Raw genomic sequence first — 144179 nt, 5'->3', positions numbered from 1 at the left:
TCTCAACTCGGGACATCAACCTGCGGCTGCCCAGTATGAAGCTCTCCCCAAGGTATGTAGGACCTTTTAAAATTCTACGTAGAATTAACGAGGTTACCTACCAATTAGAGCTTCCTACTAATTATCGTATCTCTCCCTCCTTCCATGTCTCCCTCCTGAAACCGGTCCACCCGGAGGCTGACCCCGGCCATGAAGCCCCAGAACCGCCACCGCCATTGGATATCGACGGAACCTCCGCATATCAGGTGCATGAGTTACTGGACTCGCGCCGTCGAGGGGGTCAGCTCCAGTACTTGGTGGACTGGGAGGGGTATGGACCTGAGGAGAGATCGTGGGTGGCCGCCCGCGACATCCTGGACCCGTCGCTCATCGAGGAGTTTCACCGAGCCAGACCCGACCGACCTGCACCACGGCCACGGGGACGTCCACGTCGAGCTCCAGGAGTCGCTCCTGGGGGGGGGATTCTGTAACGCCACGCCAGCAGAGGGAGCCCTCACCCGAATACTGACTGTTCGCTCCCTCTGCTGCCTCTACGACACTTCCTGTTTTGGACTATTTAGACGCCATCCAGGTGTTCCTTCCTCGCGAAGTATTGCCACTCTGATCTGCCTTACCGAGCGTTTATTCACATTATCTGCCTGATTACCTGTTACCGTTTCTGCTTTGTTTCTGTCTCACGAGTATTCGGATTATCCCTCGGATTGTTTGCCTTTTGGACTGATATTACGGTTTGACCTCCTTGTTTCGTTCCCTCACTATCGCTTCTGGATTTCCCCTTTGTTTTGGCTGCTCTGTTGGACTGTCATCCCGTTACTGACCCATTGCCTGTTATTATCATTCTGCGGCTTGGATCTCCCTTTTGCTCTGTACGCCTGCGAACTGTCTTCCCGTTACCGACCCATTCCCTGCTCACTTGTGTTTCGCTGTTTTGAATAAACTACCGCATATGGATTCTACCTCTGCCTCCGCGTCTGCGTTACACCATATAACAATGAAAACATGGATTCTCGGAGAACAATATTGCTCAAATATATTACATATATTACTTTTTATATTATATTAACTATAGTAATTATATAAATAAATTAAGTCAAGTAAACTTAAATTTCTGAGAAGTACATAAAAAGTAGACTAAAAGCATACTTTCCTATTTTTTGGTATAAAAACATAATGCGATGTAAAAATTTTAAGTATAAGTCAAGTATACTTAAATGTCATTTTAAGTATATTTCTGAGAAGTACATACAAAGTAGACTGAAAGTATACTTTCCTATTTTTAGTTTAAAGAGGTCATCGGATGCTCATTTTCCACAAGTTGATATGATTCTTTAGGGTCTTAATGAAAAGTCTATAATATACTTTGGTTAAAAATTCTCAATTGTAGTGTAAAACAACACCCTTTTTACCTTGTCAAAATCAGCTCTGCAAAAATCATCCTGTTCTGGCCAAGGCTGCTTTAAATGCAAATGAGCTCTGCTCGCCCCGCCCCTCTCTTCTCTCTGTGGAGTGACGAGCCTGTTTACTTTAGCTGCATTTAGCCACGTTTAGCTGCTAAACTTGCTAACTAGCACATTCTTAGGAAAGGCGATAGCAAAGATTCATAAAAAAACCCTTATACTCACTTCTGCTGTAAGTGAAGCTGGATCACGGATGATGCGCGTGAACATAGGCTGGGAGGTGCATTCCCTTCATAAACAAACAGAATCCACTGCATCTTCAGCAGCTCAGATGTCGGGAGTAAATGACGACCATTATGTTCATTATTACATCCAGCAACACAACACCTCAGTCACTCAATCGGAGATATTCTTGTCTAACTTACATCCCTGCTCCGGCATCAAGACAATGGAGGTCAGACTGTTACAGCTGATCTGAGGTAAGACGCTCATGTCAATCAGCTATAGTGTGATACTACACCGACAGGCATCTGAGAATGGCTTGATTTGAAAAAGGGGAAATTATTTTTACAGATTAATTAAAAACCACTGCATGGATATTTATCATTATAGGGTAGATTTGTACATACACTGCCAACACACATTAATGTTCAAACAACATGTGAAAGTAAACTTAGCATCCGATGACCCCTTTAAAAGAAGTATACTAATAGCACACTTGAATAAACTTCTTTTTCGTAAGGGGTGTATATGTGCAGTAAATTAACTCAGGTTTTATTTTTACAAATTAGTGTGAGTAATAGTCATGCTTGCCTTAGCTAATGTATCTCTTTATGTCTACAGTTGCAAGAAAAGGTTTTTGTACCAGTTATCTAGAATTATCTAGATTTTTGGTTTAATTACTCATAAAATGTGGTCTGATCATCTAAGTTAGTAGCTTGACGTAATGGGCTGATGCCCTGATATCACAATCTTTAACTGCTGGGATGAATTTAATTGTTAATTGCTTATTTGGTTACTTTAAAGGGAGAAGTATTGGAAATGTGAAGACTTGATCAGAAAAACAGTACTGTACATTACGGCATGACCTCTTACACTCTTAGTCTAAAAGATAGGGCCCAATGTATCATGTTAATATGAAATCATTTTCTATATTGATTTTTAAGTTGTTTTTTTTAACTCATATTTTAAATTACACATAGTAGTGTGTTTTAGGGTAGAAGGGAAAGCCAGTAAACTGTATGGAAAAGGTACTGGTACAGTGATGAGGTTCTTACTATATTATCAACACAAGGAAGACACAAGTGTAATAAAAGGGGTTTTATTAATAATGGATAGACAAAAGTAAGTAACAACTACTAAACAACAAGGGGTACAACAAAGGGGTTAAAGTGCAGAAGATTGATAGATGCAAGTGACTGAGTTCAATGTTACTATGGATGTTACCTTATGGAAAGACAAACTAAAGTTTCCTGGAATTGATAAGGTGAGCCTTATTCTAGATTCAACAGATACATCAAGGGATTATTTGTTATTAATTAAAATCAGCTATATAAAATCTAATGCAAATTAGATGATCATATACTGACAATACACACTAATAGTAGGAGAGTCAGACTTACAACCCAAAGGCCATGGGTTCGAGTCTCTGTACTGGCAGGGACTGCAGATGGGGGTGAGTGAATGTACAGCACTCTCTTCCTTTCAATACCACGACTGAGGTGAGACCCTTAAGCAAGGCACCAAATCCCCATCTGCTCCCCGGACACTGCAGCAAAATCTCTATTATATTTTGTTAGTATTATTTTAAATCAGTGATATTGTCTTCCTTGTCTTAGTCTTCCTTATGTCTGTTTGAGGTATTTAAAATATTTAACCAATGAAAAGCATTCAAAAAAGGTTGTCACTTGTAACGCCACTGAATCCTCAAACTGTCAGCAAAGCCTCATAACTTCATCCTGCGGCCATTCAAAATAAAACAACGCGCACAGCCTGGAGATAGATCTCTGCTTGTTTGCAATACAAGGGTAAATAAATAACTGATGTTTGAAAAAGTAGAGCATTTTCTTTACTCAAATACTGTGTCTGTAAAGGCTAATGTTCTTTGTGTGTTTGGAAAGTGCAGAAGGGTCTTAGCATTTGCCATCTGTTTTTTCATTACCCTCCCACTCCCACCCACGATTTATGCCACTGCCATACCCTATGGCAGGAGTCGGCAAGCAGGCTTGGCATCGGCCCAAAAAAAATGTTGGCCACTAGATGGTGGGCCAGAACATAGTCAAAGGATAATTTAAGAGATTGATTGATGAAAAATGCAACTAGAATTGCGTGTGATGGACTGTTACAGTATCTTTTGTAACTGGTAATGAGCTGTTACTTCAGGGTATATAAAGGAATCATGGAGTTAAATTTAATACCTTTTTAATTTTTTTAAGACTCTTTACATACAGTTTAAGACCTCAACGCCACTTCAAGTTTTAACTGGTTACATAGGCGACACTTTGACTTACATTTACTATATATTGGTTGTAAGATGGCACAACTAAACAGTCTTAGTTTGTGACAAGCAATTTAGCTGTCCACGCCAGACGTGAGTCACGTGATGCCACAGCCATTCAAAAGTGCAGAAAATTGCACTGCACTCCCCTAGTGAAAAAAAAGTATACTTTATTGTATTTGTAATATATTTCCTGTTTCAATAGTACATTGCAAATATACTAACCAAAAGTTGTACTAACTTTAAATATATTATAAGTGTATTACCACCATGCTTTTACCTATTTTCACAATACAACTTTTAACACACTTTAAAATAATTGTAATTTAGTATATTTTCTAAAAAATATATTTTCTAAAAATATACTTGAAATGTAGTTTTGTTTGTTTTTAAAAGTGTATTTATTTGCACTTTATGTAAATATATTTTAGTATTATTTTTAACTGTGTGCTGAAATGTAACAATGCATTGAAAGTATACTTTTAAAGTACATTATTAAAGAACTTGTTAGCTTTAAGTTACATTTTGGAGTAATTTTTAAGTGTACTTCATGCTTACAACAGAAAGTAATAAAACATGATAAATGCATTTAAAGCCCATTTAAAACATTATTAAATGAAGTGTATGCATACATACAAAATGCTACTCTTGTAATTGTGATTTAAGTATTTTAATAAATTGATACAATGTCACAGAGGGGTCCATGTACATCAATGCATTTATAATTTTATACCAACAGCACACCATACCAACACAAGAAAAAGTGTTCTAGACTGTAAAACCAAATAGTATTCCTTGCTATAAAAATACTAGTAAGTTTACTCTATTTTAACCAAAATGTTGAGTTTACTAATTTTTTTTCATTGCTGAAATATTACAACAGATAGTTCCCATAACTAATGAAATTTAAGTAAAATTACTCAATATGTCCAAGACATGCTGTTACGCATGCGCACTGGGCGACAGTTGCCCCTCCCCCACGTCGCAGAAGCACAACGGCTGAAGACTCAACGTGTGTTTGCAGAGGATCTATTTCGGTAAAATCAAGGTAAAAGCTTTTAATTTAAGTCTCATTTTTTGCTTGCTAGTCCTTATGATGGTTAGATTTTATGCACTTTGTTGCATGTTGTTTTGTGGAACATCTTAGCCCATTCAAAGAACTCAAACACGGTTGACCCTGCACATTATTTGAAGCGATTTCTGTTCAAACCACTTAACTTAATGTCCACTTCATATCTGTAAAATTAGCTGCCTGGTTGTCTATTAATTACTATGTTATCCATTCGTGCTAGTGATAAGTTACGAGAATAGGAGTAATTTGAACGACGGTTGTTTCATGTGACGTTTTGCAGAATTCAAAATTCAGTGAGAAGTAAACAAAACACTTCAAACGAGGAGATCGTTTTTAATTTCGTAAACGCTTAGCATATGCTGTAGGATATTTTATTCTGGACGCGGTACATTCGAATGAGGAGCTCAGAGACACCGCCGCATTCACGCTAGAGAGTGCGCAATCCGGTCAGTGTACAAGTGCGGTAAAGTTGGTTTTATTTTGGACATTCCTTAGACATTCACACAGCAAATTAAGGGACTGTCTCAAAAGTGCATAAAATAATAAAAAAGGTATGCATTCCAAGATTCCAAAACATCCAAAGTATCAAACTAATAAAATGTAAAGGTGTGAATTACATGGAAATGCATTAATACATAATTGTAAGCTGTGAATGTGATTTTGAATATGAATTGTTACATTGTTATTACATAGTACTCCAACATTTTCCTTTAAATGATAGAAACAGGTGTTGTTATGACACCTGTACTACATTCAGTAACACTTCTAACACATTATACGCAACTTGGATTTTGGAAAAGTCATTTTGTGTATTTTTATTGATTTATTAAAATCTACAAATCTATCCAACTTCCTGGTCATGGGACCCAATGATGTCACACCAGCTTTAAAATCTTCACACAATCTTGACACACATCTTACATCACTTGGAATTTGGAAAAATGATTTTGTGTATTTTTAATGAATTTTTCAAATATTAAAATCTATATAACTTCCTGGTCATGTGACCCGATGATGTCACACCAGTTGTAATATCTTCACACAATCATGACACACATCTTACACCACTTGGAATTTGGAAAAATGATTTTGTGTATTTTTAATGAATTTTTCAAATATTAAAATCTATATAACTTCCTGGTCATGTGACCCGATGATGTCACACCAGTTGTAATATCTTCACACAATCTTGACACACATCTTACACCACTTGGAATTTGGAAAAATTATTTTGTGTATTTTTTATTAATTTTTCAAATATTGAAATCTATTTAACTTCCTGGTCATGTGACCTGATGATGTCACACCAGTTGTAATATCTTCACACAATCTTGACACACATCTTACACCACTTGGATTTTGGAAATATGATTTTGTGTATTTTTAATGAATTTTTCAAATATTGAAATCATATAACTTCCTGGACATGTGACCTGATGATGTCACACCAGCTGTAATATCTTCACACAATCTTGACACACATCTTACACCACTTGGAATTTGGAAATATGATTTTGTGTATTTTTTATTAATTTTTCAAATATTGAAATCTATATAACTTCCTGGACATGTGACCTGATGATGTCACACCAGCTGTAATATCTTCACACAATCTTGACACACATCTTACACCACTTGGAATTTGGAAATATGATTTTTTTTTTTTTTTTTTTATTAATTTTTCAAATATTGAAATCTATATAACTTCCTGGTCATGTGACCCGATGATGTCACACCAGTTGTAATATCTTCACACAATCTTGACACACATCTTACACCACTTGGATTTTGGAAATATGATTTTGTGTATTTTTGGTGAATTTTTAAATTATTCAAATCTACTTAACTTCCTGGTCATGTCACCCAAAAATGTCACACCTGTTGTATTATCTTCACACAATCCTGACACACATTATGCCTTTATAATAATAATAAATAATAATAAATTGGATAAAGAACTGTATCAATGAGCTGTCATCTATATGGAATGTGATCCCTAATGTTATTATTATTATTATTATTATTTTTTTCCAAACTAGGTGGTTTAAGTTTTTTATTAATGTGTAATTAAAGCATGATGAAAATCCATATCAAATCTGATATTTTTGCATATGCAAATGTTATTAGCTTGGAACCTAATTTTTAAACACAATTTTACACCTCATATCTAATCTGGAATAAAAAGAATGTACTGTATAAACACAAATCTCTTTTTTTTTTTCTTTTTTTTTTAATGGTATTTTTGCATCTCAATCTTTCAAAATGGAGTTCTTAGATAAGCATGGAATTCCTGTTAGTCCAAAAGAGTTTGCGATTGTTGCTGATGCAGTGCCACATGCAGTTTTTGCACATGCTTTTAAGAGATCTTTTTTCCCCTCCAATCTCTGTCACTCATTGGATCTTTGTAAAATGTTTATAAAGGTAAACAGTGTCTTTCATTAAATCTCTGATTAAACAACTCCACAAACAATATTACAGTTTGACTTGATTTCTGTCGTATATCCACAAATATTATTTGAGAACGTCTAAACAGAGGTTTAGATGTTTTATTTATTAACCAAAAAAAAAAAAAAAAAAAAAAAAAAAAAACGTTTTATTTGACCTCACCGTCATGGCGATCAGGGTTTACTTCAGTTGGGCTCTTGATCCTTGAATTTTTTTTTGGCTGCTGTAATTGTGTTTGTAGAGCACTTTTTTTTTTATAGCAAAAAGAAGCCAAGAAAAAAGTCTGGTTAGACATTTCTTGGTTAATTTTTATTGACCGTGTGCTAATCATCATCCAGTGGCCTAATTCACCAATCTCATGGAGTTTCAAGAAATTTTCAATAGCTGTATGAATTTTTATGGATGTCCATCTTATGCACAAAAGCTTAAAATCTACAGCATCACTTAGACACACACAAACATCAAGACTCAGCATATGAATCTCAACAATGGTGACATTCAACAGCTGCATGCTGGGTAGCAGCAGAGTACAAACCTCACCCATGACTCCCAGCATGCAGCTGTTGACTGTTACCATTGTTGAGATTCATATGCAGATTCTTGCTGTCTGTGGTCTTTCTGTTGCTGCAGATGAAAACATTTTGTGCATAAAGTGACTTATATTTATTCAGATTATCTGACTTACACAATACAGCTAGATATGAAACTATAAATACTGCTTAAGCAATACAACATCCATATACTCAGAAATTGAATTTCATCTATCTTTTTTTCTCTTGACTTCACTAAATGTGCTTTCTATAAATAAACAATTAAAGCAACCAGCACATTACAAACACCAACATATCAAGGTTCAAAAGCCCAACAAAAGGAAACACTGGTCTCCTTGATGGTGATTTCAAATGAAAAAAAAAAACAACCTCTGTTAAATCTCAATAAGAGTTTCTCAAGACCTCTGACAGAAATAAAGTCAATCTGGTTAATAATGAGTGAAACTGGTAAAACTGTTTGTTTAATCAGATCTTGGGAGATTTAATGTCTTGTTTTATTTCAGTTGATTTCTTCTTCAACTGTGGCTGAAGTCTTATGTTTCTCTTTCCTTCTGTGATTCTGCTTGTAAACAGCAGGTGTTGATCATTATTGGTCAATCGTGACATAATGATCTCCTTAACTCCAACACTGTGTCAATGCTACTTGAACACTGTAGTGTGGAAACACATGAACACTGAGCAGGGTTTGTTTAACACTGGGAACTATTACATAAACTTTACCTGTTTCATTCACGTATGACTGATGTATCTGAATCACATTAAGTTTATTAATATGATTATATTAAATCTATGTAATTTAAATGGATGGAAAATTTGTATGTAATTGAATTACATAGAGTTTAAACTTAGAACGAAACACTTTTTTTGAGTTAATCTATTCTGTTCACTACAAACTTAAAAGCAAAAAAAAAAAAAAGAAAAAAAGGGGACTTTGTTGAAGAACTTGGCACTTCATCTGGACTGAAAGACCCTGGATTGTTAATATTGCTGTGCAGACATACACTGCCGCTCAAACATTTGGGATCAATACGATTTTTAATGGTTTTTAAATGCTCATCACGGCTGCATTTATTTGATTAAAAATACAGAAACAAACAGTAATATCGCAAAATGTTATTACAATATAAAATAAAGGTTTTTATTTTAATATACTTTAAAATATAATGTATTCCTGTGATGCAAAGCTAAATTTTCAGTATCATTACTCCAGTCTCCAGTGTCACATGATCCTTCAGAAATCATTGTTATATGCTGATTTATTATCAATGTTGAAAACAGTTGTGCTGCTTAATATTTTTTTGGAACCTGTGAGACTGTTTCTCAGGATTATTTGACTAACACTTGACTTTACAATACTGTTCAAAAGTTTGGGGTCAGTAAATTTTTATTCTTTTTCTTTCTTTCTTTCTTTCTTTCTTTTTTTTAAAAAAAACAGAAATTAATACTTTTTTTCACAAAGGATGTGAAATTAATTAAAAGTGATAGCATAGATTTACATTGTTAGAAAAAAATAATATTTTCAATAAATGCTGTTCTTTTTAACTTGTTATTCATAAAATAATTTTGAAAAAATAATCACAGGTTCCAAAAAATATTTGGCAGCACAACTGCTTCCAACATCTTATAATAGATCAGCATATTAGAATGATTTCTGAAGGATTATGTGATACTCAAGACTATTTAAGATATTTAAGCTCTTATTTAAGACTACTTAAGATATTTTAAAGTATACTGAAATAAAAACTATTATTTTGTATTATAATGACATTTTGTAGTATTACTGTTTTTTTCTGTATTTTTTTATCAAATACATGCAGTGTGACATCTGGTTTACAACTGGTGTGACATCATCAGGTCACATGACCAGGAAGTTATATAGATTTGAATATTTGAAAAATTCATTAAAAATACACAAAATCATATTTCCAAAATCCAAGTCATGTATGATGTGTGTCAGGAATGTGTGAAGATATTACAACAGGTGTGACACCATCAGGTCACATGACCAGGAAGTTAAATAGATTTGAATATTTGAAAAATTCATTAAAAATACACAAAATCATATTTCCAAATTCCAAGTGGTGTAAGATGTGTGTCAAGATTGTGTGAAGATATTACAACTGGTGTGACATCATCGGGTCACATGACCAGGAAGTTATATAGATTTGAATATTTGAAAAATTCATTAAAAATACACAAAATCATATTTCCAAATTCCAAGTGGTGTAAGATGTGTGTCATGATTGTGTGAAGATTTTAAAACTGGTGTGACATCATCGGGTCACATGACCAGGAAGTTAAATAGATTTGAATAATTGAAAAATTCACCAAAAATACACAAAATCATATTTCCAAAATCCAAATTGTGTATGATGTGTGTCATGATTGTGTGAAGATTTTACAACTGGTGTGACATCATCGGGTCACATGACCAGGAAGTTAAATAGATTTGAATATTTGAAAAATTCATTAAAAATACACAAAATCATTCTTCCAAAATCCAAGTCGTGTATGATGTGTGTCATGATTGTGTAAAGATTTTACAACTGGTGTGACATCATTGGGAAGTTAAATAGAATTTAAAATTTCAACAATGTATAATAGATGTGTGTGTGTGTATATATATATATATATATTAATTTAATGCTGCATGTATGTTTAAATACATTGTAGGTGATTTGAGCCATTCAGATAAAACAACCAAAACGCAGTTTTCTCAGGCTACATATTCATAACAGATACATTAATAATTTAAAATCTACCAATCATCCTTATCTGCACGTAATAAATTTGCTAACATAAACTACACATGTAAAAGGATCACGGCATTAATGCTTTTTTATGGAAAATGCACATATGTAACCAAGGTTATAAGTGGAGTTTGCACTTTTGAGACGCTCCCTAACTTGACGTGCGCAAGTGAGGATCGTTGTGAGGACTTTTTCACTTCAGATGCATTAAACAGTTACATCGTCGAATAATATTAGTATTAATTTTGATATTGTGCTTTTAAACGTGATCTGAACGAGATACAGCATGATCCATGACTATTATTCGATTACATAAAAATTAATGCTTAAGTAAAGATCGAATGTCTAAACGAATGTCCAACATAAAACCAACTTTACCGCACCCAGTGTACAAACGGATGGAAAAGAACGCTACATCTTCAGACGGGTTCTTTTAAAATAACTCTTTTTAACTTGACACGGCGATTTTGAAAGCAACTATGAGTGCTAAACTGTAGTCAAGCCGTAGCATTATTTGTTAGAAATACCTGGTTGCGACGAAAATAGTATGCGTGCTTAGTATGATAATTACGGTAATGTGCAGGCAGTAACAAACAACACGCATTCTGAGATTGTCAACGAGTCTTTAGCAGACCCATCACCCCCACCTCCTCAAGCAGAGTATATATAACATTGAAACTTATTTAAATGTAAGTTAACGATCTTAGTTTTAAAATACCAGATGTTTCCATTTACATTACATAAGAAAAAAATACTCTATACATTTGGTTTTGTTTGTTCATTGTTCACTGATTTTTGATTGATGGATAACACTTTTTTATTATTTTAGAATACCAGCTGATGACTGCTGTACAGTGGAAATGTAAGTTCAGATGCTTTAGTTTATGTTTGTTACAAGTGCTATGTTTGTGACGTAACAGACATTCTTTACATTTGTGTTTTATACTTTGCAGAGAGGATCTACTTAGATAAATATAAGATGAATGCAGTAAATGAGACTTAAAAGCATTTATTTCATTTTCTTCCACAGATCGATCATCTTGATAAAACCTCAGTATATCATCAGAAACAACAGGTATTAATTTTTTGCTCCTTGATATGTTTTTTCCCTCCAAAAATGGACAGTCTCTGACTTAAATTTTATCAATCACCAAAGGCCACATTTTCAGCTAAAAATCTTCTTTGCTGTTCTGCTGAAGAAAAATACTCATGAACATCTTGGGTGGTGTAAGGGTGAGTAAATTAATAGCTAATTTTTATTTTTGGGTGAACCTGTTTTTTTTTTTTCATTTCCAAAATTTTCAAAACCCTATTCCTTTTCAAAAAGTGTGTTTATGGATTGTGTCCTTCAAAATGTCAATAGCCACTTAATGTTTGTTCTTAGATCTTTGCAGGATTCAGTTGCATATCTCGGATCTGAGTTCTGCGCAGCACTGGACACAGACTCTGCACTTTTGACATTTTCTAGAAAAAAGGATTTTAAATTTCACATCAAGTTAATTAAAAGGTATTTCTTTATCATGTTGACTGTAGTTGTCATCTTTAAATCATGATTTGCTTATGATTGTTATCCTTAGCCTGTCTCTATTTTTTCATAGTCATCTGATGTTTCCACTGCAGTACTTCAGGGCCTTTCAGTCATCCTGGAGGATGACCCACAGGAATTTTACAGGATGTGTTTCGTAAGTATTACTGGATTTTCTGCTCTCATCATTTTGTTTTATTCAATATGAATATAGTTCTGGTTATGAAAAATTGTCAAAGGTTCTGTGTATTTTTTTTTTTTTTTTTAGTTTTGCAGTAGATGCTATATTTGTCTTTTGTGAAACAGTTTATTACTGAAATTGGTGTAAATGCTTTAAATTCGTGAAATTGTGTTGAGTGATCACAAACATCATTACACACTTTGAAATAAACTTCTTGAAATAAAGAGCCTAGTTCACCCAAAAATGGAAATTAGCCCATGATTTACTCACTCTCAAGGCATCCTAGGTGTATATTAGGGCTGCACGATAAATCACATGTGATTGTCATGTGCATCTCGACAGTGAAGATGGTTCTGTGATTAGTAGTAAATCTCTATCACATGCATTCAGATGGAGCGGAATTTAATACACAGAGCCTTAGTTCACTGACAAGCTATGCAATATCGCGTTCATAATCGAATGCGATTCACCTGCGCGTATGAACGCGATATTGCATAGCTTGTCAGTGAACTAAGGCTCTGTGTAATCACATAACAGTCTTTACTGACAAGATGCGCATGACAATCGCATGCAATTTATCGTACAGCCCTATTGTATATGACTTTCTTCTTTCAGACCAATACAATCAGAGTTATATTAAAAAATATCCTGGCTCTTCCAAGCTTTATAATGTCAGTGGGTGGCTGTTTCTGTTCAACAGTTTAATGAAGTGCAGTAAAATGCGTCCATCCATAATAAAACGTGCCTCACACGGCTCCGAGAGGTGAATACAGGCCTTCTGTAGCGAATATATGTTTTTGTACGAAAAATGTCCATATTTAAAACTATACACTTTTCTCTCACTTCCGCTAACTGTCATAGGCAGAAGCCATCCCGGGCAGCTGATGTAGGATGTACGTGTGCGTATGCGCCGGTGATTAGTGACAAACATGGAAGCACAGGACAGAGCGAAATGAAACACCAGTAACGAATTAGAAGTACAAAACAAAGATCCATAAAGAAGAATGTCGGAGGATTTCAATATAAACCAAGAGCAGACTGGTTTTCTTTTGCTAAAGTAAGGAAACTTTGCTTCCTTTGCTCCTGTAAACAAACTTTTCTTTGCTAGTCGAAACTTACATTTCGACTAGCATATTTACACCAGCGCATGCACACAAACGTCCTACAACATCCACCTGGAAAGACTTGCACGTATGACAGTTAGTGGAAGTGAGAGAAAAGTGTTTAAAACTTTTTAAATGTGTATATTTTTCTTACAAAAATGCATCAATCCACTACAGAAGACCTTTATTCATGTGTGAGGCACATTTTATTATGGATGGATGCACTTTCTTGCACTCCTTTTGAACTGTTGAACAGAAACACCTGCCCATTGCCATGGAAAGCGTGGAAGAGCCAGGACATTTTTTAAATGTTACTCTGATTGGATTGGTCTAAAAGAATGAAGTCATACACACCTAGGATGCCTTGAGGGTGAGTAAATCATGGGCTAATTTTAATCTTTGGTTTGGGTGAACAAACCCTTTAAGATAAAATCATGTAAATGATGGGTGTGATCCATCACTCCATAACACGAGAGAAAATGCTCTTAGCATTCTTAGCATGTTGTAAAAAAAAAAAAAAAAGTTCTGTGAATTCACATCTATAATGTTGAAAACAATGTACAAAACATTTAGTCCATGGAACTAGTGTGTTATATTCCAAGACTTCCAAGACAAGGCATGCAGTAATAGTTGACACAAATGATAATTTACACTTTTGCTCTGATTTAAATCATGTATTGTGAAATGTCACTGTCACACTATAAATCTCGTCATCTCTCTTTGGTGATCATAATTTAAAGCTTAATTACATTTCCTTGTACTTGATGTTTGCACAGATCATTGTACACTCACTCTGGTCATCAATATGAATCAGTTTGCTTATAAATTAAAAGCATTAAAAGTTCCTTGTCAATATATGCTTTTAGAACATTTTCCAGTATTGAAATGAAGAAATTTACACTCTACCTATTTTATTTCTCTACTTAGGATGTGGATGCAGACTTCAGTCAAGCAGTTGTAGACCTGCTCACAGTTCTACCAGAGGACATGCCCTCATTGTGGATGCAATAAAGGCAATCATGGAGGGAAGAATTGTCATGGATGGGTTTTAAAGGCCTGTATTTTATTTTTGCTGTTCTGTTTGCATGCCATTCTGAAAATGCTCTATTGTTTAACAGTGTTCCAGTGGGTCCAGATAATGTTATGACAACAAAGTGCTGTTTAGTTAAGAAGTCTGTAAAGAGTATTATAAGAACACAGATGTTTTAAAAGCTAATTTTTATTATTGTGATATTCTTAAAGTTTTTTACAAAAATAAACTGTTGAGAATTTCAAACTTGTATTAAGTTCATTTCATGCTGGTTGAACGAATAAAAATACGTTCAGTTTACTTAAAGAAAATGTGGAAACCGATTGCACAAAATGTTTTAAGTTCCCATAGCTTAAAATGGCAGATTAAATCCATGTTGAGAATAACAGCATTTAAGATGTTTGCACAACACAAAATAACACTGCTAGGTAAATAGAATTAATAAAGTAATCTTACTATTAAATCTTAAGTAAGATTAGTAAATGTCCTGGAGTATGTTAACTAGAAATGACATTAAACCTACTTGATATTTATTAGTTAATTTACTCTGTAAGAGTTTGCTTTCTTTACTTTAAACTGATTATTAAATTAACTTTAGTTTTACCTTTAAGTTTGCTTTAACAAAATAAGGCAATTGGTTTCCAAACTTTTTTTTAAGTAAGCTGAACTTATTAGGATTTACAGTGTACTGGACAGGAAGTTCAGCTACTAGTTTGTGATGTCACAAGTACAGCCAAGTAAATACTATTGCATGGCCAACAATTGAATTTCACTCACACTGTTTTAATGACCCTGACAACGAGTGCATTCAGCATTGGGGAAAAAATGTGCATATTTTTACTCAAAAATAATATGTTTATGGTGTGTTTCTTGTATATTTTGAAGACACCCTTAATTAATTTGTAATATACTTGTAATACAAACAAAGTACACTTTAATATCACTAATCAAGCATGCAATTAGCTTACAGCATATACTTACTTAAAGTATACTAAGTATACTTGAAGTTGTTCCAATTTAGCACATAAAAGTACACTAAATACACTTACAGTTATGCTTTACTACAATTTAATTACAACTAAAATATACTTAGCACAAAATTAGTTGTTCCAAAATAGCACACTTCAAGTTAACTAATCAGTAACACACTTGAAGTATACTGACAATTAGTCTGGCTGCAAGTATACTTAGCATATTTTTTTTTCACTAGGGCACATGGGTCCATCATACTTTTTAGTTAATCAGATGTGATCAACCAATCATATCCCACTGAGGCTGCATTTACACTAGTGCATTTTCGTTTTAAAATGCATAACTTTTGCTACGATTATGCCTGTCATTTACACTACTCTAGTGTTTTCGACCCTTGAAAACTGAGACTTTCGAAAATGCTGCAGACCCCGTTTTAGTTTGAAACTAAAGCTCTGCTTTAGTTTCAAACTAAAGTTTGAAAACTCCAGGAAAACTCTAGGATTGCGTTTCAGTGTAAACGGACCAATACGGAGACTTTTGAAAATGGCATGGCTGCCCACATTCTCTCTGTGTATCCTTGATGACCGTGTAAACCATAACATCATGCTCATTGTTGTACCCATAGATCTGTACAGGTAGATGCATCATTCAACCGCTCTAAGCATGTAGACGAGTCCTCCATCTAAATAATAGGGCATCTACCTATACATATCTATAGATGTACCTGCATGAATGGTCATGCGACATGCATTTTCAGGTGTGTAGTGTAGACAGAGAAATTGCTAGTGTAGACGAAGAACATTTTCACTTTAAAACACGTTTTAAAACAAAAACACACTAGTGTAAACAGGGCCTGAGGGTGCAGGACTCAATTTTGCGCAATATGACTTCGTTAGAATGGAAATGCATGTTGCATTCATGTGAGTTTGGCTACATATGTGTTCATCATATCTTTAGCATGAATTATTAATGAGACCAGTCTGGCTCCATACAACTATGACTGCAACAATTTTTTAAATAAGAAGCACAATCATTGTGCTTACAGCCACTGCTAAGCCAGTCATCCATTGCTGGCTAAACGACAGCTGTAAAGCCTTCAAAATTGGAATCTTATTTTGAAACAAAAATATAATTCGTCATGCTGCCATCTAGTGGTTGTTCAGCTATTTTGTTCTTTTCATGTATAGTGCATCAAATGTTTTCTTTTACACATTTTTTGAGACGTGATGAGTCTGTAAGTACTAAAAAGTTTATAATTGTCACATTAAGGACATCTTTATGTCCTTTATTAATTAATTTTAAAGAGTTATTTTAGGAACAAAATGCCTAACTGACCTGCCTGCAAATTATATGCATTTGCAATCTTACAAGATGAGAAGAAAAGACAAAATCAAGAAAAGTTATGCCATGAGACATTTGTTTCATATAGTTGTGTGCTAGCTTTGCAGAGCAGTGCGTTGTGAGGATGCCGACATGGCATATCCTGATCTTCTATTAAAAGGAGCGATTGGCAAATTTTATTTAATGTCATCAAGCCCTAAATCTGACTTGTGATGCAACCTGGAATCATAAAACAACCATGTTCGTTTGACTGGTCCAGAGGAGAATTGAAACAATCTGTATTTGTCACGATTTGGCAAGGGAAGACCCAGATGTAGAATAAATGGGAGGAACAAAGTTTAACAAAAATGGGATCACAAGTATGAGGCAGGAAGACACAATAGGGCAGAGCACACAACAGGAGAACAGGCTGGTCAGGGGATAGAGTAGCTCCACACTGGCACTGAGGATGGTGAATTAGCGAACAGGGGGGACTCTGGGAAGCAGGTCAGGAACCAACACGATAGACACGCACAAAGACAGGAGAGACAAGAGATAGACATAGATCAAAAAGCAAAAACTATGACTACGGAGGATAAACAAGAAATAAAACTGAAAAGGAAAAACAAAAGTAATAAAATACAGTAAATCCAATTAACCAACTAGAACTTATGAAAACAAGAGGAAAACAATAGACAAAAGCTAGAAGTAAATGACCAGAACTACAAACAAAATAAAAGACCAGACAGCATCCTTGCTGAAAACTAGAAAGAAAACAAAATCAAAAGGATTAAAGAACTAAAATTAAGAACTAAACCAGACAGGCAAGAATTAGGCTATAGACTAAACACAGGAAAAAATAAAACTAGAATTTAACGAGAGGAAAAAACAAAAAACTAGACTGGATGCATTATGCTCAATAGCAAGCGCTAACAAGAGTAGAAACACTAGCAAAGACAATGCACACAAAACAAACCAGCTGAAATAAGAGGGAAATGAACACAATATAAAGGGAGCAGCACATGAGGATCAGGTGAACACAATTAGACAGACACAGACTACACAAGTGGACTTGGTAACTGAAAACGAGAAGGCAGGATAAGGTGAGGACATGGCCAACACAAACAAAGACACAGCCATGTGTTCAGGCACAAGACAAACAAAGAGACATTAAACAAAGACAAGACTAACAAGACTGTCAGGGCAGGACCCTGACAGTATTATATAAAACATTATATAAATAAAAGTGACTTGACCAGTCCAATCTCACAGCAGTTCGCACATATTTTACAAGGTAGCCAATTCGTACAAATTTGTATCACCTCACTCATACAAATTCATACGATTTGAGCGAAAACCTACATATTTTACGACTTGCACAATGCGTATGAATTTGTACATATGACCTTTACCTAAACCCCGCCCCCTAAACCTACCCGTCATTGAAATCGTACAAATTTGTACGAGTGAGGTCGTATGAATTCACACAAATTAGCCACCTTGCAAAATACGTACAAATTGGTCATGAAATAGCGTTGGACTTATCCTACCCAACACATTGACCCTGCAACCTCTGTCCGTCTTTCTACACTTTTTGGAATCTCATAACAAGTTAGGCCCAGATCAGACAGAGTGCATTTTTGCAGTGAGAGGCGCCTTATTTTAATTGTTTTCTATTGGCAGTGAGCGTTATGCACGCTGTTTATGCGCCCCAAGTGCCTGACGTCAGACTTTTTTTTTCCATTGTCCAGTCGAATGAATGGAGAGGCGGGCATTCCATTGTGACAAACGTTTACCGTTGCTTAGATCTGGGCCTTAGTTTCTCCTAGAATGCACCATCACTGTGGTTAAACAGTGAGATTGTAGTCTATGAGAAACTCTGACTCGGAAGACCTTGATTAGCTAGCTCAGGTGTCTTCATGGATGTAAATAAACTGCAGGGCAGAGGCCCTCCAGGGTTGGATCTGAGGAACCGTCATATCATATCAGGTCTGCTAGACATCTGGTGTTGCCTGCTGTGGCATACAATCTTAAACGTACTGTTTCTTAGTGGTCAAATGCACTTCCAGTCTTCAGCCTTACAGTGGGTCGTTTAGGAAATGTTGGGAGAGTTCAGGAAATCGTTTATAAGTCATTATTTTAGTATTATCTGTATGTCTAAATAAACTCAAAATTGTAACTATTAAAACCATAACAACAAGTAAAATAAAATATACATTATAAGATATATTATAACATTATATAAATGGTGAATTTACACACTTTAGCTGAACACACTCATCTTTAGCTAACTATCCTCATTTAATTGCACTTGCAATTGCATTTTCTTAATAAATAAATGCTATTAGTTCTTGAAAGGTGAATTAAACTGTCATGTCTCACCCCAGTACAGAGAAAGCTCGAAAAATTATTCAAAACTCAAACAAAGCAACTATTCAAATGGCACTTAATTTTATACGTGGAATGTGAAACATCCTTTCTTTCGCCTGGTCATTTTAATCATGACCATACCACTGCCTCCCTCGAGTTCTATAAGGCAGACAAATTATCATGCTCTGCATCAAGCATTATATTACTTGCCTGATTCTTATGTTACTGATTTTGCCGTTTATTCCAAATGTTTGCTGCTGTGATGATTGTGCCAGGTTATTTTGCATTATTCTCGGAGGTCAGAGTGGGAGGACATAAAAATACCATAGCCCCCTGACTTTCTCCTAACGTCTGTCCATATAAATAAGTTTTTCATTGCACATTCAAAAAGCATTTGAGCAGCACTTGGAAAGACTGCAGAAAAGCTGGAGTCATGACCTTTTCCCCTAGCAGAGTGTGGCTACAGAAATGACCTTATATAACTGCATAATGCTGAAGTGTAGTTAAACTGCTGTCGACTCTGTAGACAGAGTGATGAGACTACACACCCAGCACCCTGCTGTTAGACTGTATGGATCTTTGATGGCCAGTTAGCACTGCATAAAGAGACCTGCAATGCTTTTCATTTGGCACAATTTCTGGCAGGTCTGCTGGCAGCATGCGTTACACATTTCATGAAAACTTAAGTCTCTACTGCCACTGTACTAATTTTACTACCTTTCTCTTTAAAGGGGTCATCGGATGCAAAGTTCACATTTACATGTTGTTTAAAGTAAACATTAATTTGTTGGCAGTGTATGTACACCAAAAGAGGCCGCTCCCACGATAGTTGATTGACATTAGACTCAGGCCCGCCCTACATCAGCTGTAACAGTCTGACCTCCATTGTTTCGATGCAGGAGCAGGGATGTGAGTTAGACAACAATATCTCTGATCGACCGATTGAGGTGTTGTGTTGCTGGATGTAATAATGAACATAGTGGTCGTCATTTACTCCCGACATCTGAGTAGCTGAAGATGCAGTGGATTATGTTTGTTTGTGAATGGAATGCACCTCCGGATCTACATAAATGCGTCTATTTTTGTGCAAATCATTCGTGATCCAGCTTCACCTACAGCAGAAGTGAGTATAAGGTTTTTTCATGAATCACCTTTCCTAATTACGTGGTAGTTAGGCAAGTTCCATGGCTAAACGTGCTAAAGTAAACAGGCTCGTCACTCCACAGAGAGAAGAGTGGGGCGGGGCGAGCAGAGCTCATTTGCATTTAAAGAAACAATCCCCTCCAAATGGGTTGATTTTTGAAGAGCTCATTTTGACACGGTAAAAAGGGTGTTGTTTTACACTACCATTGAAAAATTTTAACCAAAGTATATTATAGACTTTTAATTAAGACTCTAAAGAATCATATCAACTTGTGGAAAATGGGCATTCGATGACCCCTTTAAGCATGCTCTATGCATTTGACTGTATACACTCAGTGTTGATGTATGATAGCAATACAAGTTAATGAATAATAACCTGAAGCAGGTTTACAGTACCTTGAATATTTTTTACTTTGTGGTGTTAGTTTTTTACGGAATGTTTAGGGGGGAAAAAATATGTGATTAAGTGACTGGAATGGACTGAGAATGTTTATAATTCTTAGTGAAAGCTCATTTTCATTATGCCATGGCAATTTATACTTTGTAGCAGATGCCATAGTTAAAGCTGAAGTGTGTAACAGAGTGCTGCAGTGATGAAATAGTTTTAGGCCATCCCAAAAGTTAGCATCATCCTCTTTCTCTTGACAATAAACCCAATAGGAGTTTTCATTATGTTTTGAATTATTGCAGAAAATAAGCTCTGTGAATAACAAAAGATTCTGATTTTTACAAGTTGTGTTCATCATGATCTTCACAAATGAACACAGTTTGAAGCCTAAATTCAATTACCAGAAGTCCTCAGGTTGGTTAATCTCCTCAACACCTTATGTCAGGTATTTATCCAAAACCCCACTGAGTTAAGGATGGTGAAACAGAAAGTGCTAAAATGCTAATTAGTTTATTGGTTTTGGCCTATAAAATCTATATATTTTACCAGCAGAGGTTGTATGAGGTTGAGGTTAAACCAGGATTCATTCTGTCCACACACATAATCTGCATTAGCTCACTGCTCATTTCGCACAGCAGAGGTAAGAAAAAGATACTTTTCATCTAACCAAATCTGATTAATTATGCAAAATGTAACAAAGACAATGCAAGCTCTACATGATTTTATTGCACAATTTCTTGGAGCTGAGCACACAGCTACAGTTTTCCTCTGTTATGAACTCATTAATGTGCTAATGGCTTTTCATGTCCGCCGGTCTCTTTATGCAGCCAATACTTACAAAGGGATCCATAGTCAATTTGACCAAAAAACTCTTTGTAAGAATGAAGCCAAATTAAAAAAATATATATTGATAATAGGAAAATAATATGGCATAAATATTTTGACACAAATGTTCATTCTGTATTAGTCCTGTTTCACGCAGAATCATATTCTGTATTCTGTATGTACATATACTGAAGTCTTCAAAACTGTGCAGTGGGAACCATGGCAATTATTTAGCTGATTCTCGACCAACTTCATAATAGTAGGATACTTTTTAAAAAGTATGTTTCATATTTTTGGTTTTATGACATATTTAAATAAAATTTTAGTTTTGTAAAGAAATGCATGTTGGTGAAAGTAGTTTGTCTACACAACTACTTACCAGTTAAGCATTTAGATCTAAAAGTTTTAAAATCGAACATAAATTCAGTTGACTGGAAGTGTATACTTTCTCTTCATCTTCTGACGCCCTTTGAAACAAAATGTGTTGTTTTCTTAACAAAGTATGTGTAGCACCCCCTCTTTTTGCTGTTGCGCACATTAATTCAAATGTTAACACGATGTGACATACTTGGAGCTCCACCAAATCAAACATATCAAAATAAAGACGTACCAAACAAAGGTCCTGCCAAGAGGCCTGCTTGAACTGTACAAGCAAGGTCTTTCAATTTTGTAGCGTTCATACAACATAAAAGTGATCTGCAGAGAAATATGCAGATACAAAGTGTGGAGCACACTTTCATTAAAATATGCCAGAATGAGTAGAGTTTCAGGGCAAATGTAACATTTATCTGTCGCTTAGTAGGGGCAAGCTAATTTGCAACCAAATTATTAATATTTTTATATGTATTATTTAAATTATTTATATTTTTTGAAGCAATGGCACATTTTTGTAACAGGTACATTACCAAAATGTCAAACATTTAATGTTTTTTTCTTTCCCTTTTTTTTTTTTTTTTTTTTTTTAATTTTTAAAAGGTATTTAAAAAGTAATTTTTACTACTATATAAATATAATTTTAAAACTTTGTGTCAAAATGATGAGATTTCAATTGTTGGCAAACAAAATCACCATTTTAAAAAAAGTGTATAATGCAGATATTTTCAGTTTAAAACTAAAGCTACTTTGTTATGTTTATGTTACATAATAGTTTATCTAAAAACAACAACAAAAACATGGGACTTGTGATTCTCAGAGGGCATCAGATTGTACCATTTTCATGGAGTGTGCCAAGTTATATTTTTGTTGCGATATCATGTGACTATGGAGTTTATAAACCTTAATCAGGTTCAAGGTTCAAAGGCCTAGCTGCTTTGAGAAACAGTTTTGTTTAATCTCTTCTTTTTGATTACTATGTGAAAGTGGAATACTGTCATGTTTTCTGTGGCAGTTAATCACAAAAAAAAAAAAAAAAAAAAAAAAAAAAAAACATACTACATGAGCTGTATATAGGGTGTTCCTTAAAATTCTTCATAATAAATGTTGTGCATTAAAAAAATATTTAAAAAACTGTCACAACTTTTTATGACATCTTGTGCCATTTATGAGAACAATCCAAAGAGCATCTAGTGATTCAATGGTAGCAAGAAAATGTGTCACTAATTGCTTATATTATTTCATTATATGAATTTATTTATAAATTACACATATTATTGCACAGCATTCTTACAGTTATAGCCACTGGGCAGTGTAAAGCGGGTGCTGTACTGTATGTAATAGGTTATGTATTACAGAATAAATCCTGTCAGGCTGATCAGGTCATGAATCATCCTAATGGAGTTTATTCTGAGATAATGACCAGCTGACTGTACTGTGCATTATCCAGACGGCAAAGTAACTTGCAGTGAGAACACTTTAGTTTAATTGAGGTTTAGTGTTTCACGATCTTTATCTTGTTGGTAATCAATAGTAGCTCCCAGTCAGCTTACACGGGCTTTGAACCTTCATATCTGTAACAACTAGACCACACCACCCTATTTAACACTTGGGTACAGATATGTCATTGAACACAGTTCATTGTAATCATATAATTATTCGTATAGTAAAGGAACATTATTATTATTATTATTATTATTATTTAAATCAGCATAAATTAAATAGAGTACAGCAGACACTACCTTGATGTACAAATACCCTTTAAATAGTACATTATTTTTTTCACATTAGTGTAATGAGAATTGAGGGCACTGTGGCAATAAAATAAAAGTCACAGTGCACAAAAAATAAATCATTTTCTTGGTATAGAATATAATCTATTATTTCTTTCCTTTGGATGAAATATGAGCAGTCATGTTTTCATGGTATTCACTCTACTGCAGCTAATGTAGGAGAATTTGTTCATTTTTAAGTGTGCTTTTATAGTTTTTGGGCCACTGTAAAGGGTTAAAACATCTTTGGCCAGACGTCAAATGCTCTCTGATTCCCCACAGCGATCAGATGAGAGAGCTGCACGTTTCTCTGTGTGTCTCCGGGTCCATGTTGGAGTTGATCTGCTCTGCTGGGTCATTTCAGGCCACGTCTGTCCGATCACAGGAGTAAACGCTGATATTACAGGGATATCTAATAAAGGACATACACACATATTGTGTTGCAGCTTCGAGGTGAGCCATTATTTCCTGTGTTTCACGCCTGTGAAGTAAAACGGCAGTGCTTTGCTGTAAAATGTATCCGTGTTAAACATCGAGAGCTAAGTGCAACTCGGTTTCGCTCCGACATATAGTCGTTGTGTTTCTAAACTACATTAAATGTCACACGCTTATTTAATGTTTCACATGTGTTTTCAAGCGGATGTGGTTTTCTGCACTTTTAGCGCCTTTCGGGAAAACCGAGAGTCTTGAAGGCATTTAAGAAGCATCACCTAAGATTAAATTTACCCAGAAGCAAAAAGATTTGTTGTTGACATTCGCATGAATGTTACCTGTAATGTAATCCCTCGTGTAATGCTCCGTTGTACTGTTGTTGTTGTTGTGCTGTTGCTGCTAAAGTTATGGTTGCACGCATACGATCATGCATGCAGTACGTGCATGCGTATATCCTTTTGCAAACTTTAGTCAGACGTTATAATAAACTTTAATGACATCGACCGTTTTGTGCTCTTAAATGTGTTAGAGTTGGCCAGTGTTATTTGATTAGCTCACGGGCAGAACACAACGGTTTGACCCACTTACAGAAACTGCCTAATTTCAAAACATTTTTGAAGAAATGTCATCATTATTTAACAGGACATTATTATATACGCCAACATTGCAACATTTGGCTTTTAATCTCTGCCTTTTTATTGTAGCTATGAAAACAAAATTGTTGCAATTGTTTGTGCATGCAGTGGAAGGCCAACTATCTTCTTGTAACTGTAATTATTAACTCTTCCTGAAAGAGTTTGTTTACAATGGAATACTACCATACTGTGCATACTATTTCTGTAGAATGCATTATGCATACTGTATGCATGGAATACCCAGATGACCTTTTACATTTTGCAAAAAAAAAAAAAAAAAAAATGTTGTATTTGCAACAACAGCGGGCTGCATGGACTAAAATAAATAAATAAATCAATTCACATTTCAGTGTGCCTATTTGATTTCTCTGCCAAATCTTAATACGTTATTACGCCAAAAATATATAATGTGAAAATAACTATCAAGATGATATCTAGATCCTGTTTGCTGAATTAGCCTTGTAACATGTTGAGTCTATATGACTATGGTTTACATACTACTGCTTACCGCTGCATACAGCGCACAATTTTAGCATACTAAAAATACATAACAAGTTTGTGTTTACATAAAGCATATGTGGCAGTATATACTGGAAAGTATGCAGAAAGCAGTATGCTAGTATTCTATTCTGAACATAATAAATACCCAAATCTACTGTTGTGAATGCAGTTGTTCAGGTGTGTGTCAGAGCTGGTGATGCATTGTACAGGTTATCACTGTTCTGTGTAGAATTAAATAAGTGATATGCAAGACTAATAATAAAGGTTTTTAACAGACAAGCAAAAGAAAAGAGCATGTTGAAATATGGAGCCTATTAGTGTTCCTCTCGACTCTCCGTAGATGAGAATTTCTCTGCAGCTGGAGGGTTATTTCAGGTCAGCTCTGTGCCATGTGGATCGGTGAATCCATTTAAACTGGGCAAAACTGCAGTCGGCGAGATGACGCTGAAGTTTTTGTAATGAAGTGCATTTCATGCCAATTTACCATTTAACTTCAACTTTTTGTAGAATTAATTGCACTGGATAAGGGGTTATTACAGTTTCTAAAGGTTTGGGAGCATGATGTTGTGCATCAGTGGCCTGTACTATAAAAGCCCCTCACAGCTTTGTAGGGTGCCCCTGCTTTCCCGGTCCCAGAGCGTCTGTCATTCTACGGAGGGCCCGAGGGTGTTCAGTTTCAATAGGTACTTTTAATAGATTCTGACTTGTGTAAAAATGCCTTGATGGTATTAGCCATAATCATGAAATATTGGAAATTGGACACACTGTTCACAATACATGCTATGTGAAGGAACAATTATTATATAATATTGTGAAGTATGCAACCTCACATAGCCTCGCAGGGGCCTTTAACGGACCAAGGGGCACCACGCATCCTCTAACTCAGTGGTTTTCAATCACATTTTGTATGTTTCCTTATCTGACACACTCAGTTCAGTACATGGATCTCTCTCCTAACGAGCAGATGATCTGAATCAGGTTTGTTAAATAAGGGAGACGCACAAAATGTGCAGAACATTGGGTCGCCAGGACCAGGACTGAAAACCACTGCTCTAACTCAATGCTTGCCACGGCCCTGGCAGTACATATAATGATTAGAGACAATATAATCATCTTTACACTCTTTTGCAAAACTGTTGCTCAATAGTTTTTCCAACTGTGAGAACATCTGTCTGATATTAAAAGAGGACTAGTTTTTACTGGGTGTAGAGTAGGCCTATGTTTGTGGTTTTTGGTTGAGTTTATGGTATGGCTATTCGTAAATCGGGTGTTGGCCATTTATAGCTTTACTTTTCTAGAAAGCTGAAAAAAGTAACTTCAGAACACATGTCAGTCGAGGTATGAGGAGATATACCTAAAACAAAGACCATTTATGCATTTATATGAATTCATGTGAACAAAGTATGGCGGGTTTTCAAGCAACATATACACAGAATTGTCAAGTTTGAGTGTGGTGACCTGTGAATTCATTAAGTAAAAAGTCTTTGGACTCACAGAACATCACCATCTTTTGGCTGAAAATGCAACATGGAGAAAACTCATTTTGGCGGTTTAGCAGCATCCTGAGAAATACAGATAGACTCAAGACATGTCAAAACACAAATTACAAATTTGGACTTGCTATTTGTCACTTGTGCTTGGTGCACCCATGAACCATTGCATACTGTAATCACTTGTTGCCTTGCCACAAACATAGCTTCTTGGGAACACACCCAACAAGACAACTCTCCCAAAAAACATTGCCCAAAAAACACTATGCTGATGATATTCATAGTGTGCAGATTCTCTGTATGAATGGAATACCCTGATGACCAAATAAAATTGCCAAAATGTGCAGTACACAGCCAGAGAACACTGCATTGCATTACAACACTTAGTAAGGAAGATGTAGTAACACATTTGTAACATCTTCTCTTTGGACCAACATGAAATTGGATGTGAATGCAAAAAATCATTTAACAGACATTAATGAATAGTGAGATGTTGTGACAACACGTAGTGTACTATAGTGTAAAATTTCGTTATTAACCCCTAAATGCGTGACTGTTTCGCCAATCATTATTACATAATCTGGTCTTTAATGGATCTCTAACTTCTGCATAGCATAAAAAATTTTTATATTTTAAGACCAATTACAGAAGAATAAAATAAGGCATATTTTGTTACCTTTTGAAACTTAGAAGAGTTTCATTTTAGCACATGATTGTACCATTGCCCTTATCATCAGAGCGCACGTCCGCAGTACATTCAGCAACTGGCTCATAATCGCCATCTCAACCACATTCGCAAAACTATCGTTTTCACTGACTTCAAAATCAATAGTTTGATCGTCGGCAGCTTATTCAACACATCCACCATCAAATAACAGTGACATTTATATTTGCATACACTAATTGCTCTACAGTAAAGCCGTTCAAACCAATTCAGTTTTTGCTGATGATATTCTTTTGTTTTATGCCTACGATAATTACAAGTGAAAAATCACATCATTATTGTCTATCAAACGGTGCCACCTCGAGGAACAAAGGTGAATTGCATGTATCTAGTCCTCAAGTATTTACATATTTTTGCACACAAAAAATATACTTGCACTATTACACACCTCGGGTCTTTAGCGACCCTATACACTTTTTTACAAAAAAAATTAATCAGAAAACAGACAGATTATTTTAGATTTTATTTTTTTTTTTTCTTGTTTTATTGTTTAATTGTTTATAATGAATAAATTGAGGAATACTAAGAAAGCTGATGTCAAACTTAAAAAAAAAATGAAAGAGGGAGAGGGTAGTAAATGACGTCCTGATTCACTAAAGACCAGAGGTATACATTTAATGGTTAAAATACACATTTTTTTTTTTTTTTTTTTTTTTTTTTTCAATTGTGTGGATTAGAGTCCATGCTATTTATTGAAAGTACAGGTATATGCAGTAAACAGTATTTTTATCTTGATTCTTATGGGAATAAATTCAGGATGCTCTAAATGAGAGTGGATTTGTCCACAAGTGATTTGCATCAAATTCATAAACCACCGTTTTCTTAACTCTTGCTCTCGGAATACTCTGCAAGATCTTTGAGTAAGTCGAGTGTGTGATTCTCAGGTCCAGTTAACACAATAAATCCATTTCATATACAGGCCTAGACTGCATGGACACATTTACAGGTGTCAGATCTCTCTCCTTGAGTTTGCTTCAGCTCAACCACAGGTCACAATTATTCATACATAACAAAAAAAAATCTTAAAATAAAATAAAAATATCCATTTATTTCCATCAAGTGGGTGTGATATGTTCCATGATGCTGTAAACAGGGCCATCTCTTTACAAACTGTAATTACTTAGCTGTATGGTTATATTTATGATTTATGTGTCCCTATTTTAACCTCCCTTGTCCCTAAAATCATGTCTGACATTTTCTGTGGCCAGCATTGAGTTCCAATGACTGTAAATCAATAATTCTTCAAATTCCTCTGGATTTCTGCATTTCTAATACAGTAGTCGTATTCATGTGGCAGAGATTGTTTTCTGTTCCATAAGGGAATGGATTTAACGGCAGAATCTTATTAGGAAACGCATTTTGGCGGCCTTTCTTTCATGCCTAGTTTAATTTAGCTCTGTTATAAAAAGGTCTTCGAAAAGGATCTCTGTAAGATTCAGTTTTCAGAAGTGAAAGCATTCTAATTTCTTCAGACTCGAGGAGAGTCATTGTTTGTCTGTGTTGTGAATTAGTTCACCTAAAAGCAGGTAAGTCTGGTTTGTTTGCATGCATTCTTGTGGAGGAGCAGCACTTGTCTGTCTGTCTTCATAGCCAGACTGTGGGCTAACTGACAGTGACAGAAAATGGTTTTACACTGGGAAAGTGTTTGCTGCTGTCTTTTTTAAAATGTGTTTTTGTACTGTGCTATGTTTTGTATTATACTATTCTATTATACAGTACTACTAACGGGAGGTGGGGATGAATGGTGAAAATCTGTGAAAATGGCTCCATACAAATCCAAAGCAGAATCAAGAGTTGTACCTCTCTGTGCAAACATATGGTGTTTCATTCCTGAATGTTTTTGAGCAAATCAATTAAGTGAATTATTAAAATATGAGAATATAAAAATATGAGTGCATGCACACACTGACGGTGCCCAGCTTTGACTCCAGAAGCTGCTTAACATCCCATAATTAATGTTAATGTACACACGGACTTTACCCTCGGCTATATAATTGTGTGTAGACATTTTACAGGAATAACAACTTTGTTATTTTGTTATTTGACCGTTTGAAAAAGTATACACTAAACTGCATAATATGTTGCCCTCTAACCTTTCCTTCTGTTGCTGCACAGTTCTTTTTCATGCACCAAACTTAAGTGAGGTGAACTTTTGTCTGTGTTGTGATTGGATTCACTGGAATTTGCTGCCTTGAAGTTGAGGAAAATGTGAGGTAAATCCATTAGAGAGAGAGACTGACTTAAGTTTTCAATGGTGAACACTGTGAATAATTTGTGTTATGTAGCAACAAATTCGGGTGCATTGCTTTGGTAGAGAAATAAATACTGTTTCTTTTGCAAACAGTAAAGTGCTGATCATTCTGGATTAAATTAGAATGAATTCACTACATCTACATGAGACTAGATACCCATGAAACATGATTGAGCAAGCATTATTTGGGAAGGTCAGAAAGTTTCATGTGGACAAATGCTTATGGATTTTCTGATTAGGTTTTTGTGTACCTAATTAATGGATAGTTTTTATTTTCTTGTTTTAGACAAAAAAAAGAGCAGCTCTTCAGTGACAGACTCATTCATAGTAAATTAAGCTACTTTTCAGGAGATAATCACTGACCTTTTCAAAGTTTTGCTAACTTATATTGCCTAAGTGTGTAACAAGAGCAAATTTATCATTTGTAGGCTCCGACTAATGCCATGCACATTTCTAAACCTTTGTAGTGTTTTGCTTTTGATAATCTTAAAGATTGAGATGGGGTGGAACCATTTGTGACCCTGGACCACAAAACCAGTCTTATGTTGCATGGGTACATTTGTAGCAATAGGCAAAAATACATCAGATGGGTCAAATTTATTGATTTTTATTTGATGCCAAAATTCATTAGGATATTAAGTAAAGATCATGTTCCATGAAGATGTTTTGTCAATTTCCTACCGTAAATATATCAACTTTTTTTTTTTTATTATTAATATGCATTGCTATGAACTTCATTTGGACAACTTTAAAGGCAATTTTTCTCAGTATTTTGATTTTTTTTTTTTTTTTTGGCACCATCAGATTCCAGATTTTCAAATAGTTGTATCTTGGCCAAGTATTGTCCTTTCCTTGTCCTTTTTTAACACTTATGACTGGTTTTGTGGTCCAGGGTCAAATTTATCTAATCTTCTGATATCAACTCGTCAAAATAGAAGATAGAATAATAAAATCCAGACAAACAGCATCCACACACGTTTCATAGTATGTTATTGTTTCTAGTTCTATCCTTTTTTTTTTTTTTTTTTTCTTTTTTTTTTACACTGGCTGCTACCCTGAGTTGAGGGTAGTCTCTTGGCATATTTTTGCCATACGTTTGAGTTTACTCTGTTTTAGAGAATGCTGCAAATTCATTCATGATGGTGCATTATGGTGCATTATAACTCTCATGAAACCAGTGCAATGCACTCTGATGTAGACATCCATCTCACCAGTGGGGACTTCCAAAGAAATGAATCCAGTTATGCTTTGGTATTAATATTTGCTGAATTCCCACTTGATTCAAACTGACCCAACTACTTTTGCACCCTCAAACCAGAGCTTGCAGAATCAGGTCATCAAGCTCTGTTTCTGTGTTTCTGTTGTGGATGTGCACAAATTTATTATGGCAACTGATGTGGATACACTAGATATTCACCACTAGATTGAATCTGAATGACCAGATCAGATTTCATCACTTGAACAGTGGAGAGTTAGTGCAAAATATCAGATTTGAAAACCAGATCAGAATTGGGTGTAGTGTGTGTGTGTGTGTGTGTGAACAAGGCCTAAGGCATTAAGCGCTCATGTTTCTAAGGCCAGAAGGTTTTTTGCTTGTCGTTGTGAGATTGGACAGAGGTAAAATGGCATTAGTCTTACAGTCTCTTCACCTGCTCATTTATTCATTCAGTGGTTTATCTCCATTCTCTCTCTTTCTTGCGTCATCAGCCTTTCGTGCAGTAATGTATTTGCACCTTTGACTGGCCAGCAAGTACCATGTCTATCATTCTTCTATCATTCTTCTATCATTTTAATTGGCTGGGCCATTAATAATTATGCAACACTGGAAAAAAAGCAGCTTTATGTCAGTCTCGAAAACAGCTTTTAGATAAGACCTCAGGGCTGAAGGTAAAACCCACACAAACATCCCTATTCTATTCCATCTTCTATTACTTTTTCTCTGTATGAAATGGCATTTTGTTGGCTTCATAATTTTAAGTTCTTAAATGTATATATGATTTAATAATTAAATGTAATATTAGCTTATCTATCAGCTTGAACTACAACAGTCTGTTTTATTGGTTAAATAATGCAAAAAATATTACAGGAACATTTTGCTCAGTGAAATGAGTAAAAAGGAACATTCTTTTATTTACCCTTACTTTGATTTATTCCAAAACCTTATGCTTTAAACATTTTTGAAAAATCTCTTTCTTTGACCAAGTTTGTCAAGCTTGGCTTGTTGGGGAAAAAAACATGGCTGTGACAACATTTCTAATTTCAAAATGATATTTACTTTGCTTGTTGTTGAGCAGCACATTTAAAGTGAAATGTCCAGTGACTGGCGATTGGCACATTCAGTTTTATCCAACACAGATGATATTATGATGGTTGTTGTGCATATCCCTGCATTTTGGAAGTGAAATGTTTGGTAAGTGGTGCTAAAAGTTAAAAATTATTTATTGCAATAGTGTTAACGAATGTGAGAGATAAATAATTACCCACATTGTCTGTGAATACAACTGTGGTCAAGCGTCACTATGAATTTCACGTATGTAAACAGTGGTTGAAATTGTTCAGTAGATAAACATTCAGAAAACTAATTTATAAAAACTTAAAATGGCTTTACTTACATGATTATTAGATGTAATACATCAGTGCTGACATTAATGCAAACTTTGTGTTCATGTTTAATTGACTTTTGCTTTTCTCCTCAATGTTGTTTGTTTCATATTAATATACATTGGCAGGTCTATTAAGCTGCATTTACACAGCAGCATCATGGACAGGTCCAATATTTGGGTGCACTTTTAGTTTTTTTCCTGGTTGTTCAATTGCTCTTTTTCCTGCTTGTTTAATTGCTCTTTAATTTTTAATTTTACAGCTAACTATGTTTCATAACTCAAAGTTTTACATTAATGTGTTTTGACCAAGAAGTGCATTTAAATGTTCACACAGCTGTGTTATCTCATCTTCATAGAGCGCAGATACCACGTATGTTGGCATTTGAAAGCAGCTGCCTGTAAATCATATCAGTTACCGAATAGAGTCAGAACTCAGACCTGCAGAAGATGTCTAGACTTTTATACTTTTATGTAATTAGTAAACTTTATTTAACATGCATAACAGCCATTAATGCACATATTAGTGTTACATAAATGCCTGATATGTAGCTAGTTTATGCAGCTTGGCTCTAAGAAATAGTCACAAGATAATTCATCAAGATCCTGTCCCAATAAAAATGTAAATTTGCCTGAATTAAGTAATATACAGCCATGAATGTGCAGAAGATGTCTAGACTTTTATACTTTTATGTAATTAGTAAACTTTATTTAACATGCATAACAGCCATTAATGCACATATTAGTGTTACATAAATGCCTGATATGTAGCTAGTTTATGCAGCTTGGCTCTAAGAAATAGTCACAAGATAATTCATCAAGATCCTGTCCCAATAAAAATGTAAATTTGCCTGAATTAAGTAATATACAGCCATGAATGTGCACGTTGAAATGAAATGAAACCGCTGAATTTTTTTTTTTTTTTCTCCTCCTCCTCTCTCTGTTGTCTATATGCTCATCATTAGTTTTGTTAAGTCTGAGTCTGCTAAAATAATCTGTCAAGTCCTGTCCCAGTAAAGACTTAATTTGCATGAATTAAATAATGCAGCCATGAATGAGCGCATGTTGAAAATTTAAGCGCTTAGATTTTATTTTGGTGTTTTTATGCCTTTTATTTAGATAGGACAGTGTAGGTGGACAGGAAGCAAAAAGGGTGGGATCGGGAAAGATCCGGAAACATTTACTATATAACCATTATTTCACTAATACACATCTAAATAAATACAACTCTATGAAAATGATGTATTATCTCTGCGAGCAATCGCAGTTTCAGTATAGTTCTGTGTAAATGCATAGATAAACAGCGCTTTGTCAGAATCTAGAACAGTAAATAAATATCAGTTCTGCATATCGGTTATCCTGGCATATAAACATGCAAAAAAATCTTATCGGTTGTAAAAAATCAATATCGGTTGATCACTACTGATAGATGATTTTATAGCACTTCATACAATACATATTGTTTCAAAGCAGCTTCACCGTATTAAACATGAAAGTAGCAGAATCTATGAAGTGAACTTCAAAAATTAGACAAATCCAAATTCTGTTGTAAAGCAGCTGTGGCAAGACAACAGTGTCTTTATTCAGCCCCAGTCAGTTCAGTATTGATTCAGTTCAGTTCAATAACCATGAAAAGTTCATTAATTATGAAATAAGTTCAATTCAGCTATAAGCAGCTCTACTGAAGACAGTAATGTCGTTATTCTGCTCAAGTTCATGCAGTTGTTGAACTTTTCAAGTGTTTTCTTTTTTTTTATTTTTTTTCAAATTTTGTCAGAAAGCATAAGATGCTCAGAAACATTCTCTGCCTCACAAAGGCAGATTCCATTATCCTAGACAGTTTTAAAGCAGGGTAAGAGAGAATAATGTTCAATGTTGTAATAAGTCCCAGTAGTGCTATAAACAGCTGCTGAAGAGACAGGCAGTGCAGTCACTCTCTAAAGTCTTAGAGCCAAACATCTTCACTACTTCTCAGTGATACCAATAAATAGTACTATTTCACAGAACATATATTTTAATAGCCAATTTTATGATGAAGTAATGTATAACATGCTTCTGAATGATAACCGTATTCATACAATAGGTTTTTTTTTTTTTTTTTTTTTTTTTTTTACATGCAAAGTGCTTAAACGAATGCCATGACAGCATTCGTTTCTTCTTTCTGCTATTAGGTTTTTGATTATACTATAGTGGCCAAGGGGCAGTTGGCCAGTAGCTTGAATGACTAGATTTCTCTTAACTACTTGATGTGCCAGTTTGCAGCTGTTTACACCAACTGTAAACCTACACGCAAATAACACACACACACACATTCACAAACACTAAATTCAGATGCTGCGCAGATTAACACTGGCCAGAATTGGGATTGATTTTACATACTGTATATATGAAGCAAATGGTTTTTTTTTGTTGTTGTTTTTTTTCCATTGCCTTTGTGGTTTTGGAATAGTACATGTGAATTCATGTCAATGACACACATCTTCTTTCAGAAGATTTACTTCATGCGCTGCAAATGCTTTCATCAAGGAAAGAAACCATTACTGGTTTATAAATTGCAGTAAAAGTAATAACAGGTAGTATTACTGTTTCACATTTTAATGAACTGTAAGTCTGTGTTTGATGAAAAATCACAGTAAATATGGTTTGATCTGTCAAGATCTGTAAAATACATAACATTATGATGAGAATGCTATTGCAATACAATGTTAAATTCTTTGTGCTATACAGTTGCCTGTTATAGCCCATTGTAATAGACATTGGCACTCTGTTGCCCCTTGAATACTGGTTGCTACAAAAGTACTGGCTAAGAATTTGCATCTGCATAGACCATGTTGCTGGTCTTACATTTGAATGTCTTAGCATTGTGATAGATGCACACTTCACTGCTGTCCATATAGACCAAAATAGCACATTTTGTGCCAAGATAATAGTTGCCTTGTGACTGCAAAACCCAATTGCACTTTCGTTCTCTATGGGTGCTGTGTGCAGGCTTGCGCAGAGATTGTGGGGTTGGCAGCAGAGCACAGCAACCGGTAAAAGTCATAAAGTTGAGTAATGCTCCTTTTTATGCAAATGAGAGGCAAAAAAAGTTCATCCGTAAATTAATATTGTCATCTTTTATACTCATATCATTACAATTTGCATGATTTTCTTTGTTCTGCTGAACACAAAATATATATTTGCAGAGTCCTTGATCTCTTTTTGTGGATACAATACAGTCAGTGGGGTCCATGGGGTATTGTACAAATGTAGTAATGGCTTGTTTAACCTTTTTCCTTGTACACAGAATGTCAATTACTGAGTTAGTTCATTATTAAACTTACAGGAGAACTCCACTTCCAGAACAACAATTTACAAATAATTTACTCGCCCCCTTGTCATCCAAGATGTTCATGTCTTTCTTTCTACAGTCATAAAGAAATTATGTTTTTGAGGAAAACATTTCAGCATTTTTCTCCATATAATGGACTGATACGGTGCCCCGATTTTGAACTCCCAAATTGCAGTTTAAATGCGGCTTCAAACGATCGCAAACGATCCCAGCTGTGAAAGAAAGGTCTTGTCTAGCGTAACAATCAGTTATTTTCATAAAACTAATGCAATTTATATACTTTTTAATGCCAAATGAGAAGAAAGAAATGAAAGAAAATGCTGTTGTTTACAGTGGCAATTGTTTGAGCCGGTTAGAGAGAATGGACTGTTTGTTTTCACTCTGACGGGGATTCCAGCGCTATGGGCCACATCAAGTGAATTAGATTTGAAGGGAATCTTAACAATCAAATTGTGCTCCATAATCCCAGGAAAACTGAGTAGAAAAATGTGTTTTTGTCTCTGAACAGTGGGCTTGTGTTATTTAAAGGTGATGTTTGATCTTGTTTTCTTGCAAGCTCCATTATTCCACATCTGAATTAAATATGCTGAAAGAAAATCCGACAACAGAGTCTTCCAGAAGGGTTCGTTTTTCTTCAGTAAAGGAAAGTGTGAATTAGCAGTTTGTGTTGTTTCTAAACGCATACAGATTGAAGAAGCCTGAGTTGCTTAGAGACGGGGTTGATTTTGGCATTGAGAGCGTTTGCCCTTGTTTGGCTGAATTTGAGCCGTGATTGATTGTAAATGCTAATATGAGCAGGAGCACATTTATATATTTATCAGCTCTGTGTGAGTCCAGCCCCGTTCTTTGCACTGTTGTTTCGGTATTGTTTCACTGATAATAGCTTTTCAGGAAGTGAACACGGAAATGGCACAGCTGTGTGTTTAGCCACATATGACTTAAGATGGTCTACAGTAAAAAAAAATCCTGTCAACCACAATTGGTGTCACAATCTTTAGAAGTTGATAGGAAATAATTTTTTTTTTCAGTCTTTCTAAAAAGCCTTTAGGGTAAAAATGCTGAACTCTTTCTGCACTGAGTTGTGGCTCTTCATATGATGTGGTGTATGTGCTCATACATCTATAGAGAGCACAACCCGGTGTCATTCAGTTCCTCAGACAGTGGCGGCTCTATCAGATCTCTTCCATGCGTGTGGAGAATGTGGTTTCTCACTCAAATGCCTATTTGTCATCACATGCAAGTCCAAAAATATTGAACCACTTTAAATAAAGTACTGTGATGGTACGGTATCATATGGCGATCTGTCATTTGGAGGCATTTAGAAATACTAAAAATATGAGGATAAAAAAGACAACAACAAAAGCAAATGTGAGATAAAAACTCCAGCTTTACCAGGAAAAAACAAATGTCTGTCTATCTGTAGGATTGGGTATCGAAAATTGATTCCGATTCCAGAATTGGATACTTACGGTCAGGAATCGGATACTTCTTGTGAAATTAAAATTTCGATTCCACCTGTCGATTCCTATATGCGGTTCTTTTTTTTTTCTTTCATTTGTGAGGACCATACTTGCCGATCTGCCAGGACCTTGCTCGCTAATCTAAGCGCATAGCTCCAAAGTATGGCTTGTGATCAGAAGTCGAAAAAGCTAAGTAGCCTATAATATTTGTGATAAGCTAAACATATTGCAGTAGATGTGTCACCACCAATATGACAAAGCATTTAATTAATTTAACAACTTGTTAAAGATCACAAACACGATTCAAATACCAACGTGATTCTGTTCCTAAATTACAGTGTTTCATCTGTTTGATTCCTCAACCTTTCTTCCGTGCAGCGAACGATCATACTAGTGTGATTTGAACATTCAAATCTGCTGCCGCTGCCCTAAAGAGAGACACTGTCATGTATATGAATGAAACAGTTTCACAGTCTTTCAACCACACAGTTCTTTATTACAAACATTCAAATAATCACAAGAGTACTGGGATAAAAGTTCACAGTCTGGATATAACTCTGATATGTACGGTAGAGATCAAAATGGAGTAAATCATCATTTTGAAAGTTAATTTGACATTCCAAATAATGTTAAAGATTTATCGATTATGTTGTTAGGTCAGTAGATGGCAAAAGGGGGCTGTTAATAATGTGTTTGTCTTTGATCATTTATTCAAAAACACTGATTCATCCAGTAATGAACAAAGTAAATCTTGATGGAATCACTGAATCATTTACTTATAAATTAGGCCTACTTGTGATTGTACAACTACATTGTTTAGTTGTCTGTTTTTTTTTTCTCTTCAGAATCGTAAGAGAACCTCAACTTCCATTTAAAAAAAAACAACAACCCAGTTTATCCAGAATCATAGAGCGCATTTTTGCAAACAGGACTTAAGTGAGTCTTGTTTTTATGTAGCCTGTTTATTTTTGTTCATGGTATTCAGCTGCAACTAAATGTTTAGCAAAAAAAACAAAAACAGAATAAATATGCTTGATATCATCTTTTTATTCACATTGGAAATCGAAACTGGGAATCGAAAATAATCGGAATCGATAAGCAGAATCGGAATCTGAATTGATAATATTCTAATGATACCCAACCCTATCTATCTATGTGTCGTTCTATCATAGCCATGTGATATCTATATCAGCAAGGCTGTGATTCGGCCGCAGGCCAAGTGTCATAGGTAATCACAGTCATGCTGATATAGAGCGATATCACACAGCTCCAAGTGTGATATTGCATTTACAACAGCACAAGTGTGTAAATAAATAATTAAATAAATCTTAAAAACCACTTTATATGCAGAACTACTTTGTTCCACTATGGATTTAGATTTCAAGTTGACAGTTTAACAGCTGAGCCGATCCCTTCTTTACTAGCTCGAAAACCTCACTTTAAAACTAGTAACAAAGTAACGCTGAATTGCTTCATTGAAAGCTTATTGTATTATTGTATTCAAAACTTACTGTATTATGTAGTATAATAAGAGGGAGATGGACTGATGCATCTGATACAGCATTCATTTCTGAGCTCAATCTCACATTCAGCATAACACATCAGTTTGAATGTCAGCTAGTGATCGACCACTATTGATCGACCACCGATATTTATTTACTGTTATACAGTAAATAAATGACTGAGTGAAGTCCATACTTTACTTTGGGTTTTCCTCCTGTTAGTCATCTTTAAAAAAAAATGTTGAAAATTAGCAGTCTTTCATGTTTAGTTTAATCTTCATACTACATCAGTAAAAACATTTTATTTATAAAAAGCATCAGCTCCAATTATTAAATGGAGAAAATGTATAAGTCATCTTCATTTTAAACTACAGTGTTAGCAGTTAAGCTGTTTAATAGGCTAAAGAGTGAAGAATAATTCACTCGATAATATTATTTCACTGAATAATATTGTCTGGAATATTGGAATATAACAAACAAAACATCATATTTTATTGCATTTCTCAACTGGTACGTTACTTCAGAATTACAATTTTTTTTGACATTCTAGATTATGAAATGCGAGCTGACAAAGCACTGTCTATCTATGCATTTACACAGAACTATACTCAAACTGCAGTCGCTCGCGGAGATAATAAATCATTAATTTCCACAGAGTTGTATTTCTTTAGATGTATATTAGTGTAATAATGGTTGTTTTGTTAATGTTAATATAATTTAGGTTGTTTTTAAAAAGTGAATCTTGATTTAAAAACTACATGTGGTGGCAGTGCTGGAGCATCAACGCGGTGCTCGATATATCGGTCGATCTCTAATGTCAGCTGAGTATCTTTATCATACTGTTCTTTCAACTGTTAAGAGGATTTCTGATGACAGTGCATTTGTTGGCTACATATTGCAAGGTGTTCTTGAAAGTAAAAAAAAATGTCCTTGTTTACAACCCTGTTTCAGTCTTTTTTTTAATATAGAAGTCTTTACTGTGGACTCGCTCATAAACGCAGTCTCTTGTCACCATGTAATGGCAGAACAATGTAACTAAAATCACTATCACAAACACACACATTTCCCAATACCAGATGCTATTATTAAATACTACTGTAAAATATTATTTATTGAATAATAATATTTAATAAACAACAACAACCATCATGTAAAAGTTGCTAAGCAATTTAGTCAAAAGTACAGAGACAGTGCTCTGATATACAGCATTAAAGATATGTAAAAATATGACGTTATGAGACTTTGCGCTCAGCCAAAACTGTTTGCTCTGGAACAAATTATAGATTAATGAGACCAAAGACTGCCCTTTCGATTAACCCTAAACAAATTATATCTCATGTTTAACCACTATCGAGACATCAGAGCCAGCGGCAAATTCCAGAAGAACTGGAAAGGTGAAGCTGCTCTTGGGGGGGGTTCATGAGTGCTGAATGGCCACTGACGTCCTGGACCTCACTTCTCCAAAAACACTGAAGCAAATATTCGAACAGGTGTTATCTTTATTAACAAAACACATATTTAAAGTCAGTAAAACAGTATTGTTTATAAAATTATAGTAGATTTGGTCGCTCATCATGACACTCGCTGTGAGAAATGCTGCAAACTGAGTGATACAAACGGTGACATGTTTCCTGTAGTGGTATTGGGTGAATATCTCATTGATGGACAAACCTCTCAGCCAGTTAGATTCGAGAACCTCAATTATAATCATGATATGAAATTTTCTCTAATTCTATCTTTGCCAGCTTTGTTATGCTAGCTTTATGTATTGCTGCATTTTGACACATCATTAAAGAGACAAGATGTTAGTTATTGAAGCTAAACTGTTTTCATGTTTAATTTATGAAAAAATAAAATAAAATAAATTCTTTAATAAAATCTTAGGGGCTATTTTAAACTCATTATTGGTGGAAGCAACACATAAATCGTGTCTCTACAAGGAAGTATTTTAGTGTTTTTTTGGAAATAGCTGAACTGAAATAGCTCTTCTCAGAGACATAATTCAATGACATTTCTATTCCTCGTGATGAGCGGCTTTCTCTTTTGTGCAGTTGCTTGCTTTGTGCTCTTCATGCCCAGAACTGATAGCTTGATGAGCATATCAGGGAATCTCAGAGCAGCTGGCAGCGGTTTGTCTGGGTTTTAAACAGGGTCCAACTCTTTATTCTGATCCCTCAAAAGCCACTGGTCTTTCTTGTCTTCGACTAGACATGTGCAGACATGTTCTTTGTTTAAGTGGGGTTTTTTTTGTTTGTTTTAAACAAGATAGAGAGAGAGAATAAGAGTACATTATCACTGTCTTATTCCCCAAAGGGTTCTGTTGAAAGGCGATTTAGTGCATTAATGTTGTTTGAAAAACACCAAAGAACATTGGTGTTGTTAAGGATGGCAAAGGGTTTGTCCAGACTCTGACAGATGAAAGGTTTTAGTAGGAAAGTTTGTTGTCATTAGCAATCACCGGCATGCAAGTGTTGAAACGTGAAATTCAACATCTATGCTTACTGAAAGTTTTGCAGAATGAGTGTTGGATTAAAGCCAGTTTATTTTATGTCACTAAGATGTTTAGTTTTTTTTGTTGTTTTTTTTTTTGGATGCATTGGATGCATTTCTCTTTGGAAAGTAAATTGAATCAGATACAGAATGTCTTAAAGTAATAATAAAATGCATTGTGCAAAATGAATAAATAATTTAAGCTTGAATTTTTCAAACATCACTCAACTAGTCAACTAGGCCTATATTATTATTATTATTATTATTATTATTATTATTATTATTTTTATTTAATTTTTTTTCCCAAGATTAAGTTGCATATGTCATTGATTAACTTGCAATGTAGAGGGTTGATTTTACAGCTTATTTACTTGGCTTAAAAAACACCTGACCAATGTAAATAACAACATAAGCTATTTAAATAATTGGTGAGAAAAATCTAGATGAACTTTAGGTTGTCAGAATAGATACTCATCCATTGATTTGTCAGTATTAGAAATGCACAGCAGACCAAGCATTTGAGAGTGTGGAAGTGTGTAAAGCTGAAGAAAGCTGTTGTGGTCTGGCTAGTTGTGTAGAAAGCACCAGCGATGTATTGATGTTCTTTGGGCTGGCAGGATGGATGGAGTGAATAATTGATGAGGTCAGGGAGGAGGATAAGAGAACCAGAGAAGCTGATGTGTTCACTTTCATGTCTCTCTCTGGCCGTCTTTCTTTCTCTTCTTCCACCACACCCCGTCATTCAGGGCAACCTGAACTACAACTTAACAATGCCCTGGATATTGTATAGTGTTATTTACAAAACTTTATATCGTGAATGTGAATTCATTTATCCATTCATTCAGTTCATCAGTTATCATGCCATCCATGGATACATGAATGTATCAGTCCTTTCTCCAGTTTGTCCATCTGCCCTTCCATCCAGTCGTCCATCCGTGTGTCCATATGTTCATCCATTCATCCTGATGTACAGTATGTCCATCTGTTCATTCAGCTGTATATTCAGTATATTCTCTGTGAGAAATTCATTCTTTGCTCAGGGATTAAACAGAATGTCAAAATAGCGGAGCAATGGTATTAGGCATGGGACGATAAATCATTGCAACGCAAATTGAGAAATGATTCTGCATCGATTCTGAGATTTTCTGAACACATCGCGATTCTTTCTCAAATCGATTCTGAGCTTCATTTTAAACAGCAGATGGCACTGCTTGCTTTAGAAGCAGCCGTGCTCTGCTTGTTTCCAAATCCTTACACGCACTTGAACCTAAAATAATCATTCATACAATTCGAAAAGGTTGAAGCGAATTACAAAGGTGTTCACAGTGGGCTGTGTTTACATTAATCTCGCATCATAAAAGCATTCTGAGCCGAGGTGAAATTACATGACTCAGCCAAACGCATAAGTTCTCTTCAGCACTCTTCTCCGTGAGCGTTTGAGTGTGCAGATAAAAACTTGATTAGAGCGCCATCTGCTGTTAAAATCTAAGCTCAGAATCGATTCCAAAGAGAATCGTGATGCATTCGGAAGATCTCCGAATCGATCCAAGAATCGATTTATCGTCCCAATCCCTAAATGGTATATAGTTTGTGGACATTTTAATGACACCAGTGCTGGTTTAGAAGAGTAGGTAAATTTCTCTCAACAGGAAAACAAAGAGTTATAAATAATAAGTAGCTAAGCATCTGATTATAGAAATGCTTGCAGCAACTCTTCAGTTAGACATATAAATAATAAATAAATAAACATCCTGAGAAGATTTTAATGTCAAAGAAGGTAGAGCAACCCCGCCTATTACACTGTAAAATCTAATTAGTTGGGCTTACTTAAAAAAAGCATGCAAACCGATTGCCTTAAAAAAAACTAAGTAAAGTGAAATAGGAATAGTATGTTGTAGTGACAAATGCTTAGTTATTATAGTTTACTTACACAAGAGCTCTAGTAACTAAAAAAGAACTGTAGGGGGTACTTGATCATTTACTTTAGGCTTACACTTGACTTAGTATAGCTACTCACTGACTCCCAGAGTGCATTGCGGCATGAATAAATTATGCAATTGGTTTCTTTTACTGTTGTTGTTTTTATTTGCTAATTTTATTTACTGACTTGTGTCAGTAGTAACACAACAAAAAGAGAAAATAAAATAATATAATGGTTATTGTCACAATTAATAAAAATAAATAAAATTGAATTGTTACCATCGTTGTGATTCACGTGCTGAATGTTGAAGTCTGTGACTTGAGCAAATTACCACAAATATTAAAGGACTGTCTCAACCCAATAAAGTTTCTCAAGGTGTTTATGAAGAAGAATAAAATTGTAAAAGATCATTAATAATAAATATAAAAAATACATTAGCTAAAGATTCTTCTTCTTCTTATTATTATTATTCTATTATTATTTATTAATAATTATTAGTAAAAAATTAAAAGATTTAGCTAATGGAAATATCAGAATTAGAAGGTTACCTTCTAAAAGCAACTTACTTATTACTTTTTTCCCTTGAAATAAAAAATTATGACTTCATGTTGCATTGCTGCAACAATAGGAAGAAAATTATAATAAGAAAAGCAAAGTTCCAAGTGCCCAACCAAACGGAACATTAATCACTATAATGGTAAGTTAAAAAAAATAATAATCAAAAATAAATAAATAAAATAAGACACACAAACAACATTTTACGAAAATCAACATCAATTTATGAAGTCAGCTTATGTGATGTTCTCTCAAATATATAGTTGTATTGAAACAACATTCAAGATAACTTTGGGAAATGAGTGAAGGTAACTAGTGAAAAATAACTGCAGATTAACAATTGCCACCTCAAAAAAATTGCTTTTCTTCTTCTTCTGTTGTTATTTTGCAAATTAGCAACATATTAGTGCACTGCTGCCTCTCACTGGTTTATTAATGTCATTGGTTCCTTTATGGCTACTTGAATATTTTAAGTAAGCGTCACTCAAAGTAGTAAGTAAACTGTTTTACTCGCTTGAAAGTAGCTGTAACTTAATAAAACCTAGTAAGTATAGCAAATAAGTAAAGATAACTAATTATATCTAAGTAAGGTAAACTATTGGATTTTACAGTGTAGGTCATCTTTTAATAGCGGTTTGAAAATGCTTAAAATGTTGCTTATCTGGAGCGGCGATATGTTTTGAATCACCTAAAAACACTTTAAACATACTTTGTATTGACCAGATTTTGTTCAAAATCACATCACACCTGTTAATTCTTTGATAGCGCTACATTTCTGAGTATAGTATAGCCTTGATCTGTTCTTTTACTTTTCAGTGTTTTGGTTAGTTACCAAACAGTGTTTTTTTTTTTTTTATGTTTTGCTGTAGATATTTTCAGTTTTTGTTCTGACTTTTCTAATCTTTTGCAGAAGCACAGACATGTGCATACTGAGACTATGAATAGAAATTTGTTTGTTCCTATATGCTATTTAAAGAAATATTCTTACTTAGAAGTCTGAATTCCTGCATGCAACTAAAGTGTGGTACGGGTTTGGGTTTGGGCTTGGGAGGGAAGGTACTGATATATGTGTGTGTGTGGGAAGTGGGAGAAACAAATTACATGTGCGACTAAACCAAAATATAAATATCTATATATAAATACAAACCTACAAACGTAAAAATAAAATGTACCCCTTTTTTTCCCTATGCTTTAAGGTTATTTGTTTGTTGCACAACCAGAATAAACCAGTTTGCAGATGCAGAGTTGGAATGTTCTCATTGTTTTTCGGTTGTATGCAACAGCACGGGGAAAAGCACGTTTCCAAATGAAAGTAGGTGAGGTCTGAAGTCTTGTTTGTGTGATGGCACTGGGGGAAAAAAATCAGAACTGGAAAAATCTATCTTGCATAGACCTCTATTTCTGAATTTGGAAAGGGAAATCTCATACAAAAATATCCATACATTTGACAGCTTTCAAAGGGTTAGCATTTCAACATAGAGTCAAGTATTGTAAGTAATTGTGACAGACCCTAGATATATGCTGTTTTAAGCACTGATCAGATGGGATTCATTTTCTAAATTAAGTTTTAGTTACAGTTCTTAACGTGTGGTGTGGTTTTATGTGCTGACTGGAAGAGAATTGGGATTACTGTAGTCATTACTAGAATGTTACAGAAGATCATGTGCTCTGAATGTTTGCATTATGGAAAAAAAAAAAAAAAATGTGATTAATTATATGATCACAACAAAATGTATATAATTTAGAGAATAATTAATTTATCATACCTGTCGCATACCTTGTTTATTTTACATCTGATGGGAGGAAAATTCCAAAAGCTTAACAGTAAAAACGGTTAATGACATATACTGTAATTACAGCAGTATTGCAATCACCAGGCATGTCTCTCACACCTGCCTTCTTACAAACACTGCCAACTGCCAAAAGAATGACAATCCAAGGACAAAGGCAGTCATTTACATTAAGCATTTTTTCTCACGTTGAAGCCCCATTATAAGAAAAGATCACAGTATTGTGTAGAGTGCTAAAAAGTGGCCTTGGAAGATGCTATATTTTTGGCACCTTATGATCATAAACGCTGCAATATAAATGTAAATGATTTCTTGTAATAGTGTTCTATGCCAACAAATGCAAAAAATAAAATAAAATAAATAATAATATTTTAAAGAACCACACTTTAAGCAGTATCCGCTAAAAGTAATCTATTCTACAACTCAGCAGTCGTAATAGAGACGGATAATATATCTATGTTAAAGGGGTCATCGGTTAAAAATTCTCAATGGGAGTGTGAAACAATACCCTTTTTGCCTTGCCAAAATAAGCTCTGCAAAAAATCATCCAATTGTGAGGGATTGTTTCTTTAAATGCAAATGAGCTCTGCTCGCCCCACCCCTCTCTTCTCTCTGTGGAGTGCCGAGCTTTGCTCAGAGAGGTTGTTTACTTTAGCCGCATATAGCGTGTTTAGCCACCATACTTGCGAACTAGCACGTTATTAGGGTTAGGATTTTTATAATTATAGGGTAGATGTGTACATACACTGCCAACACACATTAATGTTCAAACAACATGTAAAAGTGAACTTTGCATCCGATGACCCCTTTAAGCCTCAGTATTTTCATGAAAAAAAAGGATTTTGTAAATTTGCTTTATGTTTTGATTTTCACATCATGATGTACTTGTAAAACATGTTTGACTATTAAGGTTTGATAGAAATTCTGTATTCCTAGATTATTGCTTTGGTAAACTACATTATGAAGAATGTAACTGTTTCCTCGTATGAAGAAGAAAACACTTCAAACATAAGCATAGCCTTTGTGGAGTTATAAAATGACAGCTTTGTTGTTGTGGATATAGATAAGAGGGGGTGCATTAGAACTGAATTTCCCGTCTAAATCCGAACAGTTAGACACACTGACATTTTCTATATGTCCAAATATGTTTTCTGTAGGTTTTCTATATGTACTTAGGTAAGTATTTATTTATTTGTTTGTTTATTTATTGGCCAAGTGCAACTCTGAATGTGTTGTTCTATGCAATATTGACCAATATTGGCCTTCATTGACATTCAATATTATGATGTGCATAAAACTGAATAGTAAAAATGAAATTAATTAGCTTTTGCCAAAAACACATTTACCTGAGCTCATTAGGGAACACAAGTCCTGTCCAGGCCTTTTGTCCCTTCTAATGTAAGCCCACACGTTATCTCCACTTCATAGGGTACGAATTTTGACACCAGTCTCTCCTGTTTAACAGCTGTAACATTGCCACCGGCAAACATGGAAGTGATTGCGACTCTGATAATACTGTTAACATGGCAACAAAGTCCCACGCACACAGAGACGTTGCATCTCTGTCCTGAGATTTGCATGACTTTCTTTTGCCAGAGCAGGCCTGCATGCCAGTGATCCCACAACCATCAGTCTGACAGCTGCTCAGATGCCTCAGTTTGTATGGCTAACATGTACTCAAATGCCGAAGGCCGTGCTTGAATCAGGATTTACATTCACTGCTGCTTTGCAGGTTTGTTGTTGGAGAGCAGCGTTTTTAAAAGGCATGTTTCACCTTTCAGGAATGTTTCTGTGGAACCCTGGAGGAATCTGGGAGCCTCTGGTGCTCAATAACTTGGCAGAACCGAGAGCCGATGCCAGTGGAGAGAATAAAAGGCAGAACAGAGTGAGGGTTCAGGGAAATGACTAGGAATTACAAAGAGGAGATGTTTGTGCTTGTAATAATACTTCACAAATTAGTTGCAGATGGGTAGCTGCAGGAAGGGAGAAAAGAGTTTGCTGTTTGTCACTGACATCATCATTTGGTTCAGGGCCTTACTCTATAAATTAATCTGAGCTTGACAGAATTAGGGGAGGATACAAGAATATAGGGAAAGGTAGGGCAGTTTCACTTTCACTTCAACCAGGATCTCCTCCCGGAATAAAGGTTTACAATATAAACGTTACGTTAGAAACTCATGTGTTCATAAAAATGCACCAAATCATAAAATGACTGAATCAAATGATGATAAAGAAAAACAAACGGTGACAAATGGTAAGCTGTAGAATTTTCTGCGGACAGCAAAATGTTTTTAGTCAAAATTCTTGCGCTCCCTATCTCCACTGTCTGGACTGACACAAAAAAGGGAAATGTATGAATTTAGGACATATACTGAAAATAATATAATACGTTAAGCACTGGGGAAAAATGTATTGAAAGTGCATTAAATGCCCACATAACCTGTCAAAACTGACAAGGAATGCAACAAACAGACAAGTAACATTTTTAAATTGAGCTATTAATATAATACAACAGGATTGTGTACTTTTTGTGGTTGTGTTAAGACTTTTCATGATGGGTTTTATAGCTCTTTTGTGTTTGACATGAGGGTGAGTAATTAATGACAGAACTTTGGAACTGTAATGAGTATACATGTAATGGAAAAAAAATAAAAGATTTTGAAGGCTTTTTGAGAGTTAGACTTCTAAAAAAAAAAAGTGCTTAACCTACTAACAAGTACAGTCTAGTCAAGCAGAGATTAAGAAAATCCTACTTTCAGAATGCCATTAATGCAGGAAGAAAAGCATGCAGAGACACTCAAGTAAAAGGAAGAACATTTAAATTGCCATTTTCAGTGTGCTCCCTGTGCATAGTAATTCTGCCAGAATCAAATACGGCAGGCAGTCGTTCAGTCGTACTTTTTCCTTTTTCTTTTTTTTTTCTTTTTTATTCTTCTTGTACATTTATATAGTGGAATAAGATACAGTAGTCAGCAGGTGATTACTTTGCCTTTGGCAGGTCCTTTTAGTCCCAACCACAAAGTGAAAATGAAGAAAAATGTCTCAGGTTACGTATGTAACCATGGTTCCCTGAGAAGGGAACAAGACACTGCGTCCTCTAGAGGTCGTTATGGGGACGCCATCTCCGTGACCCGTGTCTAAAGCCTACATACAAAAACGACAACAATGTTGGCCGGCAACAGCCTATGACATTACTTCCGGTGCATCTCGTCACTACCGGTGTGACCACAGTATAAAAGGATGCCGGTACAACACAATATTCGCTTCTTTGTCTGAAGCTTACGTCTGAAGCATGGTGACAAGTCTAGAGGACGCGGTGTCTTGTTCCCTTCTCAGGGAACCAGGGTTACATACATAATCTGAGACGTTCCCTTTCGAGGAACTTGAACTGCATCCTCTAGAGGTCGCTATGGGAAATGGTTATACCTACGCTGCCATGCTGAGGGGAGTGCATGCCATGATAGAGGCGAGCACTAAGTACCAATTCCCTCAAGCTTAGGGAGTTGCCCCTGAGACATAGTGACGGCTGTCAGTGACATTATCCCCTTCGGCCAAAGCCTGAGCTGCATACCCAAAGACTTACCTGAAAGGGGTCAGAAATGCTGGACCCAGGGTAGAGCTCGAAGCTTGGAATCAGAAGATATTCCTTTTAAGGGGATATAGCCAAGTGCCTAGGGTTTCGCCTAGGTTTGGCCTCTCACCCAGGGGGCTACCATGAGCTTTGCATAGGTTCGCTCAGGAACCATCCTACAGAACATAGGTAGCAACACTCTGCTCAAGGATGCGCAAGTAGAGTGGGAATCAAGGTGACCAGGGACAGTCAACTCAGAGAATGGGCATGAGACTGAGTGTGAAACCCATATATAGAGAGTGTGCAGGAACTAGCGCATGTATTACCGTTACTTGGAGATTTAGCCTGGCAGATGCTCACACGGTATCAAGAAGGATACGTACATGGAGTGGGACCCAAGGTGGCCGGGGTCTGAACCCACTCAAGAAGGGTACGGGCCGGAAGCGTGTGAATCCCTGCCATACAGGATTTTAGAATGGACGCAAGAACTAGGTGCATTCCATACCACAGTGTGGATTTAAGAAAAGTGCCCAAAGACTTGCGTGAGCACTTACCATAAACATGGATTTAAGAAAGTGCCCAAAGGTTCGTGTGGGCACTTACCATAACATGGATTTTAGAAATACCGCTTATTAGAAACGGTGTTAGTAGATAACCCTCAGAATGAGGGAAGCACTGCTAGGCATTCCAAACAAGGTAAGGGGAGCATCGCTACGCCAAACAGACAATTAGCCGCAGCTAGCTGCCTGATAATACTGCCATGGAGCCAATACTCTTGACCAACATGAGAAGTCAGTGCTTCAGGACAGGCTTCTAACTCCCGAGAGACAGGAGGAACACCTGATCCGCCCTGGGGTGACAAGCTCTAAGAGACCCTCCCGCAGCGATGGGAGCATCGTCATGCCCAGCCAAAGAGGCCTTGGAATGTGATCTGATCACAGGATATCAGATATATCAGCAGAGATGAATCCATCAACTCAGTATGGCTGCATAGAGAGCAGCAGCATACCCAGACCTCGGGCTGTGTTGTGGGTATTCTCTTGAGGGGGCATAAGCCACTACCAACCCAAGCAGACCTGTGCTTACTATCTTGATAGAAAGCATGGGCCCCGTTCTAGCAAGGCCCGCAGAACATCAAGAACAAGGGTCTAAATTCATAATCAATACTCCTCAGTGCACTCAGAAGGGTTCCCGCAGAAACACCTTCCACTCACACGTTGGTGAAAAATAGTGCTGTCAAGCCCACTTCTCGGAGGGGCGACTCACTAGACCACCAAGATGGTATGAGGTTAGGTCTGTATGATGATTGGGTGGATACCCTGAAACAGGAAGCCCCTTTAGGGCAGGACGCAGAGGCGCAAGTCGCGACACAAGTCTTCTGGGCTCGTCTTCGCTCCTTAGAATGAGACAAGCCAGGACCCCCGTGTTGTTCGGGCTCAGACCTGGACCTTCAAGGAATGAAGGTTTTAAAGGCTGTTGAGTGTGCCTTCGCCTCCATGAACTTCTCGACCACTGTCTCTGAAAAGCTCGGAAGGCGAAACTGGCGCATCGAGAAGAAAGCCCCTCTCTTTCTTCCCCAGGTCAGCCAGGTTCATCCACAGATGTCTCTCCGTGACCACCATGGCCCCCATAGACTTGCTCATGGCAGTGGCTTGCTTAGTGCCTGCTTAGCGGCCTGCTTAGTGGCACGGAGAGAGAGATCCGTGGTGCGGTGCAGCTCAGCAACCTCATCGGGGGAAAGACCCTGACCTTTATCCAGATCTTTCAGCACATCGGCCTGGTATGCTTGAAGCATCGCCATAGTGTGCAACGCGCCCACAGCCTGACCTGCTGCTGTGTACGCCTTGCCATTTAAACGAGATGTAACTTGAAGGGAAATAGATGGCAAAGAGGGAGTTTTAAGAGAAGATGATTCACCCATAGAGAGATAGCTAGCCAACGTGTCTTCTACGGGGGGCATCTTCTACATCATCTACAGACGGCTGCCCCTCCTTTCTCGAAAAGAGAGACAGACGAGAACGGAGCTTTTTCATAGAAAAAAGCTCACAGTGCACGTAGATTGCCCCCTCGAGGATATTGCGTGAATGCTTATCGCCCAAACAATAGATGCAAAGATCGTGCGTGTCATCAGGTGTCAAATAACAAGGACACGGATCCACGAACTTCTTAAATGTGTTACTAGTGCTCGCCATAATGAAAAGAAAAATGTTCCTACCAGAATGTACGCTCCAGACAAAATGGTCAGTGAAGACGAAGAAGAGAATGTTGTGTTCTACTGGCGTCTTTTCATACTGTGGTCGCATCGGAAGTGACATCATAGGCTGTTGCCAGCCAACATTGTTGTCATTTTTGTATGTAAGCTTCAGAAACTGGTCACGGAGATGGCATCCCCATAGCAGCCTCTAGAGGACGCAGTTCGAGTTCCTCGAAAGGGAACTTGTTAGTCTGTTTGTTAGACAAGTATGCCAAACAGAATTTAACTGTCTACAGTTATGAAGCAGTGTTGCAACTGCCTCATAAATGAACCATTACATGAATTTGCATTGTATAACATTATAGTCTTTTGTTTGTAACTTATCATGTGAAGCTGTTTTTGTCAGACTTCAATGATGAGATTAATTTGTCTCATATCCATCAAGTTAAGAGTAAAATTAAGAGTAAAACAAGTTTAAAAGTTTTTAATTTGCTGAATTATCCTGATATAGGCATTACCACATAGTTATTTTAATACATAAAACTAGTGATCGACTGATATTCATTTTTTTTTATAACCGATACCGATTATTTGCATGTTTATGTGCCCGATAATATGCAGAACCAATATTTATTTACTGTTATAAAGTAAATAAATTACCATACTTCACTTTAATTTTTTTTCTCCTTAATCTTCATATTACAACAATCATTTTTTTTTATTTATTTATTTTTTTTTTTATTTATAAAATGCATCAGCTGCAACACTAAGCAAAACAAATGTAGAACGTCTAATGTTTTCAAATGGAGAAAATAAATAAAGGACAGGAGTCATATCAACTTCATTTTTAACCACAGTTTTAGTAGGTTTATAAGCTGTTTAATATAAATAGTGAAGAATAGCTCACTGGATAATGTTAATTCACTGAATAATATTCTCTGAAATACTGGAATATGACAAACAAAACATCGTATTTTATTGCATTTCCAAACTGGTATGTTATATCAGAATCACTTATATTTTGTTCTAGATTCTGACAAAGCGCTGTTTACACAGAACTATACCCAAACTGCGATCGCTCGCGGAGATAATAAATAATTAATTTTCATAGAGTTGTATATTTTTAGATGTGTATTAGTGAAATAATGGTTATATAGTAAATGTTAATATAATTTAGGGTGTTTTAAACAAGTGAATCTTGTTAAAAGTTACATGCGGTGGCTGTGCTGGAACATTTCATGAGCATCAACCCGAAACAGCAAAATGAAAGCGACTTCACAAGATTAATGATATACACAACAGAGAGAATTAAATTAAGTGCTTTTATTTCCAACATGCGCTCATTCATGGCTGTATTATTTAATTCAGGCAAAGTTAAGTCTCCTGGGACAGGACTTGACGAATTATTTTAGCCGACTCCGACTTCACGAGACTAATGATGAGCATATAGACAACACAGCGAGAATTAAATTCAGCGCTTTCATTTCCAACATGTGCTCATTCATGGCTGTATATTATTTAATTCAGACAAATTTACGTGTTTATTAGGACGGATTATCTTATGTGACTCTGTGAGTTTGTCTATTTCTTAGATCCAAAGCTGCATAAACTAGCTACATATCAGGCATTTATGTTACACATGTAATATGTGCTTTAATGGCTGTTATGTCAAATAAAGTTTACTGATTATGGTAAAATGCTTAAATATTGGGAAAAAATATCGGTAAATCGATATATTGGTCGATCTCTACATAAAACCATATTTAAATCATCTTCTGGCAAATATAGCTAGCCTCTTTCATAATGTATGCCAGATTCAATTACTAAAAAAAATGTGATGTCAAGTCTTGCTGTTCACTCCTTATGTAGCTACATTGTAACAATGTTACAATAGCTCAGCTGTTTTCAAATATTGTAGCCTTTTGTAGTAACAACTAGACTTTGTTTTCCCACAAGGAGCGGTCTAGTGTGACAAATGCGTACATCTGGTTTCTATGCTGCATTGTAATGTACACTGAGTGAGCAAAGACAATAATTCAACACAACACTCCTAGACTGTCTCCCTCTGTCAGCTAATGACGGAAATCTGATTAATTTTAGCAAATTGGTTTGTTGAGACGGTTCATTTCAGTGGTGTCATCAGTCAGTGGTGTTCCCAGAGCTCCTTGCATAGGGGGATCAGGGTTTGGCTGGATGTGTTCGACAGTTCGCCCCTGCTAGTGCCATAAAAACACCAATTCTGCAGGCAAACATCTTTCTCCATTGCCAGCCAAAATACTGACAAATAACCTTTTGTTTATGGACTGACTGTTTCCATCACATAGGTCATCCTCTTAGAAGAGAGTTGGTAGGGTTTTGATTGAGCAATGCTTTTCAGGATGTCTGCTTTACCCAGATTTGTTCAAAACAGATGTGTCCCAGTGTCCCAAGATGCCACTGAGAGGACCATTGACACTGTTTAACCTCTCAGCATTAAAGATTTAGTTACAGGTATATGTCTCTCTTTATTTCAAGCTCTGAACTCAAGCTCTTTAATTACCTCCTGATTATCTCCCTGGATTCCTCCAGATGACAAAGAAGAAAAGGTTACAATCAGAATCATTATATGTAGAAGCTCCTGTCTTAAAATTAAGAAAATCAGTCTACTGTTCTCCTGCAGTTTTCAACCTTTCCTCATTTGCTCTTTCATACAAATTTGCCAATTTAGGTCTCAAACTGTAACAAAGGAATTTGCCTGATGTAATTGCTATGTTGTTTTTGTACTTTGTGATCATGGGCTGCAAGCAAGAGGTCTACTTGTCTTTGAAACTCTGAAAACGCATATTGTCATTGTATTGTTTTGTTCTGACAATTAAGGCAAAACTAAACTGTGGACTGACACTGCTGTGCAATTATTGTAGAGTATTTTGTTGCCGTCTATTTTGGTATCAACTATTTCAGATAAGCCTGCCACTCAGCAGCACATACATTTTACGTCACACAACTTTACATTGTTTTAAATGTCTGTTCCTGTCAAGGCTGGTGATACTTGGCCTGAATAACTTGCCATGTGACAGTCAACAGTCTAGCTATACAAAACAGAAGTTCGGACTCTAAAAACACAGAACAGGCCACAGTTGGAGTTACAGATTGGAGTGATGAGTTTACAATCACTGTAGAATGACATTTTTCACGACCAGAACCAGCATTATGATCTTCCTTCAGTGGTCTTCCTTTTAAGCCTTCTACACACTGCACGATTTTAGCAATCCTATAAGATCGTTACAAATCACACTGTGTGACATGGATCTAATAAACTTGGGTATGACATATATGCAGACTGTACAATGATGCCACCTAGTCACTCGTAGGCTCTGACGCAAATTACTACTGAAGAATGAAACGTCATTAACATGCATTAGTGGTAATCAAAAAGAGCTTGATGAAGCACAATTTGTCAGTTGTACTTTTTATGTTTGCTGAAAAAAGAGGAAACTGTGAAAGAGGACCTTTACACACAAAAATGTGTTTAGTATCCAATTTCACCTGTTGTGACATCATTGAAGTCAAACACTAAAACAATCAAACATTCAAATCAATATTTTGAAAATGCTATACAGTCAGGAAGTCATTCTACCTATATGGCTTACTTAAAGGTGTCCTATTATGGTCTTTTGCAAAGTCTTGATTTTGATTTGGGGGTGTACTAGAACATGCTCTCATGCTTGGTGGTTCGAAAAACAAATTTTTTTGTCCACAAAATTTACATTATTACAATACCTTTCTCCCAGCCTGGCACAAATGGCTTAATTAGTTCCGGGTTTAATGAAGTGCATTCCAGTGCATCCACTGGCTAGAGGAGGCCTTTATTGATCCCCCCCCGTAGCCGTGTGAGGCACTTTTTATTATGGGTGGATGCATATTATTGGAGTTGTTTTGGACTGATGAGGAGAAATGCCCGTCTGTGCCTTTCTAAAGCTTGGGAGTGGCAGGATAAATTTTAATATAACTCCGATTGCATTCGTCTGAAAGACGGAAGTCCTATACACCTAGGAAGCATGGAGGGTGAGTAAATCATATACTACAGTATTGTTGGGTTCTGTTGTCAGCCTGCGAGATCACCGATACATGATATTATCGTGCTAATGTTGTTTAATTATTTACATAGTATGTAAGTAGACCAGCTCCAGCATAAGGCTAAAAGCAGCCTAATGTTTTTAATACTAGGCTTAATTTGTATTAACATGACGACAATTAAATAAAAACATTGTAAGTTACTAATTATAATGGTTACATTTCCTTGCGTTCTAAGTAAAGCTATCTACACTGTATGATGAATAAATCTCTTACCACACACTGCAAACATCTGCGGTGCGGCTCCGACATGGCCACCAGAGATGATCGCGGTCGCTCTAGTCAGTGCTTGTGTTTACATCAGCTGCGCCTCCGGATGTGTTTCGACCCCTGTTTTCGAAATTAGTATACAGTACACAGTATTTTAATGTCCAAACATTGTAGCATGTGTCCAGTGAATTCTCATTCACATGCTCCAAGAGAAGTATATTTTAAGACTGATTTGTTTTTGATAAAAATATGAAATCCACGCTGAACACAGGAATAGTGTTGTTGTGTAGAATTCAGACATCGTTATGAGCCTCATTAATGAAACGCATGCAGAATGAATTTCTGTGTGAATTTCTGTCTGTTCATCAAAACATTATTTTATGTAAATTGTCCCACTGAATTGAATGTGTTGAAATCAGTGCTTTGTTTTTTGTTTTTTGATAGAAATTTGTTTTGCTCATGTTTCATTAATGAACCTCACTATCTGTTCGTTTTTTTCACCCCTCACTGGAGCGTTATTTAAAAATCTAACAAGAGGATTCCAGTGTGAGTATCCAGGAATGTTGTCTGACAGATAAGTGGAGAATCCAAACATTAGAAGGCACATTATGCTAAGGTAACTTGTCGTTTATGTTGTGAGCTACACTTTTGCAACATGTTTCTTGCACAGTCTATCTCTCCAGTTCCTGTGTTACTGGTTTGGCAGACAGAGATGTGTTTGTGGAAGGATTCTGGACTGGTTCAGAGTAATCTCGGCTAACCAGTCGAGGTTTTCTGAATCTGCAGTGCTGTCCCCTGCTGTTCTACGAGCTGTCTGGCTCCGCTGGTGCTCGTTGGGAAAGTTTAGGGGTTGCTTGCCAAACTTGATTTAGCAAGAGCCTGAAGTTTCATTTGGAGTTTTACAAATTAGTGTTGGGATGGTAAACAACTTTATTTACCGTGAATGTTTTTGTTTAATGTTGTTTGTAGCTACTAAGGATGTGCATATGTGCATTTACTAATAGAGGCAAACATGTCCATCTGAATGTGCATGGCTGTAGCAGTGGTGCTTTAAAGGAGAAGAATTAAAGAGGGTTTTACCATGTAGAACAGCGTGGAGTCTAATTCAGGTTGACTGATTTAATTCAAATGTTTAATGTAATTAAACAACAATAACAACTGATTAGACATCATAAACAGTAGCAGCTGTTTAAACTGCACACAAGCTCTTCCTTCACTCACAAAAGAGCATGAGCCGCCACAGGATAACTGATAATATCAACAAAAGACAGGTTTTATCATTAAAATAAAAGGTTTAGATAAGAAATGATTATATGATATAAATTACAAATTAATAAAACATCAATGAATAATAAGTGATATTATGGAAGTAAATGATTGTCATTGTTAAACATAAATGGAAAAAGAAAATTTACCTTCTGGTTAGCAGAACTGTTTTTTAAAGAGAGATCTTAAAAGTATAGTCATATTTAACAGTCAAACTTAGCTTCATCTAGGCTACGCATGGCACATTGACCGCTTCTGACCATGTGAAAGGCTATTTGTGATCCGTATTGAAAGCCATTCACCATCTCTGGTTGACCCGAGAGTGAACACAAAGAAGCTGCATACAGGCACAAGTCTATGCTAGCTATAAAACACCACATCAAGAAGATTTCACCAGACTTGTCTACTGTGTCCAAGTTTGTGTCTCCAGTGTTTTTTTTTTCTTTTTGCTGGAGTTCTTATGGCAGAGTTACACCATTACAAGGGCACTATGCAGAGTACTAGATGTTTAGAAAACAACATATGAAGAGTTCAGATGCAAAACCAGCTAAAAGCCATCTTGGTCAAAAATGAGATGATGATACTGAGTGAATGCTCCTGACACATATTATGCGTCCATCAAATACTTTTACTTCAAACTCGCTAAATTCCAGCCTCAGCCCAATCAGAAGTGCCAGTATCTACATAGTTTGCTGAGATATTTGAATGGGGCTTAGTGAGTGAAGTGGTGTAATGGCTAATGACTCTTTAGAGCAGGAGTGTCAAACTTCAGTTCCTCACAGCCCTGTGAACCTGCGTTAAACAGCGTTCTGATCGACAAGGTCCCTACACTGTGTTCACTGCTCCCTATTCCCTAAGCATGGGGAAGTTCACTACATTTGACAAAATCATTCATAACTGCAGCTTATCACGCACAAACAAATCCTGAGTCATGCATATAAGACCGGTTTTGAGGTATGATTTAAAAGATTTAGAGACCAAGGCAACACCTTGAACTCTTTGTCGTGTTCCTCAAAACATTCCTACACTATTTGTGCAGTATGTCAGGGTGCATTACCCTGCTGCCATCAGGGAACACCATTGCCGTCTGCAACAGCCTTGAGATTAATGGTGTGACTGATCACTGTATTCAACCATGCATTTATATAAATATTATAAATTATTATATATTAAAATTAATATAAATTAATGAATTGATTGATCAATGTCTATTGCGATGTTTAATCTGAAAACAAATGTAATTTGTTTACATTAGATGTGTGTTTTATCTTATTTATCTATAATCATGAGATTTGCACTGTAACTGTCACATCTCACACACTTTATACCCATCAACAACCTTTAAGAAAACACACCTGGGACTAATTAAGCTAAAAAAAATGCTGGAGCCTTAACTCCTTTTCACTGGCTTTATTTTTATAACTGGTAAATTTCCCTCTGTGATTCCTGTGAAGTGATGTATCAGCTATCTCTTATTCACTATGTTATTCACTGTGCACTCTAAACTGAACATGTTCACTAATTTCAGATTGGAATGTCATCTCAGATGTCAGGTACCTTGTGAAGTTCATTTTGCAGGGCACTTAAGGCTGAATTATGGTTTGTTTTAATGCAGTGTTGGTGTTTTTTTTTGTTTTGTTTTGTTTTTTTTTGTTGCTGTTGTTTTGTTTCAGTGTTGTCTGGGAGATATTTGCATTTACAATTCAAATTGAATCTGTATTACATGCTGTCCACTTGTGATTGGATCACCCTGACAGGTGTAAACAAAGTTTTCTAAAAAAAAATGGCTTAACTGAATCATTTATTCATTTTTTTTATTAAATATGATGTGCTGTTTATTCAGTACCAATTATTCTTTATTTATGAATTTATTCATTTATCCATCATTCTAAAAAATGCCCGACAGGCTTGCTTTTAACTTTACAGTGACACAGTATTAAAGGGGTCATCGGATGCAAAATTCACTTTTACATGTTGTTTGAACATAAATGTGTGTTGGCAGTGTGTGTACACAACCACCCTATAATGATAAAAATTCACCCAGTGGTTTTTATTTAATCCGTTAAAATAATATCCCCTTTTTCAAATAGAGCCATTCTCAGCGTCTTGGGTATGTGATGTCACACAGACCAAGGCCACTCCCACGATAGTTGATTGACACGGCCACCCCAATTTTTATGAGCCCACCCTGAGTGAGCTGTGAACATTCCAATCGCCATTGTTTCAACGACGGAGCAAGTGTAGACAAGGATGTCTCCTAAGCGATTGAGGTGTTCTGTTGTTGGATGTAATAATGAACATAGTAGTCATCATTTACTCCTGACATCTGAGCAGCTGAAGATGCAGAGGATTAAGGTTACTTTTGTTTTTGAAGGGAATGCGCCAATCCCCGATCTGCCTAAGTGCATCCAAGTTTGCACAAATCATTCGTGATGCAGCTTCATCTACAGCAGTGGTTTTCAAACCAGTGCTGCAAGCACCTCCAACACTACGCGTTTTGTAGGTTTCTCATATCTGACTCTTGCTGTCTCTACTAATGAGCGGTTTGTTTTAATCAGGTGTGATAGATGAGGGAGACACAGAAAACGTGCATTGTTGGGGGTGCTCACAGGACTGGTTTGAAAACCACTGACCTACAGTAGAAGTGAGTATTAGGGTTTTTATGAATCTTTGCAAATTGCCTTTCCTAATAACGTGCTAGTTAGCAATTTTTTATGGCTAAATGCGGCTAAAGTAAACATGAAGAGAGGGGTGGGGTGAGCAGAGCTCATTAGCATTTAAAGAAACGTGCAACAAAACGGGTTGCTGTGAACAGAGCTACAAGGTAAAGGTGTGCTGAGAAATTTTAACCGAAGAATGTTATGGACTTTTAATTAAGACTCTAAAGAATCATATTAACTTGTGAAAAATGGGCATCCGATGACCCCTTTAAGAGAAACATTTCTAAGAAAATAAACTCTCAACTTAAAAGTCAGTCAATTTTTGTGACTTAATGCTGCTCACGTCCTGATTTGATTTTTCTGCCTTTGCTGTTGAGCTCAAGCCAGGACAAAAAGAACAACTGAAGAACAGACCCAAACTGATGTTGTTGTTGTCCCTCATTGATGATCTTCCCCTTCACGGGCATATTCGAATCTCCTGTGCAGAAAATCAGTTCTGTCATAACAACACTCTGAGGGATTGGCATGGTAATGTACATGACAATGTTATTGTATTTGGTCATGGCGAATACTGCTGCTGCACATATAACATGAATGCAATAACCCCCTACAAAGCAGATCTATCGCCAAGACATATGTACTGCTGCAGCTTCGAAGAGCCATTTGCAACTGCATGCATCACTATCTATGTGTGCCTGGGCTACCACACCGACTGGCTTAACTCTAATTGGACGCACACTATGGGTAATGTTAATTAACAAATTGGATATACGTTGCTATTGATAAGACCCTAGCATCCACCTGAGCAAATATCATAATTTAGTCTTTTGATAACTGCTGTTACTTCATCAGTCCCATCAGTCTTCATCATGCCATTTTACTCTCTCGTGCAGATAAAAATTGTTACAGAGCACAAAACATGAATGAACTGAAATAAAAGCAGAATATAAACGTTCTTTCTCCATTTTCTGAACTACACAGCACAGTGAGACCACACGTCACACGAACAAATTTCTCCAAACTACTCTACCCATAATGCATTTAATTCGGGACTACAACAACCAAGCGATAACTCTTATTTCCCTTCCCTTCTCCCGCAACACTGTCATTGATATGACTGTGATAAGCGTGTGCTCCTGACGCTGCGTGCACCTGAAGTTAACCACACACTCGTCACAATGAAAACACTGACCTTAGAAATAACAAACATGAACACTGAGATAATGCCAATATATATGGCGAACCCCAGTTGAAATGCATACATAATGCTTATTTCATTTAACCTGTTTTCATGACCATTACTATCAGCGTGTCCTCTGAGCGTTTCATGCTTTAAACTACATTTTGCTCCAGCTGTATAAACACAAATATTAAATGCTGCTGCATGGTTCACTAATATGCTTAATATTTCACTGCTGCATACAATGCAAAGCGCTAACATGGCACTTGGTTTAAACTTGTTTATGGTTGCTCGTTTTTGAATTCAGTCAGGCAGACCATGCAATATACACAAGCAATATGAATTAGAAGAGCTTCTACTTATCTTAGCTGTTGATGAAGCAGGTCTGAAGCATGCTGCAAAACTGCTTACAGCTAGCACTAGTCATATATTTGAATCAGCGCATCACTGCAGCTGCCATTAGAAGTCCCGGTTGCTATAGAAACAGCCAGCGTTCTGAGACATGCGCTTAGTACTGCGCATGCGCACTGGCTGATCTTGCCTGAAAAATGAGCTTTTTTTAACGCTATTGGAGCATAAGGAACGATATTTATGAGGCAGTTTGTTGTCAGATTTCATTGGTGATTTCAAATATGAAATTTTATCGTAAGCTTGGTGAACAGTTTTGGACAATTTGATGTTTCCCCATTCAAATAGATAGGAGCTGCACTTGCCTGCCCGAGAGGTGTTTCAAAGATGGCCGCCGAGTGAAATGACTTGCCTTAAAGGGACTTTGGTTAGACCTAACGGACTGCATCATCATAGAGTTTCATGCCAGAACTTTGTATTTATTTAAAATCAGTTATAACAGGTTTGGTTTGTTGCATTTTATATAGCATTTTATATCGGAATGCCAATATGAATTGAAGTTTCGTTCGGTTCCTCACACAAAGCCAGGGACTCCAGAAGACATTAAATATTAGACATAATATGGACAATTTTTATGATACTTTAATAGTACTTTTGTGGTGGAAATTTTGTTTTTTCTGCAGTGTCAGTCCCCACTCACTTTTATTGTATGGAATGTAACAAACAGCCGTTTTGGAACATAAGTTCCAGTTAATAATGGCAGAATTCAGTTCATTTTGAATGTTTCTTTAAGCTTTTTTTCTAAGCTGATCTAAATAAGTTGTGTGAAAAACAAAGGGAGAGAGGGTAGAGAGAGGAAAAGTGGATAAGGGGCTTGAGCAAACATGCTACGTGAGCCAAAACCGTGTGCCAGTGCGCTGGATGGCCTTCAAGCACTGAAGGACAGAGAAGGACAAAGAGAAAAATGGATGAATGGGGAAGGAGAGCGGGCAACATAATGACTTTTACGGTCATTTCTGTAACAAAATGAGCATGAGTCGCTGTGCAGATGCTTCACAGACACACGTTAGAGCTGTTAGCTGTTCTTTCCTTTAGGGCTCGTCAATGTTGTTAAAAAAAAACCAGAATTTAATATTCGATATATAGCACACAGCAGAATATTTACTCGTTACTTGTTCCTCTTAAACCTTTTTAAGTTAGCCTAGCTTTTCGTCCAGCATGTCTCACAGCCTTATCAGCCCTCAAAAGAGGTGAACTGACACGGACATTTTCGACAGAAACAAATCAAAACTAATGCAGTTTTGGCTATAGAAGTCTAAATGAGAGACTCTGCTGTAATGCTGTTATTCTCTCGAGTCATGGGTTGTGGAAGGATCATGAAACAGGCCCAGGGTTGACTAAAGTTTTTGGCAGAGGGGCCACATTGGGCTTTAAATAGTACATTGGCCAAACAGTATAATTCCCTCATAAATATAATGTTCTGCCCCGATTGGTTCTTGTACCCTTGGAGCCCAGAAATAGTTGTGTACCCATTATAATACATGATGCATTTTCTGAAGTGTGTCAGTGACCGATTGGATCATTCAGCCATTGCCTGAAGTATTGCTCTGCAAAGCAGTTTTAGAAAACCTTAAAAAATGGGATTATAAATGGTTTCTTTTACCTTTTCTACTTCTCTGGTGAGTTTTTAATTAACATGCTCTACATTTATAAAAAAAAAAAAATTCTAAAAAATGGAAAAACCCTTGCAACAGTGAAATGTTTGATTTCATGCATATTTTTTTTGTTTAATGCTGTAAATCGATGGAATAACTGCATTTACACAGGACTCAAAATTGCACAATCAGAAACGGAGGTGGTGATTTAAATTAGAGCCAACCAGTGTTTATGTGCGTTTGGATTTAATTAAAGTTTATCACTGAGACTTGCAGTGATTCGATTCGATTCAATTCAATAACATGTCAACAAATCATTTATTGAACAAATATAACTATAAAGATTTTGTTCTTATCTGATAGTGTCAGTGAAGTCAAATCGATAATCTCACTGAATATAAAGTGTTTTAAACCTCAACTAAGCAAGACGAGAGTGACAAGGAATCCAGACTTCATCAGATGACAGAAATGGAGGGGGAAAAAAAACCCTACCGCCTAAATGAACGAACACTGTAAGATTTATAATTCCAGCCTGCATCAAAAGTGAGATTTGTGGATTGTTCATCCGTCTCTGCTTTGGGATTGGGATATGTCACACCTGCATTTATTTAGTAGCTCCCGACATCAGAAGCTGCCTAGTGAATGAATACACAGTGGTTGTACTGAACATTTCTTTAAGCAGAGTATCATACTGGAATTCATGCTTATGGTTGCCAGATTGAACAAACTGATTGTAATATTGGGATGACTAATTCCAAAATGTACAAGTTTAATGCTCTGACTGGGTGGTTTGGATCTGGCAACACTTGTGGGGGCTCATTAGGTCATATTGCAGTATAATGGAGCTATTGAACAGAGGAAAACAAACATTTTAAGGATAAATAATCCACGGGCTGGATTAAACCACATGGAGGACCAAATCCAGCCAGCTGGCTGTTGTTTGCCCAAGTCTAAACTAATGTAATGGCTTAAGGGCGAATTAAAAAAGCACATTAAAATCATCACAATATTCACATTGTTTTGTATCCCCACCATATATATAACTGTATATTCGCAGTTGTCTGCTGTCCCTTTGGGCTAAAAGAGAAATGAAGGTGGAAACTCAGATAAGATATGCATGTATGTTTATGTGTGTTTCTTGTTTTCTCTTTAGGGCAAAGCAAGGGAGGCAGTTCTCATGACATGGTTTAGGGGGATGTAAGGCAGAATGTAAGGTGATCGTCATCTATTTTGGTGTGTTTGCGGTTGTGTAATGTCAGCTCTTCTGTGGAGCTCACATGTCGTGGTGGGAAACGCGGACACGTGTGCAGTGGGATTAAAGTGAATTTGTCCTGTCTGTCATCAGCTGTTGTCATATGCTGTGATTCCATCTTGCCAGATTTCTTAAAGAAACATAAATGATTTCATGAACTATTTTTATTAATGAAAGTTATGTGATTATTTATTCATTCTTATGTAGTTACAAGTTTCAAGTTTTTATTGTTAATAAGACATTGCAACCATTTGACATTTCCCAAAACCATAGTTTCAACAAACATTCGCAAACAGCTTTGCATAATTGTGTGGTGGGATCTATAGCTCTCCACCTGTGGTTACAAACAGTTTCTTGTTAGTATGTTTCTCTTGGGCAAATGCAAGCATTCTATATCTTTCATTCCATTTAAATATAATTACGTTTCATTCGGTAAATCAGCACAGTTTTGGATGTGCGCAAATGCTCAAGGGAACCGCAGAGTATGACGTAAGAGGGAACCTGGAATGAATCAAAATCAAATAAAGCAAAACAAAGGAGATCAAAAATTGTGACGTTTCTTCCTCTCCACCATAGCTCTCAAATTGTATTTGCTTTTATTCAGAATTAAGGAATCCTGGCATAGAGCGGCACGCATGGCTATTAGACGAGCTCTCCACGCCTTCGTTGGACTGCGCCCATCTTTTTCCAAGCAGCTCCTTGTGCAAGGGCTAGGCTGTTTGATAGTAGAAATAGTAATGGCCATGGTAGCTTTATGTATCTTACACTTACACTGTGGTCTGTCTTACATGTTTGATTCTGATTGGCTGGAAGGTTTGCATTTAAATGTTGAATGCACAGATAGATCGAGTCACCACTCTAAATGAATCTGCTAGGCGTTTCTTTGCCTCTAAACCATGCCCCAAAATGCGGTAGTATAAAGTAGGGCTGTCACTAACGATTACTTTGATAATCAAGTAATCTGTGGATTATTCTGACAATTAATTGAGTAATCGGATAATTATAATTGTAGCAATAAAAAACTTAAGTGAACAATAGCCTTTACAATGACTTAAAATACATATATAATAGCAATGAGGCAATAATAATTAGTTTAAATAAAGTATCAAAAACAATCATATGGTTTTATTGAACCAAACTGTTAAAATACATAATGTATTATAAACAACAGAGCTAATGTGCGTTACGCATTAAAACAAATGCCTGCAGAGGGCGGCAACGGTCTGACGATTATTTTTACACTTTACTCCGCAATCCGTGTTTAATACAGTCAGTATTAACATTTAATTCTAATATCCAGTCCACTTAATCTTTAATATTGGGCCATTTCTTTATCATAGAAACGCTACAGCCACTATAATTTCTTGAATATGTGGACAAACAAAATGTGTAAATGTGTAAAAGAGTGAGGGTTTAAACCACTGATCTATAATAGAGAATTACAGTATATAGATCAGTGGTGAACTTTTATTTTGAAATTGCGTTGAACAGTTAGTGTATTTAGAAAGCTAATGTTGTATTCTCCTGTTTCGGCATAGGGTTATAAATGATTTACCTTACAAATCTGATGAAATAGCGCACATTGCGTTCCCAGATGAACGTTACAATAAATCGAAACTCACAACAACATGCAGAGATGGAGTTTGAGACGCTCCACACATGAAAATAATAAGAGTTTGTGGAGCAGTACTGTAAACGGAGCCACTCTGAGATGCACGTATGTAACCTACACACATGTGAATAACTAAAGCACATATATTAAATCTGCATCGGATATATTTATTTCTATATGAATTCTTAATAGCATTATGCTTTATTATGAACTTTAAATGGGTTTAATATATGGAATGCGACACTTCCGGTATTTTGCAGATTACTCAACACAGGCAAAATGCGATCAGATTTTTAAAAATTTTATAGAATCGAGGAATTGTTCCAGCCCTAATATGAAGAACAAGAGGCAGTTTAGTGATTTACAGTTACAGTTTTCGTATTATTATTATTATTATTTTTATTTTTATTTTTTTATTTAATTAAACAAGGCCTTGGTATTTTGTTTGATAGAAAAGTTGTGGTATGACTCCATCTTTAGGATAATTTTGGATGAATTATTTTTAGTGGCAGGTTGCTTGGCAATCTCATAGCTTATTGCTTTAATATTATGCAAACCCATATAGCTATAGCTAGTCATATGGCTAGTTCTTTCATGAAACTCTACATGGCTGATGTGTGTTAACGTAACTGATGCTATTCACAGCCTTATACGTCTTGGCACAAGCTGACTGGTTCATGTCGCGTACACAACCAATGAGTTTGCACCTTTACCTTTAATTGGCCTTTTTTACGAAGCCTTGCTTGTTTTTATTTTAAAAGCCTAAAACCAAAAACTGTCATAATTTAGATATAAAAGGCCATTTTTATCTTGGGCAGTGTAGACTGTCACTGTTTATAACTGCTGTTTTGGCGAAAATGCAGAACTCAAATCGCTGATAGACTCGCGCTGAACTTGAAGTGATTGACAGCTCCAGTGATTATACAGTAAAGGGAGCGTTCTTTAATTGCTTTCTGTATATAATCATATTTAATCATGATTCATATTCTGCTAAGAGGAGCAGTACGAAGTTGATGATGTCACTGGCTTGATTTTCTGATGCGCAAATGTCATTCGCATATCTTTCCGTAAAGGTCTGTGTCAAATTGCGACTGGTTTGCCAAAGGAGCTTGTTTCACGTATTTCATGTATTTGAAAATAAACAGGCACCTTTCTAATACAAGGATCCTTTGGAAAATAATGTTATTTTTAGTCCAGTGATCCTGTTGTATTTTTCCTGTGTGTCAGTTTACTAATGCGTCAGTGGGCGGGTCAAAGAAGCAATTGATCTGTATCATCTTAACCAGTCAAAAGATCAGGGAAAATTTGATTTTCTCAATTCATGTCCAAATTCAAGTTTTTAAATGTGCAAAAAAATGCACAAACCACTTTTCTTTGAATTTCCAAATGAAAACTATTATGATATATACAGTAAGTATTTGTATACATATAAATATACAATATAAAACTAAGTGTACTGTATAAATAAAAAAAAATAGCACTTAGCGTATCTGTCTGCAAATGGAAAAAAACTCTACTAGAGGCCAAAAATTGAGAGGGATGGATAACAATAGTAATAATGGCCGATCTCGCCTAGGGCACTGTGTGAGTCAGGACCGCCGCTGCTTGTTGCAATCAGTTAGAGACATGCTACAACCAATGACATTACTTGAAAACCGGCTTGACGAATCTTCACATTCAAAGTTTGAGTCTTTAAACAGTATGAATTGTCCAGGATCTTGATCAGTACAGTGTTCCAGTCATGAGCAAATGATAATGTGGAGTCAGCTGTGATATTAAAACTGTTCATGTGTGCAAGTCACAAGAACTTCGGGAAAAAAATACCAGCTTTATATTCTGGGAAATTTTGTTACTGGTTAATAAAAACAATGAGGTTGTGCTATACTGCATATTGCAAATTTAGTTGCTTTGCTGTGTGAATCTAACAGCAGTCTTTTGAATTCACAACATGCCAAGGCTGTCTGAATTTAAAGTACTGATAAATTCCATCTGTTACTTGCTCAAATCAGCAATACTGATGGAATTTATCATTCTGGGCAATCTGGTGTTGTAAAAAGGAAACCAAAAAATTCCAAACACTGTGGAGCAGCTGCTGTTAAAGAATATGTGAGGTTTTTTTGTTTGCACGGGTTAATGTTGTACAGCAAACAAGAGGAAAAGAGTGGATACAATTATGGAAGGATGAGTGTTATGAAAGAAAAATGAGAACAGTGAAGAGTGGACGAGAGCAGGCAAGCGTGTTACATAACTGCTCTGACATCTACATGCAGCCGGCTGTTCTAGGGCAGCGAGAGTCTCTCGACGGGGAAAATGTTCCAAATCAGGGCCATTCAGGGTGAGAGTGAATCACATGATAGCCAGCCTCAAAAGCGGCCTGCTTTTCATTCAGACATAAATTACTGCGCTCTCAAAACAGCATATTTATACGTCTTTCTTCAGTATTTGTCAAAGGGATCATATTTTTTAAATCGTTTTTTATTTAATTTTTTTCCAAGCTTTTTTGCACCAAAAAAGAGAGTAAAAATAAAATGTTTTGTCTATATAGGAGTTGTTACTATGTTGCTTGCAAAGTGCCTAACAGAAAAAAAATGCATGTACATGAACATATAAACCCTAGTAAAAAAAGTAACAGATTTAAAATGCATTTATTTTATACTAAGTATAATTCAAGTCTATTGACGCATTTACTGACATATCACTCGAGACTTAATGATATAAAAATTATAATTAAACTTTATTTGGAATACTACCTGTGCACGTCACGTCAGTATATCTTTAGTTTGACTTCAACACTACTTCCGCACAATTAAAGTGCATTAAGTGCAAAATGATATGTTCCAATTTAGCAGATTTTAAATATACCAGTTCAGTATATTAAAACTATTTATTAAGTACATAATATGATTAGATAAGATTATAGAAAAGATTCTAGAAAATTAATAAATACAAAACTGATAGACTGAAATGGGAGGGTACAGATAAAAACTCAGGACTACACTAGCATATAGATGGCTTTAAAGCAAATGAGCATGAATCGAAATTCAAAGAACTCTATTTTGTCTTGCATGGGATGTTTAATGTGTTGTTTCTTTTGAGCTGGTGTTGGATGTACTCTCAGCAGTGTCTGCAATGAATCTCAACACTGCTCTCTATGCATTGACTATACCAGTGTTTGTCTTCTTTCTTAGAGATTAATGGCAAACACCTCATGGTGAATGCACGGCTTGCATCACGTCACAGCTCTGTTGGCACAGCTGACCTCTCACCAGCCCTTCTCTTCTGTATTACTGCCATATGCTCTCACTGTAATTTACGGGTCACAGTAGGGGTAGGCAGATGGACCAAAATATGATGTCCTGCTATGTTAAAGTATTATTATTATCGTGTGTGATTATTTGCATCATTGTAATGTTATATATCACAACGTATTAGGGCCGTAACCACCATAGACTTTGAAGGGGTCAAGTCCTCCCTAATAATTCAGATATGGCCACAATGTCTCCCTGAATATTTGATTTGTTTTTATTAGTCAATTATTTTAGGCTGGTCTGCCTCAGCACTCATCAATTATACAGTGCCTGAGGTGGGCAATTTTAATGGTAAAAGTGTGTTCGGTATGATGCAGGTAGTTAAATATTTCACAGAAATATCAAGTGATACAAACTATTCAAATTTTTTGTCATATTTCACCATTTTGTACTGGAAATAGCCTATATTGTTTATGTAGTCTAATTCATGCCTAATTCATGTAATGTAATTCTTGATTGAATGTGAGAAGCAAAAAAAACTTTAACAGAGCTGTTTAGGCATATTAGGCATACAATTAAGAGTGCATGTGCATATTTTAAATTCTTCAAATGTATAACATTACAACTGACTCTGGTTCTTTTATTTTCCTTATGACAGCAGCTTCACCCCAACTCCCCAAAGAAATCTAGGTTTTTTTTTTTTTTTTTGGTTTTTTTTTTTTTAGCAGTGGTTACAGCCTTGCAATATAGTTATTTTTTCTATCTATATATTACATAGAGGAGTGAAGCATGGATTACATCTATTTTATTTGTGATGATTTTCAGTCTGAAACTATTTTGATTATATGATTTTAATATTATTATTAAAATCATAATGCATGTTATGCTTTTAGGTTTTATCTAATATCACTTACAAACAAATCACCTCTTACACTATTGGTTGTAAGAATAAGTCAGGATGGTCAAACAGCTGACTAGTCAGCTAGTAAGTTTGACTACTGTGTTAATCGATAATTTAGTCTTTGTCTGTGATGTTTGTAATCAGTTACTGTTATCACGCTAACGCACACTACAGCCTTATCAGAAAACCCACCAATTGGTCCAAAAAAAGTACCACATTTTTTTTGTAAAGGGTAGTGGCTCTATAAAGACAGGATTTTCCTAATAAAGTCAAAACAGCTAGACTGAGTTTTAACTTTTACAGTTTATTCATCCTTTTTTTTTTTGGAGGGATTCTTTTGTGCTGACACATTTTATTGGTCATTAAAGTTTTCTCGAAACCACTGAAAACACTTTCACGTGTTTTGATGCATGAGATCCGGATTTGATTCCCAAGTGCTGTCCACCCCTCCCTTTATGTGGTGTCATATTTATTTCCACAGGCCAGCTCCTCATGAATGGTACACAGGAAAAATCCTGCCGTGTTGTGCTGTATGTGCTAATGCATGTACTGCATACAAACTCTGTGACTAGGACCGTGCCAGTGAAATAAGCTTCCTGATCCCCAGGAATTCTCTTTGTGCTTTCAGGCTCTAAATGACATGAGCCAGTTGCTGGTTTTAGATTGATCTTTTCTCTGCTATATGAGACGCACAAAGTGTATGCCTGTGCTGAAAGATGTTCAAATGATTCGGAGACTTATCTTTCCAGAATGTTTGGAGGGCGCTGGGTGATAACATAGCCCCTAGCCAGCTTATTATTCGTGTTCTTGGCCTTAACAGAAGCTGGAATCAGTTAGGACAGATTTAGGAGACACTGAAGGACTTACTTCAAATACCTAACATTTTATTGAATAGGAGATTAAAAGGCTAAATGACAGCACAGACGTGAGGAAATGCACTTCTTTTAAACAAGTTCTAGCTGGAGAAGTTCAGTTTGAAAGGTGCCGTCTTTCCTGATTGATGCTCAGGTCTGCTGCGTGGTTGTTGTAAGTCACATGAGTGGTAAATTCCATGTGATTCTTTAATTATGAAATTTAAGTTTTGATATAATTACAGTGGGAATTTTACAAAATATCTTAATGGAACATGACCTTTACTTAATTTCCTAATGATTTTTGGCATAAAAGAAAAATCAATAATTTTGACCCATACAATGTATTTTTGGCTATTGCTACAAATATACCCCAGCGACTTAAGACTGGTTTTGTGGTCCAGGGTCACAAATGGCCCAATGATTTCCACAGTGTGGAAAATGCACACAGGATCGTAGAATTGTGTAGTCATAAAAATGGAATTTACTGTTTAATGCAGAATGTTATGGGATGTGCCAAAATTTCGATGATTAAATCAAAATTATGGCTGTGCACTTAATCAAATTATGATATGGACTAATGTCTGGGAATATTAAACCACAAAAAGACTATTTAAACATTAAGTCACCTTGCTGTGCATCTCTTTGTGTGATGCAGCAGTTTTTGCTTTTCATTTGCCAAAAATGAAAGGAATTATTCAAATTTAATGTAATTAATTTCAATCCAGAAAGATTAAAATGGAAAACATTTGGGTAAAAAAATTAAATGGAATGTGGGGAAATAATAAAACAGATTTCATAGGGCCCTACATTTATTGTACCAACAGCTAACAACAGCAAGTAGCAAATCATTTATGACTGATCTTCCTGTCTCAATAGGAAATGTGTTTAATGGGTTCTTTAACATTTGAGCATTCATGTGCATGTCCTGGACTAGTAATCTAAAAGAGTCCTTTGTTTCCCATAAAACCTTTAATACTCTACTGAGCGTGTGCTAACCTTTGAGTGCGGGGTGATGCATTGCTTACATATGTGTGCTGAGTAGTTTATAGTAGTAATGTCAGTCTCCAGAGGTCACTGTAATTGCTTAAATTGTCTGGGATTGTAAAATGGGACTGCTGCGTCTAAGAAATCCTGGTACAGTGTTTTGTTGTTAAAATGTGTTTGATTTTGGGACAGCCTTTACAACAGTGGTGCACCTGTGACGCCCTAAAACACTCCTTTCCAGACTGCTAGGTTTTGGGGCAAGGGCAGGTCTGATTCCAGCTCTGCTCATTCTGGGCAGCCTCTCAGCCAACTTCGGGAAGGGCATCCTGGAATACTTTTTACACAGTAGAAGTAGTTAAAGTAGTTCCCATGTTTGTTAATGCTAGACACCTGTTGGCTGCTTTTCATTGATTGTCTGTTTCAGAACTATGCATGTAAATACTATGTACTTACTATAGTAAGTACATTTACAATATTGCATGTTGGCAAGTGTTTTTATTCAAAGCCACTTACATTGCATTTGTAGTATACTATAGTTTTTATTTAGTTTGTGTTCACAGGTCACTTCTAGCATTATGCACTTTCCTTTTTGGGCTACAGGTATGCGTGTAATAAATAATAATAATAATTATTATTTTATCAGTATTATTGTTCGTTTTTTCCTCCCTTTTTAAAAGAAACACTGAAAGACCAACAATATCTTAAGCCCCAGCACTAATCTTAAGTTCATTTAAAATGACAAATATGCATTCATAAATGGTTATTATGGGCACCATAATATTATAATTAGGGGTCAACTGATTATCAGTGCCGATATTAGGCATTTTCATGATTATTGGTATCGGTCATTTTCAATACCGATTCGCTGATAAAATAATTCAATTTTGAAACGTGGACGCTCGTCCCAGAGCCTGCGCTACACAAGCTTTTGTGCTTATAAAGTAAACAAATTTTTATTTTCCAAAAAATAAAAAAAGACCTATCGTTTCGCTAGATAAGACCCTTCTTTCTCGGCTGGGATCGTTTACAACCGCATTTGGGATCGTTTGAAGCCGCATTTAAACTGCATTTTGGAAGTTCAAAATCAGGGCACCATATCAGTCCATTATATGGAGAAAAATCCTGAAATGTTTTCCTCAAAAACCATCATTTCTTCACGATCTAAGACAGAAAGACATGAACTCATCTTGGATGATAAGGGGGTAAGTCAATTTTTTGTAAATTGTTGTTCTGAAAGTGGTGTTCTCCTTTAATTTTCATTTTTTACACCAGACATATATATCGGTTCAAAGTATTGGTTATCGGTCTACTTGATCTGCAATAATCGGTATCAGCATTGACCCTGAAAAACACATATCGGTCGACCCCTAATTATAATACCTTAATATTATAATGCTTGACGGACTGATGTTAAGAGTGTACTTTCAAACATTTAAGCTTTTTATATATAGCCTATATATTTTTTTAAAAACAGCACTTGCATGCTGTGGAGTAAAATATGTCGTAAAAAATTAGTTCACCCCAAAATGGAATATTCTGTCATTATTTACCTTTGGACATTCCAAACCTGTATGCTTTTCTCATTCTGTGGAACAGGTTCCAGTTGATCTCCATAGTATAGATAAAAAATTCTGTATCAAACTGTTACGAACATTCTTCAAACTATCTTTTGTGTTCCTCAGCAGAATGACATGCATGCAGGTTTGGAATGGCATCAGTAAATGATGACAGAATCGTCACTTTTTTTGTGGAGTATTCTTTAATAAAACCCATGTCTGAGTTATATGAGACTGTTAAGACTTGCAGACTCATATTCATAGATTTATAGTTTGTGTTTGTTGAGAGATAAAAATGTCAAAGCACTAAGCACTGTGGCTAGACGAGGTCAGTGAAAGCACAGATGGCTGGTCCATGAACCCTGCCGCCTGCTCATACATCTTACTGTCTCGCTCTCACTCTCTCTGTCAGATCGCCTTGCTTTTAATCCCAGAGGCTTGCACAGAAAAGCATTTTTTATCTCTCTTGCATTAGCTGTTTTTGTCTCTGAATGCAGTACTGTGGTTAAAAGGCTCTGGTTAATACAAAATATTTCAACCATGTAGGGTTGTGCCGATAGACAATATTCGACGCGTATTGAAGATAGTCAGAGATATCGCCTGTTGCTGATGCCTTTGACGATAGCAAGATGATTATTATTATCATCCGTCAAAAATAGACTAGGCGCCTAACTTTAGCTATGCAGTGCAGAGAGCAGCTTCTGGGGCGCTTCAGAAAATTGCCGCGAGTTGGCTGGTATAAACACAAGCACTGACAAGATTGGCCGCATCACAGAGACGGTGCCAGGACACCTCCATCAGGTGCCATTTAAATTTCTACTCGGGGCACAGATCACGGTGAGCGGTAGGGGGTGTTTGTTTCTGGGTGGGAAGCATGCAATCTGCGATTGCGTGCAGTTGCTGATGCTTGCAAATTCAGCACATTCAGCAAGGAGGGGAAAGTAACCCCTTTGCGCCACAGACCACAGACATGTGCAGTGTAAATAAGGGGTTAGAGATTTATTCATCATACAGTGATGCAACTATTCTATTCACCTATGGTACCGGGAGTGTTTTTAAAGTGCATAAACTCGCGCTAGGCTAGGCTAGGCTAGGCTAGCCATTATGTTAATGTTCTTCGCTCATTTTCTGTAGCTGTTTTTTGTGCTTTTTGAATAACTAAGGAAACGTAAGCATTAGTAACTTACAATGTTTCTATTAAACTGTTATCATGTTAAACACAAATTAAGTCATATTGAAAACATTAGGCTGCTTTTAGCATTATGCTGGTGTTGGTTCACTTTCCTTTAATGAAACCAAGTAATTAATTAAATAAATGAGCACGATAATATCGTGTATCGGCGATCTCACAGGCTGACAATAGGACGATGTGAAAATTGAGCGTATCGCCCAACACTACAACCATATGCCGCTTCTGATGAAATCAGACCAAATACCACCCAGTATGTGACAGACCCATCATGACCGTATTTACTTAGATTCACTGACATGACTCCTGGAGACTTATGAAGGTACCACACCATACTGTAGTTTAAACTGGTTTTGAGAATAGCACACTTGGCTTTACACTTTTTTTGAAGAAAGAAAGAAAGGATTCTTCTGCAGTGAGAAAAACTTTTTCTTAAATAGCACACACATAAGCAAGAACACTCAATTTTTGGTGAATGATTGGTGAGTTTTCCTACAACCCATGACAATTTGTATGAATTATGGGCATTGAATGGTACATAATCATCTAGGTACGATTAAGGGTTGCATGATTACTAATTTCTGCTAGTTGGCTATACTTCTCAAAACGATACCTGATTTACTGGAGTGCTTGTGGTTTGTTACATGGAAAAAGGAATAGTTTATATCTACAAGTGTTTATTTAACTAATAGTTCAATGTTTTAAACAATAACGTCTCTTGTACATGTATTGTAAAAACAACAACTGCCTTGTTAACATCTGCTTTGACACTGAAAAATATGTGCATGCAATAACAGATCTGTACTCACATTACTTAGATGCTCCCTGAACTATTAAAAATCGTTTCGTAGTCTATTTGCTTCCATTGTCCTTCTGTCTTTGGTCTCAGTCATGGCTCGCTGGTTTGCGTAAAGACAAACAAGCTCATCAACTTGTTACATTTTAAACATTTGCGGAGTAACACGTTTGACTCTTCTCTTGAGAAACTCTCTTTTCTTGCAGTTGCAGTTGCTCATCCTTCTCTCTGATTTTCTTCTTTTGCATCACAGAAGTACCATGGTGTCATTTGAAGCGCCTTAGAGTAATGTCAAAATGCTTTAGCAAATGTGGAAATCATTGAATACTGTAATGCCTGTTCTGGATAAACCAGTAAATTAAGTACTTCACATATCCAAGATCTCATATAATTATTTTCTTTTTCACAAACCAAAAGAAGTTTGGCAACTTGACATCGTTCAACTCAAGCAAAAAGAAAAAAGACTCAAGCAAAGGCTCAAGCAAAGCAAAAGACTCAACAGTAAAAATAATATTATAAAACAGATGGTTCTGTTTTTCTTATTGGATAAGCTGCATTTGAAGTCTAACATAAGAATAGCACAACACAAGTGTAGCATAAATACACCTGTGACCGCACACCAGTCTGTGATCGTTTTTCTTGTCTTTACTTGTTCGGCACACATTCAGCTCTGTACTGTATTTTCACATTGCTTAATGTTTTTGCTCTTGTATGTAACATAATAGAGTCTTGTCCACTGATGTGCAAATAGTATACCATGGCATCTGATGCATCACCATTGTACGGCCACAGTATTTTTAGTAAGTCCCATATGTAAATATTCCGTAGGATATAAACAAATCAACATTAAAGTAACTGCCTTTCAAGTTAGAATGATGTCAACAACAACAACAACAACAACATTTATTGCCCAGGTATGCATAAGATACAAGGAATTTTTTGCCGGTATGAGGCCTCCCACACACACACACAAAACAGGAACAACAACAACAAAACTTTTACAGCATACAAAATTACAGTAATACAGTATTCACAGAAATTACATGGTGGAATTTAGAATCTTTATAGCTACTGGAATTTTTTTTCTGAAATCTGGTAGTTCTCATTTTAACCAGACTATAACGCCTTCCAGAAGGTAGAAGTCTGAAAAGATTGAATGCAGGATGTAAAGGATCACGAACAATCCCCTGAACCAGTTTCTTAACCCTTGATAAATAGAGATCTTGCAGGAAAGGTAAATCAGTCCCAATAATGTGTTCTGCCATTCTCACTACTCTCTCTTATATATATGTATATATATATATAATATGCTGTAGTGGACAGCACATTCCAGGGCCCAGTTTATTGGTGGGGCCCTCCCTGACCACAATAGTGGACAGAGGTTTGCTACATTTTGATTGGATCTTGGTGAACTAACATAAACAAACTGTCCAACGCCATCAGATGAAGATGCCAGGATAACAGCCAGACATCTCTTAGAGCACAAGACGACCACCTTTGGTACAAAGCCCGGGAAGGACAGAACTTCCTATTGGTCAAAATGCAGTTTGTGCCCTTCACCCACCTTGAGACTGATTCCTAAGGGTTTGGTCTGTGACTGACCATAAAAATTCCTTAGGACCTCCAGATGCAGCAGCAGTGGGTGAAACTAAAAGAGATCATGGAGATCCATCCAAATCCATTCTTAACTGTTTTCAAACCTTAAATCTGATGCACACTACAACACACACATCTTATACTTATTCAGAGAAATAAGTACTCCTTGTGACAGCAATGTGTAGTGCAACATCTTACACAAACTTAGCTGTTAATGGATAAATGAATGCATGCATGACAGTTCAATCTTTTCCCATCATGTTTGGACGTAACATTGGCAAATGCATTATGGTAATGGTTTGGAAAGTGATAAATGCACCAGTAAAACTTTAGTGACACTTTTCTAATCCTGTGTTTGGACTATGCAAATAAATTCCACAGGAGGAAAGAAGGGTGGGCAACCATGTGTCCCCCCCACTCTGATGGAACCAGCCAATCATAGCACGGAAATGGAGAAGCGCCAAATTGCAATTTCCTCCTCATCAGAAAGGGATAAAGGTACCCTTCCAAAAGACACTCCTTGTTCTGAGTCTGCCACCCGTCAGGGTGAGACAGTAGCAGGTACAACCTCTGTTCTGAGTCTGAGCACTGCGACGAGGGTGAGACAATAGCAGAAACCCCTCCGTTCTGAGTCTCCAGCCTGCAAAGGTGAGACAATAACAGATACCGAGTCCAAGTCTCCAGCTTTTGAGGCAGCAACAGATACGACCACGTTCTGAGCCTCCAGCCTGCGAGGGTAGAGATAATCTACGTTCAGAGTCTTCGTCCAGTGAGACAACAACAGATGCAGCGTCCTGAGTCTCCATCCTAGAGAGAAGCGGATTGACTAAGTTCTGAGTCTCTAGCCCGGAGAGGCAGAAGAGACACAGACATTTGCAACAAGGCTAAGCTCCGGCGAGCAAACCTTCACTTCAGGTACTTTAGCTTGCGTGTTCCAAGCTAAGGACCTTCAGCACCTACTCCAGGGCCACATCTGCGTGTTCCAGATCTTAGGACCCTTGGTGCTCCAGGAGATCAGCATCCTACAGTGCTTCATCTTCAAGGCTGTCAAAACGGATTCCTGCTCCTTTTCCCACTGTACTGCCACCAGCGCAACCAGTGGAAGAAGTCACTGCCACCGGACTGCTCACTCAACCACAGCGAATGTAAATATCACTTCCAAACCTCTTCCAGAGACCTTGGCATTGTTGTATATTATCAGTATATGATTTTCTAATTTACATTAGGTATTATATAGCTGATTGCAGTTGATAACAAATCTTACACGTATTTGTTTGATGCATAATAAGGTTCTTCACCTTATTTGTTTCAGAGTTGCAACAGTTTATCTTTCTAGGTAACGTAGCTCTGACATAGCAACTCCCAACATAATCACTTGCATTTTATGCATCTTATGCACTTTATTTCTTTTTCATTCATGGTGTTCATGTAGTAGTTGTTGATTACTCTTGTCTATCTTTTGTTAATAAAATCTATTTTATTACACCGTGTGTCTTCCTTGTGTTGATAATACAGTAAGAGGTTCTACAAGTTAGAGATCTCACCAATCTTTCTTATGTGATGTACTCATAACCACACATTAATTGACACGTGATCCGAGAATCATAACGTCAGCTGTGACAGGAGTACCCATCACTACCCTATTTCACCTCCCAAGGTTGGCGAAAGTTAAATTCACTGCCTTAATTAGCGTCCCTAGGTTGGCGAAAGCGAAATTTATTACAATGCAGTACATAGGCTACAAAATAAATACTTAATATATATATGATTTAATTATCAGATAAACAAGTGAAAAAACAGTGCGACATGTAACGTAGCCTATATATGCTGAGTTGCAGTTCATTTTGTGACAGCAAGGAAACTCAAGCGACATCCTATTTGTGTTCTTTATTTTACAAAAGAACTTTTACAGTGATGCATTATTAACAAGACAGTAAATGACAATGTTTTCTGTTGATTTTGCTGGTATAAGGAAACAGTTAAAGTAATCAGCCTGAACTCTGTTTTTATCCGGTTCATGACAGTTAGGGTATGTCGAAAAACTCCCATCTCATGTTCTCTCATGTTCTCCCTCAACTTCAAAATTGTCCTATATCGCTAGTTTACCTTTTTAGTTAAGGGTGTTTGATCTTTTTTGCATGTTCACTTTGCAAAGACTGGGTCAGTACTTCTGCAGTGATGTAGAATGATTTTTTGAGTTTTTCAACACCCTAACTGTCTTGAACCACAATACACAGAGTTCAGGGACAGCAAGACAAGACGAGCATTTGAGAATAAAAAGTATTTCAAATGTATTTTTTGAATTAAAATAACAGATCGTTTTGCTAGATAAGATCCTACTTTCTTGGCTAGGATTGTTTACAACCGCATTTGGGATCGTTTGAAACCGCATCTGAACTGCATTTTGGAAGTTAAAACTCGGGGTGTAACATATCGTGCGAGGAAGGGGCGAACGAAGACGTAGGTCAAAGATAAAGTCTTTATTGTATTCCGCAGATAATTCCAAAACAGGTAAATCCACAGGAGGACAGTAGATACACGCATACATTGAGACTGGACACCAAACACTGAACAGAATGCAACTTATAAAGACAGGTGATAACGATGAACTAAATTAAGGCACAGGTGATACAAGGTAACCTAATGATGGCTAAACGAGGACAGGAAACAGGAACGACCAAATATGGGCACAAGAGGAAGAAACCAAATTAAACAGTGCGCGTCTCGCACCGTAACATATCCACTGGGGAGTGGGGGTGGCCGCCCTGGAGGCTGGTGCAGGGCTGGTGCAGGGCAGACACAGGGCGGAGAGTAGAAAGGCCTCCAGGGCAAATCAGGAAGCCATGGCGGATCACACAGTTCGGGAGGCCATGGTAGAGCAGGGAGCCATGGCAGATCAGGGAGATCGGGAAGCCATGGCGGAGCAGGCAGTTTGGGAAGCCATGGCGGAGCAGGCGGTTCAGGCATATGGACCCCCCCAAAAAAAAAAAAAAAACTTTTCTTGGGGGAAATTAGGGTTCTACAGGCCTGGGACAGTTCAGGAGGTGCGGGCTCTGGAGGGCGCTCAGGAGGTGAGCGCTCTGGAAGTGCTGGCACTGGAGGGTGCTTTGGAGGGTGCTCGGAAGGAGCGGGCTCAGGAGGTTTTGGCTTTGGAGTGGGCGCTGGAGGGCTGGACGGGACCAGCGGAGACGTAGGAGGGCTGGGCGGGACCAGCGGAGACGAAGGAGAAGGAGAGAGGATAGGGGCATCAAACCCCATGGGGAGCGCCAGGTCCATAATGTCCTCAATGTTAAGGTGGCTTACCACATGAGAGGCCAGCGGTCCTGAGCGAGCGGCAGCCGGCGGGTTTGAGTGAGCCGCAGCTGGCGGTTCTCGGTCTGGGACGGCCGGTGAGCTGGTTCTGGATTGGGGCCGGATGCTCTCCAGACACCAGAGGATCCCTTTCCTCCAGCTCAGTCTTGTGGTGTCTGGGAGGTCCACAGGACGGTAGTAATTCGCCCCAATCCAGAACAGAGAGTTGAGCATGGCGTTGTCCAGCGACGACATAGTGGCCAGCCCGCAGAACTCCTGGGCGTACTCCACGAATGGGAGATTTCTGTAGGCTAAGGCAGAGAAGCGAGCGGCAACCTCCATAATTAAACTGGTCCGGTCCTCTGTCACGTACCGTGCAAGGGAGGGGGCGAACGAAGACGAAGGTCAAAGATAAAGTCTTTATTATATTCCACAGATAATTCCAAAACGGGTAAATCCACAGGAGGAGAGGAGATACACACATACATTGATGAGACCGGACCCCAAACACTGAACAGAATGCAACTTTCTAAAGACAGGTGATAAGTGATAACGATGAACTAAATTAAGGCACAGGTGATACAAGGTAAACTAATGATGACTAAACGAGGACAGGAAACAGGAACGACCAAATATGGGCACAAGAGGGAGAAACCAAACTAAACAGTCCACAGGGGTGTGACATGGGGCACCATGTCAGTTCATTATATGGAGAAAAATCCTGAAATGTTTTCCCAAAAAAAAAAAATTTCTTTACGACTGAAGTACGATCTGTAATTTTTGGTTCTAGAAGTGGACTTCTCCTTTAAGATGTATCTAGCCTTGTTGTATAATGCCCTGTCTCCTCTCTTCTATAAGCTCTTTAGTAGAAAACCATTGTTTATCATTATTAAATTTCCTACAAACAACGGAAGGAATACACATATTTTTGCAAAAACGTACAGTATATATATGCCGTAACAGTCTCCGTATACTCATCAAAATTGGCAGCTGCTGTTTCAAACACACTCCAATTTGTACAGTCCAAGCAAGCCTGCAACTTCAACTTAGCATCCTCTGTCCATCTCTTTGTAGAAAACTGCCAAGTCTTTGTTACAAAGCAGAAATGGATATTTCTAATTTTGTTGCATGAGGTTTGAATGCAGAAATCCTCTGATCATTCATTAGGCGTCATCAGTCCCTCAGCATGCTGCAGTTGTGTTTGTGTTGCTGAAGTGGTCACACTGTGGGTGGATGAGCAGCAGGGGAAGATTGTGGGTTTATTTTGCTGTTATTCACCACTGAAGTGCTGTGTGAAATGCACCGGCGTTTCTGCCCGTAACCTTGTTATTGGCATTTGCTTGTACACATTCTGAGCTGTTTGTTTACTTCAAACTGTGATGTTGGATTGTATCGCCTGGTGTTATATGACCTTTATTGATAGATTTCTTAGCTGCTGTTCTCAGACTTGTCTTGCTATTGTTCTAAGTGCAGGTTTTATTGAAATAAGATGATAATCCAAGAAGGAGACCAGCCAGACAGGTAACACAAACGAAACCACTTAGCCAAGAACACTTAATGACCAACAAAGGATGAAGTGAAACACAGGGCGTTAAATACAAAATGTGCAACTAAACAAGACAGATGTGAACTTTTTTTTTTATTGTTCTTTTGTTGATTTTGATTGCTTCCATTGTTCTTTCAGATAAAAGCATCTGCTAAATGTCTAAATGTAAATGTAATGTGAACATAATCAAAAACCATGGCAACAAACACAGGAAGGGAAATGAAAACAATGAAAGCAAAATGCAAACTAAAAGTCCTTTTGAACACGTGACGAGAAATAAAGAGATTTTTTTATTAGACTACTTCATGACCCATCACAATTTTTTAGCACAGTTTTAAAAATCTCATACTCATTACTGAAACTGATTGAGACTATTAATGACAACAAGTAGCCTACTGCATGTGGAATTGACGTCTTTCGATTGACTGCACTTGAACCAATTGTAGTAATATAGACTAGGATGCATATTTGACAGCATTTGTTATTAATGACGCAGGTCCAGACACTGCACTGAGGTCAGTAATGAAACGTGAAAGAGAAGAGCATAATGTGAGCAATGGCTGTGCAATGTTTTGATTACATCAGACATTGGGAGACCGTAAAGCATGCATAAACCAGCCAACCCTCCTGCTATCAGTTTCCTTGAAAGGTCAGTACTTCTGAGAATGAAATGACTTCCCTGGGCCTCTTGTAAAAAGCAAGTTGTTCATACTGAAGAACAATCAACAATTCATTTGGTCAGATGATTGTTGTTTCAAGATTATACTGTAACAACATGAATGCTTCTATGTATCTACAGCTCATCTTATTGTAAATATTTAACTAATGCACTGCTTCAGCTGAGAGCTGAAAGATGCACACACTGTATAAGAGAGACGCACGTGGCAAGTTCAAGTTTTAAGATTCATATTACAGTGAAAAATAGAAGATTTGGCATGAATGAAATTCAGTGTACCAGCCATCAGTTGGCAACTGTGGAAGCTACAGAGCCAAGACACAGATCTAGATATAAAAGTCATAATATCACTTAATAATGAGCTTGCAGTATTTATTTGCTGCATGTGTAGGATTGAGGCATTGTTGCAAGCCAGACTTGAACCTACATCTCTTACCATGACGTACTATGGCTTGATGCATTTGTATTAGCTGACATCTGTTTTAGCTTGGATGTTTGTTTTGCTTGTTAATATATTTGTATAAAAATGTTGGAAGGGCATCGCCCAGCCTGAGGTTAAACTATCAAACTGAGTTTGGTGGATTATTCTGTCAACACTCGCCTAATATGCTTGCATTAGGCAGCATTCGTTTCCACGTTCTGAAAATGATGCATGTGTGCTTGTGTTCCCTTCGTCTCCCCATTCACAAACATAGTAGAAAACAGCTCATTAGTCAACCCATTACATGTGATTAAGAGTCTTCAGGGTAAACACACCACATCACATAAACAAATAGTTGTTTTTTTTCTCTTGTTTACTTTCTATTGCTTTCATGCTTTCATTTCTCTCTCTCTCTCTCTCACCACTTTAATTATGTGTGAAATGTTGCACATTTTGAAAGCTCAGTCTTGCTACTTCACAATGAACTTTTTTTTACTGTAATTTTAATTTAGTCATTTAGTAATTACAGTTCTGTTTATAAGCGTATATAACCCATTTTAACAAACTAAGAGGGATCATAAATTTGATTTAGTACTTTATTGAATAAGCTATTTTACATAACAGATGTTTACATACAGTATCTCACAAAAGTGAGTACACCCCTCAAATTTCAGCAATGTTTTTAGTATATCTTCTCAAGGAACAATACTATAGAAATGAAACTTGGATATCTTTTAGAGTAGTCAATGTGCAGTTTGTATAGCAGTGTATATTTACTGTCCCCTGAAAATAACTCAACATACAGCCATTATTGTCAAAATAGCTGGCAACAAAAGTGAGTACACCCTAAGTGATAACAGCACTAGGTCATTTAACCATGCAAAGCCACATGTCCTATTCATCATGTTCATGTTTTCTCTGCTTGACAGGACCATACAATGTTGTGTATCTTGTATTAGAGCAGTTAAAATTTGGTGCTTTGAGTACAATTCTCTCATACTGATCACTGGATGTTCAACAAGGCACCTCATGGCAAAGAACTCTCTGAAGATTTGAGAATTAGAATTGTTGCTCTCCACAAAATTGGCCTAGACTATAAGAGGTTCAGTAACAACCTGAAACTGAGTTACAGTACTGTGGCCAGGGTCATACAGAGGTTTTCCAAGATGGGTTCCATTCAGAATAGGCCTTGCAAGGGTCGATCAACGAAGTTGAGTGCTTGTTCTGTGCGTCAGGTGCAGAACCTGGCTTCAAAAAACAGATGCATGAGTGCTGCCAGCATTGCTTTAGAGGTTGCAGAAGTAGAAGGTCCGCTTGTCAGTGCTCAGACCATACGCTGCACACTGCATTCGGTTTGCACTGGTGTCATCCGAGAAGGAAGCCTCTTCTGAAGCTGGCTTATAAGAAAGCCCACAAACAATTTGCTGAAGACAACCTGTCCAAGAGCATGAATTACTGGAACTATGTCCTATGGTCTGATGAGACTAAGATAAACTTGTTTGGCTCAGATGGTGTCCAGCATGTGTGGTGATGCCCTGGTGAGAAGTACCAAGAAAAATTTCTCTCTCCTACAGTCAAGCATGGTGGTGGTAGCATCATGGTCTGGAGCTGCGTGAGTGCTGCTGGTACTGGGGGGGCTGCAGTTCATTGAGGGAAACATGGATTCCATTATGTACAGTACATTTCTGAAGTAGAACATGATGCCTTCAATTCAGAAACTGGGCCGAACGGCAATTTTCCAACATGATAATGACCCCAAACACACCACCAAGATGACAACTGCCTTGCTGAGGAAGGTGCAGGTGAAGGTGATCTGACTTGAACCCTATTGAGCACCTATTGGGCATCCTCAAGCGGAAGGTGGAGAAGCACCATGTGTCTAACATCCAGCAGCTCCATGATGTCATTATAGAGGATCTGAAGAGGATCCCAGCAACAACTTGTGCAGCTCTGGTGAATTCCATGCACAGAATAATTAAGGCAGTGCTAGATAACAATGGTTTGACCCAAAATATTGACACTTTGGACACAGGTTTGACAAGTTCACTTAGGGTGTACTCACTTTTGTTGCCAGCTGTTTTGACAGTTTGGCTGTATGTTGAGTTATTTTCAGGGGACAGTAAATATACACTGCTATACAAACTGCACATTGACTACTCTAAAATATATCCAAGTTTCATTTCTATAGTATTGTCCCTTGAGAAGATATACTAAAATGATTGCTGAAATGTGAGGGGTGTACTCACTTTTGTGAGATACTGTATACTTCACAAGATAAAATAACTGAACTGATAAAAAAAGACGGCATTCAAAAATGTAGGCTACATACTTTAGACTTGTAATGCTGTGTCATTACTTGGATGATTAACAACTGCCTTTTTTTTTTTTGTAATAGTTATGAGTTCCTTGCTTGTCCTAAGCAGTTTTTGTTTTCAGAAAAATCCTTCAGATCCAGATTTTTTTTTAGTTTTTTTGAGCATCTTCTGCATATTTGACACCTTTCCTACAGTGATGTTTTGTTTTTGAGATCCATCTTTTCACAATGAGGACAATTGAGGGACTCATAAACAACTATTACAAAAGGTTAAAACATTTACTGACGTAACATGATGAGTCAAGAGCTGGAGGGTGTAACTTTTTGAACTGGATGATCAGGGTAAATTGTAATTATTTTGTCTTCTGGGAAGCATGTTGGTATTTATGTTGCTTCTGAAAAGCAGTAATAAATAAATAAATAAATAAAAGTATGATCTTCCACAAAATAAGAAAAATGTACACGTTGGAAAGCGGTCAGATATGCAGAAGAATATGGGGAATACTGGAGAATCTTTCTGAAGAACAGCAGGCAGTTGAACTGCTCAGGACACTGAATCAATTATAAACTGACTTTAAATGGAAATTTGAGTTTTTACTATTGTCCTCTTGCATTATCGACAAACTATTTTCCAATACTGTGACGCTGCTTTGGCACGTTAAAAATGCTATATAAATAAAGGTTACTTGACTTGACAAACAGAAGACTCATGAACAACTATCACAAATGATGAAAACAGTTGTAGCTTGTCCTGGTAACAAAACGCAGTCTTAAGATTCAAAGGTATTTAGACTTTTAAATGGGGTCATTTTTAAAAAATCCGTTAAACATTTTTATGATCCCTTATGTTTTGATACAAAGTTCTGTCATGAAACTCAAATTGCTGCAGTTCTCAAAGCACATTTTTCATTGCATACAGCTGGTGCATCACATTTGGTTACAACACATTCGAGAATCAGTGGCATCAGTGACATCAAACTTGGCATGAGGCCTTGGCAATCCATTTATCTGAATTATATTTCAGAGCTTGGCTGATGGCTGGGTTTTCACTGTAAAAATGACACTTTTCTTTTAGCGGGTGAACTTCTTTTATAAGCCTGACTCACAATGAGTTACTAGTTTATATATTCCTTAAACCCAAACCATCTCCTTGAAGACCTTCCAAACTGTTTCTCTTACTTGAACGTGACTTGAGGCCAGATCACTCGAGTGGTTTGACTAGAACTGACTGAGGTGTTTTGAAAAGGCTCTTGAAGGACATCCTCCTCTGATGTTATGGGGAAGCAGTGTGGATTGTTCCATCTGGTGATCAGCAGAGGTCAAGCAGATGGTAATGCTCCTCAGGGGAGAGATGGGGCGGCAGGGAACGCCACATCTGGAAGGCTGGTTTCCTGAATCCCTGCGCTCTGCCATGAACATATCCTGCTATACAAACACAGACGGGGCTCGTACTTACTGCTTACTGTAAACTGGAGGCTGCATAATAGAGTCGTTATATATTACACTTTTGTTTTTGACAGTGTCTGTGAAAGTATCTTAAGGGTGAAGTGTGTGCATGCGTGTACTTTCACCCATCCCAAATTAATGTGTAGTCTTAACTAACAAGTAGGCCATTTGTAGGTTTAGGCTTTCTGAAGAGTGTAAACACTCACTGTAAAAAATGTCCCTGTAAAACGGTAATCTACTGGCAGCTGTGGTTGCCAGCATTATACTGTAAAAATACAGTGTGCTACTGTTTTTGAAATTAACAGCAAAATGCCATTTTGTCATCTACAGTATACAACTGTAATTTAGCAGCATATATCTGTTAAATTACATATTACACTGTAAAAAAAAATCCCTGTAAAAAACGGTAATCTACTGGCAGCTGTGGTTGCCAGCATTTTACTGTAAAAATACAATGTGCTACTGTTTTTGAAATTAACAGCAAAATGCCGTTTTGTCATCTACAGTATACTGTATCTGTTAAAATACATACTACTCATAATTCCATGATCTCAATTTTCAATGCATATTATACCCTGCATTTTCTATTTCTATTTTATTTTATTCTGATATAACACTAGATAAACTGTTACAATATTCCCTAAAACAGGCATGCATATAAACATACAAACATGCATAAGTCTTTATTTATTCATAAAATACAGATGTACTCTCAAATTAGGCTTCAGGGAACACCAGCTAATGTTTTTTTTTTTTTTTTTTAAACAAATGTTTTATAAAAGATATCAGATGAAATGACTATTGTCTTTAATTAATCGTACCTTTATGTTCCTTTTGGAGCTCAAATGTTTGGTTCCCATTTGTCTTCCATTGTATGGGCAAACATTTCTCTATGACAATATCTTAATTTGTCCTCTCAGAGAAAGTCCTACTGGTTTGAGACAGCATAAGGTTGAGTTAAGGATGAGATACTTCTGGACTGACGTTCTTCTTCATCATCTTGGGTCTTCTGTAGTTTTTCCAGTTATTTTAGACACCTCTTTTCTCCATGCAGCTTTGATCCTCTTTTCTGGATTTATTCCAATAAAGTATCTGAAAAATTAGAGGAGAAAAGCTTCAGAACATATTCTTGTGTATAATTTGATTTGGTCAAATTGAACTTTGTAACTAAAAACTAGCCGATAATTAAAGAAGTCCACTTCCAGAACAACAATTCACAAATAATTTACTCACCCCCTTGTCATCCAAGATGTTCATGTCTTTCTGTCTTCAGTTGTAAAGAAATTATGTGTTTTAAGGAAAGCATTTCAGGATTTTTCTCCATATAATGGACTTGATTGGTGCCCAGATTTTGAACTTCCAAAATGTAGTTTAAATACAGCTTCAATGAATTCTGAACGATCCCAGCCGAGGAAGAATCTAGCGAAAAGATTGGTCTTTTTTTTTTTGGAAAATAAAAATTTGTATACTTTTTAAACACAAAAGTTCGTGTAGCACAGGCTCTGAGATGCGCGTTCACGACACTACGTGCTATTGAATCGCGTCGAAAGGTCACGCTTTAACTACAGACCCAGTGTTTACAAAGCGAATGCGCAAAGACTAAGAAAGTGCAAGTAAGTCAAACGCTGTTTACAAACAAAAAGGTACAACGATGTCAGACGATTCTGAAGTTATAGGAGAAAAATAAGATGGAGTTTTTCTCCATACTCTATCTTTTTGAGCCGGAGTACACAGACGATGAACAGACGTGATTCATAGTAGTGATGGGAAGTTCGGATCATTTTACCGACTCGGACCTTTGAGTCTCGTTCAGCAAAATGAACAAATCTTTTTTCAAGTCATTTTGTTCATTTCGTTCATTTTAGCAAAATATAATTAAAATGTTACGTGTCACTTCCCTAATACATCTACTGCTTACACAAACGTTGATCACACTACAAACAAGACAAAACTATAATGCTATAAGAAACAGAAAAGATTCATTCATTGTTTACCTGGGTCTTTAGTCTATGATTAGCTCACCTCACCTCTTATCTGACAAGTTTGCAGGTTTGAGTCGTTCGTTCATCACGTGACAGACCCATAAGATGAACGAACGACTCAAAAAACCCGAAGACTCGAAAGAGGTGAACTAATTTCAGTGCAGAACTTAATAGGATGTTGCGCATGTGTGAATGAACGAATCACTCCCCGAGATGACTCATTCTTCCCGAGTCACATTAAAGATTTGTTTAAAATGAACAAATAGTTCAAGAACGACCTATCACTAATTCATAGCATTGTGGACGCGCATCCCAGAGCCTGTGCTACACAAGCTTTTGTGCTTAAAAAGTATACATTTTTATTTTTTGAAAAAAATGACCAATCATTTCAGTCAAAGACCCTTCTTCCTCGGCTGGGATCATTTAGAGCCCTTTGAAGCTGCATTTAAACTATATTTTAGAAGTTCAAAATCAGGGCACCAATGAAGTCCATTATATGGAGAAAAATCCTGAAATGCGTCCTCAAAAACCATAATTTCTGTACGACTGAAGACAGAAAGACATGAGCATCTTGGATAACAAGGAAGTGAGTAAATTATTTGTAAATTGTTGTTCTGGAAGTGGACTTCTCCTTTGACTGAAGCCTCGGAATACACTGCACAAGTCATAGAAAGTAATGTAGTAGCTTTGTTTTAGTGAAACAAAAAGCAGACATATACTTGCCAAGAAGGATCTAGCTAGGAGTCACAGGCAGGTTACCCATTTTCTCAAGGCCAGAAGGAGTGGCAGACATCTATTAGTAAAGAAAACAATTTAAAATAATCAACAACAACAACAACAACAACAAAAAACTAATGTGCTACTTGTTGCAATATTCTACAGAGGCAATAAAACTATTTTACTCAGAGTAGAATTCAAAACTGATAATTTTCCTATTTACTTACCCGTATGCTGATTTAAACTCTGATGATGCGATAGATGATATTTAATGGAGATGTGATGTCTGTTTGTCCCTACAATGCAAAAGAAAATGGGGGACAAACTTTAATACCAACAGATATACAGTAAATGGAGGATAAAGGTAATTAATAGCATGGTTTAGCCAGTTTTCTGAAGTGATTCAATTTGTTTGGGTGAAAACAATTTTGAATTTTGCAGTTCCAGGTTCTAATTTGTGGTTCTTTGGTCTGATATTTTGATATCAGACAAAATTACTGGTAATTAATCATACCTTTATGTTCCTTTTGGAGCTTGAAGGTTTGGTTCCCACTGGCCTTCCATATGGGCAAAACAGACATCAGTTCTCCAGGACAATATCTTCATTTGTCTTCCAAGAGAAAGTCATATGAGTTTAAGACAGCATAAGGTTGAGTAAATAATGAGATTTTTAGTGAATGATTTCTTGAACAAACAATAGGCAAACTTACATTTTCTTAAAGAATGAATAATTTGCTTCTCTACAAAGTCAGCCTTTGAACTACAGAGATAAGGAAAACATAATGTAAAGAATAGATAGCTTCTCTAGTTAACTAATTACAGATATCCCACACACAAAACATTGAAATAAAGTTTAAAAATAAAATAAAAACCGACAGATTCTTTCGGTCCATCTGCTGCTATTTTTGCAATCGCTAGCAGCGCTTTTAATACGTTCACAGTAATCGTGCAAGAATTATGAATTTTGTTCATACACATGTATCTTTTGCTTAGATGAAGATCAGAGTGTTTTAGTTACAGAAATTGTGTGATGGTAATAAATAACAAATAAAATGCAGTCGGAGTATATGCTAACGAGCTAACAATGCTATCATATCTTACTCGGTTACTGTTCCATGATTAAAACATGCTATCCTTTCATCAAATTATGCTTTGCTGGCTCTTTATAATGTTAATATTTAGAAGTGTACGCGGTAAGTTAAAACCAAAAGTGCGGTTGCAAATAACTGCAGCAGATAATAGCCGGTTTGAACCTCACACTAAAATTGTAACCACAAAAGAAAAAACAAAAACATCATTTCACAAAACGTCATATTTTTACTGCGGGTTAGAGAAAAAAAAAAGTTTCTTACCAGTTGTGTGTTATATGATGCCAATCTGTACGAAGAGCTGACGCTCCTGTGGTAACTTGCTGATTAAAACACGGTCACAAATCCAATTTAAATCCCAAAAGCTTAATTGGATGTTGAAACATTAATTTTTAAAAGTAATAAGTACTTTAGAAATAAAACAATAAAAGGCAGAGCTGTAAAATGACCTCGTGCAGATAAACCAAAATGTCTTCCTTTCCCTGCACATGTACAATGGAAAATATGGTATTATGCTGTTAAACAACAGTGTCATACTGTTGCTGATCAACATATCCCACAATGCATCGCAAAATACAGTAACTTACTGTTATTATATGAAAACAGCATTTTACTGTTAAATTTCCTTTATTTTTTACAGTGCTGGCTCTCCAGTGCTTTCATAACATTTCTGTGTTTGTTTGTTTGGTCCAATATGTCAGGTTCCTCAAGTTGGTGTATGTTTGGGGTTAGGATTACATGTTTGTCTGAACCAAGAAGGTTTATAACGCTTAAAGAGAGCTATCCATTATATCTGTATTATCATTGGCGGTTGTCTGGCTGGTGCAGGACAGCCCAGAAGTAAAGAAAAAATGCGTACAAGGAACAAATTGTGCATACTTAATGGATCATTTGCAGTTGTTATGAAACAATATTTGGTGTTAACCTTCATAATTATTTATTTGTTGTTAATTTGTCATGTGTCTGGACAGATTGCTCAAACGTGTATTCTAATCACTCTCACCACTTCGTTCTAGATTTTCATGTTGGGAGGGATTTGTGCATATCAGCCCTGGCAGGACTAAACGTTCCCACATCTTTCTGGTAAGAACAGATTTAGCAGATTTATATAAAGCAAAATTAAAGTGTTCACTTAAACAAACAAACAAAAAAAGTTTATTTAATAATCAGCACTTACATAAAACTGAGTTGTGTATGTATACATTTAAATCATGCACACACAGTTTTTATATTACATTTATCACATAATTGTTGTGAAAATGGTTTGTCAAAATGTTTCTCTTTCTTTTTTTTCTTTTTTCTAGCTGACTAAGAAGCTATGGACATTGACTGACTTTCCTGAGGTAAACAACATTTTGTGACATATTGTTTACAAGGTTTTTATTAGTGCTTTCCACAGTTTTTCCACAGATTGAGTGATTACATGAAAAGTAAAATCATTCAGTTGTACTGTTTCTTTCAACATACATTCTAATGTTCATTCATGTTAATTTCATGCTGTATCTAGTAGAGGAAGAAGGTGACCGGTAAGGTGTGAATCGGCACTGGTTTCACAATTCAGTTAGATTATGATTATCACATCAACGATTCGATTCAATATCACGATGCATCGCGATTATATCTGTAAGAGCTAAATGTAATTTTTTTAACCACTAGATGGTGGTGTGGGATGGGAGGAGTTGGTGTAGGTCATATGACATTTAAACCTCATGATTGTGTGTGTCGGTGAACAGGTGGCGGAAATACATGGTTCTTACCGTCGTTGAACCATGAATCTCTGTGTTTTTATTGTAAACCGCCTTTCTTTAATTAAACAAGCAAAGTAAAAGACGTATTCAGTGTGGACAATGACTTTATTTCCAGCTGACGAGTAAAGAACATTTCATCACCTGTTTCTGTGCAAATAGGAAGCCGCAACAACATCAAATTTATTTTGCGCGTTTTTATTAAATTATATAAGCAGGCTACTTTTTTAAAATGATTACAAATTAATAATAAATCAAAACAATTGTTAAGAATTAAACCAAGTAAATATAGCTTCCAAACATACAAGCAAATATAAAGTAATACAGGAGGTAAAAGACAATTACAAGTGATAAACAAAAAGTACTTTCAGTATCCGAAAGTTTACGGACAACCAAAGTTATGTTTTTTTGAGGAAAAGTTTGATTATACCTGATGAGTTTATAAACAGTGGCATCTTTAATAGGCTGCATTCACACTAATGCACAGATCTGTTTCGACATATCAGATGTGTTGTCCTGTTCTGAAAAAACTGAAAAAAAAACTGTTTACACGTCAATTTCATGCACGTGCATTTAACCAGAGTTGTGAGCTTCAGGACAAACAAACACAAAGCGCACGTGAGTTTCGTGCATCTTATACATACTGCATTCCAAACAGCATAAATGAAAGCATATCTAAAGTAAAACACTGAAATAACGGCAGGTAAAAGCACACACCGCAGTTGTATTTAGCGTAAACAAGTGCTATATGCGGGACAAAGCCAAGCTCAGAATTGATTATTCTAAACATGTTTTTTTTTCCGCACTATGCTTGCTTTTTCTAAAATGTGCCCGGATCTCAGATTTAAAAATAGAGAGTGCATTTTTAATACTCGTGACAATGTCAATGACGTCAGTCGGCTCTAATCGATTATGGTCTGTTACTGCATTAATGCAGAATCGTCCATGTCCGCATTGCGATGCACTGATTAATTTCAACACCCCTAGTGATTGGATCATGTGTCGTTATATAAATGACAGAATTTGAAAGCTGAAACTTTGCTGCATATGAAACAAAGCACAAAGCTTATTATGATTATTGAATGGTATGCATGCTACAAATGTTTAGTGAAGTTTTGTTCACGCATCAGCTCAAAACAGCATAGACTGAAAGACCTTGGTTCATCAAAATGAAGATTAAAAATGAGAAATCAACATTGTCAACACGACCCTAGCATCCACACAGCTGCAGTGTTGGGGGTAACGCATTACGAGTAACGCGAGTTACGTAATAATATTACTTTTTTCAAGTAACTAATAAAGTAACAAATTACTTTTGAATTTCTAGGAAAATATCTGAGTTACTTTTTCAAATAAGTAACGTCAGTTACTTTTTTCCCCATTTATTAATTGACAAGTCTCCTGTCAGGAAATTGGGAGTAAACATGATGTTACTGTATTCTAGACTAAATGTGAACGTACATTAATTTATCAAAAACAAAGAAGCAAGCCCTGCTCAGATTTAAAGTAACACAAAAGTAATGTAACGCATTACTTTCCATAAAAAGTAACTAAGTAACACAATTTGTTACTTTTTCAGGGTGTAACGCAAAATTGTAATGCATTACTTTTAAAAGGAACTTTCCCCAACACTGCACAGCTGACATGCTTACCTTCACGAAATAGATGCTGACACAGTCAGAGAAGCGCTAATTAAGCCTCACCATTCCAATAATTTCTGCATTCCGAAGTTCTTACACTTAAATTCTTACACAAAGTCTTGTGCCAGTAAAGACTTGTGATAAGTGCAGATGTCAAAAGCTTGACTGCAGACAGTTCAATAACAGCTGGTCTGAGGAATATACACCTGACCTCAGTGAATGTGCAGTCGGCATATTCTTTAGAAGATATTTGCATGTGAAGTGAACATAGTAAGCTGACACACTGAAAGTTGAAAGTACTTGAGTATTTTCAATGTACTATATAGTGTAAGTATTTTCATTTTTAAGGTTGGCTTTTTAATGTAAGTATAATTTAGTTGAATTCAGTGTAAATCCATTGTTCTTGATAAATGAAAATGGCCTTTTAAAAAACTGACTGGCACTCATGTGATATATATGTGATAGTTGGTTACTGCACATTTTACAACAACAACATCAAATATTATCACAAGGGTTGTCAAGAAACTGGAATTTCTAATCAAATGAATTACATGATGTGCCGATTAATTAATTGAATTTTGGCTGGGAAATTACCCCCCAAAATGTAAAGTTTGTTATTGTGATAAATGAGAAAAGTGTTGAATAGGCATTACAAAATGTTTTAGAAAGAACTATATGATTCAATATGTAATTTATTACACATAAACATTTATAGCTACAGTGCAGCCATAACATACTTTTCAGGAGCTGCAGCTGAAGTGGCTTTTAGGTATATCAACTGATCAGAGGTGGCAAGAATGCATTTAAACTGCAATTCGAATTGAATATGTTTAGAATATGGGATGAATGGGTTTTAAAAGTCATTGTCTTTATGAGTGAGTCATTCAGTCAACTGATTTGTTTAAATGATTCACTCAGAAATGAAGCAAGTGACTATTTATGAATGGCTCTCTCGATTCGTTCAAACAAGTGGATTCATTCAATAATGAAACAGCACAGTGTGTTGCTCAGACACACAGAGGTTCTACAGTAGCTTTCGAACTATTTTTTGTTGGTGAAATTGAGCAAAAACAGACGATAAAATTGTCTAAAATGTAACCCAGTGTTAACTTCTTATTAATACTGTTGTATAAAATCAATATCTTTTTTTGCAATTGTGTAGATATTCAAGAAAAAAACAGCACACTTGTGTGTGTGATATTGCTAAACTATGTAATATGATATTACATAGACAAAAACACATACAGGGGCATTTTTGCCATGGTATCTTGAATTTTAGGGGCATATATTCTGCAGTTAAGTGCATTATGTTCATCAGCAACTGCATGCCATGTAAGATCCCGTACAGGTCTGACTGGGGTGGGGCCGGGTGTGTTAAATTTGTTACAGCCCTAATTGTTATTACTGGCAGGTAACTTTATTCACTGGCCCCTGGTCAGCCACATTTTCTAAACATGTCCCATGAGCTAGGTAATTTCAGTATACCTTGGTGTGGTGGTTTCAAAGTCTGTGCTTTTCAACTGTGCTTCACTGCTAACCACTGAACGATAAAATGAGACTGCAATCAATACTTACTTGTTTGATAGGCTTGTTTCTACTGTGCATCATAATACTTAGTCTTATGTGAACTTAAAGGAAGTAGTGAAAGCTTTTTCAGAAGACTCCAACAATCGTGCAGAAAGGCAGTTTTCAGTCTGTGGCTGCATTGATTGTATTTAATATGTTCCTCTAAATGGGTTTACTTTTTCCATGTTGAGCTTTGACTTTTTTTTCTCACATAGGCAGCGTTTGTCTGCAATAATATCAGAAAACATGTAATATGATCAGCCCAGAGAGGATATGTTAACAAAGTCAGCTGGTTTATTCTTTATCCGACGCATTCTTCTAATGAAAACACCATCTGTTGTCCTCGTTCACACTGCTGTTGCCATGTCAATGGGTCTATATTTAATAAAATCATTTTATTCCCGCTACCAAATTAACTAATAGCTCATCACATCCCATGATCCTCAGCTGTTCAGATACACCTGAGTCAGACTGAGAGTCCGGTGCTGTGTTTGAGGTGGAAGACACCACAGTACTAACAAGAAAGTACCAATAATGACATGGTAATAACTTTTTTCACGTATATAATGTCTGTGTACTCTTTGAAGTTATTTGGACCAGTGTTTCCCAACCTTTTTTCTGCCACGGCAGACTTTAAAAGTATAAAATCCCACAGCACACCACTAAGCATTAAAAGAAAAAAAAAGAAAAACACAGATACTTGCACTTCATACAAAATCATACTCAAATGGAGTTAATGAGGTTTTAGACAAGCAAATGACGGAGGTATGTGTTTTGTCTGTCATTAACAGCTGCAGTAAATTATTTGTATTATGTTTTCATGAATTTATAGATTATAAAGCTTTTTGTAGCTATATGGCCGCTCAGTTTTTTACTTCTTGTATAATACATTTGGCCAAAATCTTGTGATATAAAAGATGAACCGCTATGCACAGGATATATAAAATGTACAAAAGTATATTGGCTACAACTAGACGGCAAATGCTAAAACTCTTCTCCGCTCCTCAAACACACAAAGACATTAGCCTTTATAGACATAGTGTTTGAGTAAAAAACCATTACAGATAAATGCAGACGTCATATAGACATCTCTGAGATGTATGTATGCTATCAGGGTAGGAATGAATGAGAAGTGCCGTAAGCTGGATCCCACCTGTCCCAAAAGTCAGTGCCTTCTCTTAAAAAACTGCATTTCTTTTCGTGGTAAACTCTAAAAATAGTTCAATCCAAAAGTATTGTTTAGTTTAAAACATATTGAAGATTAGCAGGCTGTTGATTTATTAAATGATAAGCCGTTTCCTCTAAAAAGCTGTTTATTCAGCGTAGTGAAGCCTCTCTTCTATTGACACCCATTCAAAGAAAACGGCCACTGGTCTCCTTTCCCACATAATGACAGACCGAAAGTGTTAGATTTGGCCGTTACGTTTTTTCGGCTAATGGTTGCAGGCTTGCCTTCTAGTGGCTTTGACACTATGAATGGAGGCGGGGTAAAGTTATGAGGTTTGACTGACAATTTGAGGATCCAATGGCATTACGTGGTTTAGTCACAAGCTCTTTCGAATACTTTTCATTGGTTAAATATTTGTAAAACTCACAAACAGACATGACAATGACCAGTAGCACTGATTTAAAATAATAATAGCAAAATATAATAGAGATAGGAAAACCTGTCACGGCACAGTGGTTGGGAAACACTGATTTGAAGTACAATATACTGTAAATATCTTCATGATGTAAGGGATAATTAAGAGTTTTCCATGCATTAAAGGATTTTACATGACGCGGAGGCATAGAGGTGGTTGCTTTCAGTGCACAGCAAGCCATTGATTATCCCGCTTATTCCATGGTCTTTTGCCAAGTTACAGACAAGTTAAAACTAGTATTGCTCTTTGCAGCGTAATATTGATGAATGGGTGAAAAATACCGTTATTTTCATCAGTTACGGCACACAGCTCTAGCATTCTGCCCGCTTCAAATCAGACACAGAGATGAAATAGTGCAGTAAGATTACATTTATTTGAATTAATTATAGCAGTGGTTTTCAAACCGGTCCTGTGAGCACCCCCAACACTGCACATTTACTGCGTCTCCCTCATCTATCACACCTGATTTAACTTATCAGCTCATTAGTAGAGACAGCAAGACCTGAAGTGGGTGGGATATGAGAGACCTACAAAATGTGCAGTGTTGGGAGTGCTCGCAGGACTGGTTTGAAAACCACTGAATTATAATATTTATTTCAAATAATTATAGATCGAAAGAGAGAAACGCCCTAGAAAAGTGGGGTTTTGGACAATATTGGCATGAATCCTTTTCAATTTGTGATAATTTTTCACTGATAAGGGACAACACAAACTACAAAAACATATTTTATTACATAAACAGTTTATACATAGAAAAAACTTCAACTTCGATTCATCAAAATATCCACCATTAGCAGCTATTACAGCTCTGCATAATCTGGGGCTATATTCATTGTATTCTAAACTTAATTGACAATCAATTGTTGAAGCTATTAAGGTGTGAGGACCCAAAAATCTTTTAAAAACCTGTGCCAAGTTTAAACCAGTAACCAGGCATCACAGCTGGCAAAGGGGTATGTCTGACTTTGACATGTATATATTGCCATTATTATGTAATCAAAATGAAAATTATTATTGCTGGTCTTCAATAATAATGTCAAGTTACTTTAATGTATTTGCACCAAAAAAATAAGGATTTATGCTGATATCGTCCAAAACCACACTTTGCCAGGGGTGTTTCCAAACTTTTGGAGGGCAGTGTATGTACGTATGTGCAGTCTCCCCTCTCTCTCTCTCTCTGTGTGTGTGTGTGTGTGTGTGTGTGTGTTTGTGTGCGAGTGATGTGTGTGTTTGCATCAATTAAAGCAGCACATTATTATAGAACGGGGATTAAACTGACTTGGAACTACCTGTGCATTAAACTGCATACCTGCATACCTGCATACCTGCCAGCCAATCAGAATCCAGTATTCAAACACACCATGGAATAAGAAAAATTAACACCCGTCACCAGCCAAATACAGGTGTTTCTTTGCAGTGGTGGGTACACTGGGAAAACATGTTGTAGGATTTACTTTGAAGCAGCTTTCACTCAGAAATTGCTAGTTAAAGGAGAACTCCACTTCCAGAACAACAAATAATTTACTCACCCCCTTCTCATCCAAGATGTTCATGTCTTTCTGTCTTCAGTTGTGAAGAAATTTGAGGAAAGCATTTCAGGATTTTTCTCCATATAATGGATTTCATTGGTGCCCCGATTTTGAACTTCCAAAATGTAGTTTAAATGCAGCTTCAAAGGGCTCTAAACAATCCCAGCCGAGGAAAAAGGGTCTTATCTAGCGAAACGATATGTCATTTTCTTCGAAAAATACAAATTTGTATACTTTTTAAGCACAAAAGCTCGTGTACCACAGGCTCTGGGATGTGCATCCACGACACTACGAACCACGTCTAAGTTCATTGTCTGTGTACTCTGGCTCAAAAATATAGAGAATGGCGAAAAACTCCATCTCATTTTCTCCTACAACTTCAAAATCGTCTGACATTGTTGTACCTTTTTGTTTGTAAACAGCGTTTGACTTACTTGCACTTCCTTAGTCTTTGCGCGTTCGCTTTGTAAACACTGGGTCTGTAGTTCCGCCTACATTCCGCGTGACCTTTCGACGTGATTCAATAGTACGTAGTGTTGTGAACGCGCATCCCAGAGCCTGTGCTACTCAAGCTTTTGTGCTTAAAAAGTAAACAAATTTTTATTTTCCGGAATAAGACCCTTGCTTCCTCGGCTGGGATTGTTTAGAGCCCTTTGAAGCTGCATTTAGACTACATTTTGGAAGTTCAAAATCGGGGCACCAATGAAGTCCATTATATGGAGAAAAATCCTGAAATTCTTTCCTCAAAAACCATAATTTTTTCACAACTGATGACAGAAAGACATGAACATCTTAGATGACAAGGGGGTGAGTAATTTTTTTGTAAATTGTTGTTCTGAAAGTGGAGTTCTCCTTTAATATCACAAATGATTACAGAGAAATGGCAAGTAGCACACTGAATTAAACATGAAAATTTGACCTTTGACAAGAATTGCTGTGTTGTTCATTAACAACATTGAGTGACAATGTTGAAGTTACAGAGGAAAGGAAAGCTGATTACAAAACATGCGCCATGTGTTCAAAACTGGCATGGGTCCATCACTTTGCATAGTATGTGAATAAAAATATTCCTTCACCAACCTTTGGTTTTGTTATTTGAACATGGTAATTATTTAGTACCATAAGATACACGCTGAAGCTAATTTTCAAATAAGCATTATCTTTCTACATTCTTGCCTAAAAACTGTTAAAACTACATTCTGTGACACAGAAACAGTACTATTTGTTATAGTGGATTTGAGCTTCCGCCATGACACTCGCTGTGAGCTGCAAACGGAGTGATACAAACGTTGAAATGGTTCCTTTTGCGGTATTGAGGTCTGTCTCATGGATGGAAAGTCCTCTCAGCCAATCAGATTCGATTACCAGAACGAACTGTTGTACAAGTCAAACTAATATGGTGTTGCTGTCTAATTTCATGACTATTATTTCTAATATTTTCCACATTGTACTTCATAAGCCCCTGCTCCTGTTGCACTGTTATGATCGGTCATGTAAGGATGAGGGTTTTGGAAGGACAATAAGAGCAGAGTGCAGCTCTTCATAGCATGAGTGTGTGCGCTTGTGTTCACACATGAGTTTTTCTGCATGGCTGCGCTCTCCTCAGATGGCCTTTCCCACGTTACACCACTGTGCCTCCGACACACACTCACACACACACACAGCCTCACGGGGAGCAGATGGCATCATTATTTACAAAAACTGAGGCAGCATACTGCACTCTGACCAGCGATACATGTTTGTCCTGTGTGAAAACACAAGCAGAGGGGTCAGCGACGAGTACAGCAGACTGTCATACTGCAGCTTGCACTTACACGACACTTGTGAAGATAAATACTGCATGGGAGATGATTATATGCAACACATTTCTGAGCTGTATGACATTTAATGGAATAGTCAAGAGGAAAATTAACATTTTGTGATGATTTACGCTCGTGATTGTTCCTGTTCTTGTCACAAAAGCAGAAAGCGTCCAATTACGTTACAAGATCAATGGAAAAACATGCCTTAGGCAACATTTCTGCAAAATCATATAACATCTCTTCTTGCACATTTCACAGCGCTTTCAAAGTGTCTAGTGAACATAATGGAGTAAATGATGAAAGAGTTTTCATTTTTAGGTGGAGTATCCCTTTAATTACTTATTGGAAAGCAACTTTGAGCTTGGGAAAGGCACCACATGAATAAAATGTCATCTTTTTTTTTATTACAACAATCACAATTATAGGTTTCTCGTTGTGACCTGTTTGGGGCATGACTCTGTGTTTTCACATTATTTCTTCATAGCTGTAATAGGTGAATAACATTCGCCACTGAATCGAGCTGGTGAACTCATTTAGCTGAACCATTTTTGTAAAGGTTTGTAATTTTTTCACTGTGTGTCGGTGTTGATGTTATTCTCTGACACTGAACTCACAGGTCTGGTGTTCACCTGTGTGTCTGTGTTCATCTTTGCTTGGCTCTGTTTTAGTGAAAAAGTCACAGTTTGCCCCTGTGGCTCTACCAAGAAAATCTGTCATAAAACATTTCTGTTTTGGGGTTTGAAGTCATGAAGATGAGTGCTCTGAATTGCAAACCAAACACACACTGAGAGATCATCGGGGCTATTAGAAGGGGCTACTTGAATTTGATTAATGTCTCAGCATATTAGTATCTGGCAGTGTTGCTGTGTGTCTGCATGGCATGTGTTCATTCACACTGTCCTGTCAGCTTTGTATCAGCATTTGAGGTCCAGGTCAAGTTATTTGTCCAGGTATTCATTCAGTGACTTTTTTTTTTTTTTTAATGGTCTGGATCAAGTTCATTAAAGACATGTTACCATGAACAGAGCCACTGAGTAGGATCTCACATTGAGCTCTAAATGCTTATTGATCAAAGTCAGCTGGCCTCATTTAGAGGTTGTTAACTCTTTCCATAGACTAGCTGATGCTCTGGGCTTTTGAGTGTCAAGTCAAGTCAGGTCATCAAGTCAAGTCAGGTCAAGTCACCTTTATTTATATACCGCTTTTAACAATACAGAATTGTGACAGAGCGGCTGTACAGTATTAAATTGGAAATAGTGCATCAATAATGCAAATGGGCAACAGTAAACACTCAATTTTCAGGTAAAGGCTGTTCATCATTCAGTGATGTCATCATCTAGCTCAGTTCAGTTCAAATAGTATATGATATCGTTTGAAGAAAAAGTGTCCCCAACTAAGCAAGCCAGAGGCGACAGCAGCAAGGAACCAAAACTCCATCGGTGACAAAATGGAGAAAAAAACCTTGGGAGAAACCAGGCTTAGTCGGGGGGCCAGTTCTCCTTTGGCCAGACACAGAGGACTCATCTGGTTCCCGTGGTCTTGTGCCGATGGCCGTCTAGGTGACGAGGTCTTCACTGGGGATCCGTCTCTGGGGCTCATCTAGTTGATGTGGTCTCCGCTGACATTCAGGGCTGTAGAGGTCGTCTCTAGGTGCTGATCCACCATCTGGGCTGGGTACGGACAGGATCCGGGGGACTGCAGTGACCATCTGATCTAGATACGGACTGGATCTGATGGTAATATTAGCGTAGATGCCATTCTTCTTACGATGCACTGAGTACATCGGGTGTTATGGGAAGTGTTCCCGGAGTGTTGCTTTGAAGGTTGGATTAAAAAAAATGAATTTAACAATTGGGTCACTTTCAGTTATTAAATCTGAATTTGGGCCCACAAACCAAAGGTAAATTTTAGTTTTACTTAATTAATTAATTAATTTTATTAATATTATTATTCTGGTGTAGCAGATGCATTTTAGCAGCCTTATCTTGAATTGGCCTTATCTTGATTTTTTTTTTTTTGTTTTTTTTTTTTTGTTTTGTTTTGATTAGGGGTGAAACTATTCCTCATGTAACTCGAATACAAAAAAAATCATCGAGGCAAATTATTTGGCTTCGTTTAGTCAATTTACTGTAGCTACACATGGAACACTGTGTTCCCTTCCAAAGGGAACTTCAAACTGTGTCCTCTAGAGGTCGCTATGGGGAACGTCTCATTTGTGACCCGTGTCTGAAGCTTACATACAAAAACTACACGGTACTGGCCGGCGAGAGCCTATAGCATCACTGCCGCCGCGTCATACCAGCGCGACCGCATAGTACAAAAGGGCGCCAGTTGAACACAACATCCACTTCTTCATCTTCAGCAGCTGTTTTGTTTGAAGCTGCATCTAACTGGTAAGCTTTCTCTTCTTACCTATTATGGCTAGCACTAGGACTCCCCCCTCGATGCTGGATCTCGTTCTATACCCCCTCCTGGATGCTCATCCCAGGATAAAGTAGTGTTCACCTCACAGGGACGGGGTTTTTTTGGAGCACACTATCCTTTGGTAGAGTGGGTAGATCCTCCCCCTCTTGGGGGTTAGGTACCTTCCCTATGGCTGCTGACGCTCCACGACAACCTCATCGGACAAATCGGCCGCTTGCTGCCGCCCGATGTGTTCGTCCTCCCATCACATTATGTGTGTATGGAAGATGCACTACCCTATTTGGGTACTTGAGACATTTGCCTCCTGGAGCTTCATAGAATCAGCAACCTAGGTCATTCTCTACCCTTGTGATATCTCTCCTGACATTAGATGAGCAGGGCTGTACTCCGCTTGCTAATGCAGGGTCATTTAAGCAAGCCGTTTTTGGGCAGAAGCGGTAGGTCCTCCTCTCTATAATAGGTACCTACCCTACAGCTGCTGTGCATTCCATCGCTGTCACACTGGAGAAGTCGGCCGCTTGCTGCCGCCCAATGTGTCTCTGCTTCTGTCACATTAGTGTGTTCGGAAGCTGTACTACCCCATTTGGGTATCCAAGGCCTACTGGAGCTTTATAATATCGACAGCACAGGTCACTAGACCTCGTTTCTGCCCTTGAATCTCTCCTGTTAGGAGATGAGCATGGCAGTGCTTCCCTCTCTAATAGGGTCATTTAAGCACACCGTTCCTGAGCAGAACATACAGGTCCTCCCCTCTGTTGGTGAGGTATCTACCCTGTGGCTGCTAAATGCTCGCCTTGGTTATTAAAGATTGAGCTTTCGTTACAATCTCATTGGATAAATCGGCCGCTTGCTGCCGCCCGATGCGTTTCGCCTTTCGCCACTTTTGATTGTGCGGAAGCTGCACTGACCCATTAGGGCTTTATAGGCCTTGGTCTCCTGGAAGCTCCGTAGGCAGCAGCTTTCCCTGCCCCAGTGATGTCTCTCCTGACATTGCATGAGCCTGACAAATGCTCCCCTCACTGAGGGTCTTCTGTGAGCATGTCACTTTTAATTGGAGCTCATAAGTTCCTCTCTATGCTGAGAGAAGGGCCTCCGCTCCCTATGGCTCTGGCTTTTCCAGGTGGTAGGCCCTGGTGGGATGATGTAAGTCAGCCTTCTTTGCTTTGCTCCTCTCAAAGATAAGGGTCTCTTGTGAGCATGCTGTTCCCTGTTGAGCAACTAAATTCCTCTTCTCCTAGAGAATTTTATTTCCTCTGCTCCGGGGCATCCTATTCAGACCGCTCAATACTGAGCTTTGTAGTGCTCCCCTTTTTTACAGAAGGGTCGCTTTGAGCACGATTCTGCTCCCTGAGGGCTCAGAACCTCCCTTTTTGGGATTTGTGTTCTCTGCTTCCCAGAGCCTCTTCTTGAACAGTATTTCAATGTCCAGGCTTGCCGGACACATTCTAAAATCCTCATGGTGGTAAGAGCTTCTTGTGTTCTTTCTAAAATCCTGTATGGTGGGGATCTCGCGTTTAGCTTCGTACCCTTTCTTGAGATGTTCGGCCCCGGAACCTTGGGCCACACTCCACTTATGTATCGCTTCGATACTTCTGAACGGGGTGCTGATGACCTACCCAACCAGCTCTTCGAGCGAGGTCACACAAGCAGTAGGTGAACCCCCTGTTGACAAGCCAAAGTCTAGAATACTATCCCTTAAAGGAATCTCTCTTCTGATTCCAAGTTTGAGCTCTGCCGTACGGTCAGGCATCTTTAGCCCTGCCCTTACAGGTAAGTTCTTGGGTATGCAGCTCAGGCCTTTGGCCATAGGGATTAAGTCACTGACAGCCACCTGGATGTCTTTTGGGGCAGCTCCCTCTACTTGGGTAGAGCTGGTACTTAGTGCTCGCCTTTTTTGTCTGGCTTGCACTCCCCTCAGCATGGCAGCGTGGGTATAACCATTCCCCATAGCGACCTCTCGAGGACGCAGTTCGAAGTTCCCTCAGAAGGGAACGTCTCAGGTTACGTATGTAACCCTGGTCGCCATGCTTCGGACACGAGCTTCAGACAAAGAAGCGGATGTTGTGTTCAACCAGCGCCCTTTTGTACTATGCAGTCGCGCTGGTATGACGCGTCGACAGTGATTCGAGCAGAGACGTTCCCCATAGCGACCTCTAGAGGACGCAGTGTCTCGTTCCCTTCTCAGGGAACCAGGGTTACATACGTAACCTGAGACGTCTTCCCACGGACCATTATTACTGATGCACAAACCAATAAACGCTGGACATATTTAAGATCGTAAATTAATGGTGGTTAGTTATGATGTCCCTATGTTTTGTATTTATATTTATATTTGTATATATATTGTATTTACATAGCGCTTTTCTGGGTACTCAAAGTGCTTTACATAGAAGGGGGAATCCACGTGGATGATGCAACGGCAGCCAAATTGCACCAGAACGCCCACCACACACCAGCTTGTATATATATATATATATATATATATATATATATATATAATTTTTTTTTTTGCATTTTGCATTTTGCATTTTGAATGTAATTTGGCAAATAAATGCATTCAGTGGGTTTAGTTGTCATGGTTATTAATGTATGCAATTTCAACAATACATTTTTTTCTAAAAAGAAAACTAATTAGTTGTTTATTTTAAGAGATCTGTCTTATTTTCTCTTGTATATTTAGTATTGCTCCTTAATAAAGAAAAACTTCTTATCCAATTACTCGATTCATCAATGGAATAATCTGTAGAATACTAGATTACTAAAATAATCGATAGCTACAGCCCTTGATGGCATTTTTGCATCAAGCCCATATTAATTGCTAACCCTGGTCTAGACACACAAACATGCATGTAATCATGTACATACGTTGAAGCACGGCCTCTGAAATGCAAAATAACCTATAGGATAGTGCGTGTAAGTTGGAGGAACCTTGCTGAATGTAAAGCAGAATGCAACATGTTGATAATGAAGACTCGGTGGTAAATCAATAAAAATTACTTGTGCCACTGATATGATCATTTATTTTGCATGTGCTGTCTGCATTGTCTAAGTACTTTTCACCAAAACAAGTTTTGCAAATTAAGTGTGAATTGATTAAACAAAATTAGTACTGCTAATTGCAGACTGCACAGCAGATTGTAGGCCGGACTGTTTTGCAGCATACAGCAAATCACCACAATGTGGCATATCTTACTGGGACTGTATTGCTGCTGCCATGATCACTGGAAGATGTACACAAATATCCTTGTATTATTAAATGAAATTCTGTTCACAGCCATTTTTGTGTGGTAAGAGCGCAACCCGCAAATAGCACCACCATTTGTAAATTCACTGCATCCGTTTGCATAGAAAGAAGGTGGTTATTTAGAAAATGTAAGGGTGGATTGCTTTATGCCAGCCACAATGCACATGTATAGCTATTCACTGTGATTACAAGAGAGACATTTTTACATGAATTTTCACAATACGTTTTGAGTCAAAAAGACACAAAACTTATTGTGAATTACTGTGCTGCTTTTTTGTGTGGGACATTCATGTGTGTGGTTGTAGATGTTCAGCAGTACAAGGAAGCACATTATGAAGGAAGTGTGGTGATATGCTGCTTCAAAGAATGTCATATCTGATATAAAGTCATTTCCTGTTAACTGTTTCTGGAATAACAGGCAAGCATTTAACTGATTTTTACTGAGGATAAATTAGCTCTTTCTGCCAGAGACCTAATTTCCATTATGGGAAGAAGTAAAATAATAATAGTAATAATAATAATAATAATAATAATAAACTGAATTAAAGCACACATTCAACTCCCATCTTCTGTTACTATAATATCTGTGGCCAGATTAAAAGCTGATTTGGGTTAGTGGTTGTGTGTGTTCCGCTTAAATGAGAATGTGTTGATTAAATTGACAAATGACACATTTTATTATTCAGATTGTCTTAATCTTTTTCTGAAAAGCAGAAAGTTCTTAAAATCTCATTTTTTGTTATTCATTTCCATTATTATAACAATTTTCAATATAAAGTGCCTCATCTCATCAAAACAAATGCACTTCCTCAGTTAGTATTACTTTTTTTTGCATGCTAAAAGTTTTTCCACTTTAATTTACTTTCTCTGTTTGCTAAATTAAATACGAATAATCACATTTAGTCTTCCTTAAAAACAGCTGAAAGCGATTACCCATTGTTGCCACTGTTTTGTCATAACTATTAACTATGGTTTTCTAAATAACTTTTCCAGTGGCAAACAATAAACATCAGTTTACATCAAAGTAAACAGAAACTAGACAAAGAAGTGTGGTTGCATAGATTTAGCACAATAACAGTTTGCCAGTCAGTTTGCTATTTGTATATGCTGCAGGTTTCCCATTGAAGAGCTGCACACTTCTGGCAACCATTTTGTTTGTTGCAGATCTACAACAAATAAACCACAAGTTAGAAAAGAAACTTTTTTGTCTTTTTGCAAGGGTTTGAAAGTAATTTAAAGTGTGATTTTTGTGTAATGTAATGCAGATCTTTCTGAGGGAAACAGTGTTAGTTGTCTTTGCTCTTGTTCAGTCTGCTGTGTGAGGTGTGCTCGGCATCGTTCTGAGGTTTTCCTGACAGCGGTATGTCCTGTAACAACAGCGGTTAGAGTTTCACACTCCGCACTTTTACCCTCTGTCTGAGAGACAAGAAGTTTTGTAAAACAGTTTGGAGTTTCGTTCTTCTTCTTTTGAACAGGAAAGAAGATTTTTGAAGAATGTTGGGAACCGAACAGTTGACGGTAGCCATTGATTTCCATAATATGGAAAAAAAATAATACAATAAATGAAACCGTTTGGTTGCCCACACTCTTTAAAATATCATTTCATTCTGAAATGAGTAACATGCTGGGCTGTTGTTGTGTCTGATATGGGCTATTCTGTCCCTTAATAACAGCATCTGACATTGTTACGAATTCATAAAATAATCTGCACTGAGGTGTGCCATTAAAACACTTCAGATTAGACTGAAATTATCAGAGATCTTGTTCAAATAAACTTTAGTCACTTTTTTCCAATGCGTTTCCACACTTCAGGCACTACATAGCCAGAAACGGCAAAAGGTTTGACATCTGAAATTTGCAGAAGTTCAGAACGAGTCATTTTTGCAGCTCAGTTTCAATAAATGCTCTTTTTTACAATTCACATTTATGCTTTTTGTAGAAGCTTTTACGCGAAACGACTTGAATTGAATTGCAATGAGTTCCTACATTCTTTCAGAATCAAACCCATGACCTTGTCATTGCTAGCGTCATGCTCTTTTATTTCAGAATAATTGCGTTCCAGAAGATCAGCTAAATTCAAGTTAAAGTGCACAATTTTAGACTTTCTGCTAAGGTAATTTTCCGAGTCCAACACAATACTTTTCAGGCTGATTCCTTTGAACAGCATTTTAATCGATCGACAGTCCTAGTTTGTTCAGATCACTAAGCCTAAGTATGAGAAAAAGTAAGAGCTGTGCTTGACCTACTGAACACCAATAATAACACTAACAATTTAGTGTAGATTTTGGTACCTATGTATGTAATGCACATTGTTATTTGCTCTCCATGCATTATGTAAGTCTCATGTCCTGCATGTGTGTCGTTCTCAGCCTCCACTGCTCCAAACTACTCTGGGACGACTCCGATATCACAAAGAACAAGGTAAGCTAAATCAACTTTCATTTTGAGCCACAGAACAGACCACAGGCAGCATTCTTCTTTTTACGGCATTAGTTCTGCTGTTTTTCTTCTTGTTTGTTTTTTAATTTTGTGTGTCAGATATCAGCGAGTCCGTGGATGACAACAGAATGATGTTTAAGGCCTAATATACAGCAGTATGTCAGGTAATGTCTAAAACTCACAACATACTTTACCTATACCGTCAGCATAGACAGAATTGCATGGATCCACCATGACTGGCATCTTGTTTAATTCTCTGTCCTCTGTCTGTATGTGTGCAGTATGTTCAGGTTAGATTCCGTTCCGTGTAGCGAATATATACAGCTAGAGTTTTGTTGGTTTATTAAATAATTAGGTAAAGTCTTATTGCTGTGTACTACTGTACATATACATATCTTTGTGTGTTTTTAATAGTGTAACAGTATAAGCACATATTTATTGTGCAGTGTTGACATTTGTTATCTTATTGCTGCAATTAAGTAATACAGGATCACGCTTCTCAGCTTTTTTGGGGAGTGTAGCCACGTACAGTAAATCATTTGGCCTCCAGTGGCCTCATTCAGAATAAGCATATAAATCTGAATTGAAATCAGTAGGAAAGTAATCAACAATTACAAAACATAAAAAAAAAAAAAAAAAAATTTAATTTGTCACAAGCATGCAGCAATATGAGAAGCTGCACACACAAGGGACACAACAAAAAAACAAAAAAATTGTTAAAAAAAAATAAAATAAAAACAGTCAAATTTTAATTGCATTTGTATATGAATGAAATGTTTTTCATCATAATGGATCCTTAACAATTTAGGAGCACTCATATGATTCCTAGACTGGTGTGCTATTATCAGTATTATATCAGAATAAACACTTTAGATTAGGGAACACATATTCACTATTATCTAAGAGTTTTCCATTAATAAATTCCTAATTTACTTCTTATTGAGAGTAAATAAGGTAGTTTTTGTTGATGTTTTTAGGCAATAGGTAGGGTTAAAGGATCTAGAATATTGTCATGCAGAATAAGCATTTTAATATGTGGTTTATAAGTACTAATAAAAACCCAATATGCTTGTAATATGCATGATTAATAAGCTATATAACTATTGTAGTGATAGTAATAGGACTAAATAGTGAATACTGTTCCCTAATCTGAAGTGTTACCATGGTGTCTGTTGTAGCTAGCTGAAGTCTAATAAATAAAACAAAATATTATAATTAAAACAAAGTATTAATTAAAAAACATTGCAGCAATATCTGACATTTTCTTTGACTCAGTTCCTATCTGTGTGTGTTCTCGAATTATGAATGTGTGTGCTCTGTTATAACAGAGTTTTTCTGTGTGTTCAGCAGTGCTGCACGTCTTCCTTAGATTGTGATCTCTGTACTGAATCATGTCTGACTTTCGGTTTCCTAATTGCCTTCTGAAAAAAAACAGCACTGCCTCACACAGCATATTCACTCAGAAACAGAGATATACTGATTGCTGGCATTATCATCCTGTGATGTACACTGTGGTCTGTTGTTGTACAATCTTATTGATGATTCTGATCACATGATCCTGAAAACGTTTGGAACAATATACACCACTGTTCAAATTTTGTCTTTATTTATTTATTTTTTTAAATTCATACTTTTATTCAGCAAGGGTGTGTTAAATTGGTAAAAAGTGATAGTAAAGACTTATATTGTTAGAAAACATTTCTGTTTGAAATAAATGCTGTTCTTTTTAACTTTTTATTTGTTAAATAGTCCTGAAAAAAAAAAAACACAGGTTCCAAATAATGTTAAGCAGCAACTGTTTCCGACATGGATAATAAATCAGCAAATAAGAATGATTTGAAATTGTATTTTAAAATATATTCAAATAGAAAAACATTGTTTTAAATTGCAGTAATATTTCACAATATTAGGGTTTTATTTCTGTATTTCTGATCAAATAAATTAAGCATAAGAGACTTTAAAAAAAAAAAAAAAAAAACATTGAAAATTTTACCAATCCCAAACTTTTGAACAGCAGTGTATATACTGTATATAGGAGTTTTAGTGTAATACTCCTTTAGTTTAGTTTTAGTAATTGTCATGTCCTCCACGCATCTGAAATAAATAAAGGAACAAAGTACAGATGGTGCAGTTGAATTGAATTCCAAGCCTCTCTCACACTGGCCCATCAGACCATCCATATTGTCGAGCCCTGAAGTTGCTGTTTCTCAAATTGTGTGTTCGCAAGCTGTTTCTCTCTCCCTTTTGCTAAATGTCATTATAATAAAGTATAATGTCCCTCTCCCATTTATTTTAGAGCAAGCAGACAAATGCAACTCCCGCTGGAAAGATGAGCCCATGCAGAATGGTACAGTAACACCCTTTATCATCCATTTATTCTCCTCTATCTGTCTTTCTCTTTTGTGAAGTGCTGCAATAGTGGGTGTTTTATAAGGGAATGCAGATCATCATGCCAGAGATGGACGACTGTTAATCTCATTTTACTTACTAATGTGACATATTTCTGAGTCGGTCAGTACATTAAACCAGAACAAAAAAAAAAAAAAAAAATGTAGGGAGGGACTTGTTTTTATTCAGTTGCAATTGAACAGATGATAAAATGTGACTTGCATGCCAGATTTGTGAGTGTGCCAAAACAATGATATTTGGCTATTGACTAACATGACATAGTTAAAGAAGGTACATTAGTGGTAAAAGGAAGTGAACCAAGAGCAAGTTTCAGTATTACATTTGCTTTTTTTTCCCACAGCTCATGGACTGTGGTCAGCATTATTCTATTTCGGTTTTTGTGATTGTTCATTAGTTTTATTGACTCATATGAAACTGACATTAAATGAATTCCTTTAAGGTTGAACAGGATTCCATCAGGTCCTTAAAATGTCTGATCAAATGTTTGATCAAATTTAAGAGCATAAGAACTCTTAATTATCTTAAATGCTATAACAAAGGTCTTAACTATTAAGAGGTTTAAATTTGGGGATGGAAAAGCAGGAATTACTGTAGCTCCAGTATTATTTAAAGTGGCATAACAAAATGGTATAACAAGGGTTTTAAGTGCCTTGCTTCATTATTATCATATCTGCAAAATCCAATATCAATTGACCTTAGTGTTTGTGTTAATGTACTGGTTCATAAACCAATTTGAAAACCCTATATTTTGTATAAACATATCTTGAGTATTTAAAACTTGTAGTTATCCTGATTTGCAGTTGAATGCTCAGGCCTGTTTGAGTCATCAGGGGTCATCGGGTCCAAAACTCACTTTTACATGTTGTTTGAACATAAATATGTGTTGGCAGTGTGTGTACACAACCACTCTGTTATGATAAAAATCCACCCAGTGTTTTTTTTTTTAATCTTTATATGAAATATCCCCTCTTTCAAATCTAGCCATTCTCAGCTTCTTGTCAGTGCCACTGTTATGATTGTCTAACGTCATTGCATAGGAAACAGTATCAGTGCTTTACCCCTTTACGGTTTGTGATGCAGCTGCAGTCAGACCACATACTGCTTCATCTTTCAACAAATGTTTTTTTGTAAACTCTCCATGACACTGTGACTCCATTACAAAACAACATGCTCCAAACAATCCTCTGACACGATCAGGGATGCCATTAAATATAAACTTTCCACTTGTTCCTTAATGGGGTCATTGGATGCCCATTTTCCACAAGTTGATATGATTCTTTAGGGTCTTAATGAAAACTATCTAATATACTTTGATTAAAAATTCTCAATGGTTTTATAAAACAACACCCTTTATACCGTGTCAAAATGAGCTCTTTAAAAATCATCTCATTCTAAGGGGTTGTTCCTTTAAATGCAAATGAGCTCTGCTCGCCCCGCCCCTCCCTTCTCTCTGTGGAATGACGATCTTGTTTACTTTAGCTGCATTTAGCCGCGCTTAGCCGCTAAACTTCCTAACTACCACGTTATAAGGAAAGGTGATCGCAAAGATTCATAAAAAAACACTTATACACACTTCTGCTGTAAGTGAAGCTGGATCATGAATGATTCGCACGAACATAGACGGATATATGTAGATCGAGAGGCGCATTCCCTTCACAAACAAACGTAATCCACTGCATCTTAAGTGGCTCAGAGGTCGGGAGTAAATGACGACCACTATGTTCATTATTGCATCCAGCAACACAACACCTCAATCGCTCTATCTATTCTTGATATTCGATCTATCAAGATATTCTTGTCTAACTTACATCCCTGCTTCGTCATCGAAATAAAGAAAGTTACTGGGCTGTGACAGCTGGTCTAAGGTAAGAGCTCATGTCAATCAACTATCATGGGAGCGGCATCTGAGAACGGCTCAATTTGAAAAAGGGGATATTATTTTTACAGATTAATTAAAAACCTGCATGGATTTTTATCATTATAGGGTAGATTTGTACATGCACTGCCAACACACATTAATGTTGAAACAACATGAAAAAGTGAAGTTTGCATCCGATGACCCCTTTAAGCTCGGATCCTTCTGATATCTGCATAAAGATATGAACGAGCTGTTTAAACCAAACGCTTGCTTGGTAGTGTCAGGGTTCCCATGGGTCCTTGAAATCCTTGAAAGTTTGTGAATCTAAAAAAAAAAATTTCAAGGTCCAGAAAGTTTTTGAAAATAAACATAAGTGCTTGAATTTATTTGGTGCAAAAAGTTTACTGGAAAAAAGTAAAAAAGTCTGCTAATGTGTTATTTTGCTAACACTTCGTGGCCTATGCATACTAGCTTGCTTGATTTACATTAGTTAGGGTGACCATACGTCCTCTTTTTCCCTGGACGTGTCCTCTTTTTGGACCTAAAAATGCATCCAGCCGGGATTTCTATCTCCCAAAATGTCCGGGATTCGGCTTTTGCTTTCTACAGTCGCCAGTCGCTGAATTTCAGGCCATTACCGCCTGCTCATGCAATCATCCTAATATTGGATATAATTTTCGCACATGAGGGAGCCGCTGTTGTAAGCAAAGCATTTAAATCCCTTTCGAATGAGCAGCTGTTCACTTTCACTTTCAATTTCGCGATCACATGCACTAGGGGAGCATCTACTGAGGGAGCACATCTTACAAGATCAGATGAGCACATTATCTGCTGAGCAGCAAATCCTTCAGCATGATTTGTCAGTCATCTCTCCTTACTCTTGTCTTGACCCATGATCCGTTAAATCTGATTCCTGCACCTTGTATTGGATGCAGGGTTGCCAAATCTGCATTTTTTGCACAGAATTGGGCTGATTTTAAACTGTTGCGAAGGGTTGATTTTCTCCCGTCGATTGAATGTTTGAAATATTGCATAAATTACATTTGACTGAAATGCTTGTATTGAAATATTTTGCATTCTACCTGTGATAAAACTGTGCAAGATATTAAGTTTTGTGATGGCCACTGGTAGGAAGCTTTTTAGCTTTGTTTATGATCAATCTGCAAAAGGGTGACTGTAAAATATCCATTTTAAGTATGGAAATGAAATATTTTGAGTTTTGATATGGGATATGGTCATTGTGCTACTTTGGTTGCTTTTTGTTATAATAATTAAGATGACAAAGAATGGCTTGCCAGAGATCCAAAGGACCATCACTTAGCCAGGTGCAGAGCTGAATATTCTTCAGTTTTATGCAAAACAGAAATACGACAAATAGAATATCAGATCGCTGTCATATGGCCAAAAAAAAGTAATAAAATAAATAAATAAATAAATGCTTTTTTGCATAGTTGCGTTTGACACATATAAAACTGTAACAATGTATCTTACAAGGTAACACAATATAACCTTGCTCTCACTTGAAATGTGTCCCCACATTAAGTCCTTGAATTTGAGGGTATTGGACCTGGAAAGTCCTTGAAATGTCCTTGAATTTGAAGTTAACCAAGGTGTGGGAACACTGTAGTGTTTTTGCAAACAACTGCGCCCTGGTGACGACACCCTGCACCTTGGATCCAAATGAGCCACTTTTTGAGGGTTATTACATAAATGCATTTTTTATTGATGATGAGGACATTTTAAGTTATGAAACTTACAGGATGTATTAAGCATACAAAGACCTCTTCTATGAGATCAAGGGAAATTTGGTTTCTTATGTCATGACCATTTGTCATTGTCATGTCATTTCTTATGCCCTTTAAATTCTTAAATTTTATTAAAAAGAAAAAAAAACCTCACCAGATACTCTGCTTTAGTGAAACGTAATAACAGTATTAATTTAATACAGTCTCTCTCTCTCTCTCTCTCTCTCTCTCTCTCTCTCTCTCTCTCAGCTGTACACTCAGTTTGCTCTTTTCATAGTGGCCTGTATTAGTGCAACACAATACCCTGTGCCATGTGCTTTATAAAACACTATGTTCACCATGCTGCCCTATAGTGGCCACTAAAAGCATTTAGATAATATCTACAGTATCAACAAATCAAGTGTTGTTTATTTTGAAGGACAGCACAAGCAAACTTCAAACAAAACAGTTTACACCAAATGGTCGTTAGATTTAATGTTTTGATGTCAGAACTTTAAATAATAAAACTCTTCAAAACAGCAATAAAACTTAAGTCACATAAAAATGTCAGAATTCATTGCGTAGATATAAAATGCTAAAGCAAGAGGCATCTGCAAACAAATGCTGATCAAGCTTTTTTCAGAACTAGCTTCTTTCATGAGCCCCTTTTGCAATGATGTGCAGCTTGCTTAACACTGATGACATATCAAATCATTGAGCAATACTTCACAGATGCAGGCTACTAGTTGCAGGCCTACTTTAGTTTGGAAATCGTTGTTCTATTATCATTTATCTAATACACTGCACACTGCAGTCTGCCTCTTGGGGGCAGTAAAAGCATATGGGCAGCCCAGCTGCAAGTACCGTCTCTAGCAAAACCATGCCAGTGGGAATGATAAACAATCACACGGCCAAGACATTGCTTTAGTGTAAAGTTGACTGTACTATACAGTATATTCAACTTTAAATATATGGAGATATATAATACAGTTTACATTTTGTGCCCGATGTAAACAATCAAGAAGTTAAAATTTGTTGTATATAAATATCCTCTTACATATATAATAAAGCATACACTTATCAGGAAAAAACAAATACTTATTAGAAGACCTTCTGGTTAACATGTAGGTTTAATCGGGGTCTTTGTTTTGTTATCCTGAAAGCCTGTGTTTGCCTGAAAAGATCCTGTATTTTATTCACTGCGTTTCACCGTGCAAGAGTAATGTGGCCGAGGCTTTAGTATTCACTGAAAAGAACAAATCAGACACTGACAATAATATCCAAGATACCCAGTGTCTCACTCTACATCAGCTCTGTGACACATGATCAGAATTTTCTGTTTCTTCCATTTGTATACAGAATGTGTTTTTCCTTCCCTATTGCTCAACATGAGTAAATGTGTCACACATAAAAAAAAACACTTGTGTAACAATCCATCTTTTACTTTTTTTTGTAATTTGTTGGAACTGTTTTTTGTGGGAGCTTCTCTCTTTTATTAAGTTACAAAAGGACTTGTAGTTTTCACACTTGAAATAGTTAACCCTGTGTCACTGTAAACCCTGGGTAAACGTCTTCTTGCTTCACGTTTCACACTGCTCATGCTTTACCCAGGATTAACAATTAATCCTGGTATTCAAAAGATGACATTTCACACTGTGCATTCCTAAATCCTGGGATAATGTTCTTATTTGCAAATATGTCAGTGTCATAGGTCAGACAAATGCAGTACACAGACTGTTTACATAACCTCTCCTGCATCCTCTTATTATATATTGCCAAATGAAATATCACTTTTTTTTCTAAATTGACTTTTTTCCATGAACTATAAAGGAGAAAATAAAACCGTTTCAACTCCAATTCACAGGTTTTCTGTCACCATTTGACATTTTTTCACTCAAACGCTAAAAAGTCTGTTTATTAAAGGGATAGTTCCGATCCTTGATTCTGATTGGTTGGTTGAGCTTTGTTCTAAGCTGTTGTGAATTACTCTACAAACATACACCTTTGTTTATGTCTGTGTGTTGCTCGGCAACCACTTTCTTGCAACCACAACCGTTTCTGAGGAACTACATTGTCTGGCAGAAGAATAATGTTTTTATTAATATCATTACGCATTATTTGCTCCATTTTATTTTGTGAAACCTTACTATGCATACGGAATAACCGTCTTATAAAAGCAGTAAGCTTATTGCTTTATTATACAGTATGCACAGTTTCCTTGACTGACCAAATCATGTGATCATGAGGCACACAATGTAAATTACAAGTGTGAAATGAACCTTTTACCAGGGTTAAGCACAGTGTGAAAAGCCCTGATCTGACAAAGACTGACAGACTGAAATGGTCAATCAATGGCTTTGTTCTCAGAGATATTATTTCGTGAAGATCTGAAATATGTACACTGCTGTTCAAAATTTTGGGGTCGGTATAATTTTTTTAAAAATGCATTTGAGGGACGTTTCTTCTGCTTACCAAGGCTGATAAAAATACAGTAAAAATAGTAAAAAGTTTATCAAACTGTTATTAAAAAAAAACTTTTTTTTTTACACTACAAGCTATTAGAATGTCTTTTTGGAATCTTTTTGGAAGAAAAAAAATAAAAAAAAAAAAAAATCAAAACTACTAAATACACTGCCTTTAACAAGTTATAAGAATATTAGAATGATTTCTGAAGGATCATGAGACATTAAAGGCTGGAGTAATGATGTTGAAAAATCAGTTTCGATCACAGCAATTAATTGCATTTCTAAAATATATTTAAATAGAAGAAAACAGTCGTCTTAATATTTAACAATGTACTGTTTTTACTCAAATAACTGAATTATTTGTTTTTATCAAATAATTCCAGCCTTAATTAACATAAGAAAAACATTTATAAATCCAAAGACCCCTGAACAGCAGTGTAGCAGTTGTTTTTAATTAAAGAAGTCCACTTCCAGAACAACAATTTACAGATAATGTACTCACCCCCTTGTCATCCAAGATGTTCATGTCCTTCTTTCTTCAGTCATAAAGAAATTGTGTTTTTTGAGGAAAACATTTCAGCATTTTTCTCCATATAATGGACTGATATGGTGCCCGGAGTTTGAACTTCCAAAATGCAGTTCAAATGCGGCTTCAAACGATCCCAAATGCGGTTGCAAATGATCTCAGTCGAGGAAGAAGGGTCTTATCTAGTGAAACGATTGGTTATTTTCATAAAAAAAAAACAAAAAAAAAAAACAATTTAAATACTTTTTAATCTCAAACGCTCGTCTTGTCTTACTCTCCCGCAACTCTGTGTATTCTGGCTCAAGACAGTTAGGGTTTGTCGAGAAAATCTAATCATATTTTCTCCCTCAACTTCAAAAATCATTTCAAGTTCCGACCCAGTCTTTGCAAAGTGAACATGTGAAGATCAAACACCCTTAACAAAAAAGTTAAAGGAAGAAAATACAGTCAGAGTTTTTTGACATACCCTGTTTTGAGCCAGAATACACAAAGTTCAGGAAGAGCGAGACAAGACAAACGAAAAAAAAAAAAAGTTAAAAAGTATATTAATTGTATTATTGGTATAAAATAACCGATCGTTTCACTAGATAAGACCCATCTTCCTCGGCTGGGAGCGTTCACAGCCGCATTTAAACTGCGTTTTGTAAGTTCAAACTCGGAGCACCATATCAGTCCATTATATGGAGAAAAATGCAGAAATGTTTTCCTCAAAAAACACAATTTCTTTACGACTGAAGAAAGAAAGACACGAACATCTTGGATGACAAGGGGGTGAGTACATTATCTGTAAATTGTTCCGGAAGTTGACTTTTCCTTTAACTTTATTTTATTAACTTTTAATTTTTCTTGTAGGGTGTGGGCAATTCAGTTAAAACAACAACCTGTGAATTGAATCCGAACCCAATTTGAAATTCTCGTTTCTTCCTAAATGTGCTAGTTAATCAGAGTTTAAGTTTATATTTGTTGGTTACCGAGTGTATCGACCAGCCACTGAGACGTCCAGTGCAGACCGTTCTCCACGTGTGTTTGTTTGTGTTTTTATAAGCGGCCTGCGAGTACGAGTGTGATGTGCATGATATCATGATGCTGTTGCCAGCCATCTGTTGTATGATGGGCCCCTCCGGACAGAGCCTCAGAGGAGCGCTGCCTTCCCACTGACGCTAATTGAGAGTGACAAATCCTCCCTCTTCAGCGTGATAACGGCCATTATTGTGAAGGGCGTCAGACCATGTTAAGGTTAACGTGTAACTGAGTGCCATAGACTCCATCCTGTCAATTGAAAGAAATAATCCAGCACACATCTTCTAATTAGTGGTGTTTACATCACTTTTGACTTGAACAAGAATGACATTACTAATAGTGTCTGCTTAAACTAGGTTGTGGGTTGGTAGAGGGTATGCAGGGCATTGCAATATAGTGCTGTTGAGTAAATTAGCATTTTTGTGTTCAGATGCTGCATCATTTTGAAAAACAAAGGCATTAATTTTGTGCATCTCATTCATCGTCTGTTCCTTTTTGTTGCATTTAACTCAAGCCATGTGGTGCTGATCCTGCTTTAGCTCTGACACATCAGTCTGAAACACTTCTGCCTGACCTGTCTTTTCTGTGTATGATCCCTGTCAGATTTTCAGCATGTAATGTGGGAACATTATCAGGGTAGACTGCATAATGCACTGCAGCAAAGAAAGTTCATATCACCGCACCAATGTCACCACGGCATAAAATGCAGTAGACATTTTTGTAGCGTGTTGTCCATGACTGTAGTTGTTTGGGTTGCTTTGTTGACGAGATGCTGTTTGTGTTAGCTAAGAAAAATTCCCGGAATCAGCCGTCCCTTCCAGCTCATGATGACTCAGGTATAATCTAATAATATAATCAGAATCGCTTGTTTTGGCTTCTGCCGACAGTGTCACAGTTGTATTTGTGTATTTATGGAAACTGATGTCCTTTACGAAGCTTTTGTGCGTTTAATCCTTTAATTCATAACTGAGGTGCTTTTTTTAACAATAGCGAGTCATAATGAATTAAGTTTGCTGAAATCTCTTTTCCCCGAACACTCAACACTGTCTTTCCTGTCAGTCTGCATTTGTTCATAGACCAATAAAAAAGTAACCACAGATAAAATATGAGAAGGCATGGTTGTAAACAGTGGCTGGTTGCATAAACTGCTTAGACCAGTCAGGAGACAAGACATTCATCTAATTTTGTTCTTTAATACTAGTCATAAATTCAGTCAGCTATACAAAAAGCCTAACTAATTAATTTACAGCCTAATTAATCAGTTGAATGTGAATCTGAAAAACAAGACTGATCAGCCTTTGGCTGACTACTAATGGATCAAAATAGTTCCAGTAAAACGATTTGTTCTTAGTTGGACTGTTGGTTTATGTTCAATGTTTATGTTCAAAAAATAAAATAAAACTTTTTGCTGACTTGCAAAGCCCCTATTTGTCCACTCTGTGCTCTTGTCGGGTATATTTATGCAGGGTCTTTAATAGATCTTTGTTTTGCTGCTTTTTTCAGCAGATATCGATAGTTGTGATTTAATTTATTTTAACATCATGTAATTAGATTAATGTTAGAAGTACTATCAGTCCTAAAATTTAGTATCAAATGTATTTATAGGTTGAACAGAAAGCACCTGTGCACCAAAAGATAGACTTTTGTCCTAATAGACTTTAATCCTGATGTTTTTGGCAGGCCGAAGAGAGTCAACAAGCTACAGATAAACAAACCTGAACTTCTTTAGTGTTTTGCCTAGTGATTCGCAAATTTTAGAAACCTGGAATCTCCCCAAGGCAACCAGCTGACAAGTGTTTTTTAATTCTGCTTTGTTCTTCCTTACAATTATAGCATTTCTTATAGATATGGGGTTTAAAAGAACATTAATATTCAGTAATATTATAGATTTACCTGTACTAACACTGTCGGATGAGAACAACATTCGAACTGAATTGAGCTGCATGATGCATTAACTTGACAACATCGACCTTGTTACTGAAATTAATTTTACAGCATTAATGCTATTGTTGTCCTGTTCATTGCTCTGAAGTTGTTTTGAAACAATCTAAAGCTCTATGTAAATTAATGTAACTTGACTTGGAAATGCTTATAAACCGATTTTGACTCATATTGCTAGATGGCAGATCCCAGATGCTGTCACCTGTCTTGAATCAATCCAGTTCGGTCAGGTTCTTGTCCGCATATCTGCATCTGGCTAGCGTTCTGTTGATCCTGTGAGATGGTGATTACTTCTGACCTTCTAATTAACCTCCTAATCCTCCGGCCTACCCTGTTCAAAGTCCTGTTTGTCTTTAGGGTTAGGAGTTAAGCAGGGGGTGGCAGACCTTTTGACAAAAAGTGTCTTTTCCAATTTTTTTTCCCTAAACCCCTGCTTGCAAGTATCATTGACTCATTGACAACGTGTTGTTTTGAGAAGAAACTTAATGTGTGACACATGGCTATAGTTGCATATCACTTTGAAATGATACATTCTGGTTTAAATGTAACTGGGTCCTGCAGGTTTGGGGAGTTTTTTTGCAGTGTGGATCAACTTGATCATCTCTATTGAATTGCACTAAGAATGGATCATGAAAATAGTTTCTTCTTGTGGATGCCACTGAGATGGATCTGTAGTCATATACAGCCACAGACATGCTTGAGGACTGAGGTTACAATGCCTTGCTCTCTTATTCAGATTCAAGTGCAGTAAACTATAAAATTATACATGCACAGTGTGCTTGTGATAACAATAATGAATTATAATAATATGAGTATAATGAAGTGTTTTCATATCACTAATGTAACTGGAAGCAGCTGACATTTAAAAATGTGCTGGAATAACAGAGCAAGCCTCTGCCATTAGCACATGTAAGACTAAAATAAGCTCTAATAATATCACACACGTTTTTGGCAAAATAATGATTTTTAAATTAATATTTTTAATATTATTTAACTCAGTACTTGTATTAAATATTGTCACATTGCCTTCTGGGATGATCTTATCTGCACAGTATACATGCAGAACCACTTAAAGGAACACTCCATTTTTTTTATTTTTTTTTGAAAATAGGCTAATTTTCCAACTCCCCTAGAGTTAAACAGTTGCGTTTTACCATTTTCAAATCCATTCAGCCAATCTCCGCGTCTGGCGGTAGCATTTTAAACATAGCTTAGCATAGATTATTGAATCCAATTAGACCGTTAGCATCTCGCTCAAAAATGACCAAAGAGTTTCGATATTTTTCCTATTTAAAACTTGACTCTTCTGTAGTTACATAGTGTACAAAGACGGACGATAAATGAAAAGTTGTGATTTTCTAGGTCGATGTGGCTGTGGCTCGTAATAATGATCTATGCTAAGCTATGCTAAAAATGCTACCACCAGACCCGGAGATCAGCTGAATGGATTTAAAACGGTAAAACTCAACAGTTTAACTCTAGGGGAGTTGGAAAATGAGCCTATTTTCAAAAAAAAGTGGAGTGTTTCTTTAAGACTTTGGGTGAAATGAGGTAACTAATAAGGCAGCCTCATTTTACAGCCCGTTTGTGAACAAGCTGTGCTTGTTATGCCTTAAAATGCTGTCTAGGAAGGATCAGTCATCTTTGAGTTTTTTGAGATTCTGTGGGGGATGTTTAACTTGAATCCAGGAGTGTTATTTTTGGTAAATTCATCATTTTTCTTGTCACATTTGTATGAAATTTGTGTTTTATGTTATGATAACTGGCCATTGCTGTATGTGCTAGTTTTAAACCTTGTGTGCATTTCGTGCAAAGTGTGCATTTTGATATATTACTGTTTTTGTGTCTCTAATACAACTGGAAGTGGCTGACATTTAAAAAATTTACTGGATAAACAATCTAATTATGACTATATATCATTGGAAAGGTCTAAGACTCCTAAATAGATATTTTACCACTGTTTTTGATACAAATTATGTAGAAACAGTAATAGATTAATTTATGACCAGAGTGCACCTCAAAAATCTACATCATAACTACATCAGAAATTATAAATCATTTAAAAGCTAAAAACCTCAAAATGTATCCTTTTGAAAGCCATTTTAAAATCAGACATTGCATTACCATGTAAATGGGACTTCAAAATCATATTAAAAAATGTATTTGTTCATGAATTATAACAATTTAAGTTTGAATAGTGCACTCTTATGTGTATGTTCAAAAATCGGGGTGACAGTTAAAGTGTTAATATTGGAAATGTGCTTGTTATGACTTAAATTCTGTCTATGAAGGATCAGTCATTTTTGAGTTTTTAAAAGGTTCTGAGTAGGCTACGGTTGAGATTGTGGGAGGACTTTTTACTTTTTTACTTTACTTTATCTAGGTGTGTTATTTTTGGTGAATTCATAATTTTTCTTGTCACTGAACTTTTGCGGTATGAAATTTGTGTTTTATGTTATGATGCCAGTATGTGCAGTATGTGCTTGTTTTTGTACCACTAATACAACTGGAAGCGGTTGACATTTAAAAATGTGCTGGATAGATGGAGCAAGCCTGTGGCAGCACATGTAAGACTCTAATAAGCTCTAACAATATCATGCAAATACTTGGCAAAATAATTATTATATATATTTATAATTTCTAAATGAAATATAATTACTCTGCATCAATCAGTAATGATTGGAGCTTGTCATATCGAGTCCTAGGATGCAAAGTTTGCATGCAGTGCTGCTTAAGATTTTGGGTAAAATTAGTTTCTTTCTAATTGAGTTTCTTGAGGTTCTGATGCTTTACTTGAATCTTATTATAGCGAGAACCTTAAAATAAAGTGTGACCTTTGTGTGTTATGTTATGATAACCAGCGATTGCAGTACAGTATGTGCTTGTTTTAAACCTTCTCCTAAGTGCACATTTTGATGTGTTAGTATTTTTGTACCACTAATACAACTGGAAGCGGCTGACATTTAAAAATGTGCTGGATAGACAGAGAAAGCCTGTGCCTTTAGCACATGTAAAACTAAAATAAGCTCTAACAATATCCTGCAAATATTTGGCAAAATAGTGATTATGTATACTTTTATCATTTCTAAATGATGTATAATTACTATGCAATCAATAAGTAATTATTGGAGCTTGTCACAATGATTTTGTGATTTTTGCTTGAGTTCTAGGATAATCTTGTCTGCAAAGTATACATACAGTGCTGCTTAAGATTTTGGGTAAAATGAGTTTACTCATAAGGCAGCATCATTTTGCAGCCTGGTTTGATACAGTCATACATTGAATGAAAATATTCTAGCAGCAATCCCAGCCTGATGCTGGTCTCCATTTGCTGCAGATTATAAAATTAAGATGATTAGTTAATTGACCACTGCCCTTGATTTGCTTCCAAACAGTGGCTAAATTATGTCTAGATCAGTAACCGTATTGATCAGTTATGTCTGGATCACTAATAGTATTGATCAAGTCCTCTTGCCCTGACAGCTTGTAGTTGGAGCGGGCTTTGATTCTCATGTAAATCACATTGAGTCATTATGAGCCCCTCACTGTGGGTCTTTTGTCTTTGTGTTGTTGAGAGTCTTCAAGTGAGGCTGGGGAGTCTTGCAGGGATTGTTTTGGTCTTTCCCTCAGGTCACCCTGGCTGTGTGTTCAAGGTGGCCTCAGCGAAGCTCACTGCTCAGGTAACGCTGGGGACATCTGGCTCAGGAAGCCATGTCAACCCAGGCCCTATCCCTAGTGATGTGAGAGCCGCCATCCGAAAACTGTACATGACCAGCTTTGAACCCCAGGACCTCAAGTGATCGATCCAGGAGGGAATAAATTGGTGGAAAACACGCTAGTAGGTGCATAATCACACAGACCTGCCAAACTGAACACACAGTTTGTACATAAACCAGCGACCAGTGCGCTGAGACTGAGAGAGTGTGCGGTAGGGTTATGTAGATGTTTTCGAAAACGTATCAGGGTCAAGTTCTTGATTGCTGGGTGTCTTTAGTATCTCCAGTGGTCTGTGATGGACCAACTACCTGTGAGGTTTTGAGGAGGCTACGGTTGAGATTGTGAGAGGACTTTCTTCCTTGAATCTAGGATTGTTATTTTTTTGGTAAGTTCATCACTTTTCTTGTCACTTCTGTGTGACTTTCTTGTTTTATGTTATGATAACCTGCAACTGCAGTCCAAAGAAACTGTATGAGTTTGTTTTAAACCTGTTTTGATGTATTGGTTTGTGTTCGGATGTTGTGGGGTAACACCTGCGCTATCAAGAACATTAACAGTCCTGGATATTTTTAATTACTGGGCATAGAAATCCTTTACAATTGGATAATGATCGTATGCAATTAGGTGGAAATGCCCAAAGTGCCAAAGGGCTGGTGAAGGGCACAGGCTCTAATCCTAAATGCTAGATGTTTAATGCAATTTACCTTTCAATGATCTAGAGTACACAGTAAAAAAAAAAATGAATCGATTAGACAAATCAATAACGCATTGAAGAATTTCAAGATTCCTGGCCTGAAAATGATTTTCAGACGTGTTTTGTGGTATTTTGCCGTATTCTGTGCAACAGTATAAATTACATTAAAAATGTATCTTCTAAATATTTAAAGGCTGTGGTTTGTTTTCAAGCACAAAACAGAGACAGATTATTGACATGTGTGCTAATGTGTCTAAATGTTGTTTTTGGGAGTTAAAGTCTTTATGAAATCCCGGTGAAGATTAAGCTTATGTGAGACGGTCACCTCATCATAAAGTTAAACTGGTATCAGGCTGTGCTGTGGGGGGGGCTTTGCCTCAGGAGCCCTTGCTAAAAACAGTTGTTACCTGCTGCTCGCTTTGGCTGTCTTAACTCTCAACGTCATAACCCAGTTTCCACCTCAGAGTTCATTTGATCTCGGACACTGTTTTATTGTATGTTCCTAAAGCTTTTTTAGTGGCTAGGGAGAGTGAGAACAATGAATTGTATTGTTTGGTAAAATATTGTTTAATAGATTTCATGCTCCATTTCAATGTGACTTGTGTTTATTTGAACATATACAGTTACATTGGTATTTCTTTCTGTTGGCGTTGCAACAGAAGGTTGAACAAAATTTTCAAGTGCAATATTAATTGATTGACAGGCATATAGTGGTCATCTAGTGTACTATTGTAACTGTCTTTTTTTCATATGAAATCGTATCAAACTTTAAAAACCTAAAAAAGAAACGCTCTTCTGTGGTGATCAACAACAAGCCGCAGATAATGTTTAGAGATTTTAACTTGAAATTTTGGTTTACGTTTAGCACCAAGTTAATGTTTATGACTTATATTGTATGAAAATGTGAACAAAAATTTTATTTGATGTTTGAAAAAACGGAATTATCAATTTTTGTTGTTATCTGATGTAAATTTCTTAGAAATAAATAGTTAATTCTGTATTCAAAGTGACATCTATGTGTGCATGTATTAAAGTGTGTTTTCCTATAGGACAATATCTGGACTGATGGCAGGACAGGTCCACATTGTATTTATTACGTGGTCATTTCCATGAAGTTATGCAAGAGTAAATGCATCCATGGCTGTGTGTCATTAGTTTAAGATCAGCGTTTGAAGCACCTTATATTTGAAATCAGTAAACTTCGGCTTTTGGGATTGCGATTGTAATCTTGGTATCTTAGCCAGGCTTGGTCTGATGGCGACATTAGCATGATCTGATCTGTTTGAAGGTGTGTCATACACATGTATGACGGCCTTCCGTCCGAGGATGTGTCGCCCCGGCTGTTCAACCTCTTGGATTTGTCCGGTGTCAGATTAAGAGAGCGTGCTCAGAAATCTTCCACCCAATTTGGCAGGGCGAGGGGCGAGTGGGGCGGGTGGATTCTCCATATATAAGAGCCGGTGTCCTCCGGACAATTTTCACGCAGTTTGCTTCATGACTTCACGTCAGCTGGCACGTCAATGCGGCCGCCAGACTCGTTCTGTTCAAGTGCGTTTAGCTCAGAAATTTTTGTTGTATTAACTTGAGAATTTTAGTTTAGTCTTTTGTGTCCACAGTTGTGCCTTTGAAGATTTTCGTAATGAATTACTGCATGCCAGACATGTATGACATAGGCCACGGTGTGAACGGGGGTTATGCGGTGCCGTCCGGAGGCGAGTACTGCATGTACGATTGTGAAGGGCCCGGTTTCACTCGCTGTGAGCCGCAGCCGTTACACCACCATCCTCCCAGCATGGAGCAGGCCTGGTCGCCCAACCACCCCTATGGGTGCCCGTTTACTGGGGTCAACCCTAATATGTTCAAGAGCGAGTTTTGCTCCATGGAGGTGCCTCTCAGTCACTATCCCCAACCAGACTACTACTCTGACGGCAGGCCGGACTTTTCTCAGATGCAGTGGATGCAGGGGCCACACAAGAAAGGTATCGCATGCACTGGAAAAAGCATAGAGGTGCTGCTCTGCGCCAAAGATTTGTCTTTTCTTCAGCTGGCTGCCTGTTTGCCAGCATTACAGGTGTAATAGTCTAATCTCAGTCTAAAAATAATGTAGTAATTATAGTTAGTAAGTTCTGTGTTGAAACTCAGATGTTCTCAGTTGTATTAAGTAATAGTTTGATTTACGACTATTAAAGTAGTGTTTTATTGACGTCGGAAGATTGATGAGATCCACAGCAGTCTTAAATAGAATTTGGATACTAGCAGTAAGTCGCATTTCCAAATGTGTCAGTGTTGTGGCATTAGATACTGAAGAGAAATGCTTAAGGAGTTTTCACAGAACTGACCTATTTGTCTGAGCCATTTTTTCAAAGACTTGCAATCAGCTGGTATTTTGTTGTTGTTTTTTCTAGTGGATTTATGAAGTCAGTTCTCCTTAAGTTTATGCAGATGTTCTCGCTGAGTAACAACAGATGTAGTTCAACGGATTACAAAACTATTAAAATGTTCCACATGTTTCATTCTAATGCAATGACATTTAAGCATTTTTAAGTGTGGTTAAATATTTAGGTGTGGCGAATAGTTTTTACTGCCATTTTAAATCTGTGTTCTCTGTTATATTCTTCATTTGTGCCACTTAGGCATGTTAATCAATGTTAGCAAGCATTGAAAAAGCTTTTATTATGATATTGTAAAGCTGCTGAATTAGTCTTCTGGACTGAACTTGAAGAGCCTGTAGTCTTAAGTATCCCTCTTTCAAAAACCTGTTGCAGATATCTGTGGATCTACATTGTGCAGTGTATTGATCTTCAGGGTGGGATGGAGATTTGGGGTATTGTGTGTCATATTGATTTGTAAGGACACAGACAGAGGAACAGAAGGTTTGAGCTTGTGTCCTCCTTCTGACCTCCACGAAAGACTCATTGATCAAATTGATTCCTGAGCTGCTACAAGCTGCCTAAACTTATGTGAGCCTTAACTGCTATTTGTTGTGTTTGTGTCTCAATATAAGCATTTTGGTGAAATTTTTGAAAAAAATGTTCCTTCTTTTTCACATGGCTTTTTCTCTTAAACCTCTTCTTTGTTTGTACAAACTATTTTTGTTAATTTTATTTTTTGACAATGATCATGGATGTTTTTGGATGACAAGACAAAATGCAGCACCTCTTAAAAGAATGAATCTCAGTAATCTCTGTATTAAAAAAAAAAAAAAATAATAATAATCAATTAATTAATTAATTAATTAAAAATAGTCTTATTTTCTAAATATAGCGGTTAAATTTTCCTATGTATATTTAGTAACGTTCTGTATCTTAAGTTTTAGTGCTGTTTTACAACTTTACAAACAGTTTTTTTTTTTTTTTTTTTTTTTTTTTTTTTTTCCTTTTCTCATGCAGATATTTTCAGGTTAAATTTGCTTATTCTATGTAATGTGTTTATGACTGTACCTGTAACTTTTTATAGGATACATACCAAGTTATCTGGACAAGGATGAGCTGTGTGTTGTGTGTGGGGACAAAGCGACTGGTTATCATTACCGTTGCATTACCTGTGAGGGCTGCAAAGTGAGTGTTTCAGCTATTCTGTTCTCTTAGAAAAGCACACTGTAAGAAAAAAATCTGTAATTTTCTTTTAAATTTACATACATTTTTTTAACCCTAAAACACAACACGATATGTTGCATTATTCAAAATATGGGAAAACGCCTGAGAAAAATCCTTATTTTTAATAAGGTCCATTGGACCTTATTTTTACTTACTTTTAATAATACAGTAATAATGCAACAAGGTTCATTAGTTAACATTAGTTAACGTGAACTAAGAATGAACAATATTTCTACAGCATTTATTATTCTTAGTTGATGTTAATTTCAGCATTTACTAATGCATTATTAAAATTTGTTATTAAAAAGTGGTAACACTATATTTTACGGTTTCTTAACTAGTTGCTAATTAGCATGCATATTACTAGAATATTTGCCATTATTTAGTACTAAGCAAGCACATATTAATGCTTTATTCTACATGACCTCATAGACCAATTTTGAGCAGACGTCACTTGCAGCTGCATGCGCATAGTGGTTGCAGAAAAACACTGGTGACAAGTGGAGGTAAACGGGTAAAATCCATAGAATAAGAGAAAAACAAAACAGTTTTGTAATTTAACAAAACTAGTGACTTTGTTAATGTTCTGAGGGAAAAAAGCCAGAAGTGTGGGATATAAACTCTGAGCCTAAAAGAGAGAATGACGAGTTGTTTTTCCTCTAGTGTTATTTTTCTTGCAAAAATAAAGTCAGAAGTTTGAAATATAAAATCAGATTGACCTTTTTTTTATTCTTTTATTCCATGGCTCCACAGACTGACACTTGAACCGCCCACAAAAAACGTCATACCTTTCAGTTTTGGATCTGTAAGACTATCCCACTATATAACGTCAATTTCGTTGAGTAACACTGCTTATCGCTGGGTGACAAGCTCTTGTAATATGCGAATAACATTTTGAAAATGACATCTAATCAATATTATCTATACTCTTTTTAAATCTAAGTATTTTGAACTGTATCCGTGTAATTCTCTAGCCATAAAGGCTATCTCTCCTGGGTTTTCTGCAACCATGCTACGCGCGCATCCCGAATGTTTACAAACAGATAATTGGTCTATTCTACATCCCTAATCCTACCCAATATCTAAACTCAACAGCTACCTTACTAACTATTAATAGCAGCAAATTAGAAATTTATTGAGGGAAAAGTCGTAGTTAATAATGAATAAGTTTTACATATTCTAAAGTGTTACCTAAAAAGTTGTGTTTGTTAACATTAGTTACACTGTGAACATGAACTAACAATGAACAACTGTATTTTCATTAACTAACATTAGCAAAGATCAATAAATACTGTTATGAATGTTGTTTGCTCGTGTTAGTTAATACATTAACTAACATTAACTAATGGAACCTTATTGTAGAGTGTTACCATAATAATGAATTACACTATTATTTTATTACATTAATCAGATGTACCACATTTATCACATTCGGTTTAAACTACTTCATTATGATATTTCTAACAAGGTTTGTGCTTGCCAAGTAAACACAACGTCTTGTTTTTAAAGGGTTTTTTTCGACGTACAATTCAAAAGAACTTAAACCCGACGTACGCGTGCAAATACGAGGCCAAGTGCGTCATTGACAAAGTCACACGCAACCAGTGCCAAGAATGTCGCTTCAAGAAATGCATCGCTGTTGGCATGGCAACAGACTGTGAGTAACACACTTAAATGGCCTTGAGCCCCTGTTAGTTGATGATTGTGCAATTAAAGCCTTTGCCAAAAGTTGACCTTGTGTTTGATTGGTAGATGAACAGACAGATAGACGTTGTGCGTAGCTCTTGCAAACATGCCATTGTTTTTCCAGTGGTGTTAGATGACAGTAAGCGTCTAGCCAAGCGGAAGCTGATCGAGGAGAACCGCGAGCGACGGCGGCGGGAGGAGCTGCAGAAGACGGTGTGGGAGCGACCAGAGCCCACGCAGGAGGAGTGGGAGCTGATCCGGGTTGTCACCGAGGCCCATATGGCCACAAACGCCCAAGGCAACCACTGGAAACAGAAGCGCAAATTCCTGGTGAGAGGTCTCTTCCGTGACGAGTGCTTCGCAGCGATGTTTCCTGTTTTAGGATGTTTCTTTATTTTGGGTGGGATTCTGTTGTTTTTTTGTTTTTTTTGTCTTCTTTTACCCTTCCACAACCCTCGATTCCCCTTCCCCAACCCTTCCCGCACAATTCCCAAGCCCTTCCTCACCGCTGTTCCCAATGTTAATATGTCCATGTTTTTGTATCTCCTTGTAGAGTGGGGAGTGTTAGATGGACGCTGGAGTCTCTACCACAAAGGCAGCAGCACTAACTTTAATGGAACACCTTTGTCCTTCTTTTCTCAAGCTCCGTTTCCTAAATCAAAACTGTTTTCTCATGTCTGTTTCTTTTCTGTTCTTCTTCTCTCTCTGTCTTTCTCTAACCATGTTTCTAATTGTTCTTCTGTTCTCTTGAATCTAACTCTCCTCTACAGATTGAAGTTCTGTTTGAGGACTCTTTAACACTGCTGTGGGTTTCCATGAGACGACTAGTTGACTTCTTATAATGTTTGCAATTAGATTCATTAAATTTACTTCAGTATGCCATTCTACTAATTTGTCAGTTCAACATTGTGATAGAGATGGTTTAATAGCATTTCGGATTTAATGGAACAAGAAGGAATTTCATTCTGTCCGTTATTATTTTTGAAATTGTGTTTGGTAAGAACTTTAGAACAGGGAACAGTATTAACTACGACTTTTCCCTCAGTAAATTCTTAATTTGCTGCTTATTAATAGTTAATAAGGTAGTTGTTAAGTTTAGGTATTGGGTAGGATTAGGGATGTACAATAAGGTCATGTAGAATAAGGCATTAATAAGTGCTTAATTATTACTAATAAATGGCTAATATTCAAGTAATTTGCATGCTAATAAGCAACTAGTTAAGAGCCTGTAAAAAAAAAAAGTGTTACCAACTTCACTTACACTTCACTAGGAAAAATGCATTAGAGTTTAATTTTAATTCATTTTTGTCTGTTTCAAAACTCAGTTTCAGAGATTTGTTAGCATTGCTTAAAATGTTCTCAAAGTCAAATATTCAAGAAAATTTTTAAAAAAATTTAATATATTGACCCATATAATTAGTTCTTCACTTTTTGAGTAAGATTTTAAATATATACTCATTCATGAAACACAAGCATAATGAATTTCTGTGTGAATTGTTCATATTGAATTGAATGGTTTTAACAAACCTTATAGCTTTGAATTGTGAATGAAGCCCAGACTGTTAAGCCACTTCAGATAGCATGCAAATATCAGAAAATGTGATAAATATCAACAAAACATTTAATCCAAAAGTCACCCAGTCTTGAATTCCATGCATTGTATAGTAGAACATTTTTTGTTTTTTTGTTTTTCTAAAACGGACATTGTTTTTTTACAACAAAAAAAAAAAAAGATGCAGTTGCTCCGTGCGTAATATTACACAAGATGATTTTAAAGCCTCAAAATCCATGGAAACTCCACGCGAACTTAATATCTCACTGTCACTTTCTGTCTGCACTCTCACCTGTCCAGTTTAAACTTGTTCTTTTTAGTTGACTTGACTCGGGTTCTTCATTGAAACTTCACGATCCCTGTTGATTGCCCAACAGGTCGAGGAAGCAATGCTACTTAATGAAATAACATGTAATTTATTCTGTACTTCTGACCAGAGTGCAGTGGGGGTGAAGGAAGCCAAGGTAAGAACCAGCAGAGCAAACACATTTATTTATGTTTTTATCCAAAAGAAACGCTCTCTCAAATTCTCAGCTGCTTCCATTTCTGTCACGTTTTTTTTTTTTTGCGGACAAATCGACGTGCTGAATGCTTAAGGCATTTGTTTGGCGTGTTTGTGTAGCTCTCTGCTCGCTGTGTCAGAATGAAGGTGTACACAGAAGAGGAAAGCTGAATAATTGACTAATGTCAAAGGGGAACATAAGGCTGGTTTTGCGCTGTACTCAGCTCCCAGTCTTCTTTTGACCCTCAGTCTGGCTTTCTGTTGTTTTTTTTTTTGTTTTTTTTTTTTGCTCTGTCTTTCACGTCACATTTTTTCTGGTCAGAAGGGCACAAATCTTTAAAAATAAATAAATAATAAATAAATAAAAATAACATCCAAATATCAGTGGATAACCCTAGTCAATGAGCTCCCCACAGAAGGAGATATCAAAGACGCTTCTCTGCTCTGATCTTCTTCGAGTTTAAGTTTCTCATCTTTCCTCTTTTCCCTCTTAATAACTGGGCTCCACTCTTGTTTCGATGACATGTCTTGCTGTAACTCTGGCCTTCTTCGTGCTTTAGAGGGGAATGAGGATTTGCTGTGTCACACCTTCGTCTTTGTGAATGTCCATTTCCTGTAAGTGCCTGTGTTACTGAGCACAATGCCCCTCCCCTTCCTGTTGTTGCAGCCAGAGGACATCGGTTCGGCGCCCATCGTCAACGCACCAGAGGGGAGCAAAGTGGACATAGAAGCCTTCAGTCAGTTTACAAAAATTATCACCCCCGCCATCACTCGTGTTGTGGATTTTGCCAAAAAGCTGCCCATGTTCTGTGAGGTAAGAACGACCTTTCATTCAGGGAAACTGAGCACATCGTTGGTGCATCAAATGCATCCAAATAAAGAAATGAAGTCATTTAAAGAAGAGATTAAATAAGACATGTTTGGATACACAATAATGCATATTATGACAGTGTTTAATGTGCAATTTGTGTCGTTGTTTTAGCTGCCTTGTGAGGACCAGATCATTTTGCTGAAGGGTTGCTGTATGGAGATCATGTCTCTGCGAGCAGCAGTGCGATACGATCCCGAGAGCGAGACTCTGACGCTGAACGGGGAGATGGCCGTCACGCGGGGCCAGCTTAAGAACGGGGGTCTTGGTGTGGTCTCAGACGCCATCTTTGATCTGGGCGTCTCGCTGTCCTCCTTCAACTTAGATGATTCGGAGGTGGCATTGCTACAAGCCGTGATTTTGCTTTCCTCGGGTCAGTGCCATTTTCACTTTTAAACAAATAATTCATTCTTTTTCTTGTCTGTCACATTATGGTAAAATGCGTTCACACAAAAACCAGCCATTTTATTAATATTACTGCAAATATCTCCATCTCTGTCCTAGGGCTGGGCGATTTTCTGGATTAATTAGAATTTTAGAGTTTAGAATTAGTTTAACATTTATATCATGTTGACAACTTCATGTGTGGTGCATTGGAATTTAATTTTATTCAGTAGTTAAATTTTCAAGTTGACTAGTTAAAATTCATAAAAAATCGAGAATCTGTCAAATGGGCTGAAAAAAATCGAGATTTACATTTTTTGCCATATCGCCCAGCCCTACTCTCTCCTCAACTCTTTACGAACGTGAGTTACAGTAAAAAATCTTGAGAATGCTTCTGATCCAGAATTCCGATTGATGCAGGCATATGTAATTTGTCATTAGAAGCCCGTTTCCGCCACTGAATAAAAAATAAAAAAGGTAATTGTGACTTTTTATCTCACAATTCTATTTTTATCTCAGAATTGCGTGATATAACCCTGCAATTGCAAGTTATAGTCAGAATTGTAAGATATAAACTCACAACTGCAAATTAATTGTGAGAATCGGCAATTGTGAGAAATTCTGACTTAAAAAAAAATACATCACAGAGCGAAGAGGAAACTGACAAAGCGCAGACAGACAAGACAAAACAGGTTACTTCTGGTATGAAACAAGGTCTCAGCTTTAAAATGTCATTTTTTAAGAAATTCAAACAATAAATACCTTTTTGTGGCTCTTTAATGTGTCGTGACAGATCAATGTATTGCCTTACTAAAACAGTCGAAGCGTCAACCGTCTTTTCTTCTTTACTTAACACAAAAAAAACATGAATGAACATCAGAAAGTATTTTGTTTAAACCGCAGAAAGACGTCAGTACGCACAATTTTTCAAGTTTAAGTCGATCAAAGTTAATCTACTCTTCTGTCTGATTTGTTTGTCGGACAGAATGGCGGATTCTGTGTTATGATTGGTCAGAACACCTGTCATTCAAGCTGTTTGCGAATGGTCAATTGAGCGTTTATATCTTTCAGTTCTTACTACTTTACTCACAATTCTCAAAACTGTTGCAGTTATAGATATTATAAAGCCAGAATTGCAAGATAGAAACAAGCAATCATGGGAAAAAAGTCAGTTTGTATCTCACAATTGTGACTTTTTAACATGCAATTGCACCTTCATTTCACACAGTTCTGACTTTATAACTTACAATTATGAGAGAGAAAAGTAAAAAAAAAATGCATTGCAAACTGTCTTGCAATTGTGAGAAATTCTGACTTAATTTCTTGCAGTTCTGACTTCTCTCACAATTGAGCATTTATATCCTGCCATTCTGGCTTTTTTTCATTATAATTGAGGAAAACCCTCAATTCTGAGGCAAAGAAATCTGTTTATCTATCACTATTCTGACTTTATAACTTGCAGTTACAAGTTTATATATTGCAATTCTGAGAAAAAAAGTCAAAATTCCTAGATGTAAGGTCGCAATTGCGAGGAAAAAAAGTCAGAATTGTGAGATAAAAAGTCGCAATTATTTTTATTTTCATTTAGTGGCGGAAACAACATTCCATACTTGTCGTCTTTGAGTATCTAGTAACAAAATATTGGCTAATGGCAAATTGGGTTAAAACATTTACATGGCACCTTCATAATCAAAACGTGACAAAATTACAATAAATATAAGAATATCCTTATGCATGCAAATGCAGTCAAAGAGAGGGGCATGCATGTCTTAAAGAAGGATGTGCTATGACTAAAATAATCCCTTTAATAGTGAAAAAATCTTATGAACTACTAGATCTGGTAGACCTGAGAAGAAGAGACTGCTCTCCTCTATGAGCGATTAATGCCGGTTGTCAATACTAGCTGTGGCTTCCACCAGGAGTCCATTTAAAAGCTATTAGGCCAGATGCAGCGGCTGTTCCTGAGTGGCGATTACCCAGGATTACACAGGCCACTGAGGGGAAACCACTTAATAACGCTATTAAAACAGGATTACACTTCAACTGAGAATGTCACAATCAATAGGTAAAGACTTCAGTGCCCACATCCACTCCTGTACAGATTTGTTATCGATTCCTGCCCATTTAAACAGATTGTCTATTGTTACAGCTGGGCGAATCTGATCAATAACTACAGTGTAATTTTGTGATAATTAACTAGTGTCCTAAAGGTCTTCGCGATTTGGTTTTAAAGAGAGAATGTAGGAGTTTCTTTATATCACGTTTTTGCATCAACACGTGAAATGTTTCTAGCCCTGTAACAAATCAGCTGTTATTGGTCATTCAGAAAACTTATAATAGCTAGATTGCAGTAGTCTCTTTTAATTTAGCATACTGTTGGCACAGATTTGCAGCCAGGCAAAGTCAACAGTTGTGCCACTTTAGTGTTTAGTATTTAAAATGTCATTGTTTACTGGGAAAACATGCCTCCTTTCTATGCCAGTGAGGCTCATTATAAAATGTGGGGGATTCATTTATTTCAGTGCCACTGAAAGCTGGCAGTCCACAGGGTTTTAAAAAAGGGGGAAAAATCTCTCGTCATCATGTGAGCAGACCTTTCAGACTGGCTTTTTTATTTTGTGTACAGTAACCTTGAGTTGCTTAATTGTTAATTTTAAATCGTGCTGACTCTTACCAATTTTGGCCACATTTAAGCAGTGTTGGGAAAGTTACTTTAGAAATGTAATAGGTTACAGATTACAAGTTACCCTATTTAAAATGTAGAAGTATAGTGTAACTATTTCAGTTACTTTATTAAAGTAATGTAACTGATTACTTTTCAGTTACTTTTCTAAAATTCTAATGAATGTATTCAACTGTTAATCATTATCAAACATTTAAATTGGGCAGGCTTAACATTACAGTAGAACTCAGTAGTGATTACTGTCAGACTTTCAAAATCCGTCATCACTTTAAAAATAAGATTATAATAATTTAATTCTACAGCACAGCCACCACAAAATCAGAGAATCAGTGAAAATAGTCAGATGTAACCCCCTTTGCAATCATTAACATTTTCATAAGTGACTAATTTAATTACACATTTTTTTACGGATTACCGTTACATGTACTTTGTAATTAAATTACATTACACCGTTAACTACCCTAGTAAAAAAATAAATATACTAAAATGAATTAATTTGGTTTTTTTCATGCTAAATATACTACAAATATATTTACATATTATGTAATTATTAAAAATACCCTGCACTTGGTATATTTCAAATTGGAACAACAAATTTTGTACTTAATGCACTTTAATTATGCAGAAGTAGTGCTGAAGTCCAACTAGAGTTATACTTAGGTATATTTGATTGTGCTAAAGTGGAACTATTGCAAGCATACATTGAGTACACTTGCAAAATATTTAAAAATCATACAGTCCTCATCAATAGTGACATTAAAACATATTTTTCCTTAATATTAGGAAATGTGCATTGTGCACAAGTAGTGCTCCAAATAAAAATTAATTTCAATTCACTACGAGCAGGCTGGTGTTTGCATGTACCTTTATTTCTGACAGTTGAATGATTAAGAATAGGAAAAATAATTATAGAATCACAAGGCATCACCTTCAAGCCCTTTCTTTCTTTAAGCTGTTTGAATGTATTTTGAAATCAAACTTGCCCGTCACCGTTTCCACTTTGTTTTTCCAACAGATCGTCCAGGTTTAACGAGTGTCGAGCGGATAGAGCGCTGTCAGGAGGAGTTTCTCTTGGCCTTCGAACATTACATCAACTACCGTAAGCACAAGGTGGCTCACTTCTGGCCCAAGCTGCTGATGAAGGTGACAGACCTGCGCATGATCGGTGCCTGCCACGCCAGCCGCTTCCTGCACATGAAGGTGGAATGTCCCACAGAGCTCTTTCCGCCCCTCTTCCTGGAAGTGTTCGAAGACTGACGGCCAAGCAGTCGGGCCAAGCTGCTCCCACCGACACCAACCTCCACAGATCCGACCTCCCTCCCAGACTCCGTCTCCCTGTTTCTGGTCACATGACTCTGTTCTAGCACTACTGAGCGTCATTTCATTCCATAGTTTTAGGAGTAGCTCTCTGGCCTATTTTGAATGGAACCATTCCTCTTACAAAGCGGGTACATGTGAATAGCGTTACAATTTTTTTTTTTCTTTCGCTCTTTGTAAAAAGAAAAATCAGCTTTCTGTTACTCTAGGTTTTTTTTCTTTCCAATATTAAATTGTTTCTTTTTCAGATCATAGTCTTTGATGCCGCTTAACGGAGATGTATGAACTATGCATTCGGGTTTCGTGTCACACATCAGGCCTCAGAAAAGAGATAAAGAGCACCACACTGCGAAGGAGGATGCAATACTTTCCTTTCACGTCCCTTATCTGTTGGTCTAAAGGTCTTTTCATGCTCACATTAAGCCATAAATTGTTTATAGTTCTGGTCCAAAACCCAATGGGCTGCCTAGCTAGACAACATTTCAAGACATCAGAAGCGCATCCTTGTATTGACACGGTAAAAAAGTCACAAAATCACAAATGAGGGCTCTTTAATATCTCGATTGCTTGTTTCAGATAAGATCGCTAAATGCAAAGTGAATAGAAACATTTGGTGGCTTAATTTTCTTCTGCTGTTCTTGAGGGTTAAATCACAGTAATATTACATCTCATCTCCCTCACGGCCTGCTAAGATTAGCAAAAAACAGACACATACATAAACACTACACGATTTTGTCAGAGATCACTGTTTTTGAGTATCATTAAGTTGCTGTGGTTTGCACATTACACAATATTTCATTAGGAAGAATCCAACTTGTTTACAAAATGCATGCATGAGAAGTGATACAACCCCCGAAATTTCTGTTGCCCTGTATCTTGCTCTGTCATTGGCTGTAGGCCAATCACCAATGTCATTTCCAGTCAAAACACATTTCTCGCTGAAAGACTCTGAGTCACGGACAGGTCCAGATATTTAGCCTGCCAAATATTTCTGAGCATTGGCGATGCATCAGCTCTTCTCTCAGATCGCGTCTTTGCTAATTCACACTATGCGATCGTCACAATACGTGAACGAGCACGGGTTTGCCTCACGTTTGTGAGCCTGGACCACGAAACCAGTCTTAAGTAGCATGGGTATATTTGTAGCAGCAGCCAACAATGGGTCAGAATGATTGATTTTTCTTTTATGCCAAAAATCATTCGGATATTAGGTAAAGATCATGTTCCATGAAGATATTTTGTAAAGTTCCTGCTAGGGCTGTAGATATCAGTTATTTTAGTAGTCGAGTATTCTACCGATTATTCCATTAAGTAATCGGATAAGATGTTTTTCCTTATTAAAGAGCAATACTAAATATACAAGAGAAAATAAGATAATTTGTTTTCTTTTTAGAAAAAATAACATTTTTATTGCTGAAATTGCAATAACCATGAAAACTAAACCCATTTAATGCATTTATTTGCCAAATTACATTCAAAATGCAAATATACCAATAATATATATATATATATATAGGCTGGTGGGCGTTCTGGCGCAATATGGCTGCTGTCATGAATGCATTTAACTTGCAGTTACAAATGCATAAATAATATTTTGTTATTTTAAACAAAACATTGAATACTGATATTTACATGTATTTTTAAAATGAAGATACTTTCAATGTGAAATCAAAACCGCCAGTAGGTGTCAGCAAGTCACTGTTAAGTAAGTGAGTTATTGCGATTGAACTGAATCATTTAACGGGTGATTCATTCAAGAACGGAACACCGCCATGTTGCGCAAAGACGCAAAACAGCGCTATGGCTGTGTTTGGAATGGTTATTTGTTGGCGAAATAGAGCAAAAACAGGCACTATGCGGTCTAAAATGTAAGTCTCTTAATATTAACTTTTTGTTTATTGATGAACTGTTGCATAAAATCAGTATCACATTTTTATCATGCTGAGGCACTCTTCGTTTGATATTAACTAACTTTCTGTGTGTCACAGAGAGAGAATGAGACAATAAATAGCACTTAGTCTTTCACAACATAGCTGACTTAGGGACATCATAACTAACCACCATTAATTTACGGTCTTAAAATATATCCAGCCTTTATCGGTTTGTGCTTCAGTAATAATGGTCCGTGGGAAAACAGTGTTTCGTGTGTAGTTACAGTAAATGGACTAAACGAAGCTAAATAATTTGCCTCGATAATTTTTGTAATCAATATTTGATTATTAATATGCATTGCTAAAAACGTCATTTGGATTTTTTGCACCCTCAGATTCCAGCCAAATATTGTCCTAAACTATTCTGTTTCATAAAATTGACCCTTATGATTGGTTTTGTGGCCGAGGATCACATTTTGCAGGGTCACCATCATTAGATACCTTTTTTTCACCAGATTCTAAGACAGCAGTGCATTTATGATGCATTCTTATTGCCTGCTAATGCTTCTTTCAAAGCAGCTCACTGGGTTTTGAAATCAGAACTGTTTTCCTTAAAAAACCCCTGACATTTCTAAATAGCAAGGTGGCATGTCAGTTTTAATTGTGGTTGTGCCCTTGTGTAAAATCCTGTTTCTTTGTTAGCGCACCTGAAAGCTCATGGACAAGCAGACCTTTGTGATGCCGTAGTTCGAGTTCATCTAAAGAGGAAATTCATACGCTTTTTTTTTTTTTTTTTTTTTTTTTGATGCTCTCAAATGTTGATCTCCACAAACTTTAGCCATTATAGAAAAGAGAGCCTCTAGCCAGCAGCCACTAACGTTAGCACATTATGCCTCTATTAAGGTGCCAAAAAGCTCCCTGAAAAGGCGTACTCTGTTTGGACTTGCGCCGAGCTGCTCGGAGGAACTCGAGGTCATGAATGCTACCCATCCATCGCTAGATCAGTTGACCCGCAGGGATGGAGCTCTATTCAGTTGAACGCTTCTTCTCTTCTATAGCTGTCACACGATAGACCAAGGCAATGCTTCTGCTTGAACTTGTTGGTGCTATGAGTTTGCCGATTTATACCTCCGGGAGTGCTGTCAGTTAACCTCCGAATCGTCTGGGTGATTGACATGCGCAAATACGCGAAATGCTGAGGTCAGTGGTCAACCCTGCAACGTGCAGGGATGCTTTCGGTTGTGTCTGTGATTGTTGTTTCAGCCGTTCTCGTTTCTGTCCTGATTTTCTTCTTTTATTGTAGTGTTATTAATCTTTCTAGAGACATCCTTGTGTGCTGCAAGAGAGTTTGAATCTCACATACCTCTACTGATTATCAGGAACCGCCAGAACTGTTTTTTGTTTTTCTTTTGCTGTTGAAAGATGGACATGAATTCAAATTCACACCTCAAAACGCAGAGCATGTTCAATCAGTGTTTTGTTATAGTGATGCCTTTTGTAAGCAATAGAATTGCTCCAGTGGTTTTACATGTTTTGGATTACACATACAAACATACACACCGACGTAGATATTCGACAGACTCAAAGTCATTGCACAGACAATCAATGTGTTTGCAGAGAGTGTTATAGAAAGATGTGGAAGGAAGTAAGGGCCACAGCCAGGGTCCAAAATTAATATTTCACCATGCCCAGGCTTTTTTTTTTTTTTTTTTTAATAATTGTGTAAAATTTCATTTACAGCCCCCACCCCCAACCCCGAAACGATAACACATGATTTAGTAGATTTCAGTTGTACGTATTTGATTTTAATCACTCACACACATATGTGAGATTTAGAATATTGTTTTTACATTTTGATTTAAATCGTGCATTATGTTGCTTTTCCGGCAAGAAAACTGTCTTATGTACTTGGCAAAGCCATTTTTATGTGTTTGTGTCAGCACTTGGCAAATGCTAATTTTGGACCCTGGCCACAGATCAACACATGCATGCACAGACACGCTGGGAGTCAATTCCTCTGTGCGCACAGGAAAAAAAAAAAAACACAAACGCACTACAAAAATAAAGATATTTATGGTGTAAAGGAAAGAGGCTGTATTTTTTCAGACTGCAGATATTTTTACATGTTATATGCACAATATGAACATTTTTGAACAGTTTTACAACAAAGAAACAAAAGACTGTCTTTTCTCAGAAATCTCCCACCATTCTCAAACAGAAACCAGAGTCCTGTTTTTTTTATCAATCGCTCTTTAATGATCTCTCCTTAGTGTGCGTTTCATCATTCCAAATTCATTGTTTAACTATGGTATATGACAACTAATATATGCTCTCAATTAATCATCATAATGACAACAAAAAATCCAGCACAACCAATCACAAAAAGCGATCCTTATTGGATGTTAAAATAAAACTCAAAGCCCATCTTCAAAGAAACCAACCAGATCTCACCGAGCTGAACTGAAAGAAATGCATCCCCGGAAACGATTATAGCACATGTACTTCTGTTTCTATGTGTCTTAGTTAACATTTACCTGATTAGTCCACAGTATGCTGGTGGCATGAATAAGTGAATTTTGAATGTGAATTAGTTATCAAACATGACAAGAAAATGTATTTTACTTTCTTGCTCTTCATTTTTTTTTTTTTTTTTTTTAACAAAATTAAGGTATTGCACAAGCCTGCTGTGTGACAGTGGAGCCTTGAATTTGAGTTTGGATCATGATGTGATTTGGATATCCTGGAAGAGACATTGCACTAGAACATTATCCTGGATTTGGCAAAATATGATGATGATGACAGTGATGTTGCACCTAAGGTGAATAGGAGAATAAAGACGGTTTTGAGAAATCCCTGAAATATTTGTTGTGCTTTGTGCAGTACATGAATAATGTGAGATTCTGTATGCATTTTTGGCCTTTCATGAACAAAACTGATATATATTTAGCAGTTTTTATTGAACAGAAGAAATTAGTTTAATTTAGTATGTCATATTTTACATTACAATGTTTTTCATGACAAGCCTATCAAGCTGCAATCTCAGATATTTTAACTTGACCTTCAGTGAATGCAGCGATGACAACAATTTCAGCAAAATGCAATTGGTCACAGCTATGGCCATCTGTCCTTGTCCTTATCTGTGGAAAAAACATGACCTCTCTTTGATCACGACACGAAACAACCCATTTGTAAAGATGAAACTGTAAATAACTACATTTTAAATGTCAAACAACTATGTATGATATTATGGTGGTAGAATGGTTGCAGAATTTTAAGAAACGGGTCTCATTAGCATCTGATGTGTCCCAGAGATGTTGACACAATTATGTGTCATCATTAAAAAAAAAACTCAAAAGCTCAATTCATTCTCAATGGTAATTAAATGAAATATCCTCCATCTCTTTGTTTCATTAGTCTGTTTATAAAGTTAAGCTTACTTTGTAATATGCAAGTACAATTATTTGTGAAAAATGTGTTTGTTTGTTTTTTTATGAAAAACAGACCTTTGTAACTTTTGTTGACTGTAGCACAGAATCCATGCTTTTTTTTTTTTTTTTTTTTGGTTTATCTCACTGTATTAGACCTGTTTTAAACCCACATTGCATTGCTGTGTATGGGTATAATTACATGCTGCCATCTACTGGACAATATTATTACCACACAAAGACATTTAAAATGTAAAACCTGTATCTTAGTTCAGCGTTTCCCAACTCTAGCAATGCTTATTTTGCATGTCTCTCTTAGTTAACACACCTGATTCAGATAACCAGCTCGTTAGAAAAGAGCTACGTGCATGAACCGTGTTCCGATTGACATGATCCCTATACACAGTGTTCATTGCTCCCTACTCCCTGAGCAGGGGAAATCCGTTGAAGTTTACTTCACTTCAGCACGTTCCTTCATGGATTTGCGCTGCGCCGCTGCCTGCGGCGTCTTCACACACAGACAAAACTTATACACTCGTTTTGAACTGGAATCATGGCGGAATATCCGGTGATGTCCACTTCGGAGGGCACTTCACGGTCAAATAGAACAACTGCCGTACGTGATAAGAGATACATACAAAATATGCAGAGCGGGGGGGGCACGAGGACTGACGTTGGGAAATGCTGTGACTTAGTTGATCTTGAGTTGTTATGGAAATTTGTGCTTGTAAACAATCCTGTTATCCAAGACTTCTTGCTGCTACGCTACAACTGACGTCTCATACAGCTGTCGACTGCCCTCGTTTATCCAATTTCAAATAGAACAGAGAGATTATTTGTCAAAAGTCCAAAAACTCTTTTGGCCATCTCTGTTTGAGACTCTTTTAGCTGTTTTCCAGCACAGGTTAGTTTAGAGCCGTGCAATAAACAGTTCAATAAGGAGTTGAATAAACTAGACGTTTATGAAAATTATCTATGGTTTTCTAGTACTAAAAGTGGAGTTGCTGTTTTGTTTGTTTGTTTGGCGTATTGATTACTATTTGAATAACCACGGTTTTACTACAAATAGCATGATAATGGTAACTGGTACACTAACTATGGTTAACTATGGTTAGTGTACCAATAACATATTTAATGTGTGGTTTTTCATTACTAAATGAATTTGCAAGTTTTGAGTTCTGAATGAAACAGGTGAGTTAAAGACTTTGTTTACTTGGTTTGTTCCTGAATGAATCAGCTGTATGAATGAATCATTTGAAAGAATGACTCCGGTTAAATTCAAAATAGTGAAAACAGTTTTATCACACAGGACAATGCCGCAGATGGCACAAATTTTGAGGGAGCGTGCAATTGGTATGCTGACTGCAGGAATGTCCACCAGAGCTGTTGCCCGTGAATTGAATGTTCATTTCTCTACCATAAGCCATCTCCAAAGGTGTTTCAGAGAATTTGCCAGTACATTCAACCGGCCTCACAACCTCAGACCACGTGTAACCACACCAAGCCAGGACCTCCACATCCAGCATCTTCACCTCCAAGACCAGCCACCTGGACAGCTGCTGCAACAATCGGTTTGCATAACCAAAGAATTTCTGCACAAACTGTCAGAAACTGTCTCAGGGAAGCTCATCTGCATGCTCGTCATCCTCATCGGGGTCTCGACCGTAACCGACTTGAGTGGGCAAATGCTCACATTCGATGGCATCTGGCGCTTTGGAGAGGTATTCTCTTCATGGATGAATCCCGGTTTTCACTGTACAGGGCAGATGGCGTCGTGTGGGTGAGCGGTTTGCTGATGTCTACATTGTGGATCGAGTAGCCCATGGTGGCGGTGGGGTTATGGTATGG

General features: G+C 36.8%; 1 protein-coding gene and 1 long non-coding RNA gene across 6 annotated transcripts; both read left to right on the top strand.

The window, feature by feature from the left end:
* Positions 1-11552: 11552 nt before the first annotated feature.
* LOC127182201 (uncharacterized) lies at positions 11553-15757 on the top strand. Of its 2 annotated transcripts, XR_007829856.1 has the most exons (6): positions 11553-11574; positions 11743-11787; positions 11869-11945; positions 12097-12219; positions 12311-12394; positions 14449-15757. It is a non-coding gene; the product is annotated as an uncharacterized LOC127182201 (long non-coding RNA). The 2 variants fall into 2 exon arrangements; XR_007829855.1 differs by lacking the exons at positions 11553-11574; positions 11743-11787 and having other exon boundaries at positions 11815-11945.
* Positions 15758-23983: 8226 nt separating this feature from the next.
* thrb (thyroid hormone receptor beta) lies at positions 23984-141765 on the top strand. 4 transcript variants are annotated; one of them, XM_051137336.1, is made up of 14 exons: positions 23984-24166; positions 63746-63806; positions 91078-91144; positions 91366-91404; positions 108024-108075; positions 108193-108257; positions 110390-110440; positions 127904-128004; positions 129553-129700; positions 129854-130059; positions 131659-131745; positions 132451-132597; positions 132766-133024; positions 136734-141765. In XM_051137336.1, exons 6-14 carry the CDS (start codon positions 108251-108253, stop codon positions 136973-136975), a joined length of 1248 nt encoding a protein of 415 aa, XP_050993293.1. In that variant the 5' UTR covers positions 23984-24166; positions 63746-63806; positions 91078-91144; positions 91366-91404; positions 108024-108075; positions 108193-108250; the 3' UTR covers positions 136976-141765. The 4 variants fall into 4 exon arrangements, with proteins under 4 accessions (XP_050993293.1, XP_050993292.1, XP_050993294.1 ...); XM_051137335.1 differs by lacking the exon at positions 63746-63806; XM_051137337.1 differs by lacking the exon at positions 63746-63806 and having other exon boundaries at positions 23985-24166; positions 131719-131745.
* Positions 141766-144179: the final 2414 nt, after the last annotated feature.

Source organism: Labeo rohita, chromosome 19, assembly GCF_022985175.1.
Source record: "Labeo rohita strain BAU-BD-2019 chromosome 19, IGBB_LRoh.1.0, whole genome shotgun sequence".
Taxonomy (NCBI): domain Eukaryota; kingdom Metazoa; phylum Chordata; class Actinopteri; order Cypriniformes; family Cyprinidae; genus Labeo; species Labeo rohita.
Note: the sequence above shows the minus strand (reverse complement) of the source record. Positions and strands in the feature narration are given on the sequence as shown.

Coding starts and splice junctions, on each gene's coding strand:
- thrb (XM_051137335.1), top strand. Junction 129,701..129,853: donor TGTTGGCATGGCAACAGACT/GTGAGTAACACA, acceptor TTGTTTTTCCAG/TGGTGTTAGATGACAGTAAG. Junction 130,060..131,658: donor AACAGAAGCGCAAATTCCTG/GTGAGAGGTCTC, acceptor ATTGCCCAACAG/GTCGAGGAAGCAATGCTACT.